The 141,885-nt window shown below is 47.7% G+C and overlaps 4 protein-coding genes and 2 long non-coding RNA genes across 7 annotated transcripts in view; all 6 read left to right on the top strand.

Moving 5' to 3' along the window:
- LOC144695623 (butyrophilin subfamily 1 member A1-like) overlaps positions 1-21,048 on the top strand; it is a 29,109-nt gene extending 8,061 nt beyond the window's left edge. Inside the window, exons 4-12 of the mRNA XM_078566521.1 lie at positions 4,654-4,938; positions 5,774-5,893; positions 7,841-7,867; positions 8,964-8,990; positions 9,609-9,629; positions 11,279-11,299; positions 14,008-14,034; positions 14,612-14,638; positions 18,462-21,048. Of these exons, the coding sequence (XP_078422647.1) occupies positions 4,654-4,938; positions 5,774-5,893; positions 7,841-7,867; positions 8,964-8,990; positions 9,609-9,629; positions 11,279-11,299; positions 14,008-14,034; positions 14,612-14,638; positions 18,462-18,976 (1,070 nt within the window). The 3' untranslated portion in view covers positions 18,977-21,048. The remainder of the gene's footprint in view (positions 1-4,653; positions 4,939-5,773; positions 5,894-7,840; positions 7,868-8,963; positions 8,991-9,608; positions 9,630-11,278; positions 11,300-14,007; positions 14,035-14,611; positions 14,639-18,461) is intronic.
- A 10,520-nt stretch (positions 21,049-31,568) lies between these two features.
- Positions 31,569-45,039, top strand: LOC144695507 (butyrophilin subfamily 3 member A2-like). Its single transcript, XM_078566385.1, has 6 exons — positions 31,569-31,661; positions 34,817-34,921; positions 36,854-37,202; positions 41,159-41,443; positions 42,763-42,882; positions 45,005-45,039. Exons 3-6 carry the CDS (start codon positions 37,025-37,027, stop codon positions 45,037-45,039), a joined length of 618 nt encoding a protein of 205 aa, XP_078422511.1. The 5' UTR covers positions 31,569-31,661; positions 34,817-34,921; positions 36,854-37,024.
- Positions 45,040-48,237: 3,198 nt separating this feature from the next.
- On the top strand, positions 48,238-55,984 carry LOC144695647 (uncharacterized). The gene is made up of 3 exons (XR_013579985.1): positions 48,238-48,270; positions 52,823-52,843; positions 55,910-55,984. It is a non-coding gene; the product is annotated as an uncharacterized LOC144695647 (long non-coding RNA).
- A 532-nt stretch (positions 55,985-56,516) lies between these two features.
- On the top strand, positions 56,517-63,643 carry LOC144695644 (uncharacterized). Its single transcript, XR_013579982.1, has 3 exons — positions 56,517-56,728; positions 57,442-57,468; positions 60,723-63,643. It is a non-coding gene; the product is annotated as an uncharacterized LOC144695644 (long non-coding RNA).
- Positions 63,644-72,974: 9,331 nt separating this feature from the next.
- LOC144695620 (butyrophilin subfamily 2 member A1-like) lies at positions 72,975-108,339 on the top strand. The gene is made up of 18 exons (XM_078566517.1): positions 72,975-73,096; positions 75,851-75,947; positions 80,176-80,538; positions 82,788-83,072; positions 83,988-84,107; positions 84,378-84,404; positions 85,891-85,917; positions 87,811-87,837; positions 88,018-88,044; positions 88,805-88,831; positions 91,076-91,102; positions 92,977-93,003; positions 93,750-93,776; positions 94,233-94,259; positions 95,638-95,664; positions 97,772-97,798; positions 101,175-101,201; positions 102,395-108,339. Exons 2-18 carry the CDS (start codon positions 75,860-75,862, stop codon positions 102,910-102,912), a joined length of 1,698 nt encoding a protein of 565 aa, XP_078422643.1. The 5' UTR covers positions 72,975-73,096; positions 75,851-75,859; the 3' UTR covers positions 102,913-108,339.
- A 10,517-nt stretch (positions 108,340-118,856) lies between these two features.
- LOC144695325 (histone H3-like centromeric protein A) lies at positions 118,857-132,307 on the top strand. 2 transcript variants are annotated; one of them, XM_078566226.1, is made up of 5 exons: positions 118,857-118,949; positions 120,089-120,326; positions 125,083-125,201; positions 129,939-130,016; positions 132,031-132,307. In XM_078566226.1, the coding sequence occupies exons 2-5, from the start codon at positions 120,101-120,103 to the stop codon at positions 132,163-132,165; spliced, it is 558 nt and encodes a 185-aa protein (XP_078422352.1). In that variant the 5' UTR covers positions 118,857-118,949; positions 120,089-120,100; the 3' UTR covers positions 132,166-132,307. The 2 variants fall into 2 exon arrangements, with proteins under 2 accessions (XP_078422352.1, XP_078422353.1); XM_078566227.1 differs by having other exon boundaries at positions 118,898-118,945.
- Positions 132,308-141,885: the final 9,578 nt, after the last annotated feature.

The raw sequence follows: 141,885 nt of genomic DNA, 5'->3' as shown, positions 1-141,885 counted from the left end.
TGCCTGGATGAGTGCAGCTCTTGTAACACTCAAGAAACTTGACACTATCCAGGACAAAGCAGTCCACTTGCTTGGCACCACATCCACAAACATTCACTCCCTCCACCACCGACACACAGTAGCAGCAGTGTGTCCCATCTACAAGATGCACTGCAGGAATTCACCAAGGATCCTTAGACAGCACCTTCCAAACCCATGACCACTACCCCGTAGAAGGGCAAGGACAGCAAATAGATGGGAACACCATCACCTGGAAGTTCCCCTCCAAGTCACTCACCATCCTAACTTGGAAATATATCACCGCTCCTTCACTGACGCGGAGTCAAAATCCTGGAACTCCCTTCCTCACAGCACTGTGGGTGTACCTACACCATATGAACTGCAGCGGTTCAAGAAGGCAGCTCAGCACCATCTTCTCAAGGGCAATTAGGGACGGCAATAAATGCTGGCCCAGCCAGTGAAGCCCACACCCCGCGAATGAATAAAAAACAAACCCTTCTCCCACTGGAAGTGGTTTCTTGTGAAATTGAAATGCACTCTTGAAAGCCTCCATGGTTTTGGACGCTTCGATTGAAGCTCCTTTCAACTTTTTCTCCTTGAGGAGTTTCTACACTGTTCACCTCAGCTACTCCCTGTGGTCGTGAGTTCCACATTCTCATCACTCTCTGGGTAAAGAGGTTTCCCTGAATTCTTGATTGCATTCCTTAGTGACTCTGTTATGTTTATGGTCCCTTATTTCGGGCGATCTTGCAAATGGAGCGTTCTTCTTTACATATACCTGAGCAAACCTGTTCATAACCTTAAAGACCTTTATCAGGTAACCCCTCAGCCTTCTCTTTCTAAAGACCCCCAACCTGTTCAATCTTTCCTGATATTTATAACCTCTTGCTTCTGGTGTCCTTCCAGTAAGTCTATTTTACCTTCTCTAATCCCTTACATCTCTCTTTTTTGTATAATAAGGAGACCAGAACTATTTCTCCATGCGTAGCCTCACTGAAGCTCAATATTAAATGAACATAACCTCTCCGCATTTCTGTTCTATTCCCCCAGGAATGAACAGCCACCGCTGGGTTTGGATTTTATTTTTTAAGAGTTGTATAAAATCAGTCTGACGAATCTATAGAGTCATTTGCAGCAGGGGAGGAGACCTTTCAGCCCATCGAGTCCATGCTGGTTCAGTATAGTCAGTCCCATTCTTCCCCCCCACTCTATCCTTGGAGCCCTGCAAGTTCATCTCCCTCAAGTGCTCACCCAATTCCCTTTTGAAATGTTTCACGCAAAGGTTGGCCGGGTGGTTCACAGTGAGGTTGAGTGTCTGGGGATACAGGAAGATATAGACGGGTTGGTCAAATGGGCAGATAAGTGGCAGATGGAAATTAACCCTGAAAAGTGTGAGGTGATACACTTTGGAAGGAGTAATTTGACAAGGAAGTATTCAATGAACGGCATGACAGTAGGACGTTCTGAGGAACAAAGGGACCTTGGCGTGTGTGTGTCCATAGATCTCTGAAGGTGGAGGGGCATGTTAGTGGGGTGGTGAAAAAGGCACATGGGACACTTGCCTTTATCAATCGAGGCATAGATTACAAAAGTAGGGAGGTCATGTTGGAGTTGTATAGAACCTTGGTGAGGCCACAGCTGGAGCACTGTGCACAGTTCTGGTCGCCACATTATGGGAAGGATGTGATTGCACTGGAGGGGCTGCAGAGGAGATTCACCAGGATGTTGCCTGGGATGAAACATTTAAGTTATGAAGAGAGGTTGGGTTGTTTTTGTTGGAGCAGAGAAGACTGAGGGGCGACCTGATCGAGGTGTACAAGATTATGAGGGGCATGGACAGGGTGGACAGGGAGCAGCTGTTTCCCTTAGTTGAAGGGTCAGTCACAAGGGGGCATAAGTTCAAGGTGAGGGGCAGGAGGTTTAGGGGGGATGTGAGGAAAAACTATTTTACCCAGAGGGTAGTGATGGTCTGGGAGGGTGGTGGAGGCGGGTTGCCTCACATCCTTTAAAAAGTACCCGGATGAGCACTTGGCACGTCATAACATTCAAGGCTATGGGCCAAGTGCTGGTAAATGGGATTAGGTAGGTAGGTCAGGTGTTTCTCAGTGTCAGTGCAGACTCGATGGGCCTCTTCTGCACTCTGTGATTCTGTCTTCACTCCCACCGCCCTTGTAGGCAGCGAGTTCCAGCTCATTATCACTTGCTGCGTAATGGGAACAGTTTCTCCTTGCCTACCTTATCCAAACCTGTCATAATCTCGTGCACCTCTATCAAATCTCCCCTCAGTCTCCTTTGCGCCAAGGAGAACAACCCCAGCCCTTTCAACCTAACCCTGTAAGTAACCACCGCACCACCACCCCCCACTATCCCTGGAGCCATTCTGGTAAATCTCCTCTGCACCCTCTCAAGGACCCTCACTTCTTTCCTCCAGTGTGGTGACCAGAACTGGATACTACACTCTAGTTGTAGGCCTAACAAGAGCTCTATAAAGGTTCAGAATACCTTCCCTGCTTTTTAAGACAGTGCCTCTGATGGTGAAGCCCAAGACCCCATTTGCTTTGCTAATTCCCTTCAGAGCCTACTCCAAATTTGTTTCTTTTCCCCTACCTTTGCTGATAGGATGAGATGAGATGAAGTAGGCCGGGAGGAGACTTGTGTGGAGTGTAAATGCTAGTATGGAGCTGCTGGGCCGAGTGGCCTGTTTCTGTGCTCCACGTTCTGTGTAAAGAGTCAGTCTGACAGCACAGATAGACGAAGATTGAGAGATTTTTGGCTTCCAGCGCAGTGAGTTTGGACACGTGATTTAATCGCTCAGCATCGAGCAGGGGCTGCAACACCCTCCTCCTTGTCGCACCCTCAGGCCCCCTGTTCCCCCCGAACCTTTTGACCATCGTGTTTTGGAGCTCCCGGCTGTGAATCTCAGCTCCCTATCTCCTTTTGAGAGTGCGTCTCCCGTGTTACAGCAGTGGCTGCACGTCATTAGCAGCATGGCACTGAGGTGGCGAAAAGCCTCACAGAAATTTAAGATTTTTCTTCTCCTTTCTGTCATGAGCATTTGTGTAGCGCCTTACTTTCAACCAACTCTGACCCTGCCCCTGCCCCCCTACCAACCACCTCCCCCAGCATCCCGCATTCACCCTCCACCCAATATTGGAGGCAGAAACTTTGTACATGAAGCCTAATCCCTGGAATGGTTTATCGCAGCACTTATTTCCTCAGTGCATCTTTGTCCCTTCAGGGCACCTTGCTGCGTAAATGCTTCTGCCTCTTTGCAAGATTCTCACTGCATTTATCAACCAAGCCCATGCAGAGGAGCAAAACTGCTGGTTTTAAATAGCTTCTCCCTGATTTTTTTATTCGCCTCTGGTCTGCCTTATTCTCTAACAGAAAGGTCTTGCATTTCCATAGCTTCTTCCACCACCTCAGCTTGTCCCAAAGGGCTTTACAGCCAATGAAATACTTCTGAAGTGTAACCACTGTTGTAGGAAACATTGCACATAGCTAAGATCCCACAAACGGCAAAAAAAAAAATGATGAAATAATCTGGTAAAAGCAAAATACTGCGGGTGCCGGAAATCTGAAACAAAAACGAAAATAGCTGGAGAAACTCAGCAGGTCTGACAACATCTGCGGAAAGGGATACAGCTGGCATCTCGAGTCCGTATGACTCTTCATCAGAACTGATGAAATAATCTGGGTTTTCTTTTGTTTAGTGATGTGTTTTGAGTGATAAATATTGGCCCAGGACAGTGGGGAGGACCCCCCGGCTCTTCTCCCACCTGTGAGGACAGGTGGAGCCTCGGTTTAATTTCTCACCCGAAGACGGCATCTCTGACTCTGCAGCACCCCTTCGGTGCCGCGCTGGGAGTGTCGATCTAAGATCATAAGAAATAGGAGCAGAAGTAGGCCATTTGGCCCCTCGAGCTCGCTTCGCCATTTGATAAGATCATGGCTGATCTGATTATGGCCATAAATTCACTTTTTTGCCTACCCCTCCACCACTCCCCACCCCCACCCAACCCTTGACTCCTTTGCCAATCAAAATTCTTATCGAACTTAGCCTTGAATATATTCAATGACCCAGCTTCCCCTCGCTGGGGAAGAGAATTCCAAACGCCCTCTGAGAGAAAAAAATTCTCCTCATCCCTGATTTAAATGGGAGACCTCTTCTTTTAAAACTGTGGCCCCTAGTTCTAGATATCTCCCAAGAGGTGAAACACCCTCTCAGCGTCTACTCCATCAAGTCCCCTCAGAATCTTACATGTTTCAATAAGCACACCTCTCATTCTTCTAAACTCCAATGAGTATAGGCCCAACCTGCTAAACCTTTCCTGATGGGACAACCCCTCTCATCCCAGGAATCAGCCTAGCAAACCTTTTCTGAATTGCTTCCCAAGTATGTCCCTCCTTAAGTATGGAGCCAAAACTGTGCTCAGTGCTAGGTGTGGTCTCACCAATGCCCTGTACATTGTAGTAAGACCTGGAACTTGTGTTCAAGCCCCTGAAGTGGGACTTGAACCTGCGACCCTCTGGATTCAGAGGGCGAGAGTGCTACCCTTTAAGCCAGGGCTGACTGTCTGTCTGAGAGCTTCTCTCCTGTAACCGCATGTGGTGCTGTGTGGTTTTAATAACTGGGCCCAATTATATTGGCAGGTTTAGGAGAAATGCCGTCGATCAACTTGGCCAAGTACACGGGGAGTGGAATTCAGCTGCTGTGCGAGTCCCAGCAGTGGTTTCCTGAACCGACGGTGGAGTGGAGGTATGAGGATGGTAAGGCCCTAGCCCAGCAGAGCCAACCGATAATGATTAAGAATCCCAAATCCTTCATCAAAGTGAAGAGCTTCATCGATGTGACGAGTGACTCTGGGAACACCTTTAACTGTCTACTGCGAAGTGTGGGGTTGAACAAGACAGCCAGTGCCTTGTTCTATGTCCCAGGTCAGTGACAATTGTGCCTCTGCATTTGTGCCTGTGTGTGTGTGTGTGTGTGTGTGTGTATGTGTCCACTTGTGAACCCATGTGTGCAAGCCCGTTTGTGTGCCCGCTTGTATGCCTATTGTACACCACCTTGGTTCATTGGGCATCACCTCCAGCCAACGTCCAGAGATCTCACGCTCCAATGCGGAAGGTCCCACGCAACATTATCCATCCTTTAACAAGACAGAGCTGGACGGGTGGCACAACAGGCTTAAGCTCGCTTTCACTCTGGTGCGAACTTCAATCCTTCTCTGACCCTCTCTCTCTTTTTCTCTCCCCCCACCACCCTCCCTGCCACGCTACAATCCTTTGTGACAAAGTTCTTCTCGGGTGACCTGTTTGCTGAGTCATGGCCTTGCCACCCACCCCCATCCTGCCCTCCCACCTCCACCATTGGTGGCTGTGCTTTCAGCTGCCTAGGCCCAAAGCTCTGGAATTCCCCCCCACCCGCCCCCCAGCCTAAACCTCTCCATCTCCCTGCCTCCCTTTCCTCCTTTAAGACACTCCTTAAACACTCCCTCTTTGACCATCTGACCTGATGTCACCTTATGGGCGACAAATTTGGATCCTTCCTGTGAAGCACCCTGGGATGTTTCGCTACATTACATATAAATACCCAAGGAGAGGAACTGACTGTGAGTCAGCAAGCTGGTAACTGAGGAACAATCATTGCTCTAGCAACCCTGTTCACCAGAGGGTGACAGCGTCCAAGGGAGAGGCAGAAGGGGACGAGGCTTGGTGGGTGTTGGTGTGTTTATTTTTGAAATAATTTCTTTCTGCTTCCCCTCCCCTGTAGCTGAATTCTATCCCAAGACCTCCAGCTGGCTTTATGCCTTCCTCCTGATCTTCTTCACCATCCTCGCCCTCATCGTCGGCCTACTCCTATTCTTCAGGAAGCAACAGAGACATGTCCGAGGTACGAGCTCTTGGTTGTGTGGCAGGATACCAATTGGCGATTCCTTGGTTGAGTTAGGTTGTCCCACAATGAAAAAGCCCCAAATCCACAACCTCTACCACCGAGAAGGACAAGGGCAGCAGATAGATGGGAACGCCACCGCTTGGAGGTTCCCCTCCAAGCCACTCACCATCCTGACTTGGAAATATATCGCCGTTCCTTCACTGTCGCTGGGTCAAAATCCTGGAACTCCCTTCCTAACGGCACTGTGGGTGTACCTACACCACATGGACTGCAGCGGTTCAAGAAGGCAGCTCAGCACCACCTTCTCAAGGGCAGTTAGGGATGGGCAGTAAATGCTGGCCCAGCCAGCGAAGCCCACGTCCTGAGAGTGAATCTTGGGCAAATGTATATCCTAACAACTGACCCAATGAGAATTTAGAATCAAAAGCAAACACTGCAGAAACTGGGCATGGGAACTGGAAATGGGAAATACTCAGCAGGTTAGGCAGCATCTGAGGTGGGAGAAACAGGGATTAGGTCCCATAGTCGGGCGTGTGCCCCACCCGATTGGGCGTAAAACCGCGCGGGAAGGTGCCCCGACATTATCGTGCACTCGAGCGATATTTCGCTTGGCGGGCGCGTGCAAACGGAAAGAAGGAAGCCCGTCCGCCGACAATCAAGAGGGCAGTTCTGCCCGTTAGTGGGGCAAGCGCCTTCGGAATTTTCCTTCCGGCTGGCGGACAGGCGAACTGGCCGAGCGGCCTTTACGCTTTTCGGGAAACCTCATCCAAGGGCGGGATGCAATCTCCCTCTTCAAAGGAAAGAAAGGAGAGAGGTATCTCCGGGGACAGCAGCTTTTCCGAGGTGTGCCTTCGGGTACTTGGTTGTGACGCACGGACATCTTTGTTTGCAGCTTTTTACACCGTTATTTCATTATTTGCAGGTCTGCGGCTCCCTGAGGCAGCTCTCCGCCTTCGGGGGAGGGGCTGTCTCGCTGCGCTCGCCCTGGGCCCGCAGTGACATCATCGCCCGCCCTCTTCCCGCCCCCTCCCCCCCGGCAGCGCCATGCTTATCAGCATGCGTTTCACTCCGGCTGGCTGTCAGTTGGCCAGGCAGCGTGAAATCGTGGTCGGGGAGCCGATCGGGGGCGGGGGCCAAAGGCCCACCGATCGCACGCGCCCGACGAGGGTAAAATTCAGGCCCGTGTTTCTGCTCGGCGACCCTTCATCAGAACTGGGGGAAATTGTTGAGGTATTTTTAAAATCCCGTCGTGGAACGCGAACGTCACTGGCAAGGCATTTCCTAACTGCCCTTGAGGCATGTACCTGTAACGGGTTTTAAGCAAATCCTGGGGTAGAAGGTACCAAAGAGAAGGTCCGTTATAGGGTGGAAGACCAGAAGAGATTAAATAATCAGCAGGTCTGGCAGCATCGGCGGAGAAGAGCACAGTTGACCCCCTGAGGGGTCATGAGGACTCGAAACGTCAACTGTGCTCTTCTCCGCCGATGCTGCCGGACCTGCTGAGTTTTTCCAGGTATTTCTGTTTCTGTTTTTGTTTTGGATTTCCAGCATCCGCAGTTTTATGTTTTTATCTCAGATTAAATAATCCCATAATCCCCTGCTGCGTGCCTCCTTCAACACTCAACTCCCACTCCCCCTTTTAATGAACTCGGTCTCCCTCCATCTCACTTCCCCTAACCATCCTTCATCTCCCTGTACAGCCCCGAGAGTCTAAGGGGCTTGGGGGAGGTCCTGAGTGCCATCTGGATCCTGAATACCTGTCAGGCTGCTGATCATTTGCCATGTGTAGACACATACAAACCCAAGGCTGTGGGTCAAGTTACATTTTGGCCTCAGTACTCTTCTGTGAGCGCTGTCATGGTGGAAGAGATTGTAGATCAGCAAATGCTTTCAATAGTTTACATACAATTTCAGATGTTGGTGATTCTCTCTCTTCTCTTTCAGATCTAGCAAAGAGGCCAAAAACTGCAGGTGAGAGAAAAACAAACACTTTCATTTCTGTACAGCTGTTCGCAACCTTGGGAGGTCGAGACACTGTCCTTTTCCCCTCTGGGACTGGGTGGGACAGTGGATCAGACACCGTCCTTTCCCCCTCTGGGACTGGGTGGGACAGTAGGTCAGACACTGTCCTTTCCCCCTCTGGGACTGGGTGGGTCAGTGGGACAGACACCGTCCTTTCCCCCTCTGGGACTGGGTGGGACAGTGGGACAGACACTGCCCTTTCCCCCTCTGGGACTGGGTGGGACAGTGGGTCAGACACTGCCCTTTCCCCCTCTGGGACTGGGTGGGACAGTGGGTCAGACACTGTCCTTTCCCCCTCTGGGACTGGGTGAGACAGTGAGTCAGACACTGTCCTTTCCCCCTCTGGGACTGGGTGGGACAGTGGGACAGACACTTCCCTTTCCCCCTCTGGGACTGGGTGGGACAGTAGGTCAGACACTGTCCTTTCCCCCTCTGGGACTGGGTGGGTCAGTGGGACAGACACTGTCCTTTCCCCCTCTGGGACTGGGTGGGACAGTGGGACAGACACTGCCCTTTCCCCCTCTGGGACTGGGTGGGACAGTGGGTCAGACACTGCCCTTTCCCCCTCTGGGACTGGGTGGGACAGTGGGTCAGACACTGTCCTTTCCCCCTCTGGGACTGGGTGAGACAGTGGGTCAGACACTGTCCTTTCCCCCTCTGGGACTGGGTGGGACAGTGGGTCAGACACTGTCCTTTCCCCCTCTGGGACTGGGTGGGTCAGTGGGTCAGACACTGTCCTTTCCCCCTCTGGGACTGGGTGGGTCAGTGGGTCAGACAGTGGCCTTTCCCCCTCTGGCACTAGGCAGTTGGTCAGGCACTTTGTTCTGAGACTGAGCTTGTATCTTGATATTGGGACTAGGCAGCTGGTGTTTTGCCCTCAGACTGATGCAAGTTTGATCTGGGGAGGATATTCAACAGGGGCGGCCAAAAATATGGAAAATGCTGCTTTCGCTGGAATCACAAGCACTTGAATCAGCAACAAAATAGTTGGGCTTGAATGAATTGTGTATCTTGAGTGATTTTGGACTCTCTTTTTGTATTTTAGCATATTCGCAAGAGTTGAAGCAGAACCGTGAGTAAATATTTCCAGAATGTTCTAAAGACAGGGCTGGGGATTTCTGAGACCTGGAACAAGGTGGGAGAGAGAGAGTGAGAGCAAGAGAGAGCCTGACAGACAGAGACAGGGAGCCAGAGCCACAGACAGACGGAGCGGGATCTGAGGATGAACAGATGGAGCCAGAACCACAGACGGACAAACGGAGCTGGAGCCACAGACAGACAGAGACAGGCAGGCGGAGCTGGAGCCGCAGACAGACAGGCAGAGGTGGAGCCGGGAGCCGCAGACAGACAGGTGGAGTCACAGACAGACAGCTGGAGCTGCAGACAGACAGTGAAAGCCTGAGGATGGTACTGAGGGGAAGATTCACACAATGAGAGTATAAGGGTTATGGGTCAGATGGGTGGGAGGATGGCACTGAGGAAGGGTCACCCAGAGAGAGAGAGAGCGAGAGTGCACACGCTGGGATTGGAACGGCTCTTCCTTTCGTGTAAAATCTTCTCTTGCGATCTCTGGGCTTAAGACTTCGGGGGAGTTCCTGAATTCCTTCACCCCATAAAGTATGCAAGAGTCAAATTGGAGAAATGGTTTCTGCAGGTTTTATGTTAATTTTATTCTTTCTTTTCCTTTCAGAGGAGCTCACAATGAAGTTTGGTAAGAACTCATGCTAAAGGATTATCATAAACGTGGGAGGGGGTTTGTCTTTCTGTATTGTGCTCAGCCTTGCCCAGCCGAGAATTCCCCCGATCTCCATCAAATGGGGAACAGAGTGGAGTCTCTATCTGTGCAAATACCTTCACACGTAGTGACGCTTATTCTGCCAGGGAGCACAGGCTGTCTGCAACACCCACCCCCTTCAAACTCAACATCACTGTGGCCAGCACGCTTACCTCTTTTGGCAGGCAGTCCCTGTTCCTGCACCTGGGCCTATAGCAGCACCTGGGGGAGGCATGGTGTCAGGCCAGGCTCAGTGGGTACCACTCGTGCCCCCGAGTCCGGAAGGTTCCGGGTTCAAGTCCCACTCCAGAGACTTGAGCACATCACCCAGGCCGACACTCTTCAGTGCTGCACTGTCAGAGGCGCCGTCTTTCTGTTGAGGTATTAAACCGAGGCCCCTTCTGCCCTCTCCGGTGGATATGACAGACCCCCCCCCCACCCCCACCAATGGCGCCTATTTGGAGTGTGTGCAGGAAGTTCTCCCTGCAGTGTGCTGGCCAGTATTTACCCCATGACCAACATTGATTAAAGCAGGGTACCTGAGATATCATCACGTCGCTGTTTGTGGGAGCTTGCTGTGTGCAAATTGGCTGCCGTGTTTCCGACAGTACAACAGTGTCTGTGCCTCAAAAAGTACTTAATTGGCTGTAAAGTTTTTTTTCCCCCAAAAATATTACTTTATTTGTAAAAGTACATTACAGACCATCTCAACTTGAAAATTTCAGAATGTTCGTCTTGTCTGTGTGCAGTATCCTCCCCTCCCGTCTCTGTGCAGTATCCTCCACTCTTGATCTTAACAATATATTTTCCACATCAGGCATACAGCTGGAGGCCAAAACGTTTCAAACTGAAAAATTACATAAGATGCAATAGAATTCAACTTTCCTTTGTTCAGCATGTTCCTTTCTGAGACGCCTCAATTCATTGGCCGTAAAGTTTGTTTCTTTGTGAAAATATACTTTATTTATAAAATATCTGAAAGAACATTTACAAAAGATTTCTAAACAACCATCACAAAAAATGCAATCAGGTTCAACTTTTACACATGGATCACGAGGTGATTCAATACAATCAATGAATATTACAGTCATTTCAACATGGTCATTACAGACGGTCAGACAGTGCAATGGTATTGGAGTTATCGATATACGACATGTCGCGCTCTGAAGTGCTTCAGTACAATTATAATACATTTAGTATTCAATGCAGACATTCATTGTGAGCCCGAGGGGTCTACATTGGCTGTAAAGTGCTTTGGAACATCCTGAGTTTGGAAAACTCTTTCTTTACATCTTCCCATTCCTACTCCACTGTTTAAACACCCTTCTGGATGTCAGCTGACATGCTCTAAGCCTATCAATTCTGAGTTATTTGTCATGTGATCATTGTGTGTTGTATGCTACTGGACCAGTAGATGGTGGTCACGCCATATGGGCTCCAACCTGCTGTTAAGGGGAAATACTTGTCCCTAGCTGTAAGTTTGTAAATGAATGAGACTGTTCATTGCATTGGCTAAGGGGGATGTAGAAAAGATATATGTGGCTCTGCTGCTGAGTAATTTTGTTTTTTCTCTCCTTCTTGCCCAGAAAGTCTCCAGGCCAAGCTAGGTAAGATGGCACTGTGGTTATAGCTTCTTTTGGGTGAGACATTAAACTGAAGACCTGTTTGCCCCCTCCGGGATGTATGAGATCTCATTCCACTGAAGAAGAGAGGAGTGGGGAGTTCTCCCTGGTGTCCTGGCCAATATTTATCCCTTAACCAACAATGATTAAGACCGAAACAAAAACAGAATTACCTGGAAAAACTCAGCAGGTCTGGCAGCATCGGCGGAGAAGAAAAGAGTTGACGTTTCGAGTCCTCATGACCCTCTTCTCCGCCGATGCTGCCAGACCTGCTGAGTTTTTCCAGGTAATTCTGTTTTTGTTTTGGATTTCCAGCATCCGCAGTAGTTTTTTGTTTTTATCAATGATTAAGACCGATTGCCTGAATCAGCAGTCAGGCTGTAATTACACTCTCTCACCAGTGGAGGCACAGCACTGACTGGAGGGTGTGGTCACAATGTGACTGGATCAATAGAGGGTTTCAATTATACATGGGGATGGCTTCAAAAAGACGATTGAATTCTGCCTGTGTGCCCTGATCCCATTGTACATATTCTCTAACCCCACATCACCTGAAGGCCACACTTCAATCGTGAATTCAATACTACAGGAGGTTGACTAGTTTATTAAGACAATTCCTTAATGGCAGCAGGAAAAAGTGAAACCTTGATTTCAGGGTACATCCTGTTTTATTTGTTATCTTGTGGGTTCTGAGTCTGTACTTTGCTAGAGGGTGTGTGTACGTGTGGTTGTATGCATCTGTGTGGGTGTGTGTCCGTGTTTGTGCATCTGCACGCATCTGTGTGGGTTTGTGTCCGTGTGTGTGGGTTTGTGTCCGTGTGTGTGGGTTTGTGTCCGTGTGTGTGGGTTTGTGTCCGTGTGTGTGGGCGTGTGTGCGCATCTGTGTGGGTGTGTGGGCGTGTGTTGCCATCTGTGTGGGTGTGTGGGCGTGTGTTGCCATCTGTGTGGGTGTGTGGGCGTGTGTGCACGTACCTGTGTGGGTGTGTGTCCATCTGTGTGTGGGTGTCCGCCCGTGTATGTGCATCTGTGTGGGTGTGTGTCGGTGTGCGCGCGCATCTGTGTGGGTGTGCGTCGGTGTGCGCGCGCATCTGTGTGGGTGTGCGTCGGTGTGCGTGCGCATCTGTGTGGGTGTGCGTCGGTGTGCGCGCGCATCTGTGTGGGTGTGCGTCGGTGTGCGCGCGCATCTGTGTGGGTGTGCGTCGGTGTGCGCGCGCATCTGTGTGGGTGTGCGTCGGTGTGCGCGCGCATCTGTGTGGGTGTGCGCGCGCATCTGTGGGTGTGCGCGCGCATCTGTGTGGGTGTGCGTGCGCATCTGTGTGGGTGTGCGTCGGTGTGCGCGCGCATCTGTGTGGGTGTGCGCGCGCATCTGTGTGGGTGTGCGTCGGTGTGCGCGCGCATCTGTGTGGGTGTGCGCGCGCATCTGTGTGGGTGTGCGTCGGTGTGCGCGCGCATCTGTGTGGGTGTGCGCGCGCATCTGTGTGGGTGTGCGTCGGTGTGCGCGCGCATCTGTGTGGGTGTGCGTCGGTGTGCGCGCGCATCTGTGTGGGTGTGCGCGCGCATCTGTGTGGGTGTGCGCGCGCATCTGTGTGGGTGTGCGCGCGCATCTGTGTGGGTGTGCGCGCGCATCTGTGTGGGTGTGCGCGCGCATCTGTATGGGTGTGCGCGCGCATCTGTGTGGGTGTGCGTCGGTGTGCGCGCGCATCTGTGGGTGTGCGTCGGTGTGCGCGCGCATCTGTGTGGGTGTTTGCGTTTTTGTGGGTGTGTGTCCGTGTATATGCGTTTGTGTGGGTGTGTCAGTGTGTGCGCACATCTGTGTATTTGTGTGGGGGTGTGAACATGTGTGTGCATTTGTGTGGGTGTGTGTCAGTGTGTATATGTGTGTGTGGGTGTGTGTCAGTGTGTATGTATGTGTGTGTATCTGTGTAAGCATGTATCTGTGTGGGTGTGTGTGCGCCTGTGTACCTGTGTGGGTCAGTTTGGGTGTGTCCGTATGTGTGTATCTGTGGGTGTGTGTCCAAGGGTGCATGTCTGTCCATGCGTATCCGCGCATGTGTGCATGTCTGCATGGGTGTATCTGTGTGGGTGTGTCTGTGTGTGGGTATCTGTGAGGGCGTGTATCTGTGTGGGTGTGTGTCAGTGCGATTCTACATTGAGGGAGTGTGTCTGAATACCACACTGTAACGTGTACAAACATGAGGTGGCCGTTCAGCCCCTCGAGCCTGCTGCACCATTCAATGAGATGATGGCAGATCTCCAATTACCTACCTTTGTTCCATATCGCTGATACCCCTAGTTTAACAAGACCCGAGAGATCTCCATCTCACCCACAAGTGGCAACTTCTCCATGTCCACCCTCTCGAACACTGTTTGAAATTTTAAATCCCTCCATCAGGTCACCTTTTTTAAAAAGCTTTTTTTCAAAAAGACCCTCCCTGTCTCTCCTAATAGGAGGCAGAGGAATAAGAATCAGCAATAAAGGGATGTAATTGGTGAGTGTAGATGCCCCACAGTGTTTCTGTAATGGTTTAAAGTCATTTATATTGTATGACATTGCCTGTGGATTCACAGACCACGGGTATTCCAGTTGTGATCTCCTCGGGTTTATGCTCAATGATGAAAACATGCTCGATATAAATCTCCATGACTGTCATCTATGTAAAGCTGTTCACTAAAAGATGTCTTTTCCCTTTTAGCCAATATTCGCCACATCCCTGAAACAGGTAAGACTCAGGATATTATTTATTCACTCTCAGGATGTGGGCGTCGCTAGCTAGACCAGCACTCATTGCCCATCCCTAATTGCTCTTGAGAAGGTGGTGGTGAGCTGCCTTCTTGAACCGCTGCAGTCCATGTGGTGTAGGTACACCCACTAGTGCTGTTAGGAAGTAAGTTCCAGGATTTCGACCCAGCGACAGGGAAGGAACAGTGATATATTTCCAAGTCAGAGTGGTATGTGGCTTGGAGGGGAACTTGCAGGTGGTGGTGTTCCCATCTATCTGCTGCCCTTGTCCTTCTAGGTGATAGAGAGTGCGGATTTGGGAAGGTCATTCAGAAGATAGTGTTGAGGGGATCATCTCCCCATTGTGATATTGTTGCTAACATATGAAGCCAGAATCTAAAGCTGTCAATATCAGTAGCTAAACTCTGCTTTGCCCAGAGGACAGCTCGCTGTCACTCTATCTCTCACTCTAAATCTTCAGAAAAAGTTTCTCTTTTAGATATTTCCTAATAACTGAATATAAAACGTACAATGAATTATTTGAAGACAAGTTAATTTCATTCTTTTTATCTTTTCAGCCTTAAAGAGGATGATTGATGCTGCAGGTAAGATTTGTACCTCACAAGTGATTCCTTATTGAGTTGTGCGTGCATGAGTGCGTGTGCGAGAGAGAGTGTGCACAGGTGGAATTGGCATCACCTTTTAGTATCATAGAATCTTACAGCACAGGAGGAGGCCATTCAGCCCATTGAATTTGTGCCGACTCTTTGAAAGAGCTGTTCAATTGTTCCCACTTCCCTTCTCTTTCCCCATAACCCTGTAAATTTTGCCCTTTTTTGTCCTTGTTTGATTGCTGCGTTTTTTTTTCAATGTTTTATCCCCCTCTTGTTTTTTAACCAATAATCATCAATCTGTGTCCTCTGTTCCCAGTGACAGGAGGGACAGCAACAAAAATTAATAAGGAGGAGCTATTAAAGCTCCTGAACATGTTTATCAAATCCCCCCTTGAGAACAAACGAATTAGGAGCAGGAGTAGGCCACTCGGCCCCTCGAGCCTGCTCCACCATTCAATAAGACCATGGCTGACCTGATTTTTAACCTCAACTCCACATTCCCACCTAGCTCCGATAATCTTTCACCCCCTTGCTTATCAAGAATCTATCTCGCTCTGCCTTAAAAATATTCAAAGACTCTGTTTCCACCACCTTTTGAGGAAGAGAGTTCCAAAATCTCACCACCCTCTGAGAAAATATTTCTCCTCATCTCTGTCTTAAATGGGTGACCCCTTATCTATAAACAGTGACCCCTATTTCTAGATTGTCTCACAAGATGAATCGTCCTCTCCACATCCAGCCTGCCAAGACCCCTCAGGATCTTATATGTTTCAATCAAGTCGCCTCTTACTCTTCTAAACTCCAGCTAATATGAGCCTAGCCTGTTCAGCCTTTCCTCTGGACAACCCGCCCAATCCAAACCTTCCCTGAACTGCTTTCAACACACTTACATCTTTCTTTAAATAAGGTGACCAACACTGTACATAGCACTCCAGATGTGGTCTCGCCAATGCCCTGTATAACTGAAGTATAACCTCTCTACTTTTGTATTCAGTTCCCCTCACAATAAATGAAAATATTCTATTAGTTTTCCTAATTACTTCTTGTACCTTCACTCCAAACTTTTGCGATTTATTCACTAGGACATCCAGATCCCTCTGCATTTCAGAGCTCTGCAATCTCTCACCATTTAGATAATATGCTTGTTTTTTATTCTAACTGCCATAATGAATCATTTCACATTTTCCCACATTATACTCCATTTCCCAGATCTTTTCCCAATTTCCTAACTTAACTATATCCCTTTGTAGCCTCCTTATGTACTCTTCACAATTTACTTCCCTACCTTTCTTTGTATCATCAGTAGTAAATTTAGCAACTATACCTTGGGTCCCTTCATCCAGGTCATTCATATAAATTTTAAAATGTTGAGGCCTCAGCACTGATGCCTGTGGCACACCACTCGTTACATCTTGCCAACCAGAAAAAGACCCATTTATGCCAACTCTCTGTTTCCTGTTAGCCAGTCAACCTTCTACTCATCCCAATATGTTACCACTACAGCATGAGCTTTTATTTTTTGAAATAACCTTTGATGGCAGTGATGGTACCTAGCAGTGGAGTTACTCTCCCTTTTAATTTGTTATTATCTAGCCATGGTTACTCTCCCCTTTAAGGAAATATCACCTTTGCAGTGCCCATATTTTTACAGAGAATTTTACAACACAGAATCAGGCTCATAAGACCCTCTACCTGATCTAAAAGTTCTTGCCTCTACTCTGGGTATCAATCGCACACAACTTGGATATTGTTCCATTAATGCAGTACCTTTATTAATAATACTAAGCAATAGTACATACTCTCAATACTGGTTACTTAGTAGCCTGGTGGGCTGGAGTTCGTCTCAATGGTCAGTCTGTTGATAAGGTCTCCGTACATGACTTCAGAGAGGCTGACCAAACTATTTTACCCACTACAGCAGTGAAGTCTCTGAGTTCTGTGGCATATAAGGTAATATCTGTTTTTAGCTCATAAAATTGGTTTTCAATTCCATCAGTGTCATTTCCCCTGTCTTTATGTCCTGAGCGTCTCACAAGGCCTGAAGAATTCCACTTTGTCATCTCTTACACTGTGTTACGACCACAGCAGATGTTAACGCTGAGCAAGCCAGATCCCAGGGGGAAACCTGTCTTACTGATCATAAAGCTGTTTTTTTTGAAAATGAGGAGGTAAAGCTACTGACCCCAAAAGCATAGGACTTCAGTAACACCATTAGGATTTTAAAAGTTAAAAGATTTATTAGAAAGAAAAAAATCTTAAGCACATAAGATTAAAGTTACACAATTACAGAATAAGCCCCAAAATACCCACATAGATTTTTAAACCATGAAAATCAAGTAATATTACCCAAAGCAAAGAATTGCTGTCACTTTCATAATGGTATACCACACTGACTCCTCAAACACTTCCACTCAGATGTGAAAATCCAAAAAGAAGGTTCAGAATCAAATTGCTTTTTGAAAACCGAGACTTTTCTGGCTTGAAACTGGGTGACTGCTTCATATTCAAAACTTTCACACCTTCTCAGCACACAGATGTGATCTTCAGGACATTTCCCCACATAGTCACACCAACTTGGCTAAACATCTTATCTTAAATATCTTTATCCCTTTCATCTTAAATTCCCTTGTCCTCAACTTCTCCAAATATAAAAATCTGTTAAGTTTTCCTATTACCTCTACTTTCGGGTCAATAAAATTTAATATATCTTCCCCTGTTTACCTAATGAAATCTTTGTAATTTGTAAAAGTTCCTTGTCACTTCCCTTTTGCAATTCAACAGCTGAAAAGCCAAGTCCCCACTTATAATGAAATTTTAAATTCAGCCTATTTACTTGTAACTCAAATATACCATAAACCCTCATTACAAATGCATGAGCCGAACACCTTTACCTTTCTATCTCTTGGTTTTCATAAACAAGCTGTCTCTATTAACCTCCCCCAGTTTAATGAATCATGGACACGGACACACACACTGACACGGATGGACACACACACATGGACACACATACACACAGAATCCTTTACAGAATCCCACCGTAATCCGAAAATTATAAATAAAAACACCCATCATCACAGCTGTTACCAGCCCTCAGGCTGGTCCAGACAGACGCCTTCATTATGTCTGATGAGCACAAAAGGTGGTCAATCTTTCTCACAGTTCGAGGCCAGTTCTCCTGTCCAATTTAATTCATTTTACAGACCTTGTTAATTCTGGCGAGGCTGTGTCATCTCTAATTTACCCACCCTGCGTTGCACCCACAATGCAGCTCTTTGTGTCCCCAGTGTACTGCTTCTCTTTGATGTTCAATGTTTACCACATGAGACAGACTCAGCATATACAGGGCTACCAAGCCACCAGTCTACATTCATCAATACAGGAGAAACAGAGAATCTGTTACATGGTTAAAAGTGATTAATACATTAAAAAGCAAACAAATAACACATTGGCTTACAGGCCATTCACCCCAACTAACCTGTGCTGGTGTTTAGCTCTACACAAACCTCCTCGACCCTCTTCGTCTCACCCCATCATCATATCATTCTATTCATTTTTCCCCAATGTGTTTAAGCAGCTTCCTCTTGAATGTAAAATATCAGGCTTGTCCAACCCACATGTGACCCACAAAACCCATATAATGAGGCCCCAGAGCCACTGTTCAAAATGCCGGTTAGACAAGTGTGTAATGTTTGGCCGCAGTTCCCTCTCCTTTTAATATCCTGGCTTGTGTTGTTAGCCTCCCTTTTAAACAGCACTAAACCCTGTCCAGTGTCTGGGGTGTTAAACCTGTCCCTTGCTTTTTCATCCTTTTTAGTTGACTTCACCCTGGACAGTGACACTGCGAATCCGATCCTCCAAGTATCTTCCGATACCGTGAGCTACCCTGCAGAAGTAAATGTTCCCGCTGATGTGTCCAGGTTATCCGTGCTGGGAAATAAAGACTTCACCAGCGGGAAGCACTTCTGGGTGGTGGAAGTGAACAGTCAGTCCGCCTGGGACCTGGGAGTAGCGAGGAAGACGATGGTCAGGGAGGGCGAGCCAGCTTTGAGCCCTGAAAACGGATACTGGACGATTGGGCACGACGGGCGAAAATACTGGGCAAACGACACCAGCCCCTTGGAAATCTCCCTCGAAAAGAAAGTCCAGAAGATTGGAATATACATCAACTGCCACGCTAGGCAGGTCCTTTTCTGCGATATGGCCACCCATTCCCACCTCCACACTTTCACTGGCAGCTTCGAGGAGCCGATCTACCCTTTCTTCAATCTCTCTCAGCCTGGGAAAATGTTAATTCCTTCGTCAAACACCCTCACACATAAACTGAAATAGTCCAAAACGCATTGTCCAGGCCATTGCATGTGATGCCATCGCTGTGTGTTGTGGGATGATGATAATGTCAACCTCTTAAAGTCACAAGACCCAAACAGACGCTAATTTACTCCCAGAGTTATCCCAAAGCATTGGGAGTAGACGTTTCTCTCTTGTACTTGGCGTTATTCAACACTGAGAGAGGGGCAGGGGGCAGACTGCATTGGCATAAAGGAAGACGGGGAAAGGATTGCTCACTACGATTCCCTCCCTCCCTAATTTCTCCCTCCCTCCCTCCCTCCCTAATTCCTCCCTCCCTAATTACTCCCTCCTTTCTTGGACTGACTCAGGTTTGGGTGAAATTGGTTTGCTCTGGGCCTGGCCGATTTTTCAATGTCATGAGACCTGCCCTGTTCCCCAAACTCGGCCAAATGTTTACTTTCCTCCCAATGGTTTAGAGTTTGAGCAATAAACCCCTCCAGTGAGGGAAACGCTGCAGCATCTGATGTGCTGTCCTTCAGATGAGCCATTAAACCTGAGTCTGCCCCCGCGGATCCCATGGTAGAATTGCGAGGTTGGGCAAGGTGAGCTCTCTCCCCCCACCCACCCCGCCGGTGTCTAGTGAAAATACTCAGCCCAAAACTAACAGTAATTTCTCCCTCAATCTTCCATTCCTTTCTTCAGCTTAATATTAATTTGAAAGATTCATTCAAATGTGAAATGATGTACCGGGTGCAGTTGACCAGAAAGCACCGAAGGTCTGGATTTTGCTCTGCTCTTGGCAGCGGGTGAAGCTCTCGGCGATCACCATCATCGTCCTGTGGCGGGGCGGGTAGGGGCCGGCAATGTCCACATTGTGGTGCATAAATCTGGATGGTACAGATGGGCTGCTCCTCGCTGTCCAGGAAGCTTCACCAGTGCCAGCTGTCCACCTCCAGATGAAAATGTTAGAATGACAGCTGGAATCAGTGACCGATGAAGTGTTTTTTGTTTTGCCAGAACATCCCGAGGCTGATGTTTCCAGGTGAGCAAAAGGGCTGACACATTCAGTTCACCGACCCTTAATAATGAGATAAAAGCAAAGAACTGGAAATCCAAAAAACAAAAACAGAAACAGAAATACCTGGAAAAACTCAGCAGGTCTGGCAGCATCGGCGGAGAAGAGCACAGTTGATGTTTCGAGTCCTCATGACCCTTGGGTAAGCTTGAAACGTCAACTGTGCTCTTCTCCACTGATGCTGCCAAGACCTTAATAATGAGAGCTGGGATTTCAGCTTTGGAAACCCGCGCCAGACACACACTTCACAACTTCCTCAAATTTACCTGAACTTGCAACGTGACCTGACTTTTTTTTTAAAAAGCTGTTTCAAAGATTCCTGACTTTTTTTTAAAGCTAGATTTCTTCTGTTTTAAATGTTGCAATGCATGATTTCTTAAAAATTAACCTGAGCAAGTTTGTCCCAGTACTTGCGAACTGCTTAAGTCTTGACACAAGCTGTGGGGGTGGTTCCATTCACTGTCCCGGTTGATCTGTGCTTTACGCCCATGTTAGAGAATGCTGCGAGATGTGGGGGAACCCTCTTGCAAGTGAAATTCTAAGTTTGCAACTTAGCACTCGCCACCGGCCCCATATTGTCATTTCACTGCCGGATTCAAGATCCAGGCCAGTGCTTTTAACAGGCGACCACCTTTCCTGGTATAAATCGGACTCACAGGTGGGCGAGATGGACTCAACCATCCACCCAGCTTGTGGATGAGTCCCCTATATCCGGCCCCGATCTGTCTGACACACGATTCCAAAGATGATCAAAATGGATCTGGACTTTTGTTTATAGGTGGATTCACACTGTCTCTGGGTGTCAAACAGACTCACCACGGTCTGTTCATGAAGACCCCAGACCTGATGTCTGTCTTTGAAGTTCAGCATTTAGTAAGCTGTCTGTGTTTGTATTTTGTGTATAAAACTTTGAATCGAGCACTGCTCGGTGTTTGGATTAGAAGGTACCTGTTCACTAAGTGGCATCTGCATTTCAAAATAATTGTACTAATAACCTGTGACATTGTTATTAAAGATACAAGTTAACAAACATAAACTCTTGGTTCTCTTAATTCATACTTTGGATATGAGCATCACTGGCCAGGCCAGAATTTATTGCCCTAGTTGCCCTCAAGAAGGTGGCGGTGAGCTGCCCTCTTGAACCGCTGCAGTCCATGTGGTGTAGGTACACCCACAGTGCTGTTAGGGAGGGAGTTCCAGGATTTTGACTCCGTGACAGTGAAGGAAGGGTGATATATTCCCAAGTCAGGATGGTGAGTGACTTGGAGGGGAACTTCCAGGCAGTGGCGTTCCCACCTATCTGCTGCCCTTGTCCTTCTAGGTGGTAGTAGTCATGGGTTTGGAAGGTGTTGTCTAAGGATCCTTGGTGAGTTCCTGCAGTGTATCTTGTCGATGGTACACACACGGCTGCCAGGGCTTCTAAGGTTTGAACTCAGGGTTTCTGAACATGAAGTGAGTGGGTAGGTTAGTGCAGCTAAAATATTCCTTGGATCGCACCTTTCAGGAGGTGGTCACTCCGCAGCTACAGAGAGTCTAGGGGACAGTAAATGGCTGGCCATCCAGCTGGGTCGGAAGAGACAGGAATTCTCCAGGAGCGTGGCAACCTCAGGCCAGCTTTCCCTGCTGAATACCAGTGAGGGTGGCAACACCTCAGGGTGGGGGTGGGGGTGGGGGAGGGGGAGTGCAGCCTAAAGCGCATCCACAAAGCAGCAGCAGAACTGCACACGGGGAGCCCAGCAACCTGGAGAAAGATCACAGGGAATTCTCGAGCTGGAGGACAGGCAGGTATTTCTACAACTGCCTGACGTTAGTGCCATGTGCTGACTTGCCTCCCAGGCTAAAGCAATGTGACTGAAAGCACATGGGACTTTCCATGAGGGGGAAGGAGAACAGCCAGAAATTATCTTCCATTTTGGTATTAGCACCAAAATGTTTGAGGGCCGATAGGCAGGGCTTCAGCAGATTGTGACGAAGTTAAAAAAGCAGGACCTCAAGGGTATCAGTAAGCTGTGGATTACTCTCAGTGGTTACACTGGTCAGCCAGGCTAATGCACAGTTGGAGAAATGGTGCAGGAGTTAGGGTTTCAGATTCTTGTGGTATGGAATGAGCTCTGGGGCAGGGACAACCTGTTCACAAGGGACAGGTTGCTCCTTGACAGCTGGGACCAATGTCCTCATGGGGAGGTTGACTAATGCTGCTGGGGAGGGGTGTGTGTGAGGATGCAGCATCAGAAGTAAAACAAGGTATACAGAGGACTGGGAAAGGCAATTATCATTAGAATAAAGAGGGGGTAGTGATGGGAGAAATGCAAAGCAGTCTAAGATGGATTTGAAGCGATGGTGTAAATGCGCTGTGTGTGGTAAATAAGACATGAGTGCTGCGGGTATAAGTCACCACGTGGGATGTTAAATAACAATATTGGAGACCTTGAATGAGAGCAGGAATGGGAACTTAATATTCCTGGCTACACTGTATTCAGGAGAAAGAGGGGAAAAAAGAGGGGTTTGTGACATTATTGATCACAGATTTAGTACTGGAGAGGGATAATGCACTGGAGAGACCAAAGATGGAAACTATTTGGCTCGAATTAAGGAATATCAAGGGCACTCGTACATCAATGTGTGTAATCTTTAGGCAGCTGAATGGTGTGAAGGGGGTGGTGGAGCAAATCTATAGACAAATTAATGAAATATAGAAGAATGACAGAGTAATAATAATAGAGGACTTCGAATATAGAAAAGAATCAGAATGGTTACAGCACAAAGAGGCCATTTGGCCCATTGTCTGTGCTGGCTCTTTGCAAGTTCAATTCATCGAGTATCACTTCCCTGCCTTTTCCCCAATAGTCCTGCAAATTCTTCCACTTCAGATAATGATCCAATTCTCTTTTGAAAGCCCTGACTGAATCTGCCTCCACCACACTCTCAAGCCATTCATTCCAGATCAGAAACACTCGCTGTGGAAAAGGGGAATGGGACTTGCTACAGGTCATGACACGGGCAAGAGGATTTTGGTCGAGCTCAAATTTACAGAGGGGAGAGCAGCCAGGAGTGAGTTGGAATAGCTGAGTCTAGAGCTAACGAAGGCATGGGTGAGGGTTTCAACAGCCGATGAGCTGAGACAGGAGTGAAGTCGAGCAATGTTACCAAGATGGAAACAGGCAGCCTTAGTGAGGCATAAATATGAGGTTGAAAGTTCATCTTGGGGTCAGATGTGATACCAAGTTTGCAAAAGACTGGCTTAATCTCAGATGGTTGCCGGAGAGAGGTATAGAGTCAGTAACTTGGAAAAGAATTTGGAGCAGGGGCTGAAAACACTGGTTTCAGCCTTCCAAAATTTAATTGGAGGAAATTTCTACTCATCCAGTACTCGATGTCAGACAAGCAGTCAGATATGGAGTCGGTGATAGTGGAGGTGGTGAGGTATCGATGGGTGTTATCAGTGTATCTCTGAAGCCTATTGCTGTGCTTTCCCATGATGTAGCTGAGGGCCAGAATGTAGATGAGGAACATGAGGGGGCCAATAGGTCTTTGGGGGAACACCAAAGTCAATGGTGTGGGAGCTGGAAGAGAATCCATTGCACATGATCCTCTGGCGATGGTGAGATAAATAAGAACAGAAACAGGTGAGGAGTCCCACCCAGCTGGAGGGCAGTGGAGGGGGTTTGGAGGAGGATGGTGTACATCAACCATGTCAGAGGCTACAGACAGGTCAAGAAGGACGAAGAGGGAAAGTTTACTTTTGTCACAGTCACCTAGCATGGGAGGTCCAACTCAGTGTGGTCTCCTCCTGAGCTATTGTAGAGGAGGGGAGGGGAGGGGAGTGTGGTAATGCAAGAAAACCCAGTAAAAATTGGGAAATGACTGGTACTGGTCCAAACTGGAGTTCCATTTTAAGGTACGCAAGACCAGTTTGGACCAATACCAGTCATTTCCCAATTTTTACTGGGTTTTTCCTCCTAGAGAATGGGATTCATTAGATCGCACTAAAGAGCTGGCGGCGACGCGATGGGCTGAATGGCCTCGTTCTGCGTTATGTGATTCTGGGAATCACAGCTTTGAAAAACACACACAGCGGGGGACGAGAATTGTCCGCAAGAAAGGCACCCACACGGAGAATGTGGGAGAGGTTCAAGTCCGGGTGGATCTGAAATCGCCCAAATCTTTCTTTCCCTTTTCCGGCGGACGTTTCAAAGTGAAAGTAAAAAAGGTCAGGCTGGATTTTCTCCGAGTTTCGTCTGGTCTGTTTCTCATCCATTTCTCCGCTCACAAATAAGTAAACCTATATTGAAAGAGAGGGAGAAGGTGTCTGATGTAGCAGCAGGTGAGTGTTGACTGGTCACACTGGGGAGTGGGGTCGCTCCGGCTTTGGGCTGGTCAGATCAGAGCCTCCGCTCAGGGTACGATGTTCAGGAGCAGGGTGGCGGCTGGCTGGCTTCCCCAGTTCAATCGTTGTCTGTCTCCCTCCCCCAGTCTCATGGTCATCTTCCCACCTACAGCTCATCCAGGGTAGTATAAAAGGCAGAGAGGGGCAAGAATTCCTGGAGTGTGTTCAGGGGAATTTCCTACAGTAGTAGGTTTCCAGTCCAGTGAGAAAGGAGGCACTGCTAGACCTGGTTCTTGGGGATGAGGTGGGCCAAGGGAATCGAGTGTCGGTAGAGGAATGTTTAGGGGACAGTGATCATTGTATTACACGGTTTAGGCTGGTTATGGAAAAGGACAAAGGACAATCCAGAGTAAGAATAATTAACTGGGGGAAAACCAACTTCAACAGGGTAAGAACAAGTCTGGGCCAAATAAACTGGAGTCAAAAGTTGGCACGAAATACATTAGGCTGAACAATGGGCTACCTCCAAAGGCACAGTCAAGGTATATTCTCTCGGAAGGGAAGAGCTCCCTGGATGACAAAAGAGATAGGAAATTAAAATAAGGAAGAAAAAGTGTGCTTATGACAAGTGTCAGGTAATAAATACAATTGAGAACAGGCTGAATATAAAAGGTTCAGAGGAGATGTGAAAAAGCAAATAAGAGAAACAAAGAGGGAGTATGAAAAGAGACTGGCAGCTAACATGAGAGGGAATCCCAAAGTCTTCTATAGGCATATAAATAGTGAAAGGGTAGTAAAAGGAGGAGTGGGGCTGATTAGGGACCAAAAGGGGAATTTACACATGGAAGCAGGGGACATGGCTGAGGTGTTAAATGAATATTGTCTTTACCAAGGAAGAGGATGCTTCCCAGGCCCTGGTGAAAGAGGAGGAAATTCAGTCACTAGAAGTGTTTAAAATTGATAAGGAGAGAAGATATCAGAGAGACTACCTGTACTTAAAGTTAATAAGGCACCGGGACCGGATGAGATGCATCCAAGGATACTGAGGGAAGCGAGAGTGGAAATTGTGGAGGCACTGGCTGTAATCTTTCAGTCCTCCTTAGACTCAGGGGTGGTCCTGGAGGACTGGAGAATTGCAAACTTTATGCCCTTGTTCAAAAAAGGGTATAAGGATAAGCTCAGCAACTATAGGCCAGTCAGTTTACCTTCAGTGCTGGGGAAGTTTCTAGAAACAATAATTAGGGACAAAGTTAATGGTCACATGGGAAAATGCAGGTTAATTAAGAAAAGCCAGCATGGATTTCTTAAGGGGAAAATCATGTTTAACTAACTTTTTTTAATGAGGTAACAGAGAAGGCCAATAAGGGTAATGCTGTTGATGTGGTGTACATGGACTTCCAAAAAGAATTTGATACAGTGCCACACAACAGATTTCTGTGCAAAGCTACAGCTCATGGAATAGAAAGGACAGTAGCAACGTGGATGCGAAATTGGCTGAGTGACAGGAAACGGAAAGTAGTGGTAAATGAATATTTTTTGGGCTGGAGGAAGGTTTGTAATGGAGTTTCCCCAGGGGTCAGTGTTGGGACCCCAGCTTTTCCTGGTAAATATTAATGAGCTAGACCTTAGTGTACAAGGCACAATTTCAAAATTTGTGGATGAAACAAAACTTAGTGAACTGTGAGGAGGTTAGTGTCAAACTTCAAAAGGACATGGGCAAGTTGGTGCAATGGATGGACACAGGTAGCAGATGAGGTTCAACATACAGAAATGTGAAATGATTCATTTTGGTATGAAGAACATGCTGAGAGTATAAAATAAAGGGTACAGCTGTAAAGGGCATACAGAAGCAGAGGGACCTGAGTGTATAAGTGCATAAGTCATTGAAGGTGACAGGACAGGTTGAGAGAGCAGTTAATGAAGCATACAGTATCCTGGGTTTTATAATAGCGGCATAGAGTACAAGAGCAAGGAGGTTATGTTGAACTTGTATAAAACACTAGTTCAACCTCAGCTGGATAAGTATTTGGTCCAGTTCTGGGTGCTACGCTTTAGGAAGGGCGTGAAGACATTGGAGGGAGTGCAGGAAAGATACACGAGAATGGTTCCAGGGATGAAGAACTTCAGTTATGAAGATAGTTTGGAGATGTTAGGATTGTTTCCCTTAGAGAAAAGAAGGCTGAGAGGAGATTTCATAGAGATTATTTTTAATTCATTCATGGGATGTGGGCATCGCTGGCTGGGTCAGCATTTATTGCCCACCCCTAGTTGCCCTTGAGAAGGTGGTGGTGAGCTGCCTTCTTGAACCGCTGCAGTCCATGTGGTGTAGGTACACCCACAGTGCTGTTAGGAAGGGAGTTCCAGGATTTTGACCCAGCGACAGTGAAGGAACAGCGATATATTTCCAAGTCAGGATGATGAGTTTCTTGGAAGGGAACTTCCAGGTGGTGGTGTTCTCATGTATCTGCTGCCCTTGTCCTTCTAGATGGTAGTGGCAGTGGGTTTGGAAGGTGCTGTCTAAGGAGCCTTGGTGAGTTCCTGCAGCGTATCTTGTAGATGGTACACAATGCTGCCACTGTGCGTCGGTGGTGGAGGGAGTGAATGTTTATGGCTGGGGTGCCAATCAAGTGGGCTGCTTTGTCCTGGATGGCGTCAAGCTTCTTGAGTGTTGTTGGAGCTGCACTCATCCAGGCAAGTGGGGAGTATTCCATCACACTCCTGATTTATGCCTCATAGATGGTGGACAGGCTTTGGGGATTCAGGAGGTGAGTTACTCGCTGCAGAATTCCTAGCCTCTGACCTGATTTTTGTAGCCACAGTATTTATATGGATAGTCTAGTTCAGTTTCTGGTCTATGGTAGCCCCCAGGATGTTGATAGTGGGGGATGCAGCGATGGGAATGCCATTGAATGTCATGGGGCGATGGTTAGATTCTCTCTTGTTGGACATGGACATTGCCTGACACTTGTGTGATGTGAATGTTGCCTGCCGGTCAGCCCAAGCCTGGATATTGTCCAGGTCTTGCTGCATTTGGACATGGACTGCTTCAGTATCTGAAGAGACACAAATGGTGCTGAACATTGTGCAATCATCAGTGAACATCCCCACTTCTGACCTTATTATGGAAGGAAGGTCATTGATGAAGCAGCTGAGGATGGTTGGGTCTAGGACACTACCCTGAGGAACTCCTGCATTGATGTTCTGGAGCTGAGATGACTGACCTCCAACAACCACAACCATCTTCCTTTGTGCTAGGTGTGACTCCAACCAGTGAAGAGTTTTGCCCTGATTCCCATTGACTCCAGTTTTGCTAGGGCTCCTTGATGCTACATTCAGTCAAATGCGACCTTGTTGTCAAGGGCAGTCACTCTCACCTCACCATTCAAATTCATGAGGGCTCTGGGCAGAGTAGATAGGGAGAAACTGTTCCCACTCACGAAAGGAGCGAGAATGAGAGGGCACAAATTCAAAGTAATTTGCAGAAGAAGCAATATTTTCACACAGCGAGTGGCTGGGGTTTGAAATGCTCTGGCTGAGAGTGTGGTGGAGGCAGGTTCAGTTGGGGCATTCAAAAGGGAGTTAGACTGTTACTTGAAAAGGAAGAATGTGAAGGGTTATGGGGAGAAGGTGGGAGTATGGCACTAAGTGAATTGCTCAGAGAGCTGATGTAGAAATGATGGGCTGAATGGCCTCCTTTTGCAGTGTAACAGTTCTGTGATTCTTTGTTCCACCGATAGCCCTGTGCTTGCTGACCTATATTAGCGCCTGTGAATGCCTCAATATTAAAGTTCTTCTTCTCGAACCCCTCCATGGCCTCGCCACTCCCCCTCCCTCTCTAATCTCCTCAGCCCCACAGCCCTCGAGAAATCAGTCTTCCTCTAATTCTGGCTTCCTGAGCACCCCTAATTTTAACCACAGAAACATTTAAATTTTCAGCATAGAAAAATGCTGACCCAAAAGGAGGCATACAGTCTAATCCCACCTCCTGGCCCTTGGCCTGTAGCCCTGGTCTGTAGTCTGTAGCTTACGGCACTTCAAGTGTATATCTGAGTGTTTTTAAAACATGATGAGGGTTTCTGCCTCTTCCACTCTTTCAGACAATGAGTTCCAGATTCCCACCTTCCTCTGCATGAAAATATTTCCCTCAAACCCCCTCTAAACCTCTTACCCTAGACCTCTTACCCTAAACCTGATTCCTGGGATGAAAGGGTTATCTTATGAAGAAAGGCTAAACAGGTTGGACCCATACCCATTGGAGTTTAGAAGCACGAGAGGTGATCTTATTGAAACATGTAAGATCCTGAGGGGACTTGATAGGGTCGGAGGATGTTTCCTCTTGTAGGGAGACCAAAAATAGGGGACATAGGTTAAAAATAGACAGAGATGAGGAGAAATATTTTCTGCCAAAGGGTCATCATTGTTTGGAATTCTCTTCCTCAGAAAGTAGTGAAGGCTGGCTCATTGAAGCTATTCAAGGCAGAGCTAGACAGATTTTTGTTAGGCAATCGAGGATTATGGGGGACAGAAGGCCAAGTGGAGTTGAGACCACAGCCAGATCAGCCATGAGTTTATGAATGGTGGAGCAGGCTCGAAGGCCCTACTACTGCTAAATTCCCAAGAGTCTTTTGTCAGGCTTACCAGTGGCGTGCCCCTCCCAGCGGAGCTGGCTTTGAGCGATTAGTGCCTCAATGCCGGACGAGTTGGCTTGAGAGGACACCGCTGTTGGACCGCCTTTCTTGCCGCTGGATATGGAGGGTCTGGCAAAGGCATGGTTGGGGGGGCGTGGTCAGGGAAATAAACACAGAGTAGGAGACATGGTCTCTGATGGGTGGGTTTCTGAGGTGTCCTTCCCCACATAGGCAAATCCCAACAGAAAATCCAGGCCTAAGGACAATCTTAAGACACAAAACCGCCTGATTATAGAGCATAAAAAAATGGACCCTTCTGTTTACAAACGATTCTGGTGAGCATGGTTCCTGTGTTGGACTGATATTTTTTTTGTGTGCATGGCAAATCCACAGCTAACATTCCGTCATCCTCCCTTAACTCAGAACGCTTCCCCTCCCCTAAAACCTCCCAGAGGGATTAGGTCAATGTACTGAACCCTTGTGATGTTGAACAGACTTGTATGGCGGCTCAAAGAATTACACAGTGCAGAAGAGGCCCTTCGGCCCTTCGAGTCAAGTGTGAGAAAAGTTTTGAATGAAACCGCTTTGGCTTGTAAAAGCTCAGGAATTCCAACGTAGCAGCCCTGGAAAGAAGGAAGCCGGAGAGAGTCCTCGCCCATTATTCTGCCAGGTCTCCTAGAGTCTTACTGCACAGGCCCACATGGACAAGCTGCTCCCTAAACAGGTGCACAAGCTCTGCTGTGTTTTAGAAAAGGACAACACTAGGATTTTGTTGCTGGGATTTGCTCCATCAGTGGAATTTCTTGCCCAGTCGAAGGGGAGAAGTTTGTAGGCCTATGGGGAAAGAGCAGGGGGCTAATTGGACAGCTCTTTCAAAGCACCAGCACAGGCACAGTGGGCTGATTGGCCTCTTTCTCCGCTATAGCATTCTATGATTCTATCACTTTGTCATTTTAAAGTGAATCAAAATCTTACTTTCGTTTGCTAAAGCTACAAACTTCAACCCAAACTGAACTGAACAATGATGTATCCAGCAAGTGGAGTGCATGTTCGGAATGGATGATAGGGTAAAGTCAGCTCCATGTACAATCGATGAATGGTCTCGTGTGTCAAATTATTACCAATTTATTCCCACTGTATAGAATTGAAGATATAGAATAGAATGGTTACAGGACCGAAGGAGGCCATTCAGCCCATTGCCTTATCCTCGCAGCCCTGAGAATTTTTTCCCTTTAGGTGTTTGACCAATTCCCTTTCGAAAGACATTGTTCAACCTGCCTCCACCCCCCCGACCCTCTCAGGCAGTGCATTCCCAATGACAAACACTTGCTGCGTGAAAACGTTTTGCCTCATGTCACCCTTGCCTCTTTTGCCAATCACCTTAAACCTATGTCCTCTGGCCCTCGATCCTTCCACCCATGGGAACAGTTTCTCCCTATCGACCCGGTCCAGACCCTTAACGATTTTGAATGCCTCTATCAAATCTCCCCTCAAATCTTCTCCAAGGAAAACAGGCCCAACTTCTCCAATCTATCTGCACAGCTGAAGTTCTCCATTTTTCCCTGCACCCCTTCTAGTGCTTCCACCTCCTTCCTCAAGTGTGGCACCCAGAACTGGATGCAATGCTCACAGTTGATACCGAACCACATTCAGCATAGCTGCCCCTCAGCGCATGCACTCACTTTGGAACTTGAACCCTTTAATTATACATTGGTTCTCCTCGTCCGTCCCACCAAACTGAATCGCTTCACACTTCCCGGCATTAAATTTCATCTGCCACGTGTCCACCCTTCCCATCAATCTGCCCACGTCCCAGCGGAGTCTATCCCTATCCTCCTCACAGTTCATAATGCTTCCAAGTGTGTCAGGGCCCTTTTAGTTTTGCTGCAGTCATGTTATGGGTTAAACCTATCGCCACAAAGCAGGACGCGAGTTGGTGAATCAATTATTTTTCAGTCGTCAGCATTTTTGCTGTTCAGGTGTGTGAAGCTTTCCATTCAGTCAGTATTAAGTGTCTTGGGACATTTAAAACAGTAGGTCATCCCGAAGGAGAGATGTGAAGCAGCAGCAACCAGAGGGCACAGCTTTAAGGTGATCAGTGAAGGTGATCCAGAACCAGGGGTCACAGTCTGAGGATACGGGGTAAACCATTTAGGACTGAGATGAGGAGAAATTTCTTCACCCGGAGAGTGGTGAGCCTGTGGAATTCACCACCACAGAAAGCAGTTGAGACCAAAACATTGTATGTTTTCAAGAAGGAGTTAGATATAGCTCTTGGCGCAAAAGGGATCAAAGGATATGGGGAGAAAGCGGGAGTAGGCTATTGAGTTAGATGATCAGCCATGATCATATTGAATGGTGGAGCAGGCTCGAAGGGCCGAATAGCCTACTCCTGCTCCTAGTTTCTATGTTTCTATGTTAACCGACATGAGGAAAAACCATTAAACGCGACGAGAGATTAGGTTTTGCAATGTCCCACCTGATAGCCTGCTGAATACAGAGTCAGTCTTAGCTTTCAAAAGGGAATTGGAAACATTGCATGGATGTGGGGCAGGAGGAGAGTGGGATTGACTGCATTGACCTTTGAAAGAGCCGGCACATTCCGATGGGCTGATTGGCCTCTTTCTATGCTTCATTGCCCTATGACTCCATGAACCAGTTTGCTGCACTGCTAGACTGTTCCCCTCTAGGGAGGTGACTGATTTCAGATTTCAGAGGAAGGGCAATGTGAGGAAATGCTAAGGAGTGGTTCGTTTTGCACTCCGAGGAATTGTTGATTTACAGACAGTCCCTGTGGCAGGTGTCAGTATTTACAGGGGTCCCCGGGAGTGTGTCCCTTTTTACAGAAAGTTCCCGGGGAGTGTGTCAGTATTTACAGGGGTCCCCGGGAGTGTGTCAGTATTTACGGGGTCTGTGGGGAGTGTGTCAGTATTTACAGGGTATGTGGGGAGTGTGTCAGTATTTGCAGGGATGCCTGGGAGTGTGTCAGTACTTACGGGGTCTGTGGGGAGTGTGTCAGTATTTATAGGGTATGTGGGGAGTGTGTCAGTATTTGCAGGCATGCCTGGGAGTGTGTCAGTATCTACAGGGTTTCTGGGGAGTGTGTCAGTATTTACAGGGGTCCCCAGGAGTGCGTCAGTATCTACAGGGGTTCCCGGGAGTGTGTCAGTATTTGCGGGGTCTGTGGGGAGTGTGTCAGTATTTATAGGGTATGTGGGGAGTGTGTCAGTATTTGCAGGAGTCCCCAGGAGTGTGTCAGTATTTACAGGGGTCTGTGGGGAGTATGTCAGTATTTGCAGGGTCTGTGGAGAGCGTGTCAGTATTTGTGGGGTCGCTGGGGAGTGTGTCAGTGTTTACAGGGGTCTCTGGGGAGTGTGTCAGTATTTGCAGGGTCTGTGGAGAGTGTGTCAGTATTTACGGGGTCTCTGGGGAGTGTGTCAGTATTTACGGGTTCTCTAGGGAGTGTGTCAGTATTTACGGGGTCTGTGGGGAGCGTGTCAGTATTTACGGGGTCTCTAGGGAGCGTGTCAGTATTTACGGGGTCTGTGGGGAGTGTGTCAGTGTTTACGGGGTCTCTGGAGAGTGTGTCAGTGTTTACGGGGTTCCTGGGGAGTTTGTCAGTATTTATGAAGTCTCTGGGGAGTGTGTCAGTATTTATGGAATCTCTGGGGAGTGTGTCAGTGTTTACGGGGTCTCTGGGGAGTGTGTCAGTATTTACGGGGTCTCTGGGGAGTGTGTCAGTATTTATGGAATCTCTGGGGAGTGTGTCAGTATTTATGGAATCTCTGGGGAGTGTGTCAGTATTTAGGGGGTCTCTGGGGAGTGTGTCAGTATTTATGGAATCTCTGGGGAGTGTGTCAGTATTTAGGGGGTCTCTGGGGAGTGTGTCAGTATTTACGGGGTCTCTGGGGAGTGTGTCAGTATTTATGGGGTCTCTGGGGAGTGTGTCAGTATTTACGGGGTCTAAGGGGAGTGTGTCAGTGTTTACGGTGTTTCTGGGGAGTGTGTCAGTGTTTACAGGGCCTAGGGGGAGTGTGTCAGTGTTACGGGGTCTCTGGGGAAGGTGTCAGTATTTACGGGGGTCTGTGGTGAGTGTGTCAGTATTTACGGGGTCTCTGGGGAGTGTGTCAGTGTTTACGGGGTCTAAGGGGAGTGTGTCAGTGTTTACGGGGTCTAAGGGGAGTGTGTCAGTGTTTATGGGGTCTCTGGGGAGTGTGTCAGTATTTATGGGGTCTAAGGGGAGTGTGTCAGTGTTTACGGGATCTCTGGGGAGTGTGTCAGTGTTCACGGGGTCTAGGGGGAGTGTGTCAGTGTTTACAGTGTTTCTGGGGAGTGTGTCAGTGTTTACGGGGTCTCTGGGGAGTGTGTCAGTGTTTACGGGGTCTCTGGGGAGTGTGTCAGTGTTTACAGGGTCTCTGGGGAGTGTGTCAGTGTTTATGGGGTCTCTGGGGAGTGTGTCAGTGTTTACGGGGTCTAAGGGGTGGGTGTCATTGTTTACAGTGGCCTCAGGTTTGCTGAGTTCTGTCTAGTTCCCAGGTTTGTGCTCTGTCTGTGGATTGTCAGTTATTGAGAAGATTCCGGACTCAAAATTCTGTTAAAATGCTTTGACCCAAACAAGCTGAGTCACGGACCACACCCTCCCTCACTACAGAAGAACCATTTTTATGAACTTCCTGTAAGTGAGATAACTGGGAGACTTTGCACTCTGTGTACAATGAACCCGTGCCTCATTTCTGTTCGTTTTATGGTGGTGAATAATTACAGAATGGGCACACTGAACAGAGACTGCAGCCTAATAAAGGATAAAGGACACAGACTGATTAACCCGGGGGTGCTGGTTGTGGGGTGGGGTGGGGGGTGCGGTGGGGGGGTGCTGGGATTCGGGGGGTTTGAAACAGACTGATAAACCCGGGTTGGGGGGCGGTGGGGAGGTGGTGGGGGGACACAGACTTAAATATAAAAGCTGGAATGGATTAACGTACGTTAGCTAGTGTAAGAAGTGACATCACATACAAACACCAGTCTGTTCTTTGTGTTTCTGAGCTGAACATGGAGGCCTACTCTCCCTGGCTGTATAACTGGACCACAGATTGCTGATCCAATTGACCCCGGATAAACAACATCTGGATTTCAAAATTCCCAACCTTGTTTCCAAATCCCTCCACATCCTTGCCTCTCCCGACCTCTGTTAGTTCCAGAGCACACAAACAAAAACACACCGTCCGAGACATCTGATCTTCTCTAATTCTGGCCACTTGTGCACCCCTGACTTTAATCGCTCCATTATTGTTGGCCCTGCTTTCTGCTGTCTCAGCCTGGAGCTCTGGAATTCCCTGCCTAAATCTCTCCACCTCTCTACTCTGCTGCCCTCCATCAGAACATTCCTCAAAACCTCCCTCTTTGACCAAGCTTTGGTCACCTGACCTAATATCTCCTTATTTGATTCAGTGTCATACTTTGTTTTTCTTCATATTGCTCCTCCGAAGCGCCTTGGGATGTTAAAGGGGCTATATAAATATAAGTTGTTGTTGTTGCAGTGGTTGCTTCAGACCAGAGCAGTCACTCCCACTGGCAGCTTCAAGAGACACTGGTTTCCCAACCTCCCTGTGTGCGATGCCCCTCAGCGAGGACCCGGCGACTGCCGACTGATTCTCACTTCCTGACTGTCCGGCCGTGTCCAGGTTGTTCCGGGATTGTCAATCCGCTCTTCTTTTCCCACCCCTCTGCAGGAACCCTGCCTCTCCCACCCTGCACTCCAAGCTCACCAAAGCTTCTTGAGGCGGCCGGGAGAGCCTTTGGAAAGTGAAGAAGCTTCATGTCGAACCCTAACGCGACCTCTTGTCTTTCAGGGCCCGCACGGTCAGGCTTCAGAATTTCATCGAAGATGTGCGGGTGGATGGGCCCCCAAGCCCTGTTTCTGATTCTCCTCTTCAGGATCCATTCTGCAATTATAGGTGAGAGAAACCACTGCTGAAATACCTCAGCCCCCTCGCTTCACATTGACGTGCGCACGAGGAATGTATTTTCAGTAGGTCCACTGCCAAATGTTACAATCCCCGGAGAGACCGATAACTTTTAAAAAGAGATATAAATTTCCTAGTGATCTATGCAAAGAATCACAGGACAAGATTTCACGTCTTAAGACTCTTACTGTAACAAACACATTAAAATCAACATAGACCAACCATTACGTACAGAAATGGTATTCCCATTAACTTCTTAATACAACCAAAAATCCCACGCCACATTTATATAATTACACCACACCCTCAGCAGAAATGTCATTTTGTATTTAAAGTCCCAAGCTCCTCCCAGCTTCAACAGCTGCCCCACGAGGGTGAATCTTACAGTCTCCTTTTTAAAAAAAAGCCCCCTTCACTCAATCTTCTGATCATAATCCAATGGACTTCCAGTGGCAAGGTACCCCCAGCGACACCTTGGTTCTCAATTCTTCACAATGTTTGTTCCCTTGCACAGGGGTTCCATCCTCACCAGTACTCTGCTCGGTGGTTAACAAAGAAACAGTCCTTTTCTTCAGCACCTGCTGCTGGTCGTCTCCCCCAAATTCTCTGTCTGACAGGCTCTGAGAGTCCCTTGTGTCCAGGTGTTAAAACTTGCACCTTATTTTCAATAAGTTTCGACATGGGCCCCTGCCCCATAGTGTCCAGGTCACATGGCCTTGTCTCTGGGCAGGTTTTGTAGAAGGCCACACCTCCCCCAAATGACTCTATTTTATTTTGACTTAAAGGACACAGGTTAAAACGTAACTCCCTTATAAAGTCTGTCATTTGTAACGCTGCCCACAGTTCAGGCTGGGTGCGAAGCCCCTCATTGTGAATAGCCAGCATTGTAACTGGCTGAATCTCCCTTCATTGCTAATCTTCATTTACTGAGATGCGGACAAATAAAGGCTTCCATTTCCATAGCACCTTTCACATCCTCAGAATGCCCCAAAACTCTTCACAGCCCATGCAGTACTACAACTTTTTTGAAATGTAGTCACTGTCATGACCTGTCATAAACTGCGGTCCATTCTCGGAAAGAGAGTGCAGCATTCCCTCGGTACTGCACGCATTTATGCTCTTATGTCTTTGGAGTGGGGATTTGAACCCGTGACCTTTTGACTCAGAGGCGGAAGTGAAACGAGCTGAGCGACAGCTGACTATTGTGTGTTTACTGTGGTAAAACATCCCAAGATACTTAACCAGAGGAGAAATTCCTTCAGTCAGAGGCTTGTGAGTCTTTGGAATTCCCTAAGCTGTGGATGTCCAGTCGTTGAGTATACTGAAGGCGGAGGTTGTTAGGTTCTTGGGCACGAAGGGAATGAAGGATATGGGGAGCGGACGGGGAGGTGGACTTGAGGTAGCAGAATGACGGAATAGGCTCGAGGGGCTGAATGGTCCACTGCTTTTGTTATCGTCTTAACGAATGCTATCAATCAGGGTTGGACACCATGCCACATTAAGTAAGGTAATCAAAAACTTGGTCAAGGGTGTAGGTTTTAAGGAGCATTTTAAAGGAGGAGAGAGAGGTGGAGAGGTGTGGGGCCCAGCCACCAATGGCGGAACGATGGGAGTCGGCGTGGGGGGTGGGGGTGGGGGGGGGGGGGGGGGAGGGGGGTGCGGGGTGTGGGGGAGATTGGAAGGGGCTGGAATTGGAGGAGCACAGTGATTGCGGTTTATTGTCAATTGTCTGCCACATGTCCTGAGTACAACAGGGACTATGCTTTAGAAAGCACTTTGTTGGCCATAAAGCGGTTTGGGACATCCTGTGGTACAAAGATGCTATATAAATGCATCTTAACACATGTATGGAAGTTGTTGTTGTATTCCTGTTCTTAATGAATGGATTTAACGCCTGGTGTTTGTCTCCCCACCTCTCTTCAGATGAGTTCAGAGTTACAGGTCCTGAAGCCCCTGTCATTGCCATGCTTGGGGGGGTGGCAGTGTTGGAATGCCAGCTAATTCCGGAGAGACCCCCGAAGGGCATGGAATTACAATGGGCCCGCAGTGATTCGGAACGTCACACCCCCATCCACAGGTACATCTTTGGGCAGGATGTGGCAGTTCACTGATGCCTACAGAGGGAGGACTGAGTTCTATAAGGATGAATTTAACCAGGGGAATGTCTCCCTCAAACTGAAGGACGTGAGGCTGCAGGATGAGGGCACCTATCTCTGTATGGTCGAGCATCAGAACATCATCCAGCAAACATCAGTTAAGCTGAAAGTGGCCAGTAAGTCACACTGCTCACTAAAGAACCATCTCTCCACTCGATCAACACCTCCCGTCTTCACTCACTCCGCCATCAGCATCCCCTTCACTCCCCTCCACACCCCTCCTCTCTCCTCACTCCCCTCACTGCCTCTCCACTCCCTCCACACCCCTCCTCTCTCCTCACTCCCCCTCTCCTCACTCCCCTCACTACCTCTCCACTCCCCTCCACTTCCCTCCTCTCTCCTCACTCCCCTCACTGCCTCTCCACTCCCCTCCACACCCCTCCTGTCTGCTCACTCCCCCCCTCTCTCCTCACTCCCTCACTACCTCTCCACTCCCCTCCTCTCTCCTCACTCCCCCCTCTCTCCTCACTCCCCTCACTGCCTCTCCACTCCCCTCCACACCCCTCCTCTCTCCTCACTCCCCCCTTTCTTCTCACTCCCCCCTCTCCTCACTCCCCCCTCTCCTCACTCCCCCCTCTCTCCTCACTCCCCTCACTGCCTCTCCACTCCCCTCAACTTCCCTCCTCTCTCCTCACTCCCCCCTCTCCTCACTCCCCTCACTGCCTCTCCACTCCCCTGCACTTCCCTCCTCTCTCCTCACTCCCCCCTCTCTCCTCACTCCCCTCTCTCTCCTCACTGCCTCTCCACTCCCCTCCACCCCCCTCCACTCCCCTCCTCTCCCCTCACTCCCTCTCCACTCCCTCCTCTCCCTCACTCCCCTCACTGCCTCTCCACTCCCCTCCTCTCCCCTGACTCCCTCTCCACTCCCTTCCACCCCCTCCACTCTCCTCCACTCCCCTCCACTCCCCTCTATTCCCCCTCCACTCCCCTCCCCTCCCCTCCCCTCACTCCCTCTCCACGCCTATCCTCTCCCCCTCCACCCCCCTTCACCCCTCCTCCTCCCCTCCCCACCTCTCCCCTCACTCCCTCTCCACTCCCCTCACTCCCCCTCCTCTCCCCTCACTCCCTCTCCACCCCTTCCACTCCCCTCCTCTCCCCTAACTCCCCTCCACTCCCTCTCCACTCCCTTTACTCCCTTTCCCGTCATCACTCACTCTGCCATCAACATCCCTTCCACTCCCCTCACTCCCTCTCCATTCCCCTCACTCCCTCTCCACTCCCCTCCTCTCCCCTCACTCCCTCTCCAACCCCCTCCGCTCCCCTCCTCTCCCCTCACTCCCTCTCCACTCCCCTCCTCTCCCGTCCCCTCCTCTCCCCTCCACTCACCTCCTCTCCCCTCCACTCTCCTCCTCTCCCCTCCACTCTCCTCCTCTCCCCTCACTCCCTCTCCTGTCATCACTCACTCCGCCATCAGCATCCCCTCCACTCTCCTCCTCTCCCCTCACTTCCTCTCCACTCCCTTTACTCCCTCCCTCATCATCACTCACGTTGCCATCAGCATCCCCTCCACTTCCCTCCACTCCCCTCCACACTCCTCCCCTCGTCTCCCCTCATCTCCCCTCGTCTCCCCTCATCTCCCGTCATCTCCCCTCATCCCGCCTCGTCCCCCCTCATCTTGCCTCGTCTCGCCTCATCTCCCCTCGTCTCCCCTCCACTCCCCTCCGCTCCCCGCCACTCACCTCCTCTCCCCTCCACTCACCTCCTCTCCCCTCCTTTTACTCCCTCTCCCGTTATCACTCACTCCGCAATCAGCATCCCCTCCACTCTCCTCCGCTCTCTTCACTCCCTCTCCATTCCCTCCCCATCATCACTCACTCCGCCATCAGCATCCCCTCCACTCTCCTCTCCTCTCACTCCCTCTCCAATCCCTTTACTCCCATATCCTTCATCACTCACTCCGCCATCAGCATCCCCTCCACTCCCCTCACTTCCATTCCACTCCCCTCCTCTCCCCTCACTCCCTCTCCACTCCCCTTACTCCCTCTCCTGTCATCGCTCATTCCACCATCAACTACCCCTCCACTCCCCTCATCCCTTTCCCTTTCCATCAACTCCCACCTCCACTCCCATCATTCCTCCTCTTCTCCCCTCACTCTCCATCCACTCCACTGACTTCCCTCCTCTCCCTCCTCACTCGTCCTTCTCTTCCTCACTCCCTCTCCTCTCCCTCCTCACTCCCCACCTCTTTCTTCACCTCTCTCTGCACCCCTCTCTCCCCCTCCACTCCCTCACTCCCCCTCCACTCCCTTCACCCCCACTGTGTTCCCATCAGTCCCCCTTCACTCTCCTCACTCCCTCTTCTATCTCTTCCTCTCCCCTCACTCTCCCTCCACACCCCTTACTCCCCCTCCTCTTTCCTCATCTCCCCCTCTATTCCTTTTACTACCCCTCCTCTCTCCTCACTCGCCCTGCACTCCCCTCTTTCTTCCTTCTCTCTCCTCCGCTCCTATCACTCTCCTCCACTCTTCCTCTACTCCTCTCAATCTCCCTCTGCCACTACCACTAATCTCCCTCCCATCACTCTCCCGCATCCCTTCCACCCTTGCTGCCCTCTCCACCCACTGTTGTCCTTACTAAACTTGTGTACAGCAGCAAAATGGAGAGAATTGCAACAAATTACAAGAGAACATTAATAAACGTGCTGCATGGGTAAATAATCAGCAAATGAAGTTGAACACAGATAAATGTGAGGCAGTACATTGTGCAGGAAGAATAGGACACCTTGGAAGGTGCAAGTCTTGGTGGAGTAGAGAAACAAAAGGATCCTGGAGTACAACAGTGATCACCAAAAGCTACATCATAGGTCAACAAGATTGTTAAAAAGCAAACCAAGCACTAGGTTTTATTTCTAGAAGAATAGAATTGTGAAGTTACACTAAAGCTGTATCAAACCATGGTTAGACCACACTGAGTAGTGCATACAGTATATATTCTAAAACAGATTATAGGAAGAATATAGAGGCACTGGAGAGGTTGCAGAGCAGACTTACAAGGATGATAAGCAGAAACACCTGGACACACACATCAGGAAAGGGCTGATAGGCTGGGTCTCTTTTCTCTTGGGAAAAGGCGGCCAAGGTGGGGACTAATTGAGATCTTGAAAATGATGCAAACTTTTAACATACGCCACCCGCGCCCCGACTCTTGCGGGGAAGAGAATAACGAGCGGCCATCAATATAAGATAGTCACCAAGAAATCCAACAGCGAATTCAGAAGGATCTTCTTTACCAAGAGAGCGGTGAGAATATGGAACTCGCTACCACAGGGAGTGAACAGTATTTAAAGGGAAGCTAGACAAGCAGATGAGGGAGAAGGGAATAGATGTTTCCAATGAGAGATTTAGATCAGAAAAGAGGGGAGGAGATGCGAGTGGGGCATCAGCACCAGCATCAACTGGTTGGGATGAATGGCCTGTTTCTGTGATGTATATCCTGTGTCATCCTATTTAGACAGCTGAAGGCACGGCCGCCAATGCTGGAGCGATTAAAATCAGGGCTGGTCAAGAGGCCGGAATTAGGGGAGCACAGTTATCTCAGAGGGTTGTGAGATGGAGGAGCTTACAGAGACAGGGAGGGGGTTGGGGTGGGGCGAGACTGTGGGGGGATTTGAAAGCAAGGGTGAAAATTTTAACGTGGAGATGTTACTTGACCAGGAGTCGGTGTGGGTCAGCGAGCACAGGGCTGAAAGGGGAAACAGGACTTAGTGCAGGTTAAGACACGGGCAGCAGAGCTTTGGATGACCTCAAGTTTACAGAGGGTAGAATGTGGGAGGGTGTCACTAGAATGGCCGAGTCTGGAAGTAACAAAGACGTAGATGAGGGTTTCAGCAGCAGATGAGCTGAAATGGGGGTGAGGCCGTGTGATATTACGGACGTGGAAATAGGCAGTCTTAGTGCCGGCAGGAGTACGAGGTCAGGAGCTCATCGTGGGATCAAAGATGACATCAAATTTGCAAATGGACTAACTTAATCTCAAACTGTTATCTTGGCGAGGGTTGGAGTTTTCTTTTCACAGAACAATGACGTCTTCCCAGTGATTCCTCCCTCCTGACTGACAACTCTTCTAACCGTAGGCTTTGGCAACCGCCCTGCGATACGATTGGACGGCTACCACGCGAACGGAATCCGGCTCCAATGTGATTCGTCCAGCTGGTACCCTGCCCCCGCATTGAATTGGGCAGACGAGAACGGCAAGGACATGACAGGCAAAGCCACGACCAAGCCAGCGCAGAGCACGGGTGGTCTCTACAGCATCTCGAGCACCATTGAGGTAACGAGCGGCTCTGCCAGCGCCTTCAAGTGCCTGGTGAACAGCAACATCTTGAAACATTCGCAGGAGAGCAGCCTCCAAATCCCAGGTCAGTATGGTGGCTGAGCGTGTAACTGTAGAAAAGTGAGATTGCGCACTTTATAGCGCGACCGCGGAACCTCCGAAAGCGCCTCGTGGCCAATTAAATACTTCCCTGATGTCTGTGTTCCCACCCCAGTGAGATGAGCCCATCAGCCCTTGACTGACACTTCAGTGCCATACTGAGGGAGTGCTGCACTGTCAGCGGTGCTGTTAAACCGAGGTCTCCAAGGTGGACATAAAAACTCCCATGGCACTATTTCAACGAGAGAGAGAGTAGCTATTGCAAAGCAACCTCCAGGTTACATTCTCGCCCTCTATAAAGCTTAATACTCCGTTCATCTTTTTAATTCAGCTAGTATCTGCCCACTACATTTCAGTGTTCTGTCTACATGGGACCCCTAAATCTCTTTGGACCTCCACTGCTCCCAGCCTTTCAAAAAGTTACTCTGATCTCCCCCGTGGTTTTGGTCCAAATTGAATAAATTCGGCCCTAACTCCGTTGAACTCCACTTGCCACAGTTTCTCCCGCTCACTTAACCTATCGATGTTATTTTCTGCTCACGTCCATATGGAGGGGATGGGGAGTGGAGACTGTCAGCCACTCGGGGGTATCGTGCCACGTATTTCAACAAAGAAGGTTATGAGGAGATCTTGATCGACCCCGTCTGCGTTTGAAGAGCTAAAGCAGAAGAGAAAAGGCACCTTACGGGGTCGGTGACTGGAGGGTGGGAACTTCAGATCTTTGCCAAAGGGGCTGGAGGCCGGGGAGATTGGGAGCAGTATTCTAAGTGGAGAGCTCCGCCAGAGGGCTAGCATCTGCAAGACGGGCTGAGTGGCCTCCTACTGTGGTGCCAGTGTCATCGGCAATCGGGCTTTCCCTTCGTGGGCGGGCTCGATCAGGATAGAGAAGGGGCCCTTTCCACACTGGTCCTCAGCAACTCTAGGGCCAGGGAGTGGAAGGGGTGGGACCTTTATTAACCAGGAACACCTGCTTCCCCCCACCCCCCACCGCCAAGTCCAGGTAGAGAGGACATATTGAGACCCCACCGCCCAGTCCAGGTAGAAAGGACATATTGAGAATGGGAATAAGTCAAATCGTTTCCTCACAGATCATCGTCAAGACTTATAAGTGGGCAGAGAACAAGATGGCCACAGCTCCGCGCTTCTAATTACTCCCCCCCACCCCCCCCCCGCTTTCAGTTGGTGCTGGGAAGGTTTTGTTGGTGACACAAGGAGCCTGTGTGGGAGTGAGCGAGCCGCGGGCCTAAACGTCAGAGCCAGGAGTCAATTTAATAAACGGAGGTTTCCTTCTGATTCTGTTTCCAGATGAATTCTTCCCCAGGATGTCGAAATTCTTCACCGTTTTCATCCTGTTTCTCATCGTGCTCCTGGGATTAATGGCTGGAGCAGGGTACTATCAGTTCAGAAAGTGGACAGATATAAAAGGTACGACGCACTGGCCATGGTCAAGGCACCGTTGTGAGGCAGGGCATCATTTTGAGTCAGGGCTTCGAGACGAGGTGAAGACATGTGAGGCAGGGTGCCATTTTTGAGACGTGGGTGCCATTTTTGAGACGCGGGTGCCATTTTTGAGACGCGGCTGCCATTTTTGAGACGCGGGTGCCATTTTTGAGAGGTGGGTGCCATTTTTGAGACGCGGCTGCCATTTTTGAGACACGGCTGCCATTTTTGAGACGCGGGTGCCATTTTTGAGACGCGGGTGTCAATTTATGGAGGTGGGGCAATTTTGAGAGCGAGCACAAATCATGGAAATTGAGTAACGAGGGCACGGTTTTGAGACAGTGTGCCATTTTAATACAGGGAAACGTTTTGGGATAGGGGCACCATTTTGAGACAATGTGCCGCTTTCATACAGGGAAGCATTTTGATACGTGGCACCATTTTGGGCCAGAACACCATTGTATAAGACAGGGTGCCATTAAACAGGACACCATTTTGAGGCAGGGTGACATTTTGAGAAATGGTGTCATAAAAAATGGACCACGTTGAGAAAGGTGCCATTTTCTTTGAAACGAAGTAACTGGAACACCATTTGGAGACAGTTCGCCATTTGGAGACAGGGTATCATTTTGACACACGGTGCTACTTTGATACAGGGCAGCAATTTGTGATGAGGCACCACTTTGAGACAGGGCACCAGGTTGTCATTGTAAGACAGGCACCATTGAGAGGCCATCATTTTGAGACAGTGTGCCATTTTGAGACTGGTTGTCATTGTAAGACAGGGTACCATGGGAGAGAGAACCATGTTAAGAAAAGGGCACCAAATGACCTGGTGCCATTTTAAGGAAGTGGGGAAATTGTGAGACAGGACACTTTTTGTGAAAATGGGGCAATTTTGAGGTAAGGCACCATTTTGTGGAAATGCAGGAATTTAGGTATGGGGTGCCATTTTGATAGTTTTGATACTGGGCAGTATTTTGCTAAATGGCACTATTGTGCGTCATCCATGGCACCATTTTGATACAGGGTGCCATTTTCAGGCAGGGTGCCACGAGGAAATGATGCCATTTTGAGGGAAGTAGGCCATTGTGAGACAGGATGCCATTCTGAGAAAATGCAGCCATTTTGAAATAGGGTACCATTTTGATAGAGGACACCACTCTGAGAGAGGCTGCTATTGTGAGGCATTGAGAGACAAAATGCTGCAATTTTGGTAGTGCATCAATTTGAAACGGACCTCGGCGCCATTTTGAGACAGGACGGTATTCTGAAGAAATTATGCCATTTTGATACTTGGCGGACTTCTGAGACAGTTCACCATTCTGGGTTGTCAATTTTAGGGAAAAAAAGGTTGCCATTTTAAGATTTGAAATGGAAAAGAATCTTCCTTTCTTGAATTAAATAGTTAAATCGTGACAACTAAACAGTTACCTGTAAAGGGGTCTTCAGGAGTTGGGCTCTGTTGAGAACGCACTGCCTGGGACCAATTCCCTGAGAGGCGGGAGGGTCTGCAGTGGGGAAGCGTGTGATCTAAGATGGTGGAGCTGAATCTAGTCAGTGACGGGAAATTTGCACGCTCGCTATTTCACAATATACTCTGATTAAATGGGGGAGAGAATTGGCTTTCACAAGAGAATAGTATGTTGTGTGCCATAACGCTGCTGTCCTTTAGTAAACAGTACATCAGCTGCCTTGCCCAGGAACAACTAATAAATATTCATGATTGTGTGTGTGTAGCATATGTGTGTGTTTTGTGTGTGCGCGCTGAGTAGTGTGTGTGTGTGTACGTAGTATGTGTGTAGACTGAGTAGTGTGTGTGTGCGTTGTGTGTGTGTCTTTTGTCTGTACTGTGTGTATGTGTCTGTGTCTGTCTTGGTGTGGTATGTCCTGATGTCCTGTGTACTCTGTGTGTTTGTGTACTGTGTGTGCGTGCTCTGTGCGTGTGTGTGTAGCCTGTGTGTGTGTACTCTGTGTGTCTACCTTGGTGTCGTATGTCTTGTGTGAGGTGTGTGTGTGTGTGGTGTCTGTGTTTTTGTAGTGTGTTTTTAGTGGGTGTGAGATCAAACAGTGCAACGTATGTACAAACCTCTCTGTTCTCTTTCAGAGCTACACAAACGGCCAACGCTTAAAAGTAAGTAATTTAAACACTGCTCCTACCATCTTTATGTGCCCTCCATCACTTGTATCAGAGTGCCAGCCAGGACCAATGGGTAGCACTCACACCTCTAACTCAGAAGGTTCAAATTCCATTCTGGACACTTGAACGCTGTAATTAAGGCTGACACTCCCAGGACAGTACTGAGGGAATGCTGCACCGTCATAGGTGCCACTTTCCTGACCAAGACCATAAACCAAAGCCCTGTTTTCTGCCCTCTCAGGTAGATTCTGGGGACTTTGGAAACATTTTTCCCTGAAAAATGCCAAACTGGGCCCCTTGGTTATAATTTGTGAATTCCCATCGAGATGCTCAGTAAGAGTTTTGGTGGTTGAGATTCTGTGGGGGTGGGGAGGTGGGGGGGAGCGATTAGTAAACTAGGAGGTTGTGAGTCCAGTGGTCCAGTGCCAGGCAGAGGCTCACTGCTCAAGCGGATCCGATGAGAGGCAACAGGGAAAACAGAATTAATTGCGAAAAGCTGTCAGTTCATTGTTTTTAAAAAAAAATAGGCAAAAAAAAATAGGTTCGATGATGCCACTCGGTGAAAGGGAATCTGTGCCCACCTTGCCAGTCTGGTCTATACCTGGGCCCATACTCTATGGTCAGTGAAGCTTTCTGAAGGAGACTAGAAAATAGCTCGTGAAGAAATTCCACCACTGACCCCTTAACAATTCATCAGGGGGATGGGTCCTGCCAGCGATGCCCATACCTTGAAAGCAAATAAGAAAAATGGGAACAGGAGGAGGCCATTCAGCCTGTTGGACCTGTTCCACCATTCATTGAGATCATGGCTGACCTAATGACCTGACCCCATTTGCCCACGTTTGCCCATACACCTTGATACCCTTGGAGAAGTATACAATGTAAGGGAAATCAACCAATTTATACTGCATGAGAAGAGAGTGCTAATTCGTTGGCAAGTGGACTCTGAATGGTAGTGGCGTTGCCTTCGAGAATGCACCAGTTGGTGGTGACTGACAGTTAACTGCCAAGCATTGTTTGAAATTTACACCAGGCAGCTTGACCCTGATTGGCTGCCCAGTTTAAATTTCAAACAATGCTTGGCAGTTAACTGTCAGTCATCATCAACTGCTGCATTCTCCATGGCAACGTCCCTGCCAATCAGAGTCCACCTGCCAACCAAACCGCACTCTCTTCTAATAGAGTATAAATCGGTTGATTTCCCTGACATCGGTATTTTCTTGCGAATGTCCTGATGAGTGCAAGACAAAAATCTTCGACAAAAATGGTCTTTTATCAGCAATAAACAAGTTCTGTATTACTGAACGGCCTCTGGCTAACAAAAACCTATCAATCTCGGATGTAAAGTTAACAGTTGACCCAACACCAGTTGCTATTTGTGGAAGGGAATTCGAAACCTTCACCTCCCTTTGTGTGTAGAAGTAACTCTTAATTTTACCTCCTGAAAGGTCTGGCTCTAATTTTAACATGAAGCTCCCCCATCGTACACCCTCCAACCAGCGGCAATAGTTTCTCCCTGTTTTCTGTTCCCCTTATTAATTTGAAAACTTGCGCCAAATTGCCTCAGAACCTTCTAAACTCCAGGAAAAACAGCCTCAGTTTGTTTAATCGCTCCTCGTGGCTTAACCCTTGGAGTCCAGGTTTCATTCTGGTAAATCTACACTACACTCCTTCCAAGACCACAGAAACATAGAAACTAGGAGCAGGAGTAGGCCATTCTGCCCTTTGAGCCTGCTCCGCCATTCATTATGATCATGGCTCATCATCCAACTCAATGGCCTACTCCCGCTTTCTCCCCATATCCTTTGATCCCTTTCGCCCCAAGAGCTATATCTAACTCCTTCTTGAAAACATACAATGTTTTGGCCTCAACTACTTTCTGTGGTAGCGAATTCCACAGGCTCACCACTCTCTGGGTGAAGAAATTTCTCCTCATCTCAGTCCTAAATGGTCTACCCCGTATCCTCAGACTGTGAACCCTGGTTCTGGACTCCCCCACCATCGGGAATATCCTTCCTGCATGTCCCCTGTCTAGTCCTGTTAGAATTTTATAGGTTCCTATGAGATCCCCCACCTCATTCTTCCGAAGGTGTGGAGCTCGGAACAGAACACAGTATTCCAGGTGTGGTTTAACAAAAGCTTGGTGTAGCTGTAACAAAAACAGAAAATGCTGGAAACACTCAGCAGGTCTGGCAGTGCCTGTAGAGAGCGAAACAGAGAGTCAATGTTTCGAGTCCATATGACCCTTCTTCAGAGCTGAAGAGAAGTGGAAATGTGATGAAATTTATACTGTTTAAGGGGGGAGGTGGAGCAGGTGGAGCTGGATAGAAGGCCAGCGATAGATGGGGACAAAGGAGAGATTGACAAAAGATGTCATGAACAAAAGGACATCTTTACGTAGCTGTAGACTGACTTCAATTTCTTTGCGTTCCGGTTCTCTAGAAACGCTCATGACCTGGGCCGCCAACTCTCTTTACTAGTTAATAGTCAATTGCCAATAGTTAACTTGTTAACTCCCGTTCAGCTGTCACCGCTGAGCTCGCTGACCTACACTGGCTCCCAGTCCCGCAAACCCTCGATTTCAAACTAAAGCAAAATACCGCGGATGCTGGAAACCTGAAATAAAAACAGAAAATGCCGGAAAAGCTCAGCAGGTCGGGTGGCATCTGTGGGCAGAAAGAAACAGAGTTAACATTTCGAGTCTGTCTGACTCTTCCTCAAGTCCTGAAGAAGGCTCATGTTGGGCTTGAAACGTTAACTCCGTTTTTCTCTCTCCGCAGACGCGGCCAGGCCTGCTGAGTTTTTCAACTTCGGTTTCAAATCCCGCCTCTCCCTGTCTCGGTAATCTTCCCCAATCCCACAACCCACAATACCTCCACGCTCATCGAATTCCGGTGTCTCGAGCATCCCTGATTTTAGTCGCTCCAACGCTTTTGGCTGGGCCCTCAGCTCCGGAAGGTCCTCTCCAAACCGCTCCGACTCTCCGCCACTCTCTCCATCTCCAAAAATGCAGCATAAATCCTCCCTCTCTGACCAGCCTTTGGAAAATCTATCCTAATATCTCCTTATGTTGCCCGCTGTCGGATTTTGTTTGTTAACGCTCCCGTGAAGCGGCCCGGGATGTTTTATCATGTTTAAGGGGCTATGTAGCTACAAGTAGGAGTTGAGAATGGCTGCCCATTGATCTGCGTTCTCTTTTATTGCAGAATTCAAATCTGTAATGGAGCGACAAGGTAAGAGCCAATTCACCCCTATCGAGACTGCTCCTTGAATCGCAGGAATGCTTATCCTCGACTGTCTGTGAATCGAGAATGTTCCAGAGCAATTGGTGTAATTCACTGGGCGCAGTGTAGAATGTTCCAGAGCATCCGGGTTAGAAAATCAGTGTAACACCCTAAAGCTCCCAGGTTTGTGTGGCTGGGAAGCTGCATATGTTCCAGAGCACTCCCTGAAGTCAATGGGATACTGCAGTTCCAGAGCATTCCCTGTACTCGGGAGGCGATGACGTAGTGGTATTGTTGCTGGGCTAGTAATCCAGAGACCCAGGGTAATGCTCTGAGGACACAGGTTCAATGGGGAAATTTGAATCCAATAAAAATCTGGAATTAAAAGTCTAATAATGACCATGAAACCATCGTCGATTGTTGTAAAAACCCATCTGGTTCACTAACGTCCTTTAGGGAAGGAAACCTGCTCTCCTTACCTGGTCTGATCTACATGACCCACAGCAATGTGGTTGACTCTTAAATGCCCTCTGAAATGGCTGAGCAAGCCATTCAGTTGTAACAAACTGCTACAAAGACATAAAAAGGGAATGAAACCAGATACAGTCATCCTCACGGAACCATACCTTACAGATAATGTCCCAGACACCACCATCACCATCCCTGAGTATGTCCTGTCCCACAAGCAGGACAGACCCAGCAGAGGTGGCGGCACGGTGGTATACAGTCGGGAGGGAGTTGCCCTGGGAGACCTCAACATTGACTCCGGACCCCATGAAGTCTCATGGCATCAGGTCAAACATGGGCAAGGAAACCTCCTGCTGATTACCACGTACTGCCCTCCCTCAGTTGATGAATCAGTGCTCCTCCATGTTGAACATTACTTGGAAGAAGCACTGAGGGTGGCAAAGGCGCAGAATGTTCTCTGGGTGGGGAGACTTCAATGTCCATCACCAAGAGTGGTTCGGTAGCACCACTACTGACCGAGCTGGCTGAGTCCTAAATGACATAGCTGCTAGACTGGGTCTGCGGCAGGTGGCGAGGGAACCAACCAAGAGGGAAAAACATACTTGACCTCATCCTCACCAACCTGCCTGCTGCAGATGCATCTGTCCATGACAGTGTCGGTAGGAGTGATCTCCGCACAGTCATTGTAGAGACGAAGTCCCGCCTTCACATTGAGGATACCCTCCGTTGTGTTGTGTGGCACTACCACCGTGCTAAATGGGATAGATTTCAAACAGATCTAGCAACTCAAGACTGGGCATCCACAAGGCGCTGTGGGCCATCAGCAGCAGCAGAATCTGTTACCTCATGGCCCAGCATATCCTCCACTCTACCATTACCATCAAGCCAGGAGATTAACCCTGGTTCAATGAAGAGTGCAGGAGGACATGCCAGGAGCAACACCAGGCATACCTAAAATTGAGGTGTCAACCTGGTGAAGCTACAACACTACTTGTGTGCCAAACAATAGAAGCAGCAAGTGATAGACAGGGCTCAGTGATCCCACAAACAACGGATCAGATCTAAGCTCTGCAGTCCTGCCACATCCAGTCGTGAATGGTGGTTGGAGCGGGTATTTCCTCCTATCCAGCAATTACTACATAGGCCAGTTGAAGAGGTGAAACTACAATCCCCGATCACACAACGACCACAGAGACTCAGGCTTCCTTTTACCGGTTTTATTCAAGCATATGCAAGGGAGCCACAATCATTCCTAAGAATGAAGACCCAGCTCCCAGATTGATTACATTTCACTACTTTTGTACTTTTTCTTATCACAATACATTTGAGTACATTTGAATACATCCAATCGGTAACCGACACACCGGTCCCATGCTAACTCTATCCTGTTGAGTACCTAAACAGGTGATTTTGCTAACCAATTATTCTAAAGGGTGTATACATAATTATATTATCCAATCAAAATTAAAACACGTACTCAAGACCTTGGTTCTCACAACTCAGAATTGCTTGTGTTTCATCAAAGACCTCTCTTGTCTTTGTATGTCCGCCCATACCTCAGCTAAACCTTCTGCCCTGTCCTTATCTGAGAGAGGAGTATATATAAACTAACTTTATGTTATATTTTATCTCCAATCCAGCTCTCAAGGCTTCATCGCATCGTTGCACCACTTGAATGGTTCTGCCTGTGACTGGACATTAGCTCATCTCTTGAAACTGTGTAAATCACACAAGCTCAAGGCCCCTTTGTGTGCAATATACATCTGCTTACCCTCTGCTGTCATTAGGTTTAGCATCCATGGCTGCTTGGAGATTTTAAGTGCTGTTCAGTAAATTCTTACAGTGTTCTCATTTAGCATTTTTAATTTTCCCCTAACAGTGGTTGACAATTAAACAACTCACTGGAGGAGGAGGCTCCAAAATATCCTCATCCTCAATGATGGAGGAGCCCAGCACATCGGTACAAAAGATAAGCCTGAAGCATTTGCCACAATCTTCAGCCTGAAGTGTCGAGTGGGTGATCCATCTTGGCCTCCTCTGGAGGTCCCCAGCATCACAGATGCCAGTCTTCAGCCAATTCGATTCACTCCATGTGATATCAAGAAACGGCTGAAGGCACTGGATACTGCAAAGGCCATGGGCCCTGACAATATTGCGGCAATAGTACTGAAGACTTGTGCTCCAGACCTTGCCATGCCCCTAGCCAAGCTGTTCTAGTACAACACTGGCATCTACCAAGCAATGTGGAAAATTGCCCAGGTATGTCTTGTACACAAAAAGCATAACAAATCCAACCCGGCCACTTACCACCCCATCAGTCTCCTCTCCACCATCAGTAAAGTGATGGAAGGGGTCATCAACAGTGCTATCAAGCAGCACTTGCTTAGCAACAACCTGCTCCCTGACACCCAGTTTGGGTTCCTCCAGGGCCTCTCGGCTCCTGACCTCATTACAACCTTGGTTCAAACATGGACAAAAGAGCTGAACTCCTGAGGTGAGAGTGACTGCCCTTGACATCAAGGCTACATTTGACCGAGTGTGACATCAAGGAGCCCTCGCAAAACTGAAGTCAGTGGGAATCAGGAGGAAAACTCTCTGCTGGTTGGAGACATACCTAGCACAAAGGAAGATGGTTGTGGTTGTTGGAAGTCAGTCATCTCAGCTCCAGGACATCACTGCAGGAGTTCCTCAGGGTAGTGTCCTCAGCCCAACCATCTTCAGCTGCCTCATCAATGACCTTCCTTCCATCATAGGGTCAGAAGTGGGAATGTTCACTGATGATTGCACAATGTTCAGCACCATTTCGACTCCTCAGATACTGAAGCAGTCCATGTCCAAATGCAGCAAGACCTGGACAATATTCAGGCTTGGGCTGACAAGTGGCAAATAGCATTCATGCCAAACAAATGCCAGGCAACGACCATCTCCAACAAGAGAGAATCCAACTGAGAATCGCTCCTTGATGTTCATTGGCATGACCATCACCGAATCCCCCACCAACAACATCCTGGGAGTTACCATTGACCAGAAACTGAACTGGACTAGCCATGAAAATACTGTGGCTACAAGAACAGGTCAGAGGCTAGGAATCGTGCGACGAGTAACTCACCTCCTGACTCCCCAAAGCCTGTCCACCATCTATAAGGTACAAGTCAGGAGTGTGATGGAATACTTGTCTGGATGAATGCAGCTCCCACAACACTCGAGAAGCTTGACACCACCCAGAACAAAGCAGCCCACTTGATTGGCACCACATCCACAAATATTCACTCTCTCCACCACCTACAGTAGCAGCAGTGTGTACCATCTACAAAATGCGCTGCAGGAATTCACCAAGACTCCTTAGACAGCAACTTCCAAACCCAAAACCACAACCATCTAGAAGGACAAGGGCAGCAGACACATGGGAACACCACCACCTGGAAATTCCCCTCCAAGCCACACACCATCCTGACTTGGAAATATATCTCCGTTCCTTCACTGTCGCTGGATTAAAATCCTGGAACTCCCTTCCTAACAGCACTGTGGATGTACCTACACCACATGGACTGCAGCAGTTCAAGAAGGCAGCTCACCACCACCTTCTCAAGGGCAATTAGGGATGGACAATAAATGCTGGTCCAGCCAGTGATGCACATATCCTGAGAATGAACGCATGTAGATGGCAAACTAATAAAATAAGCTTGATATGAAGGAATTAGTTTTTGTTCAGAGGGCATTTAAGAGTCAACCACATTGCTGTGGGTCTGGAGTCACACGTAGGCTAGACCAGGTAAGGACAACAGATTTCCTTCCCTAAAGGGCATCCAGATGGGTTTTTTTACAACAATGGCTTCATTAGACTTTTAATTCCAGGTTTTTATTGAATTCAAATTCCACCAACTGTCATGGCAGGATTCAAACCTAGGGCCCCAGAGCATAACCCTGGGTCACTAGCTGAGCAACAATACCACTACACCATTGTCTCCCCCAAGGTTGGAGTCATTGTCTAATGAGTTAATTGATTTTGTGCTAACTGAGATATACTGGGCCTGGATGTTGGCCTGTTACTCTGCTCATTCTTGACACATCTTTTCTGTGTTTTTTTTTTCAGAGGTGCTCAAGGGCAATGTTGGTGAGTTTTCCAATTCAAACACTCAACTGGGCACTTGGGCAAATGTGTGTCAATGTCACCCAGGCAGACATTTTCTGTTGCTTTCTCTTGTTTTGATGGGAATGCTCCTTTCTATTCCCAAACCCTGGAATAGTCCATGGGTCAGCTGACAATAAGTGTGCAAGCCAGTATTGCTGAACAGAGCAGGGCCCTGAGGCTGACAGCTTGACACTAGTTGGTGTCCTCCCAAGCTCACTGGGGTTGAGCGGGGCATATCCCTTCTTACACCCAAATCAGACAGTGCTCAAACTGACCATTGCTCTTTCCACGCCCCCACTCCGCTGCCAACATCTCCTAATGTGCTACCCTCCCAGGAGAGAATGCTACACTGTGGCCTTCGGACAGGTCCTCATAATGGCCGTGACCAAGGAAGGGATCTATTTCCAGAGGATCGAGGACAGTTGTGAGGCGTGATCCATTACCCCCAATCAACTCAGGTCCAGGCTCGATTCCAGTTCAGGCCCCAAGTTCAGGGGACTGAAAAATAAAACCCCCCCAGAAAATGCTGGAAAAGCTCAGCAGGTCTGGCAGCATCCGTGGAGAGAGAAAGAGAGTTTCCGGTCCGTGTGACTCTTCCTCAGAGCTAAAGAGAAGTAGAAGTAGGGTTTTATACTGTTTAGAAAGGGTTGGAGCAAAATAGAAGATCAGGGATAGGTGGGAGCTCCAAAGACATTGACAAAGGTGTCATGGGCGCGAGACAAAGCGAGTGTTAACCGTAGTGTTGAAGACGAAATAAGGTGCTGATAGTGGCAAGTTGTAACGAGTGGTGTGCCACAGGGACAGTGCTGGGAACTCAACTGTTTACAATTTATATAAATGATCTGGATGAAGGGATGGATGGGATGGTTGCCAAATTTCCTGATGACACAAAAAAAGGCAGGAAAATAAGTTGTGAAGAGGACCTAAGGAGGTTAAGTGAGTAGGCAAAGATCTGGTAGATGGAATATAACATGGGAAAATGTGAAATTGTCCATTTTGGCAGGAACCGTATTATCTAAATGGTGAGAGATTGCAGAGCTCTGAGGTGCAGAGGGATCTGGGTGTCCTAGTGCATGAATCACAAAAGGCTAGTCTGCAAGTACAGCAAGTAATTAGGAAAGCTAATAGAATGTTATAATTTGTTGCGAGGGGAATTGGATACAACAGTAGGAGGTTATGCTTCAATTGTACAGGGCGCGAGTGAGACCATATCTGGAGTTCTGTGTACAGTATTGGACACCTTATTTAAGGAAGGATGTAAATGCGTTGGAAGCAGTTCAGAGAAGGTTTACCAGACTTATACCTGGAATGGGCGGGTTGTCTTATGAGGAAAGGTTGGACAGACTAGGCTTGTATCTGCTGGAGTTTAGAAGAGTAAGAGGTGACTTGATTGAAACATGTAAGATCATGAGGGGTCTTGACAGGGTGGATGTGGAGAGGATGTTTCCTCTTGTGGAGAATCTAGAACTAGGGGTCACTGTTTAAAATAAGAGGTTGCCAATTTAAAAAAGAGATGAGGTGAAATTTTGAGATGAGGTGAAATTTTTTCTCTCAGAGGGTCGTGAGTCTTTGGAATTCTCTTTTTGAAAATGTGGTAGAAGCAGGGTCTTTGAATACTTTTAAGGCAGAGGTGGATAGATTCTTTGTAAGCAAGGAGGTGAAAGGTTATCAGGGGTAGGCAGGATGCAAATTTCAGGTTACTATTAGATCAGCCATGATCTTATTAAATAGCGTAGCAGGCTCGAGGGGCTGAATGGCCTACTCCTGCTCCTTGATCGTATGTTTGTACACATAGCAGAATGTGTTACTAGCAGAACAAGGCTCAGTGCTGTGTGAAGGCAGAACAAGTGACAGATGGCCCTGTGTTGTGGGCCGGGGGTGGGGGGGGGGGTGGGATGTTAGAGAAAAAATTTAAAAAGTATATAAAAAAGAAAAGAAATTGGATTAAAGCAGGAGGAGAGAGTTCATGGTCTGAAGTTGTTGGACTCAATGTTAAGCCTGGAAGGCTGTTCAGGGTACCGAGCTCAGATCTTGGCCTGGCATGCCAAATCTCAGATCCAGGCCCAAGGCTATAGGTTCAGGTCCGAGGCCTGATTTTATTGAATGGCGTAGCAGGCTCAAGGGGCTGGGTGATCTACTCCTGCTCCTAATTCATATGTTTGTATCCTCAGGCCAGGCCCAATTCAGGCCTGAGCTCTGATTCAGGCCCAAGGTCAAATCCTGGCTCCGCAGGTCTGAGCACAGTTCCATTCCTGAGGATAGATCCAGGAAAGACAGGCATGAGCTCAGGTCAAGGCTCGAGCTCAGATCCCGGTCTGATGCCTGGTCCAAGATTGAGGTCAGATCCAGGTCTGAGGCCTGGTCCAGGACCAAGCTCTGGTCCAGGTCTGAGGCCTGGTCCAGGACTGAGCTCAGATCCAAGTCCAAGGCCTGGTCCAGGACCAAGCTCAGATCCCGGTTCAATGCCTGGTCCAAGACTGAGGTCAGATCCTGGTCCAGGACCGAGGTCAGATCCAGGTCTGAGGCCTGGTCGAGGACCGAGGTCAGATCCAGGTCCCAGGCCTGGTCCAGGACCGAGCTCCGATCCAGGTCCGAGCTCAGATCCAGGTCCCGGGTGGTCCAGGACCGAGCTCAGATCCAAATCCGAGGCCTGGTCCAAGCCTGAGCTCAGATCCAAGTCCGAGACCTGGTCCAGGCCCGAGCTCCAGTCCAGGTCCGAGCTCCAGTCCAGGTCCAAGGCCTGGTCCAGGCCCGAGCTCCAGTCCAGGCCCAAGGCCTGGCCCAGGCCCGAGCTCCGGTCCAGGTCCAGGCCTGAGCTCCGGTCCAGGTCCGAGGCCTGGTCCAGGCCCAAGGTCAGACCCAAGTCTGAGGCTGGTTTTGGGCCTGAAGTATGGTCCAGGCCCAAGGCCAGTCATTGTGAAAGATCTTTCTATCTCTCCCTGGATAGTGAAAACTTCATTTGATCCAGTTTCTGTAAATTTGTACAAACACGAACATTGTTTCTCTACCGTCAAACTAATTTGCCTCTTTTATTTTATTTTCCCTCAGATAATGCTGAAGCTAATTTACGTAAGTTGCTTTCAGTCCAATGTGAGAGGGAAGTTTCCTCTCTCTTTTTCTCTTTCTCTCACACACACACACACACACACACACACACACATTCTCTGTCTCTGCATCTAGGGACATTTTACTACATTAAAGGGGCTACATGAATACAAATTGTTGTTCATTCTTTCTCTGTCTCATAATCTCTCTCTCGATTTGGACTTGGGAATTGGAAATGAGAGCAGAGAGGATATACCTATCAGCAAATGCTGAACAGGAAGACTGAGGAGTGAAAAAGTTCGATTGGGTTGAGGTGGAAAAGATGTTTTCATTGCTGGAGGAAACATTGAGATAGTCCTGTTGGGCTGAATGGCCTGCATCTATCCTGTGGACTTGATGTGTGTGTCTCTCATTCTGTCTCTCTCTCTCTCACTCACTCTGTATATGGCTCTCTCACTCTCTCTCTCTCTCTCTCTCTCACTCCCTTTCTCTTTCATTCAGTCTCTTTCACTCTGTGTTTCTCTCTCTCTCTCTCATGTTTACTGAGGAACACTACTGGATTTTTATGTCTGGAAGTAACAAAGGTAAGAATGAAGATTTCAGTTAACAGCTGGGCTGAGACCAGGGTGAAGTCGGGCAGTGTGAGGGAAAGTGGAAATAGGCGGCCTTGGTCGGGTCTTTCTGATTGGATGACCTTTGATGGGGGATGATAGGCTTCCACAGTTTGAATGGAACATTGAATATGTCACAGCAACCTGGTGTTTTATTAACAGAGGTAATTTTTCTTCATTACAGTTCGCGAGAAGACGCTGTCTAAAATAGGTAAGTCTCACTGGGCAGTGCTGGCCCAAGAGTGTGTCGGTTTTTCTGCTTCCTTCACCCACAGTGTGTTATACCATAGGATCTTCAGAGCCAAGTTCCTCCTGTCAGAGTGGGGATGGATAGACCTGTGGGTTATCTCACTGCCCTATCATTCACTGGGGATATGATTGAATCTAGTGTCGATATTTGGGGTAGTGTGTAGCTGTGGGTTACCACACTGTCCTGACGCTCATTGAAGGTGTGATTGAGTCCAGTGTGCATCTGATGGGGTAGGATGGTGCTGTGGGTTATCACGGCCCTATCGCTCAATGGAGACTAGTGTGGATTGATGGGACGCTCTTGGTTCTCTGGGTTAACACACCAGCTGCCAATGGAGTGTTACTGAACCTCCTGAATGTACCTGGACAGAGATTCCTCAATTCTCATCGTTAGAGCCAGAAGTTACAGATAAGAAAAGGCCAATGATCCAACAAAGCCCATCCCTCCTGAAGGTTCAGTTCTTCCCATCAGCAACATTCCCAAATCTAAAATCCTTCCTTGACATGAATGGAAGGACAATGACAGCCACCTGGTTTCTGGAATATTCTGCCCTGTGTTAAACTGAGGTTGAATACGTTAAAGGAATACTTGTCAGGATATGAATCAAGCTGTGTTGTAGTGGACTGAGGAACTGGTTTGACAATCATAAAACATTTACCTCTTTGTGTTTTCAGCTGCTGAGCGGGTCATCACTGCTGCAGGTGAGAAACACTTTCCAGTCATTTTCCTTACATTCTTCCCACGTTTCCCAGGCCTCAAACTGTGGGAATTCTCTCATCAACCACTCCCTTCAGGCTTAACATAATCCAAACTCTCCGTTGGATAGGATATGAAATTGGGAGGACCATCCTGTGGGCGGGATATGAAATTGGGAGGACCATCCTGTGTGTGGGATATGAAATTGGGAGGACCATCCTGTGGGCGGGATATGAAACTGGGAGGACCATCCTGTGGGCGGGATATGAAATTGGGAGAACCATCCTGTGGGCGGGATATGAAACTGGGAGGACCATCCTGTGGGTGGGATATGAAACTGGGAGGACCATCCTGTGGGTGGGATATGAAACTGGGAGGACCATCCTGTGGGTGGGATATGAAACTGGGAGGACCATCCTGTGGGCGGGATATGAAACTGGGAGGACCATCCTGTGGGTGGGATATGAAACTGGGAGGACCATCCTGTGGGCGGGATATGAAACTGGGAGGACCATCCTGTGGGCGGGATATGAAACTGGGAGGACCATCCTGTGGGCGGGATATGAAACTGGGAGGACCATCCTGTGGGCGGGATATGAAACTGGGAGGACCATCCTGTGGGCGGGATATGAAACTGGGAGGACCATCCTGTGGGCGGGATATGAAACTGGGAGGACCATCCTGTGGGTGGGATATGAAATTGGGAGGACCATCCTGTGGGTGGGATATGAAATTGGGAGCACCATCCTGTGGGTGGGATATGAAATTGGGAGAACCATCCTGTGGGTGGGATATGAAATTGGGAGGACCATCCTGTGGGTGGGATATGAAACTGGGAGGACCACCCTGTGGGTGGGATATGAAACTGGGAGAACCATCCTGTGGGTGGGATATGAAATTGGGAGCACCATCCTGTGGGTGGGATATGAAATTGGGAGAACCATCCTGTGGGTGGGATATGAAATTGGGAGAACCATCCTGTGGGTGGGATATGAAACTGGGAGGACCATCCTGTGGGCGGGATATGAAACTGGGAGCACCATCCTGTAGGTGGGATATGAAACTGGGAGGACCATCCTGTGGGTGGGATATGAAACTGGGAGAACCATCCTGTGGGCGGGATATGAAATTGGGAGAACCACCCTTTGAGCAGTGCTCCAGGATGTTTAAGATCCCACGGGACTATTTGAAGATCAGGGCAGTCTCCAGGGCCAACCCTTCATCCCTCAGCCACTGAAACCTGTTCCAGTCACCCCGTTCGTTGGCGCAGTTTGCAGACAGTTTGCCTTCGCGATCCCAGTCAGCACAAAGTAATGGCCAAGGCGTGTCTCGGTAGGAAAAGTGATGTGGAATTGTGGCAGTTATTCCGCATTGTGATAGGAGATATCTCAGAGGGTGAAATGCTCCTTTTGTCCGACACATGGGGAATGTGGCAAGCAATTCTCCCATGGCAAGGTCACAAAGTACAGTGATGACTAGGTCGTCTGTTTTAGGATGGTGTTTTTGGGTTACAAGTTACCCAGCGTTCCGGAGGTAGCGGCCGTGGAATTTTGCATATCCACTCGAGAAGGCCAACAGGGACTCGACTTAATGCCAGCACCTGAAAGACAGCACCCCCGACAGTGCAGGGTCCCCTCGGCACCGGCACTGTCAGCTGGTTCTGAGGTGGGACCCAAACCCTTGGCCCTCTGACTGCGAGGCGAGAGAACCAGGCACTGAGGTGAATAGAGCACTTGCAGCCGTGCAGCTAATTTGTCGAGTATATATTTTTTAAAAAACAGCCCGTGGGACACGGTTGCCCAGGCAACCACAGCGGCTAATTCATGCGCAGCCAACCCCACAGGTGGAAAATGAGATGCTCTCCCTGCTCCACACCAGCTTGCCTGACTTAACATTTCCCAACCCACGGAATGACACCAGGAAATTAAACCGATGTAAGCATGGGAGGCTCTTATATCTCGGAGCAAGGGTGGCTTGCAAACAGGGGTGGGGAGGGGGGAAATGAGACAATCCCAGGATGTTGGAGCTGAGGAAGTTGGCGGGATCCCACAGACACCGGGATACTGTGCCTGTCGGGTATGGGTACGATGCCCGCTTTTTACTGCCTGTTTAATACCAGTGGAGGTGAAGAGTGCTGTGCAAGCTGTTTAAGGACAAGCAGCTCACTCCATGCCAGGGTAACTATTCCCCCCTCCTGCCCACCATCCCTCAGCCCCCAGTTGCCCAGGGCTGGGGAGAGGCTTCACAAGGTCCTGTTCTCACGGACTGGCTCACTTACTTTTGATAATTTCATTTGGCTCCTCAACATCATCAGCCTTTTTTTGGAGGGGGGACGTTCTAGCTTTCCACTCGCCTTTGTGTGAAGAGGTGTGTCCTGACACTGAGCCTTGAACAGCCTAGCTCTACCCCCACAACCCTTCCAAGCAGGGGACATCATTTCTCTCTCCCCCCTCTATTGATGGTGGTGTAGCGGTAATGTCACTGGATAGTAGTTTAGATTCCCAGGCTCATGCTCTGGGGACACAGGTTCAAGTCCCACCACAGCAGCTGGTTAGTCTCAGTAACTGTGACCATGAAACTATCATCGATTGCTGCAAATACCCATCTGGTTCACTAATGCGCTTTAGGGAAGGAAATCTGCCACCCTACCTCTGGCCTACATGTGACTCCAGCAATGGGATTGACTCTTAACTGCCCTCTGAAATGGCTGAGCAAGCCACTCAGATCAAGGGCATGGGCAACAAACGCTGGCCTTGGCAGCGATGCCCACACTCTCGTACACTCTGTGTAGGAATACAGGAAAAAAAATCCTTTAATAATATTCAACTCACCAATTGAATCGTTCCTTAATCTTCTATATACAAGGGACTACAAAACGGGACATCATTTAACCATTAGGCTCGGTTTATTCTGGTGCACCCCCCCCACCACCCGCTCCAAGGCCAGTGTAGCCTTCCTCTGGTACCGTGCCCAGAACACGGTTTCTCCAGATGGAGTCTGGCCACAGCTCTGTACAACTGCAGCAAAATTCCACCCCTTTGATTCTAGACCCCTTGAGATATAGGGAGAGGGCAGGGGACATGGGACTAATTGAATAACTCTACCAAACTGCTAACACACACGTGAAGGGCCAAGTGGTCTCCTCATTACTGGACCGTGCCATGATTCCGTTAACCCCTTTGTGTACCTGTCCACTCGTCCTCAGTGATTTTTGGACAATAGCAAAGGCCTGACCTCTGACCTCCTTTTGTGTTGCCAGTTCCTGTGACCTTCGACCCCGAGACGGCCAACCCCTATCTGAAGGTCTTGGAGGACCGGCTGACCGTGACGTTCAACGACGATTGGCAGGAGCTTCCACAAAGCGCAAAGAGGTTCAACTCCCGCCTCTTTGTGATGGCGGAGGAGGGGTACGAGACAGGGAGCCAGTACTGGGAGGTGCTGGTGAGCAACAAACCAGACTGGGATCTGGGAGTGGTCACGGAGTCCATCCCCAGGGACGACTGGGTTACCCTGAGCCCGAAGAATGGATACTGGACCATTGGGAAGCGTGGCAATTCCTACGAGGCCAATATCACTTCTCCTGAACACATCTCGTGCAATCCAAGTGCCCAGAGGATCGGTATCTACCTGAACTGTGAGGATGGAATAGTTCGGTTCTATAATGCCGATGACATGGTGCTAATCTACAGCTTCAGCGATACATTCACCGAGAAAATCTACCCATTCTTCAGCCCTTGGGGATCCCGAGAGGTCATGAAAATCTCCCCTCTGTAGGTCCCCGTGATCCAGCTTGGGCTTACTCAAGGGACCTTGGACAATAATGATGGGCAACATGAGAACATCCGAAGCCAATTCTCTTTCGCAAAGGGAAACAGATGGCTGAGTATTTGTCAAGAAGTGACTCGAACAATGCCGTTTGTATTTTAAAATGGACATCAGGGTTGAAAGCCTCGATGACACGCTCACCAAAAGTAAAGACTTTGTGGGATCTGCACGACGACACAAATTGTTTGTGCAGGGCGAAACAAATTTAACACCTTTGTTGTTCTTGCTCCGCTATCCCTCCTGCCCTTGCCCCAGCTCCCAGGCCATTTCCCTCTGGAATGTGTTTCTGCTTGGGGACAGGCATGTGGGGAATCAAGAATACTGGGGGGCGTGAATATAAGATAGTTCCAAATGAACCCAAGAATGAATTCGATCCATCCCTCCACCTATTTGTTCATCCAGTAGATAATCAAAATCCATTCGTGCCAAATAGAGAATTCCTGCTTCAAGGCGGTGGGGTGGGGGTGGAGGGGGAAGGTCAGGGATGAATGTAGCTCTTTGAGCCACCTCACATTGTCCAAACCAGTGGTCACACTCAGCTTTAGTGATGAAGGGAAACTGCGATGCCTGAGGCTGTCGATTAAACTCTCAGCATGATACAGCCAGTGGACTACTCGAAGATAAGTCTCCCAACCACTCTTTCTGGCTTCACCCTTTTTTCACTCATTAAACACGATTCCTGAGGAATATTCCCTTGTCATTCCCTCCCTTTTCCATTTCCTCCCCTTTCCTTTTTCATCTCTCTCAACCCACTGGAGCACGATTTCCCCCCCACCCCGCCCCCCAAGTTTGGAAATGGGCAGGAAGAGCCAAAAAGACTTCAGGGGCATCACGGCTGAGGCCCAGTTTCTGCGTCACATGGCGTCCTTGCCTTTTTCAGCAGGGCTCTGGGGAATCAAAACAGAAAATGGTCGGGCAGCGCCTGTGGAGAGAGAGAGAGACAGAGTTAATGTTTCAGGCCGATGACCTTTCATCAGAAACTGGAAGATGTTAGGAATGCAACAGGTTTTTAAGCAAGTACAGAGGCAGGGTAAGGTGGGGAAAGACAAAAGGGAAGCTCTGTTATTAGGTAGATGGCAGGAGAGATTAAATGGCAAAAGGGTTGACGGTGTATTGGGACAAGTAAAGAAGCACTATCCTCCAGCTGGGTGGGACTGCTCTCCATTCTTATCCATCTAATTATATTCCGAGAATCCTTGCAATGGCTTCACTTCCAGATCCCACACCGTTACTTCTGGTATCCACCAAGGATCTATCCTTATCCCCCTCCTATTTCTCATCCACGTGCTGCCCCTTGGCAACATCATCTGAAACCACGAGAGTTAGTTTTGACAAGCGCACTGACAACCCCCAGCTCCACCTTACCGCCAACTTCCCTCAATTTCCCCCACTGTTGATAAATTATCCAACTGTTTATCCAACACCCAGGACTGATAGGCAGGAATTCTCTTCAGTTAAATTTTGGGAAGACTGAAGCCATTGTTTACAGTCCCTGCTCCAAACTCCGTTCCCGAGCTACTAACTCCATCCCTTACTCTGGCAGCCGTCTGAGAATAAGCCAGCCTGTTCACACCTTGATGTTATATTTGACCCCAGATCAGCTTCCAAGCACAAATTCACACCATCATTAAGACTGCCTATTTCCACCTCCATCGCATCTTCCGACTTCACCCCTGTCTCAGCTCATGTCCTCCTGAAACTCTCATCCAATGCCTTCATTCCCTGTTCCAACTCACTCCAGGCTGCTCTCCCACATTCTACCCTCTGTAAACTTGAGGTCATCCAAAACCCCTGCTGCCCGTGTATTAACTTGCACTAAGTCCCATCACCTGCCACTCCTGCGCTCACTGACCTACGTTGGCCCGCAGTCAAGCAACATCTTGACTTTAAAATTCTCATCCTTGTTTTCAAATCCCTCTGTGGCCTCCCGGCCTCCCGCCCTCCCCCCTCAATCTCTGTCATCTCCGCCAGCCCACAACCCTCCGAGAGCTCTGGGCTCATGTAATTCTGGCCTCTTGAGCACCCCCCATTTTAATTACTCTGCTATTGGTGGCTGTGCCTTCAGTTGCTTAGGCCCCAAGCTCTGGAATTCCCTCCCTCCAACTCTCTGCCTCTCTTTTATCCTTTAAGACAATCTTAAAATCAACCTCTTTGACCAAGCATTTGGTTGTCTGGCTGAATATGTGGCTTTGTGTTGTATTCTGCTTTGTAACCTGTGAAATGCCTTGGGACGTTTTTATAATTTAAGATGCACAATGTGTTGTTATTCTAATCAACCTGTGTTTTTTGAGAGATGGCAATGCATATTTGTAATAAAATAAAGCTTCACTCCCAGAATTCGGAAGTGTCTTTTTACATTCTGTTGTGCAGTCACTGAAACACAGCAGTTAGTTCAGTCCCCAGATGAAGGCAGGTTGCCTACTCTCCAGGAGTACCCTGGACTCTCCCGGAATTGAAGATTAATCCCCAGGATACTGCTGGGAAGCAAAACCCAGGGAGGAAAATAAATCGCCGGGACGTTTGAAGAATCACATTCGTTCAGCACTGTTTGTTCACTAGTTATGAAAAGAGGCTTGGCAACCAATCAGGGAAATGAAGATTCTGCTCGCTTTCTGATTGGCCATGAGAGGGTGGGTTGCCATGAGGATGGGTGTTTAGGGTGACCAATGGTGGGAGAGATTTTTAGGGTGTGGGGGAGCAGAGCAGTTGGAGGTCAGCGGTCATGTGATGAAACCTTCAGGGAGATGCCCAAGCAGAGTTGCCAGCACCTGTGACTTAATGATTATCTGACACTGCACTGCCCCCATTGTCGAATAGACTTGGGTGCTTGCTGTATGTGGCTCATTCTGTGCCCTTATTCTCCAACCCACATTCCCATCCTCCTCACCCACCGACAGCAGGGGCTCACAGTGTTTGCCCTGTGTTACCTCTAAAAGAAGGAACTTGCATTTCTCTAGCACTTTTCATCATCTCAGGATTCCTCCATAGCACTTAACAGCTAAAGAAGCACTTTTGACATGCAGGGCACTGTTGTAATGTGGAAAATGCAAAAGTGAATTTGTGCACAGCAAGATTCCTGCAAACAACAATGCGATCATGACCAGATCACCTGTTTTCATGATGGCGATTGAGGGATAAATATTGACCAGGATAACTCCCTTCCTCTTCCTCCAATTGTGGATGAACAAACTTTCACATCCACCCAAGAACGCAGATGGGGCCTCAGTTCAACGTCTCAATAGAAAGGCAGCAGCTCTGACAATGTCGCCCTCCATCAGTACTGCACTGGCATGTCAGCTTGGATTGTGGGCACCATTGCCCAGCATGGAACTCAAATCCATGACCTTCTGACCTGGAGATTGTAGTGTAAGGATATCCGGCATAGCGAGGGTTAATGTGGGAGTGGGAAACTGTACCACCCACGGAGTGATGTAAAGAAACACATGACCTGAGACAAGGGAGAGTTGTGGACTGGACAGAGACCTGTGTAGAAGCCAGCATGGAGTTAGCTCATAGTTTTGGGCCATGCTCTATATATGTATATAGTTATGTGTTATCGATAAACACTTAATGTTCAACCATACAAGATTCAGAATCTCTTTGTGAGACCTACTGAACAGAACATATACAACAAGGATGAGCATGCTAACCATTGACTCAGGGCTAAAGGAATCTACTGATCTAGAAGGAAGCACCTGGTTGGCTGTGAGTCACTTTGGAACATGCTGAGGACATGAAAGGCCATATAGGAATGTATAATGTTCTTTATCTAAGTTAATTCTGATCAACGTTTAAGGCAAAATCAACCTCTTGCAATCAAGGAACTGATGTTCATTTGTAAAAATGAAATCTGAGCTTAAAATAGCTTACATGTAGGTTTGAGCAAATGTGAAGGAACTGGGTAAAGGAAGATGCTACATTTTAGAGATCCAAGCACTGTGACCAAGGCACATAGCCTTCAACCAAGTGAATGGAAAGCTACGAATGACAGTCACCTGAATTTACATTAATGATCCCAGTGGCCAAAGACTGTATACTGGCACACAGTTCCTATCTTGAGAATAGGAACATAGGGAATAGGATCAGGAATAGGCCTTTTGGCCCCTTGAGCCAGTTCTCTGCCTGAAGGCAAGTCCTTGGTGATTATTCACTGAAGTGCAGCAAAGTGCTATGGTGAGGAGACAGGCCCTGAATCTACTTCAGCCACAACAGGAATTGAACCCTGCACTGTTTGCACTGATCTGACTTGCGCATTAGCTGCTTTGCCAACCAAGCTAACCTGCCTTCCCATTGCCAGGACTCTAGAAATCAGAATTTAGGCTTGTGTCTAATTATACCTCTATAACATTGCTCATCTCCAACCAGCCTCAGCTCATCTGCTGCTTGCCTTATCTACCATCTGTGTTACGAGGCAGCAGATGACGTGTGCCAAGAGGATCAAATCCATGAGCGAAACTTGATCGTGCTATCACGATAGTTTTGCAATTTGTATTTATTTCAAGATGCGTGCCCTGAATTCAGAAGTAATAAGTCCATCAAGACTTCAGAGATTTTAAAAATATTAAAATGTTAAAATAAATAAATTGAAATAAATTAAAATATTTATTAACAAAAGAGATTTCAAGCACATACATAGAACTACAAATTACTACTATAATAATTCCTAAAATCCCCAATTAACCTGGCTCTCAGTTACACCCCCTTTAAGGCAATGGTTCAAAAATAGATTTTAGATTTTAAACAGATCCAGCAAATTAACACAATACCCTAGACAGTGGAATTCAGAATGGCTCTCTCAAGCTTCGGTTTCTGTACAGCAGGTTTACGCACAAATGTTAGAGGCTTCTCACACTTCTGTTAGATCTTACAATGCTTTCCCTTGACACATAGCCTCATTCTCCTTTATAAATGTTTCTCCCTTTTTAATATTAAATTCCAATTTTTCCTTATGTCTTTGGAACTTTACCTTTCTCATAATATAAATCTTTTCTTGTTGCCACTATAGCTTGCTTGTCTGGCTATTTCTAAACAGACTGAGATCCCTTTGAAAACCAAGTCCCCCTTTCTATCTAAAAATGCAAATTCCCTTTACACCTTACATGCTGAGACCCCAGCCATGTTTACTCATTAGCATATTAAAGTCACTTCTACACCTTACTTCTTTTGATAACTTCAACTTGCAGTCTGCTTGGCTACGAAATATACTTAAATCACACAGACAGACAGACCTAACTATTTATCCCCATAAACCTACTTTACAATAGACCAGAAAAATATTATGAAAATTATTATATCGTCATGACCATCCCATAAATCACCCGACAAACTCTTAAATATCAAGAGATTTGCTATAAAAATTACAAGTTTTAATTTTTTAATTCCAAAATAAAATATATATGGGTCAAAATCCTGGAACTCCCTCCCTAACAGCACTGTGGACAGCTCACCACCAGTTTCTCGAGGGGCAATTAGAGATGGGCATCTCTAAAAAAACACTGAGATAAAAACAAAAAACTGCAGATGCTGGAAATCCAAAACAAAAACAGAATTACCTGGAAAAACTCAGCAGGTCTGGCAGCATCGGCGGAGAAGAATAAAGTTGACGTTTTGAGTCCTCATGACCCTTCAACAGAACTGAGTAAAATTAGGAGAGGGGTGAAATATAAGCTGGTTTAAGGTGTGGGGGGGGGGTGAGGGGGGAGAGAAGTGGTGGGGGGAGAGAAGTGGGGGGGGGTGGTTGTAGGGACAAACAAGCAGTGATAGGAGCAGATAATCAAAAGATGTCACAGACAAAAGAACAAAGAGGTGTTGAAGGTGGTGATATTATCTAAACGAATGTGCTAATTAAGATGACCGCTTTCACAGCCATATTTCCTTTCTCAGTGACTGTCTTCTTAATTAGCAATATTAATAATATTAATAATTATTAATATTAATAATATTACTCAGTTCTGTTGAAGGGTCACGAGGACTCAAAACATCAACTTAATTCTTCTCCGCCGATGCTGCCAGACCTGCTGAGTTTTTCCAGGTAATTCTGTTTTTGTTCTAAAAAACACTGGCTTAGCCAGCGACACCCACATCCCATGGAAGAATGAAAAAAAGGTTACAAGTTGGTTGATAAACCTCACTGGTGGATGATTTAATCTCAAACATGCCAGAGCTCTTTACAAATCCATATAAAATGCATCTGAAAATGCTTTGTAAAAACCTTTTTAAAAAATTTACCCTGTTATCCCTTTGAAAAAGAACCCGCCCTCCCACCACAGTCGGGTAAGTAAAAATGTAAAAGAAACAAAAGAATTGCATTTCTATAGCACCTGTCACCACCTCAGGACCCCAACTCCCCTCCCCCTGAGCATTTTGCAATCAAAAATGTATTTGTGAAGTGTAGGCACCATTGCAATGTGGGAAACGCAGGAGGTAATTTGTGCACAGCAAGATCCCGCAAAGGGCAATGTGATAACGACCCGTTTTCGTGATGGTGAGTGAGGGCAGAATGTTGTCCAGTTTTATTAATAGCTGACAGGGCTGCCTTCTTATAGGATGAAACCTAACCCATGTGTTACATCGCAATGCACTAATACATTAAAAATACATCTATCCACAGTGGAGTAACAATTATCACCTCCAAAGCTGACTTCTTCATACTGTGATAGCTAAGGCAATACAAACATAAGGTTAATAGCTGATGACTAAAGACCCTCTTATATGGGTATAAAAGCAGAAAACTACGGATGCTGGAAATCCAAGACAGAAACAGAAATACCTGGAAAAACTCAGCAGGTCTGGCAGCATCGGCGGAGAAGAGCACAGTTGACGTTTCGAGTCCTCATGACCCTTCTGTTGAACAGCTGCCAGACCTGCTGTTTTTCCAGGTATTTCTGTTTCTCTTATATGGGTATATGGGAGAAGGCTAGTATCCTTGACCCCTCCTCCCAAGCCATACACACACACATCAAGAGGGGCGTGGGGAGGGGAACCCAATGTCGCACAACCCTCCAACTCTCGCTCCCGACTTCAAATCCGGAATATTTAGGATGGCGGAGGGCTTTCCATTCGCACCATCCGACTTCCTGCCCTGCCGCGATTTCGCGCTCCAACAAGCGTTAATCAGCTGGAGACAGGACTCCTGCCCCTCGCTCGGGAGAGGCAGAACCTGATTGGCCAGCAGCACTCTAGTCCCTGGAGTTTGGACGGGGATTACCTGCAGCTCCCGGAGCCTAAATCCCAGGAGTTTAGGAACAGGTAAAGTGGTGGGGAGGGGGATCTCAGGGCAGGGAGAGGTGGTGAGGCCCCGGGGAGCAGGCAGGGGCGGGGGGCTGGGGGTGTTGAGGAGTGTAGTTATATTCGTAATCCAGAGGCCTGGTCTAACAACCTAGAGTATGTGAGTTTAAACGCCATATGGCAACTTAAGAATCTCAGTTTAGTTGCAAAGATTTGGAATCATTTAAAGTGACCATGTTGTAAAATTCAAACCTTGTTCGTTAATGTCCTAAAGGTTAAAAAGCTGTTGTCCTGGGTTTTGATCCCCTCCTGTTTCACCTTCATATCCAACCTGCACAAACAATGCAGTTCTTAACGCTGACAGTAGTCACAAAGGACCCATGTCACTTTAGGACCATGGAAGTGACATCACTGATTTGAACATCCTCTGTAATAATTCAGATTCTCAGATTTAAATCACGTTTCCTCTAATATCTGGTAACATGGTGCATCTGCTTTTTAATCTTACACTTACAATGCCGAATCAGGAAAGGAAACTGATTTCAATTTACAGGCGACTTTAAGCGGCTGCACAACAACTCATGCAGGAACCTGCAAGGTCTGCTTTTAACAATCTATCTTGCTGCCAATGTGAGTTCACCATCTACAGCAGCCAGCCATATTCTACACATGCACAATCATTGCTGAAAGGCTTTGCGCCTTGCACTCATCAGGACAAATGCAAGAATGCCAAATTTCAAACTATCACAACAATTTGTACTATAGGAGAAAAGGCTGCTGATTGGTTGAGTCGTTGCCATGGAGCAATGGAGAACCATAGGCTCCCCAAGCTTCTGGGTAATTCATAAAAGGCGCAAGGCTTGAACATATTCCTTTTGTTTGCACAGGACAGGTTCCTGTGTATGAATGTATGTTGCTTCTAGCAAGCATAAGTGAGCCATGTTATGAGCTTGACTGATTATCTTAAATTGGTTGTTAGAATTATTATTAGCATGCTCAGGATTGTTCAGAAAATGCTTTCCAACCAAAAACAGTGGACACAGGCAAGTGCAGCCTGATCCTGACACCATGAAAGTTGCTATATAAATGCAAGTCTGAGTTTCAGTATTGCACTGGGAGGGGTCAGCTAGATTTTGTGCTCAAGTCTCTGGAGAGGGCCTTCAACCCATGTGAATTTGATCCAGAGGTGAGGGAGCCACCCAATGGCTGACCCCTAAGAGGGGGGGTGTGTTAAACTTAGCTGAACACGCTGTGCAGGAAACCCATAAGATTGAGTGGAACCCTAGTTTAATAGCCCAGAATTCAATGGGAGTAAAATCGAACGGTGTGTAAAATGAGCATTGCACTCACTGAAAGGTGATTCAGGTTAAAATTGCCTCTCTGTAGCCTGAGAGAAGAGGACAGAAAGCTGGTATATGGGGTTCAATCTGGAGAACTGTGAGGTAATGTATTTGGGGAGGGTGAACAAGGCAAGGGAATACTCAATAAATGGTACAATGTTGATAAGTGTATAGGAGCCTTGGTTTGCATGTCTACAGATCAAAAGGTAGTAGGACAGGTAGATAAAGTGGTTAAGAAGGCATAAGGGATTCACCAGAACTTTCAAACAAGCGCAGAGACGTAGCTTGGCTGGTGGTGAGAAAGGCCCTCCCCGTCAGGTCCTTCCAGCATACCTGGAGTCTCACCCCTTCCGCACGTTGCCCTCGAGGTGGCTGTGGTGAGGTAGAGACTATTGTCTGCCTCCTTCTGGAATGTGTCTATGCAAAGCAGGCCTGGGAAAAGGTGCAGTGGTTTTTGTTGAGGCTCGTCCTGAACGGCTGTGTAACACAGGACTCTTGTGTTCTACAGGCTACTCCCAAGGACACACACCGAGATTAACATCAGCTGCGGCTGAAGGACCATCAACTCAGTGAAATGTTCCCCTAGGTTCTGCCCGAAATTTGTTGGTCTTTCAGTGCAAAGAGTTGTCTGTAACTGAGTGTTGCAGACTGGTACATTCTAATGTTCAGGACTATGTGCTGAGAGATGCACTAAAGGTTGCGGCAGCTGCTGCAAAGGCTCAGTGGGGAAAGGCCACCTTCTAAGGCCCTTCAGCCTATCATAAACCGAGGGGCTAGAAACAGTGGAAAAAACCCTCGGCCTAGAGTTTGACATGTAATGAATATTACAAATATCAAGCGTGTTGAAACTGTTTTGTGACACCTCAGAGTGGAACATGCGGTATGCTGAAATGTTGAATTTTACTGCACTTTCTGTAATTTTCAATTTGAAATGTTTTTGTCATGTACTTTGACAAATGTTATGAATGAAGTATATTTTTGGAGAAGGAAAATAAGAGATACTTTCCTTTATTGGTTGAGGCACAGAATAAAGGAGCAGGGCTATGATGTTAGAATTGTATAAAACTCTAGTTAGACCCCAGCTAGAATACTGCCTACACTTCTGCACACATCACAGGAAAGGTATAATCACACTAGTGAGGCTCCAGAGGAGATTTACAAGGATGCTGTAGGATGCGAAACTTTTAGTTGTGAGGAACGATTGGATGGGCTAAGGTTGTTTTCTTTGAAACACAGGGAGGCTGAGGAGACATTGAATTGAGGTTTATAAAACGGTGAGAGGACGAGATAGGGCGTATAGGAAGATCCTAAACAAAAACAAAAATAGCTGTAAAAACTCAGCAGGTCTGACAGCATCTGTGGAGAGGAGGACAGAATTAACGTTTCGAGTCCGTATGACTCTTTATCGGAACTGAAGAGAAATAGAAATGAGATGAAATATAAGCTGGTAGAGGGGGGTGGGACAGGTGGAGTTGGATAGAGGGCCAGTGATAGGTGGAGGCAAAGGAGAGATTGCCAAAGATGTCATAGGCAAAAGGACAAAGGGGTGTTGACGGTGGTGATATTATCTAAAGGATGTGCTAATGGTGACATTAAGGGTCGAAAGCAGGATGTGGGGTGGGGGTTGGGGGGGGGGGTGGGAGGGATCAAAATAGGCTAAAAGGTGGAGGTAAAACAATGGATGGAAATAAATTTAAAAATAATAATAAAAATAGGTGGGAAAAGAAAAATATATTAAAAAAAAATAATAATCATTAGAAAAAAAGGGGATCAGAAAGGGTATGGGGACGGAGGAGAGAGTTCATGATCTAAAATTGTTGCACTCAATATTCAGTCTGGAAGGCTGTAAAGTGCCTAGTCGGAAGATGAGGTGGTGTTCCTCCAGTTTGCGTTGAGCTTCACTGGAACATTGCAGCAGGCAAAGGACGGACATGTGGGCATGAGAGCAGGGTGGAGTGTTGAAATGGCAAGCGACAGGGAGGTCTGGGTAATGCTTGTGGACAGACCGAAGGTGTTCTGCAAAGCGGTCACCCAGTCTGCGTTTGGTCTCTCCAATGTAGAGGAAACCGCATTGGGAGCAACGAATGCAGTAGACTAAATTGAGGGAAGTGCAAGTGAAGTGATGCTTCACTTGAAAGGAGTGTTTGGGCCCTTGGACAATGAGGAGGGGGGAAGTAAAGGGGCAGGTGTAGCACCTTCTATGGTTGCATGGGAAGGTGCCGGTGGGAGGGGGTTGAGCTGTAGGGGGTGATGGAGGAGTGGACCAGGGTGTCCCGGAGGGAACGGTCCCTATGGAAGGTTGCCCTCACTGCTCATAGAAATAGGAAGATCCTATTTCTATTAGCAGTGAGGGCAATGAGGGAGGATAGATTTAATGTGGAGGTGAGTTGAGAAATTTTACACCCAGAGGGTGGTGGGAGTCTGGAGCTCACTGCCTGAAGGGGTGGTCGAGGCAGAAACCCTTACATCACTTTTTTTAAAAGAAGCACAGTGCGCCCCAACCTACAGGGGCGTGGACCAGGAAAGTGGGAATTAGACAGACCCAAGGTGTTCTGCAAAGCGGTCACCCAGTCTGCGTTTGGGCTCTCCAATGTAGAGGAGACCGCATTGGGAGCAGCGAAAGCAGTAGACTAAATTGAGGGAAATGCAAGTGAAGTGATGCTTCACTTGAAAGGAGTGTTTGGGCCCTTGGGCAATGAGGAGGGGGGTAAGTAAAGGGGCAGGTGTAGCACCTTCTACAGTTGTTCTGTTGAAGAGTCATACGGACTCAAAACGTTAACTGTGTTCCTCTCCGCAGATGCTGCCAGATCTGCTGAGTTTTTCCAGCTATTTTTATTTTTGTATTAGACTGCACAGGTGTTCTTCGGTTAGCACGGACGCGATGGGCCGAGTGGCTTCCCTCTGTGCCTTACACTTCCTACGTGATGATAAATGTTAGTGAGGGCGAAAGGTGGAGAGGGAGCGAGCGAAGCAGTGACCAGGAGCTGCTGTTCACTTCCTGAGAGAGAGAGAGCGATTAAAACCTGGGACTCTGGGCTGGGGAAATGCCCCGCGCACTGAAGCAAACTATTGGATATTGTGGCGGTACAGAGGGGCTGAAGAAGGCGGGGATAAAACTGCTCTGAGGTTGACGCCCTGAATGTTGGAGAGGAAAAGCCGGAGGTGACATCAAATAGAAACTGAAAGGCTCCTCTATTACTCCCTGAATCGGCTATCCGAGGCTTTTCGGCGTTTGTTACGGGTGAGTTTCAGCTCCTGTCAGTTTCAGTGTAACTGACTCCCCCAACCCAATGTATAGTGAGCTCCTGGAGTTCATACTCAGGCAGGGAGAGGATTCGAAGTCCCACAGATCCGGACTGGGGAAGAGGAAGAGGCAGAGAGGCCTTGGCTGCAGATTTGGGAAGGGGTGAAAGTCCAAAACTCTTGTTTTAAGGGGAGAGCGGGTGGCCGGGACAGGTTTAGAAACGGGAACCCCGCTCTTCCCCGTGCGGGACAGGGGCACCTGGGTGTTCCCAGGATCAGACTGACATTCTACCCCCCGCCCCCAGCCCCCAGGCTGGAATGTTGTCCCGGGCTTCCCGTTTTTAAAAACTGCTGCTCCCGCTTTGCAATAAGTGACTACGCTTCAGAAAAAAAAGGACTCCATTGTTCGTGAGACTTCCTGAAGTCGTGAGAGGAGCAAGTTATCAGGAATATAAAAGCAAAAAACTGCGGATGCTGGAAATCCAAAACAAAAACAAAAATACCTGGAAAAACTCAGCAGGTCTGGGAGCATCTGCGGAGAGGGACACAGTTAACGTTTCGAGTCCGAATGACCCTTCAACAGAACTAAGTAAAAATAGAAGAGAGGTGATCTGGTTTAAGGGGGAGGGGGGGGGGTGGGACAAGTAGAGCTGGATAGAGGGCCAGTGATAAGTGGAGATAACCAAAAGAGGTCACAGACAAAAGGACAAAGAGGTGTTGAAGGTGGTGATATTATCTAAGGAAATGTGCTAATTAAGGGTAGAAAGCAGGACTAGCAAGGTACAGATAGCCCTAGTGGGGTTGGGGTGGGGGGAAGGAATCAAAAAAGGCTAAAAGGTAAAGATAAAACAATAGATGGGAATACAGTTAAAAATAATAGAAGTAGGTGGGAAAAGAAAAATCTATATAAATTATTGGAAAAAACAAAAAGGAGGGGGAAAATCGGAAAGAGGGTGGGGATGGAGGAGAGAGTTTATGATCTAAAATTGTTGAACTCAATATTCAGTCCGGAAGGCTGTAAAGTGCCTAGTTGGAAGATGAGGTGCTGTTCCTCCAATTTGCGTTGAGCTTCACTGGAACAATGCAGCAAGCCTAGGATGGACATGTGGGCATGAGAGCAGGGTGGAGTGTTGAAATGGCAAGCGACAGGGAGGTCTGGGTAATACTTGCGGACAGACCAAAGGTGTTCTGCAAAGCGGTCACCCAGTCTGCATTTGGTCTCCCCAATGTAGAGGAAACCACATTGGGAGCAACGAATGCAGTAGACTAAGTTAAGGGAAGTGCAAGTGAAATGCTGCTTCACTTGAGAGGAAGGGGAGGGTGGGGGGTGGTGTGAAGGGATGATGTGTTTGATGGTGGCATCATTTCTGGGAGGGAGAAGAAGGTGTGAGGGCGGATGCGCGGGAGATGGGCCGGACACGGTTGAGGGCCCTGTCAACCACCGTGGGTGGAAGACCTCGGTTAAGGAAGAAGGAGGACATGTCAGAGGAACTGTTTTTGAAAGTGGCATCATCAGAACAGATGCGACGGAGGCGAAGGAATTGAGAGAATGGGATGGAGTCCTTACAGGAAGCGGGGTGTGAGGAGCTGTAGTCGAGGTAGCTGTGGGAGTCGGTTGGCTTGTAATGAATATTGGTGGACAGTCTATCACCAGAAATTGAGACAGAGAGTTCAAGGAAGGGAAGGGAAGTGTCAGAGATGGACCATGTGAAAATGATGGAGGGGTGGAAATTGGAAGCAAAATTAATAAATTTTTCCAGGAATATTGGACAGGCCAGGGGAGGCTGAGAGATGGCCCAACGTGTCAGCTGTGCATCAGGTCCTTCCTGCTCCCACTTCTGAGTCAGAAGGTTGAGAGTTCAAGTCTCACCCCAGGACTCCAGCACAGAAATCTAGACTGACACTCCCAGTTGCAGTACTGAGGGAGTGCTGCACTGCCGGGGGTGCTGCTTTTCGGATATGATGCCTAAACTGAGGCCCCATCTGTCCCCTCGGGTGGATGTAAATGATCCCGCGGCCACTATTTCAGAGAGGACCAGGGGAGTTATCCTGGTGTCCTGGCCAATGTTGATCCCTCAATCAATGTCACAAAAATTAGACTCTCTGCTCATGATCACACTGCTGTTTGTGGGAGCTTGCTGTGCACAGATTGGCAGCTGTGTTTCCGACATTACAGCATTGGTTACGTTTCAGAAGCACGTCCTTGGCTGCAAGTCGTGAAAGGTGCTATATAAATGCAAGTCTTTCTAATAGAGGCTGTCAAAATTATAAAGGAATTTGATAAAGTCGATGTAGAGAAGATGTTTTCAATTGGGGAGACCAAAGCTAGGCTTCAGAAATACAATACAGCCGCTAATAAATCTGTTTGGACATGCAGGTGAGAATGTGGAACTCGTGGTTGTAGCAAATATTATAGAGGCATTTAAAAGGGAAGCCTAGATAAACACATGAGGGAGATAGGAATAGAAGGCGAAAGTGATCAGGTTAAATGAAGATGGGTGAGAGAAGATTCATGTAGAATGCAATTACTGTAATCTGTTAAACTAAATGCTCTGACTCTCTGCTACTTTGTAACAAACCTCACAAGCAGCAAGTTAACACCAAGAATTTGAACTCAAAATGTTCACAGTTTCACACCAATAACCCCCTCTACCCCTTTTCCAATTTGTCCCACAATGTTACTTTTTTACCACTTCCACTGCCCCATGTACATGTGTATTTTACTGATGTAAAATATCTGGTGATATTTCAGGTAACTATAATGCCTTGTTTCCTGGGAATGCTGATGTTGGATATCCGGCTTTCTAAAATATCTTTCCTGCTCCAGATTATTCTTTGGACTTTTCATGGTGAGAATTTAAAAAATCATATATGTCATGAATAATAACTTGTTTTCCATTTCAGTTTTTGTCTGATGGAATCAGTTGGTAGCTCATCAAACTCTGAATGAGAGGGTCAAGGATTAAAAGCCGATACAGAGATGTGAGCAAGTAATCCAGGCTGACAGTTCAGTGCGGTAATGATGGAGTGCTGCACTGTCAGAGGTTCTGTACTGAGGGGGGTGCTGCACTGTTGGATAGTCAGTACTGAGGGAGACCTGCACTGTCAGAAGGTCAATATTGAGAGAGTGCAGCGCTGTCGGAGGGTCAGCGCTGAGGGAGCGCCGCACTGTCGGAGGGTCAGCGCTGAGGGAGTGCCGCACTGTCGGAGGGTCAGCGCTGAGGGAGCGCCGCACTGTCGGAGGGTCAGCGCTGAGGGAGTGCCGCACTGTCGGAGGGTCAGCGCTGAGGGAGCGCTGCACTGTCGGAGGGTCAGCGCTGAGGGAGCGCCGCACTGTCGGAGGGTCAGCGCTGAGGGAGTGCCGCACTGTCGGAGGGTCAGCGCTGAGGGAGTGCCGCACTGTCGGAGGGTCAGCGCTGAGGGAGCGCTGCACTGTCGGAGGTGCCATCTTTTCGATGAGAAGTTAAAACAAGGCCTCAGCTGCTCTGTTTTTGTCTTTCTCTCTCTCTGTATCTTTTTTTCTCTCTGTCACTCTCATGTTCTCTCTCTGTGTGTACCTCTGTGTCTCTCTCTCTCCCTGACTGTCTCTCTCTCTCTCTCTCCCTGACTGTCTGTCTGTCTCTCTCTCTCTCCCTCCGTCCCTGACTGTCCCTCTCACTCTCTCTCTGACTGTCTCTCTCTCTCTCTCTCCCTGACTACCTGTCTCACTCTCTCTCCCTCTCCCTGACTGCCTGTCTCTCTCTCACTGACTGTCTGTCTGTCTGTCTCTCTCTCTCTCTCTCCCCCTGACTGTGTCTATCTCTCTCTCTCTCTCTCTTTCTCTCTCTCCCCCGGACTGTCTGTCTCTCTCTCCCTCCGTCCCTGACTGTCCCTCTCACTATCTCACTCTTTCTCTCTCTGACTGTGTGTCTCTCTCTCTCTCCCTGACTGCCTGTCTCTCTCTCCCTCTCTCACTGACTGTCTGTCTCTCTCTCTCTCTCTCCCCCTGACTGTGTCTCTCTCTCTCTCTCACTGACTCTCTGTCTGTCTCTCTCTCACTGTCTGTCTGTCTCTCTCTCTCCCTGACTGTCGGTCTGTGTCTCTCTCTCTCACTGTGTCTCTCTCTCTCTCTCTCTCCCCCTGTCTGTCTCTCTCTCTCTCTCCCCCTCCCTGACTGCCTGTCTCTCTCCCTCTCTCTCTCTCTCTCTCTTTCTCCCTGATTGCCTGTCTCTCTCTCGCTCTCTCTGACTGCCTGTCTCTCTCTCGCTCTCTCTGACTGCCTGTCTCTCTCTCTCTCTCTCTCTGACTGCCTGTCTCTCTCTCTCTCTCTCCCTGACTACCTGTCTCTCTCTCTCTCCCTGACTGACTGTCGTCGTCTGTCTGTCTCTCTCTCTCTCCCTGTCTGTCTCTCTCTCTCTTTCTCTCTCACTGACTGCCTGTCTCTCTCTCTCTCTCCCTGACTGTCTGTCTCTCTCTCTCTCCCCCTGACTGTGTGTCTCTCTCTCTCTCTCTCACACTGACTCTTTGTCTGTCTGTCTCTCTCTCCCAGACTGTCTGTCTCTCTCTCTCTCCCAGACTGTCTGTCTCTCTCTCTCTCCCTGACTGTCTGTCTCTCTCTCTCTCCCTGACTGTCTGTCTCTCTCTCTCTCTCCCTGACTGTCTGTCTGTCTCTCTCTCTCTCCCTGACTGTCTGTCTCTCTCTCTCTCTCTCACTGACTGTCTGTCTCTCTGTCTGTCTCTCTCTCTCTCCCTGACTGTCATCTGTCTGTCTCTCTCTCTCTCTCTCTCCCTGTCTGTCTCTCTCTCTCACTGACTGTCTGTCTGTCTCTCTCTCTCTCGCTCTCTCACTGACTGCCTGTCTCTCTCTCTCCCTGACTGTATGTCTGTCTCTCTCTCTCTCCCCCTGACTGTGTCTCTCTCTCTCTCTCACACTGACTCTCTGTCTGTCTGTCTCTCTCTCTCTCTCACACTGACTCTCTGTCTGTCTGTCTCTCCCTGACTGTCTGTCTCTCTCTCCCTGACTGTCTGTCTCTCTCTCTCTCTCCCTGACTGTCTCTCTCTCTCTCTCTCTCCCTGACTGTCTCTCTCTCTCTCTCTCACTGACTGTCTGTCTCTCTGTCTGTCTCTCTCTCTCACTGACTGTCTGTCTCTCTCTCTCTCTCTTTCTCTCTCCCTGACTGCCTGTCTCTCTCTCTCTCTCTCTCTCTCCCTGACTGTCTGTCTGTCTGTCTCTCTCTCTCCCCCTGACTGTGTCTCTCTCTCTCTCTCTCCCACTGACTCTCTGTCTGTCTCTCTCTCTCTCCCCCTGACTGTGTCTCTCTCTCTCTCTCTCACTGACTCTCTGTCTGTCTCTCTCTATCTCTCCCAGACTGTCTGTCTGTCTCTCTCTCTCTCCCTGACTGTCTGTCTCTCTCTCTGTCTTTCTCTCTCTCCCTGACTTTCTGTCTGTCTCTCTCTCTCTCTCTCCCTGACTGCCTGTCTCACTCTCTCTCTTTCCCTGACTGCCTGTCTCTCTCTCTCTCTCCCCCTGACTGTGTCTCTCTCTCTCTCTCACTGACTCTCTGTCTCTCTCTCTCCCTGACTGTCTGTCTGTCTCTCTCTCCCCCTAACTGCCTGTCTTTCCCTCTCTTTCTCTCTCTCTCTCTCTGACTGTCTGTCTCTCTCTCTCTCTCCCTGACTTTCTCTCTCCTTGACTGTCTGTCTGTCTCTCTCTCTCCTTGACTGTCTGTCTGTCTCTCTCTCTCCTTGACTGTCTGACTGTCTGTCTCTCTCTCTCTCTCAGACACACTCTCTCTTTCTCTCTCTCTCCTCCTGACTGTCTCTCCCTCTCTCTCTCTGACTGTCTGTCTCTCTCTCTCTCTCTGACTGTCTGTCTCTCTCTCTCTCCCTGACTGTCTGTCTCTCTCTCTCTCTCTCCCTGACTATCTGTCTGTCTCTCTCTCTCTGACACTCTCTCTTTCTCTCTCGCTCCCCCTGACTGTCTCTCCCTCTCTCTCTCTGACTGTCTGTCTCTCTCTCTCTCTCTCTCTCTGACTGTCTGTCTCTCTCTCTCTCTGACTGTTTCTCTGTCTCTGTCTCTCTCTCTGACTGTTTCTCTGTCTTTGACTGTTTCTCTGTCTCTCTCTCTATCCATGTCACTGTCTCTCTCTGACTGTCTGTCTCTCTCTGACTGTCTGTCTCTCTCTCCCTGACTGTCTGTCTCTCTCTCTATCTCTGTCACTGTCTCTCTGTCTCTCTCTGACTGTCTGTCTCTCTCTCTCTCTCTCCCCCTGACTGTCTGTCTCTCTCTCTCTCCCTGACTTTCTCTCTCCTTGACTGTCTGTCTGTCTCTCTCTCTCCTTGACTGACTGTCTGTCTCTCTCTCTCCTTGACTGTCTGTCTGTCTCTCTCTCTCCTTGACTGTCTGACTGTCTGTCTCTCCCTCTCTCAGACACACTCTCTCTTTCTCTCTCTCTCCTCCTGACTGTCTCTCCCTCTCTCTCTCTCTCTCTCTGACTGTCTGTCTCTCTCTCTCTCTCTCTCTGACTGTCTGTCTCTCTCTCTCTCTCCCTGACTGTCTGTCTCTCTCTCTCTCTCTGTCTCTCTCTCTCTCTCCCTGACTGTCTGTCTGTCTCTCTCTCTCTGACACTCTCTCTTTCTCTCTCTCTCCCCCTGACTGTCTCTCCCTCTCTCTCTCTGACTGTCTGTCTCTCTCTCTCTCTGACTGTCTGTCTCTCTCTCTCTCTGACTGTTTCTCTGTCTCTCTCTCTGACTGTTTCTCTGTCTCTCTCTGACTGTTTCTCTGTCTCTCTCTCTCTCTATCTCTGTCACTGTCTCTCTCTGACTGTCTGTCTCTCTCTCCCTGACTGTCTGTCTCTCTCTCTATCTCTGTCACTGTCTCTCTGTGACTGTCTGTCTCTCTCTCTCTCTCTCTCTCCCTGACTGTCTGTCTCTCTCTCTCTCTCTGTCACTGTTTCTCTGTCTCTCTCTGACTGTCTCTCTGTCTTTCTCTCTTTCTCATGGTTGATGATGCAGCTGTAATAACCCAAGTGATAGCCACTGGATCTGATTCTCTCTCTCTCTCTCTCTCTCTATCTCCCTGTCGGCGGTTTGTCATAGATACGGCAGCAGAATTCGTGGTGACGGCTCCGCCTGACCCCGTTGTTGGTGTTGTTGGAGGCAACGTGATCCTGGACTGCCAGTTGGTGCCGGCCAGAGCCCCGGAGAACATGGAAGTCCGCTGGATCTACATGGCCCTTAGCTACTCCTCACCTGTCATCATGTTCAAGGATGGGGCAGAGGACCTGACATCCCAGGCGGCAGGCTACAGAGGCCGCACCGAGCTCTTCCTCAACGAAATCGCCCACGGGAATCTCTCCCTCAAGCTCAAAGCTGTCAAGGTGTCTGACAAGGGCCAGTACAAGTGCTACGTAGCTTCCGGCATCAAGCAGGACGAGATCAAAGTAGCGCTGACGGTGTCAGGTCAGTGGCCATTTTGTAAATAGGGGCAGAGTCTCAGGATAAGGGGCTGGTCATTTAGGACAGAGATGAGGAGAAGTTTCTTCACTCACTGGATTGTGAATCTTTGGAATTCTCCACATAAGCAGACAGGAAATAGGAGCAGGAGCAGGGCCATTTGGCCCATCCAGCCTGCTCCACCATTCAGCGTGATCGTGGCTGATCATGGACTTCTATTGCACCTTCCCACCAGCTCCCCATGTCCCCTCATTCCCTTGGGATCTAAAAAGCTGTTGATCTGAGTTGAATATACTGGATGACTGGAATTCTCTGCCCCAGAGGGCTGAGGATACTCAAAGATTCATAACACCTTCTGAGTGAAGACGTTTCCCCTCGTCTCAGTCCACAATGGCCAACCTCCCCTCCTGAGACTGTGCCCCTCCTGTTCTAGATTCCCCGGCCAGGGGAAAACAGCCTCTTGGTCTCCACCCTGTCAAACCCCTTCCGAATCGTGCACGTTTCAACGAGATCACCTCTCGTTCTTCTAAACTCCAGAGAACGTAGGCCCAGCCTGCTCAATCCTTCCTTAGGGGACAATCACCTCACCCCAGGAATCAGCCTGGTGAACCTTTCCTGGTCTCCCCCTAGGCCAAGTATTTCTGTCCTCGGAGAGCTGTAGATGCTCACTTGTTGAGTACATTTCAAGATGGGGGTGGATAGAACTTTGGATAATGAGGGAGTTAAGGGACATGTAGACAGTGTGGGAAGGTAGAAGGTCAACTATGATCTTAATGAATGAGGGGCTGAATGGCCTGTTCTAGCCCCTGTTTCTATTTTATCCCCCCTTCACCAAGGGACCGGTGGAATGTTCTAGTAGTTTTCTGGCCCCTCCCCGGTGGTGTTTTTAAGTCTCTCCGTACTGAGGAGCTGACCACGTGGGGGAGGCGGTGGTGTAGTCGCATTGAATTGGAATCCAATAAAAATCTGGAATTAAAAGTCTAATGATGACCATGAAACCATTGTCGACTGTTGTAAAAACCCCTCTGGTTCACTAATGCCCTTTTAGGGAAGGAAATCTGCCGTCCTTACCTGGTCTAGCCTACATGTGACTCCAGACCCACAGCAATGTGGTTGACTCTTAAATGCCCTCTGGACAAGGGCAATTAGGGATGGGCAATAAATGCTGGCCACAGATGCCCACACCTCATGAACGAATATTTTTTAAAAAGCCCTAATTAGTTTCCTGGCGAATGGCCAAGTCAAACTATCCCTGTGATTTTGGGGAATCCGATTCGGAAACCCCATGCATTCAATCCACTGGGATCGCCATCTCTCCTTTCAGAAACCTTGGGCTAGAGTTTCCTTCTCGGGCAAGACATCACCAATCGAGTCGCGATAAATTGTCCTCAAAATTGTGCTCGGTTTCCAAACGGGATGAACGCGCTGAGTTCCTGCTCAAACTCACTCGCCTATCGCTTGTACCGACTGGAAACGTGGGCAACTAGGGGGGGATGTGAGAAAAGACTTTTTTACCCAGAGAGTGGTCACGGTCTGGAATGCACTGCCTGGGAGGGTGGTGGAGGCGGGTTGTCTCACATCCTTTAAAAAGTACCTGGATGAGCACTTGGCACGTCATAACATTCAAGGCTATGGACCAAGTGCTGGTAAATGGGATTAGGTAGGTAGGTCAGGTGTTTCTCACGTGTCGGTGCAGACTCGATGGGCCGAAGGGCCTCTTCTGCACTGTGTGATTCTGTGTTTGTCACCAAAAATAAGCATTTTGAACTCGGGTGTGGACTCCACTTCCTGTGAGTAACTCGGTGTCAAATCACGTGAAAATGACTTAACAGAGCAACTGAGAACCACTGGACACTATAACCAGCTTCAAAGAAAATCTAATGTCTTTTGAATATATAAAAGCTTTTAAAAGGTGCGGTGCCTATTATTATCCTTGTGTCAAAATGAAAGGGCTCATCTTTGGAGCCTCCATTGAAGGCCCCGAAACCAGAACCATTGGCGAAAACTGGCCCTGGCGATTAATTTGATCTGCGGGCCATTCCCACTTGGATTGCCCTCCTCCCCTCCCCCCCCACCCCCTGTCCAATTGGGCTCTCTTCCTCCTACTCCCTTGACTGCGATAGTCCCCTCAGGCGGGGGAAGCTAGCATTCAATAAACGTACAGCTCAGGTGCAATCTAACCGAGCGACAGCGGAGGCATCGACAGGCTTTGCGGCCTACCCGCTCCCACCTTCCTAATGTCCATGTCGTTGCAGGCACGGGCAGGCAGCCCTGGATCGAGATGGAGGGCTACGCAACCAATGGCGTCAGGCTGGCCTGCAGGTCCGAAGGCTGGTTCCCAAACCCACCCGTCCAGTGGGTAGACGGGAATGGAGAGAACGTTACAGCCCAGCCGGATACCAGGTACCGTCTGGACGCTGAAGGGCTGATGACGGTTGACAGCATCATTGAGGTTCCCAAGCACTCCAGGAACAAGTACACTTGCGTCATTAACAACCAGATCCTGAAGGAGACACAGGAAGCTCACATCCAGATTGCAGGTGAACAGAAAGGCTTCTTAAAATACTCAACAATGTAGGGGAAAGCACTTGAATATAATTGCAGATATAAATGTAAAAACTGGAGGAGATACTGTGATGAAAACAGGCCGTGCAAGGCTATACTGGGGGGGGAGACGGTGGCATAGTGGTAATGTCACTGGACTGGTAATCCAGAGGCCCAGGTTAATGCTCTGGCGTCACGGGTTCAAATCCCACCACGGCAGCTGTAATAAAACCTGGAATATAAAGTTATTCTCAGTGATGGTGACCATGATGACTATCATTGATTGTGGTAAAAACCCGCCTGGTTCACTGATGTCCTTTAGGGAAGGAAATCTGCTGTCCTCACCTAGTCTGGCCTACATGTGACTCCAGACCCACAGCAATGTGAGAGGGAGGGTGTGATGGAGGTAGGGAGAGGGGGAGGGAGAGAGAGACTGCAGTAGAGGGTGTGATGGAGCTGGGAGGAGGAGATGAAGGTGTGAAGGAAGTTGGGGGAGAAGGAGAGGATGTGCTTTAGCCAGGGAAGAGGTTGGGAAAGTGAGCGTTGGTGATCTGGTTCTGGGAGAGTGAGCGTTGGTGATCTGGTTCTGGGACAGCGAGTGTTGGTGATCTGGTTCCGGGACAGCGAGTGTTGGTGATCTGGGTCTGGGACAGCGAGCGTTGGTGATCTGGTTCTGGGACAGCGAGCGTTGGGGATCTGGTTCTGGGACAGCGAGCGTTGGTAATCTGGTTCTGGGACAACGAGCGTTGGTGATCTGGCTCTGGGAGAGTGAGTGTCGGTGATCTGGTTCTGGGACAGCGAGCGTCGGTGACCTGGTTCTGGGACAGCGAGCGTTGGTGATCTGGTTCTGGGACAGCGAGCGTCGGTGATCTGGTTCTGGGACAGCTGACTCTTTCTCTCTATCTGTACAGATACCTTCTTCCCCAGTACTTCAGGGTGGTTGGTGGCGTTCTGGATCCTGTTTATTCTGATAGCTGCAGCAGTTTGTTTCGCAGTTTGGCGCGATCGAAAATTACAGCAAAAGACTCGAGGTGAGAGTGTCAGCCAGCATCAGTTTCAAACATTAATAACTTCATCAAGAATTAACTGTTAACACAACTTAATGATTCCTTAACACAAATTGAAAACAGAAAATGCTGGAAATACTCAGCAGCGGTGGAGAGTTACATATGAGTTTATTTTAATGATGTTTGTAATTAACCCTGTGAAGAGGAACCTGTTGGCTACAATCTGACAGTGAGTCTGTACTTTCAGCTTCACGGTGCCTGTTACACCAATTAATTAATTTCATTTTTTTCTAGCCTTGATGAAATCTGCAAGTTTACTTGGTAAGTGATGAACCCTTTACCCCCCTCTACCCCCCTCTAACCCCCCTCTACCCACCTCCCCTCCTCACCCCCCCTATACCCCCCTCCCCTCCCCACCCCCCACCCTCCCCACTCCCCCTCCCCTCCTCACCCCCCTCCCCTCCTCACCCCCTCCCCCTCTCCCCTCCTCCCCTCTCTCTCTCGCCCCTCCTCCCCTCTCTCTCTCGCCCCTCCTCCCCTCTCTCTCTCGCCCCTCCTCCCTCTCTCTCTCTCGCCCCTCCTCCCCTCTCTCTCTCGCCCCTCCTCCCCTCTCTCTCTCGCCCCTCCTCCCCCTCTCTCTCTCGCCCCTCCTCCCCCTCTCTCTCTCGCCCCTCCTCCCCCTCTCTCTCGCCCCTCCTCCCCCTCTCTCTCTCGCCCCTCCTCCCCCTCTCTCTCTCGCCCCTCCTCCCCCTCTCTCTCTCGCCCCTCCTCCCCCATTCTCTCTCTCGCCCCTCCTCCCCCTCTCTCTCTCGCCCCTCCTCCCCCTCTCTCTCTCGCCCCTCCTCCCCCTCTCTCTCTCGCCCCTCCTCCCCCTCTCTCTCTCGCCCCTCCTCCCCCTCTCTCTCTCGCCCCTCCTCCCCTCTCTCTCTCGCCCCTCCTCCCCCTCTCTCTCTCGCCCCTCCTCCCCCTCTCTCTCTCGCCCCTCCTCCCCTTCTCTCTCTCTCGCCCCTCCTCCCCTTCTCTCTCTCTCGCCCCTCCTCCCCCTCTCTCTCTCGCCCCTCCTCCCCCTCTCTCTCTCGCCCCTCCTCCCCCTCTCTCTCTCGCCCCTCCTCCCCTTCTCTCTCTCTCGCCCCTCCTCCCCCTCTCTCTCTCGCCCCTCCTCCCCCTCTCTCTCTCGCCCCTCCTCCCCCTCTCTCTCTCGCCCCTCCTCCCCTTCTCTCTCTCTCGCCCCTCCTCCCCCTCTCTCTCTCGCCCCTCCTCCCCCTCTCTCTCTCGCCCCTCCTCCCCTTCTCTCTCTCGCCCCTCCTCCCCCTCTCTCTCTCGCCCCTCCTCCCCCTCTCTCTCTCGCCCCTCCTCCCCCTCTCTCTCTCGCCCCTCCTCCCCCTCTCTCTCTCGCCCCTCCTCCCCCTCTCTCTCTCTCTCTCCTAGTCCCACTGTCCCTGCTCTTTCCCTATGATGCTACAGATTTTTTCCTTTCCAATTATTTATCCAATTCCCTTTTGAAAGTTAATATTGGAGCTGCTGCCACTGCCCTTTCAGTCGCGCATTGCAGATCACGACAGCTCGCTGTGTGAAGAAAGACCTCTCCTCCCTCTGCCGGATTTGTTGCCGATTCATTTTGTCTCTGTCCCCTGGTGACAGAGCCTTGACCAGTCTCTGTGGAGCTGCTCTTATTCAGACCTTGGCAGCGGGGGAGGGATCACGTGATTGGGATGAAGCCCAGTGGCCTGGGTATGGGATAGGAGACAGTTTGATGGGTGAAGGGCCACTGCTGATCTTAATGCTTTTTTTTTTGGACTTGTTACAGAAAATGAAAGACTGCGAATAGACATTGGTGAGTAGCTGTTAGTAACGGGGAGTTAGTTATTATGGGGAAATAGGAACCCAGAGATGTGGAAATGTAGTCATCGTATTGGAGAGAAGAATGTTTGTGAAACTGGAGGCTGCAGATATAATGGGTAACAAGTTGATTACCTGGGCATGAAAATCTTCATAGTTTGTAGATTAAGAAAGACTTGTATTTCTGTTCTGCCATTCACATTCTGAGGATGTGCCAAACCATCTTACAGCTAATGATGTCCATAAGATGGGAAATAGGAGCAGGAGGAGACCATTTGGTTCCTTGAACCTGCCCAGCCATTCAATCCGATCGTGGCTGATCTTCTGCCTCAACTCCGCTTTTCCTGAATAATCCCCGAGTTCCCTCGGCAACCAAAATTCTACTGACCTCTGTCTTGTGCGCACTTTACCTGGATGAGTGCAGCTCCAACAACACTCGAGAAGCTCGACACCATCCAGGACAAGGCAGCCCGCTTGATCGGGACCCCACCCACCACCTTCAAGATCCACTCCATTCACAAGATGCTCTGCTGCATCTCACCAAGTCTCCTGAGACAGCATCTTCCGAACCCGTGACCACTACCATCTAGAAGGACAAGGGCACCAGACACTTGGGAACACCACCACCTGGAAGTTCCCTTCCAAGTCGCTCATCATCCTGATTTGGAAATGTCACAGAAAAACAGAATCACAGAATCCTTACTGTGCAGAAGGAGGCTATTCGGCCCGTCAAGTCTGCACTAGCTCTCCGAAAGAGCATTCTACTGCCGTTCTGTCACTGTCGCTGGATCAAAATCCTGGAACTTCCTCCCTAATAGCACTGTGGGTGTACCTACACCACGTGGACTGTAGCAGTTCAAGAAGGCAGCTCACCATCGCCTTCTCAAGGGCAGTTAGGAATGGGTAATAAATGCTGACCTGGCTAGCGACACCCACATCCCATGAACAAATTTAAGAAAAGCTCAATGATGGGGCACTCACAAGTCTCTGGGGTAGATAATTCTGAAGATTCTCCACACTTTTGAGCGAAGAAATGTCTCCTCACCACAGTCCTAAATGGGAGACGTGATTGTTGGAAAGGCTGGGGAGCTGGGATTGAAAATCTACAGTGGCAGAAGGCTGTAACTACAGTCTGCAAATTCACATGGTCCGTTCCGTTGCATGACAAAGGAAGGCTGAGCTTTACATAGTTCTGTGTCAGCTGTGACTCAGTATGTAGCAGACACGTCCCTAAATCACAAGGTTCTGGCTTCTAGTCCCAGTCCAGGCCACGGGCACAAAAACCCCGTCTGACACTCCACTGCAGCACTGTAGGAGGGCTGCACTGTTGGAGGTGCTGTCCTTCGGATCAGACAGTAAATCGAGGCCCCTTCTGCCTGTGGATGTAAAGTATCTCATGGCACTATTTCGAAGAAGAGCGGAGGAGTTATATCAAGTGTCCTGGCCAATATTTATATCCTCAATCAACATCACAAACCAGAGAGTATCTGGTCATTATCAGATTGCTGTTTGTGGGATCTTGCTGTGTAAAATTGGCTGCTGCATTTCCTAGATTACAGTGATGATTATGTTTCAAAAGTACGTCATTGGCTGGAGATCACTTCGAGATGGGTGGCCGTGAAAAGCACGATTATAAATACAAATGCTTCATTTTGTGTTTCACAATCTCAGAATATCCAGATTATATGGTTCTTGTCACGTTGCTGTTTGTGGGAGCTTGCTGTGCACAAATTGGCTGCTAATGTTTCCCACATCACGACAGTGACTGGAGCTCTATTTCTATGAGAGACTCGGAAGCATTTGGACACTGTGTAAGGCGCTGTATCAAAACAACATTCTTCCTCAGTATTTATCACAATTTCTTACATAATTTTTTTTTCACTTTCAGAGGCTGAGAAAGAAAAGGCAAACCGAAGTAAGTGACCTGATAATGGGGTCTTCACATTGTGCTCCTGACAGCGTGTCTGGGAGTTCACTCAACTAGCAGCACATCAAGGCTTGGGGCCTGCTGAGGGACATCGAGTAAACAGAGAAATCAAACAGACATCTTGTTCATCATCCAACTGACAAGTTTTCACTTTTTTTTTCTCCCCAGTGTATCAAGCACTACAAGAGGAGATAAGTAAGAAAATTAAACCATTCGGAAAAGAGAATGACAGAAAGAGAGAGAGAGAGAAACCCCATGTGTAAGAAAGTGACAGGGAGAGAGGGAAAATCCCATGGGTAAGAGAGGGAGAGGGAGGGAAACTCCATGGGTGAGAGAGTGACATAGCGAGAGAGACAGAGAGAGAGAGAGAGGGAAAAGCACATGGGTAAGAGAATACAGAGAGAGACAGAGAGAGGGGTGCGGGGTGGGTGAGGGGAAGGAAAACCCCATGGGTAAGAAAATGACAGGGAGGGAGGGAAAATCCCATGGGTAAGAGAGTGACAGGGAGAGAGGGAAAATCCCATGGGTAAGAGAGGGAGAGGGAGGGAAACTCCATGGGTGAGAGAGTGACATAGCGAGAGAGACAGAGAGGGAAAAGCACATGAGTAAGAGAATACAGAGAGAGACAGAGAGAGGGGTGGTGGGGGGGGTGGAGGGAAAACCCGGTGGGTAAGAGAGTGACAGAGAGGGGGGGGAAATCCTATGGGGAAGAGTGACGTGGGTCGGGATTGGCCACTAGATTTGTGCAACAACACAGTAACTTCCAATTCCTGAGCTCCATCCTCTGTCCGACCACATTGCACTGATTGTGGAGCTAACCTCGTTAATCTGCGGGGCTCCCAAAAAGCAGTGCTGGCTGTGGGAGTTTGGGGTCTCTGTCACTCTGGGAGTGAGAGTGTACGACAAGAATATTCCTGGCTGTTGTATCACACTTCCTGTTTGTTTCCCGTTTCAGAAAAAATGAAGGAAGCCGGGAAAGCGGGTGAGTTATCTGGATTCAGTGAAAAATTGCGATTGCTCAGATTGTAATATTTCCATTGAGTGTTAGACCGTTTTAATGCAATTTAAAAAGCACTGTCCCTATCACTCAACCAGCCAGGCTTCTAAACATCTACAGTGTATAACATTGTATAAATCGTTCCTTCAGAATGGGAACCAATTACTCTAGGTAAAGGCGCTCCCTTACTGGGTATGAAGTGGCCTGGGCGATTTCGGCCAATTCTCCAGTGTGAGCTGCTCATGTGGCTCAGTGTCAGAGCCAGCCTACCTGAGAAACTACTTTTCTGGGAATCTCCTGAGCAGATCGGGACAAATCCCGGAGCTGGAATTAATAAGGTTTCTGGAAAAAAGCACGCGATTTGAAATCTAGCAGTGCAGTGTGACTGCTGGCATCGGCATTCTGCGAAATCCTCACTGACCCGAACCCCGGCAAATGCTGGAGGGAGAGAGAGAGAGAGAGAGAGGCAGCATCAGTTTCGGAAAGAAACTCTGGGTTTGTGAGGGTTAGAGTCTGCCCAGTGACAGGGCGGCACAGTTACTCTCCCCCGCTTGTTGGGATCTACTTTATCACTGTAACCTTTAGAACGCGGTCATGAATCTTCTGCAGGATTGCTGGGGATAATCTCAGGGATTTAACCAGGCATTGCAAGTGGTGGATAATCTTCGCACCAACAATTTCTAACGCTTACAGATCGAAGTTTAGATCAGTATGGTCTGCAGATGCAGCTCCACTGATTCTCAACACCTTTTTGAAAAGCAAGCACCAATTATACAAAAAGTTGATTGTCTAAACACTAGTTTATGTAGATGCAGTGGCATGAATAGGTGGCACAAGTTCAAATCCTTTGAGAAAATTAATTCAATAAATCTACTAATTTGTGGGTTAAAGCAAGAAAAACCAAAGATGTTGGACTGTTGTAAAAACCCAATTTGTTCATTATTAGCCTACAAATCGCACTCACCCCACCCACCCCACACTCCTCCGCCCCCATGAGAAGGGACCGCACGCCCCTTTAAGAGGGGAAAGTGTTTTTTAACTGGCCACTGATGGCACAATACCTGCTGTTCACAATTCTACAATCAGCAATTAGCCCAAAAAGGTAATGCCTATTTCTGTTTTGTCTGCTCTTGTATGAATACCGATTTCACCCCAACACAGGAATAATACGTTCCTGATAACACATCGGCCGGGATTTTCCGGTGCCTCCCCCTCCCTCGGTGGCCGTGGTGCTTTTCCCCGCGGTGGATGAGGTGAGCCAGGGGCCGCCGGCAGGATCTCCCGGTCCAGCCGAAGTCTATGGCCTTTTGCCTGGCTCGCCGCATCCGCCGTGGGAAAACCTGCCGCAGGGGGTTGGTTGATCTCAGCAGGGCCGGAAGGTCCCGCCGGCCGGAGGGGTGGGGCTGGAAAATCCTGGCCACTGTTTCTCAACCGTTCCGAGTCGCTCCTGGCGGCTCTCCCATGTCCCCTGTAAACTTGGGCTCGTCAAAAACTCTGCTGCCTGCGTCTTAACCCGTAGCAAGTCCCGGTCGCCTGTCGCCCCTGTGCCCCTTGCACTGACACTGGCTCTTCATCGAGCGATGCCTCAATTTGAAAAATCTCATCCCTTATTTTCAAATCCCTCCATGGCCTCACCCATCCCTATCGCTGTCATTTTCACCAACCCCACAACCCTCCGAGATACCTGTGCTCCTTTAATTCAGGCCTTTTGAGCGTCCCTGATTTTAATCGCCCCACCATTGGCGGCCCTATCTTCAGTTGCCTCAGCCCCAAGCTCTGGAGTTCCCTCCTTAAACCTTCTCCGCCTCCCTACCCAACTTTCCTCCTTATAACACATTCCTTAAAACCTCTCTCTTTGACCAAGCTTTTAGCCATCTGGTCTCGTATCTCCTTGTGTGGCTTGGTGTCATAATTTGTTTTATAATGCTCCTGCGCAGCACTGTGGGACCTTTTCATTTACACTGAAGGTGCTATATAAATATAAGTTGTTGTTGTGTGATATAAACACTGCATTGTGTGACAAGTGAGCAATGCCACACAAGTTCCACTAGCATAACAATTACTAAAGGGAAATCCTTTCTCGTTTATAAAATAGGCCCCTGTTAACAAAAATTCTCTAATGGAATAATTTCTTTCATGTTCTCAGTTAAATTTTACGTATAATTAATGCCATTGTGTTAAATCACCTTGCTCCCTCTGTGACAGTTTTCTCTCTCTTTCTCCCTCTAGAGTGTGAGAAACTTCAGCAGGACTTTGGTAAGAGATCATCCATGAAACCTCCAGACTCTGAAATTGAGGCTTCATCTCCAGATCAACATATGTTCCTTAATTCGTGAATTATGAAATCCCCAACCTTTACCATCTGGAAGGACAAGGGCAGCAGATAGATGGGAACATCACCACCTGGAAGTTCCCATGCAAGCCACTCACCATCCTGACTTGGAAATATATCGCTGTTCCTTCACTGTCGCTGGGTCAAAATCCTGGAACTCCCACCCTAACAGCACTGTGGGTGTACCTATACCACATGGACTGCAGCGGCTCAAGAAGGCAGCTCACCACCACCTTCTCAAGGGCAACTAGAGATGGGCCCAGCCAGTGAAGCCCACATCCCGTGAAAGAATTTTTAAAAAAGAAAATTGAGTGGCTTGTCATGGGTTTGTTCCTGAGACAGTTGGGGTTGTTGGGTTTATTTTTTAGGGGAATATACCTTATTCAGGAGTGATTGACGGGGACAGTGTAGAGGGAGCTTTACTCTGTATCTAACCCCGTGCTGTACCTGCCCTGGGAATGTTTGATGGGGACAGTGTAGAGGGAGCTTTACTCTGTATGTAACCCTGTGCTGTACCTGCCCTGGGAGTGTTTGATGGGGACAGTGTAGAGGGAGCTTTACTCTGTATCTAACCTCCTGCTGTACCTGTCCTGGGAGTGTTTGATGGGGACAGTGTAGAGGGAGCTTTACTCTGTACCTAACCCTGTGCTGCACCTGTCCTGGGAGTGTTTGATGGGGACAGTGTAGAGGGAGCTTTACTCTGTATCTAACTCCATGCTGTACCTGTCCTGGGACTGTTTGATGGGGACAGTGTAGAGGGAGCTTTACTCTGTATCTAACCCTGTGCTGTACCTATCCTGGGAGTGTTTGATAGAACAGTGTAGAGGGAGCTTTACTCTGTATCTAACCCCGTACTGTACCTGCCCTGGGAGTGTTTGATGGGGACCGTGTAGAGGGAGCTTTATACTGTATCTAACCCTGTGCTGTACCTGTTCTGGGAGTGTTTGATGGGGACGTTCTAGTAGGAGCTTTACTCTGTATCTAACCCCGTGCTGTACCTGTCCTGGGAGTATTTGATGGGGACAGAGTAGAGGGAGCTTTACACTGTATCTAACCCCGTGCTGTACCTGTGTTGGGAGTATTTGATGGGGACAGTGTAGTGGGAGCTTTACTCTGTATCTAACCTCCTGCTGTACCTGTGTTGGGAGTGTTTGATGGGGACAGTGTAGAGGGAGCTTTACACTGTATCTAACCCCGTGCTGTACCTGTCCTGGGTCTCCTGGTCCTAATAATGCAGGATATTTTTAAAAATGTCGTGCTCTGAGCACAATCTGTTACCAAGTTAGTGAGGTTTTGGGATTGGGTTAGCTGCAGCATGACGATGGCTGATGAAATCTGAGAGTGTGGCTTTTGGCAAGATGGCATCCGGTTGTTCCAGTGAGCTCTTGGTATTTTACCTTCCTGTGGAGAGTGGAGGGTGTGGGATAATACGGCTCTCTGAGGAAAACAGATTCCACAGTGACGTCCCTAGTAATGAATGTGTGGAACTATCCATGGTGGGCTGGTTAAGCTGACCCCTGACCTTGCAGGGCTAGGCGAGGCCTGGGTGATACTGTCGGTCAGTGAGCCAGGCCAGCACATTACTGCGGTGAGAGAGGGGAGGGTTGAGCCTTCCAGATGGAAGCCCTGCATCTATAACCAACCACCTCCCCGCCCATCGCCCACAGTGTGTAGGGTGTCCCTGACTGGATAAACAGTAGGAAACTCAGCAGGTATTGAGTTTCGGGAAGTCGTACATTGTGGTGTCGCCTCCCAGAAGGTTCTGCGCTTTAACGTCTGTTTCTTTTTCCTTTTACAGCAAAGGAGAAGATCGCCATTAAAGAAGGTAAAGAGAGGATTTGAGGAATGGGAGTTTCCTGGGGGTGGGGTGGAGTCCTGGGTTTACAACCTTGGGGATGCATTCCTGGAGACTTTATCACATGGCCTCATGCTTCCAATTACCTCCAACCAATCAAACAGCCCTTCCCCATCCCTCATGTTATTGTAGAACTTTAAAACTAAAGACATTTGAGGAAACCACACAATGCTTCTTAATGCCTCCCTGATCCTCCACTCCTGATGCTTGTTCGCAGTGTCCAAGCCATTGACCGTTCAGTCCTGGAGGTTTGGTGATATGGCAGGGGAGGGTCTGCAGTGAATATCTTTGACTGCTTCTCATTGTTTGGACTTGAGTTCAGTGGCTTCTGGGCCGCAGTCCCTTCTCTGCAGGGTAATGGTAGCTGAGAAACTGCTCGCTTGCCTGCCTGACACTGTGGACTGACCCAGTCTTGGCACTGGGGCTCGGATAGGTGCTTCCTGATGTGGGGGAGGGCTTGCAGTGTGGGTACAGTTGGCACCGAGGGCCCGTCCAATGGATCGGCCTTGTCCTACCCACCATTCTAGGTTCTGGTGATCAGTGCTTCCACTGCACACAGGCAGAGTGAGGCCAGGAAATGGACACGGACCTAAGACCAGAGAGCTCAACACCGAGAGTAGAGAGGAGCACATGATAGGAGATAGAGAAAGAAGAGAAATGGAATTGACATTGTGAAATTACAGTTTGTAATTGGTACCTCCCCTCGTCTGTTACAGAACATGAGCAATTCAAGAAAGAAGTTGGTAAGTGATATTATCAAAATATTCATTTGTGTTGATGGTCGATGGGAGTTGGTGGCAACTCGCAGCTCTCAATTTTCCCAGCGGATTCGCCGCTGATCTCGCTGGGTCCGTCTCTCGGTCGGTTCTTTCACTGGGTCTGTTTCTCGGTCGGTTCTCTCACTGGGTCCGTCTCTCGGTCGGTTCTCTCACTGGGTCTGTTTCTCGGTCGGTTTTCTCGCTGGGTCTGTTTCTCGGTCGGTTCTCTCACTGGGTCAGTTTTCTCGCTGGGTCTGGTTCTCGGTCAGTTTTCTCACTGGAGTATCGATGTATCCAGCCTCTTTAGGAGCTGTCTGGGTATCTTACCTTTTGTTGACTTGCTGATTGGACAGAAGCCACCCAGTGCCTTTGGATAATATTGAATTAAGTCTCTGTGTTTATTGCTCCACCCTTTCTAACCTTTTGATTTGTGTCTTACAGATCAAGAGAAGGCATCAGCCACAGCAAGTAGGTAACCGTATCTGGCACTGAAGGAGTGGGACTTCGCAGTTCACTTATTACCCATGTTTTTCCAATGGGGGGGAAGGGGGTTGGCTGGGGGCATGCTGACGGAGAGCAGTTGGAAATTTGGAAACATGCAGCAAATGCTACTCTACAATTCTTTCTCCTTCCCTTTTTTTATTCTCTATCTCTGGTTCTCACTTTCTTTTCCCCCTCTCCCTCTCTCCTCCCTTCCCCTTACCTCTCTCCCTTTCCATACTCACCTTCTCCCGCCTCAGCATCTCTGTCCCCCATCTTCGCACTCTCCGCTATCCTTTCTTTCTCTTTGATTCTCTCTATCTTTACTTTTCTTCCTCCCCGGCTTCCCCTTCTCTCTCTCAGAATCACAGAATGCAGAAGTGGCCCTTCGGCCCATCGAGTCTGCACCGACACATGAGAAACACCTGACCTACCTACCTAATCCCATTTACCTGCACTTGGCCCATAGCCTTGAATGTTATGACATGCCAAGTGCTCACCCAGGTACTTTTTAAAGGATGTGAGGCAACCCACCTCCACCACCCTCCCAGGCAGCGCATTCCAGATCGTCACCACCCTCTGGGTAAAAAGGTTTTTCCTCACATCCCAACTAAACCTCCTGCCTCTCACCTTGAACTTATGCTCCCTTGTGACTGACCCTTCAACTAAGGGGAACAGCTGCTCCCTATCCACCCTGTCCATGCATCTCTCTCCTCACCTTTCTCTTTCCTCTCCTCCCTCTTTCTTCCTGCTCCTCTTGCTTCGTCTTGTTATCCTCCCTTCCCCTATCTCCTTCCTCCCTATCTCTCTCCTTTCTTTCTTTCTCTCTCTCTCTCTCTCTCACTCTCTCTCTCTCTCTCTCTCACTCACTCACTCACTCACTCACTCACTCACTCACTCACTCACTCACTCACTCACTCACTCACTCACTCACTCACTCACTCTCACTCACTCACTCACTCACTCACTCACTCACTCACTCACTTTCTTCCTTTTCTCTCTTTCTCCTCCTTTCTCGTCCTTCTGCCCAGTAAATTGTGGGATTAAAGCACCATTGGTAAGTGGCTAAAAACAGCAAATGCTGGAAATACTTAGGTTAGATAGCATCTGCGGAGAGAGAATCAAGAGTTTGCGTTTCAGGTCAGTGTCACTATCATTGTGTGTAAATCACTTTATGAAGTACTGAAAGGCAGTATGTCGATGCAGAGCTCCTTTCTGATTGAAATCGGCATTAGTAACTGACTGGTAGTTACTGAAGTTGCACTATGCACTTACTTGTTTAGTGAGGTCATGCATTTAGTTGAATGATTGATTGTTCTAAGATATTAACCTTTCGCTTCTGTTTCCAATTATTTCTTGCCCGCAGAATATCAGAAGCTTTACACCGAGTGTGGTGAGTTGCTTGTCAGTAAAAATTTGGCTTCATTCAGTTACAAGCACACAGTTGCGTAGTGGTAATGTCACTGGACTGGTAATCCAGAGGCCCAGGTTAATGCTCTGGGGACACGGGTAGAGATTCCACCATGGAGGCTAGTGGAATTTAAATTCAATTTTTTTTAACAAATTGAATTTAAACTCAATTAATAAATCTGGAATATAAAGCTAATCTCAGCAATGACGACCATGTACAAACTCACCTGGTTCACCAATGTCACTGAGTAGCAAAGGGCTAATGAACTTTAGGGAAGGAATCTTCTATCCTTCCCTGATCTGGCCGACATGTGACTCCAAACTCACAGCAATGCGGCTAATTCTTAACTGCCCTCTGTAGTGGCCTAGCAAGGTCAATTAGGGGTGGCAATAAATGCTGGCCTTGCCAGCGGTTACCACATCCAATGGAAGGATAAAGAAAAATATTGGGTTCTGGTACAGCGACTGAATCTGAAATCAGATTCAGCCCTGTTAATTCTGGGCCATTTCTTGTTCTCATTTGGGTGCCGTATAAGGTGTCAGCTGTGGCTCAGTCCATAGCACCCTCGCCTTTGAATCAGAAGGTTGTGGGTTCATGTCCCACTCCTGGAAAACCAAGAACTGTGATTGTACTCGAACGAGTTGCGATCTGTGACTGTTGATAACGCGAAATAATTTTTTTGGGTGCCGTATACCTGGCAGTGAACAATCTGATGTTGCGAACAACTGAACTAGACTTGGAAACAGAACCCCAACCTCTTCAAGTTTTCCTGATGGACCATCAAGTGTTCGCCTTGACTGGAACTGCAGCCTTTATGGAAAAGCAGCTGAGCGTTAATCTCTCAGTTTCAGTGGAGATTATAGAGTTCTGTATTAATCGTTGTGAAACTCTAGGTTCACTTCGAGTGACTTGATCATTTGAGATTCCTCATGACCTGGTTAATGATCTCAGATTAGATTCTTAACTTGTCCCCAGATGGCAAAATTGGCTTTTACTAATCGGGCTCCAGCTGGAGAATCCGTCCAATCTTTATTCCTATCAATTTTTGCCAGGCATGGAAACTTCCACAGGAGGATGATCCCACAGTGCTTAATAGAAAATGTACCCTTACATGTTAATTATTTAAATATCAAGATGGTTGTTTGGTAGTACAGAACTTGAGTATTTCTGAAAAAAAGTGACATGTCTTGCACTCATCAGGGCAGTTTAATAGAATACCAATAGTAAAGGGAACAACAATTTATACTGCATGAGAAGAGAGTGCTGATAGGTCGGCAAGTGGATCCGATTGGTAGAGGCATTGCCATGGAGAATGCACCAGGGAATAGTGAAATGCCAAGCTTTTGTTCAAATTCAAACCAGGCAGGTCAACTCTGGTCAAGGCACTGCCATGGCGAATGAACCAGGGAATTGCTGTCCCCCCCCACCCTTTTGCTTGGTTGAAAAAGGTGCACTGCAGGACATGTTCCTTCTGTCTGCAAAGGACAGAGCCCTGCATGTAGATATATGTAGCTTCTAGCATGCGTATGTGAGCCACACTGCGTGCCCAACTGATAATCTTAAAGATAATCGACCTGCTTGGTTTGAATTTGAACAAAAGCTTGGCAGTTAAGTGTTCCCTGGTGCATTCTCCATAGCAACATCTCTAAAGTCAGAGTCCACTTGCCAACCAATTCGCACTCTCTTCTCATTCAGTATAAATTGTTGTTCCCTTTACTGTTGGTTTTTGTCCTGATGAGTGCAGGATAGAAAGATCTCAGTGAAGTTAAGTGAGGAATTTAAGAAACTCACTCCATGGAGCCACTGGTTGGCCAGTGACCACAATTATACCGTGACTGTTGACATAGAAAAATTGAATGGGAAATGTTGACGAAGCAATTTTACAATGATGATCAGAAATGGTGGCAGGAGGACTGGGCGCCATACCGACAAGATTTTCTTTATAATATATTAATTATTTCAATGAATGGCATCAATAAAAAAAATCTTGTTAATGAAGAAAACCTTTGTCGGGAAGGGGAAGTTCTGTTAATAAAGCCGCGTGTTGAGTGGGTTTTATTCATACTTTTCCATCTCTGTTTCCTTTTAGAGCAATGGAAACCTCTTGTCCAGTCAGGTACGTTCCCCAGTGTGAATGCACATTGAAGGGATGTTCACTTATTAGCATTTGTCATTTTTTTTTTGATGTTGGGCCAGAAGAACACTGAGCCAAATAGATCAGGAGAGTGTTAAGATCAAACACTGTCTTAATCTCTATTTTTAGTTAATCCTAGGAGTGGTGTGTGTGTGTGTGTGTGTGTGTCCGTGCATTTGTGCGCACTTGTGCACATCTGTCTGTCTGTGTGTGTGTGTGCGTGTGTGCACCTGTGTGTGTGTATGTATGTACGAATAAAACATAGAAGCATCATGGCGTGATAGGTGATATAGCCTGAATCACATCCCCAATACCAGGAGGTCAGTGCGCTATCTGTAATCTAACTCCTACCTTTTGACCTGTCTATCTTGTGTGGACAGTAAGGAAGTTTGCTGCAACAACTCATCGTCACCAACACCCATCCAGGACCCTCCACCCCTGCCTGTCCCTCTGTCCCCATCCCGTCTTCCAATCCCAGCCCCGGCCATGTATTCACCATACCCCCTGACCTTCCCCTCTCCGACGCTGAGCGTTCAGTGCTTGGCAAAGGACTTAGTTTCATACCCTTACGCCCTCATCTCAATGAATTTCGGGCTCGGCACGATGCTGAACTCTTCTTCTGATGCCTTTGACTCCGTGCTCACTTCTTTGGGCAGGAGTCCTCTCCCCGTTCAACAGATCCTTTTACCCACCTCCAATATTCTCCCTCCACCTGGACCCCTCCCTCTGGATTCTTACCTTCTCTTGATCTTTTCATTGAGAACTGTTGGCGTGACATTAGCCGTCTCAATTTCTCTGCTCCTTTCACCCATCCTAACCTGTCTCTCTCTGAACTTGCTGCACTCCGTTCTCTCAGGTCCAACCCTGACATTGTCATCAAACCCGCTGACAAGGGTGGTGCTGTTGTTGTCTGGTGCACTGACCCCCACCTCACAGAGGCTGAGCGTCAGCTCGCAGACACTTTCTCCTATCTCCCCCTGGACCATGACCCCACCACTGAACATCAAGCCATTGTTTCCAGGACTGTCACTGACCTCATCTCCTCTGGAGGTTTTCCTTCCACAGCTTCCAACCTGATAGTCTCCCAACCTCGGACAGCCCGCTTCTACCTCCTACCCAAAATCCACAAACAGAACTGTCTCGGCAGACCAATCGTGTCAGCCGGTTCCTGCCCCACGGAACTCATTTTTTGCTATCTTGACTCCATTCTCTCTCCCCTTGTCCAGTCCCTTCCCACCTACATCCGTGATTCCTCTGACACCCTACATCATATCAACAATTTCCAGTTCCCTGGCCCCAACCGCCTCCTCTTCACCATAGATGTCTAATCCCTCTACACCTCCATCCCCCAACGGGATGGTCTGAGGGCTCTCCGCTTCTTCCTCGAGCAGAGGTCCGAACAATCCCCATCCACCACTACTCTCCTCTGTCTGGCTGAACTTGTTCTCACACTGAACAATTTCTCCTTAAACTCCTCTCACTTCCTCCAAATAAAAGGTGTGGCTATGGGTACCCGCTTGGGCCCCAGCTATGCCTGTCTCTTTATGGGGTATGTGGAACATTCCTTGTTCCAGTCCTACTCCGGCCCCCTCCCACAACTCTTTCTCCGGTACATCGATGATTACATCGGTGCTGCTTCATGCTCTCGTCTGGACCTGGAAAAATTTATTAATTTTGCTTCCAATTTCCACCCCGCCGTCATTTTCACATGATCCATCTCTGACACTTCCCTTCCCTTCCTTGACCTCTCTGTCTCAATTTCTGGTGATAGACTGTCCACAAATATCCATTACAAGCCTACTGACTCCCACAGCTACCTCGACTACAGCTCCTCACACCCCGCTTCCTGTAAGGACTCCATCCCATTCTCTCAGTTCCTTCGCCTCCGTCGCATCTGTTCTGATGATGCCACTTTCAAAAACAGTTCCTCTGACATGTCTTCCTTCTTCCTTAACCGAGGTTTTCCACCCACGGTGGTTGACAGGGCCCTCAACTGTGTCCGGCCCATCTCCCGTGCATTCGACCTCACACCTTCCTCTCCCTCCCAGAAACATGATAGGGTCCCCCTTGTCCTCACTTATCACCCTACCAGCTTCCGCATTCAAAGGATCATCCTCCGCCATTTCCGCCAACTCCAGCATGATGCCACCACCAAACACATCTTCCCTTCACCCCCCCGGTGGCATTCCGCAGAGATTGTTCCCTCCGGGACGCCCTGGTCCACTCCTCCATCACCCCCTACACCTCAACCCCCTCCCACGGCACCTTCCCATGCAACCGCAGAAGGTGCAACACCTGCCCCTTCACTTCCCCTCTCCTAACCGTCCAAGGGCCCAAACACTCCTTTCAAGTGAAAGCATTTCACTTGCACTTCCCTCAATTTAGTCTACTGCATTCGTTGCTCCCAATGCGGTTTCCTCTACATTGGAGAGACCAAATGCAGACTGGGTGACCGCTTTGCAGAACACCTTTGGTCTGTCCGCAAGCATTACCCAGACCTCCCTGTCACTTGCCATTTCAACACACCACCCTGCTCTCGTGCCCTCATGTCCATCCTTGGCCTGCTGCATTGTTCCAGTGAAGCTCAACGCAAACTGGAGGAACAGCACCTCATCTTCCGACTAGGCACTTTACAGCCTTCCAGACTGAATATTGAGTTCAACAGTTTTAGATCATGAACTCTCTCCTCCATCCCCACCCCCTTTCCGACCCCCTCCCCCCTTTTTTTCCAATAATTTATATAGATTTTTCTTTTCCCACCTATTTCCATTATTTTTAAATGTATTTCCATCCATTGTTTTATCTCTACCTTTTAGCCTTTTTCGATTCCTTCACCCCACCCCACCCCCACTAGGGCTATCTGTACCTTGTTTGTCCTGCTTTCTACCCTTAATTAGCACATTCCTTAGATAATATCACCACATTCAGCACCTCTTTGTCCTTTTGTCTGTGACATCTTTTGGTTATCTCCACCTATCACTGGCTCTACTTGTCCCACCCCCCTTAAACCAGCTTATATTTCACCTCTCTTCTATTTTTACTTAGTTCTGTTGAAGGGTCATTCGGACTCGAAACGTTAACTGTGCTCCTCTCCGCAGATGCTGCCAGACTTGCTGAGTTTTTCCAGGTATTTTTGTTCTTGTTTTGGATTTCCAGCATCCACAGTTTTTTGCTTTTATCTAAAGGAATTTAAAGCCCCAGTCAACATGGCGCTTGTGGTCCTGGGACCCTACAAATTACTGTCACTCACCCTCAGGTCCTCAGCCACTATAAACTGGGATGTACTTTGACTTCTGCGCCTTTATGGATTATATGTATTAAAAGTTATTAATCTTCTGTCTTCTGTGTGTTTTTGTAGAGTGGAAGAGGATACAGAGTAATGCAGGTAAGACTCTCGGGGCATTAGACTGTACATTTCACACAGGACTGTCCTAACTGGGAACACTTGCACCAGTTGGGTTTTTAAGACAATTCGACAGCTATACGGTGACTTTTACTGACTCCAAATATTTATTTTTAACTGAATTCAAATTCACAAACTGCCCTGGTGGGATTTGAACATGCCTTCTCTGGGTTACAGGTCCAGTACACTGCCATATTTACAGAGCATTTTTCACACCCTCAGAATGTCCCAAAGTGCTTTGTGACCAAAGAAATGCTTTTTGATGTGGGCAATTGGGTCAACCAAATTGTTCACAGCAAGACCCTGTAAACAGTGAATGAGACAAACAAGTCGGTGTTTGGCGGGTTAGGTTGAGGACGAATTAGCGCTAGGGCATCAGGTAGAAATTGGACTTGGTTTTAATGCCTCACTTCAGCAGTGCAGCACTCCCTCACTACCTGCATTTCTGTGCGAAGGTCCCTGCAGCGGGACTCGAACCCATAAACCTCTGACCCAGAGGTAAAAATGCCACCCATTGTGTCAGCGTTTCCTCGCGTTGTGCAGCATCCTGACAGGCATGTCCTGTCAATCTCAACTGCTCCCACCCTGCCAAATTTATTGAAAGATTGAGCAGAATGGGTCTGTATTCTCTGTAAGTTCAGAAGAATGAGAGGCAATCTCATTGAAACATGTAAAGTTCTTGGAAGGGCTTGACATTCTTTCATGGGATGTGGGCATCGCTGGCTAGGCCAGCATTTATTGCCCAGCCCTAATTACCTTTGAGACTGAGTGACCTGCTAGGCCATTTCAGAGGGCAGTTAAGACTCAACCACGTTGCTGTGGATCTGGAGTCGCATGTAGGCCAGACCAGGCAAGGACGACAGATTTCCTTCCCTAAAGAACATTTGTGAACCAGTTGGGTTTTTACGACAATGGTTTCCATAAGACTTGTTCTAATTCCAGATTTTTTTTTATATTGTCCTCTAACCGAAAGAGCAGTGGATGCTCAATCATTGAGCATATTTAAGACAGAGATTGTTTTTTTTTGGTGCTAAGGAAATTAGGCGATATGGGAATTGTGCAGGAAGGTGGAGTTGAGGCAGAAGATCAGCCATGATCTTATTGAATGGTGGAGCAGGCTCCAGAGGTTTTGTGGTCCACTCTGCCTTTTCTCATCTCTTTGCATTCTTTCCTAGCTACTGTGACGTTGGACGCCAGGACAGCCAATGCGAGCCTGACTGTGTCTCCAGACGGGCAGACTGTGAAAGGCGGAGAGACATTGAATGTCCCTGACAACCCGGAGCGTTTCGACTCGGTCCCATACGTGCTGGGTACAGAAGGCTTCACGGGGGGCACACACTACTGGGAGGTGAAGGTGGTGAACAAGGCCTACTGGGACGTGGGCATCGCCAACGGGTCGGTCCAGCGGAAGGGCATGCCCGACCTGTGCGCTGACGCGGGCTTCTGGACTATCGGACGGGACGGCGAGCCATACGGGATAAGCGACGCGAAGCGCTCCACCATCACCGTGACGACTAGGCCTCAAAAGATCGGAGTGTTCCTGGAACTTGAGGCGGGAAGGGTGTCTTTTTACAATGCTGATAACATGTACCATCTCTACACTTTTAACGCCAACTTCTCAGACAAAGTCTACCCATTCTTTTGGCCTGGCTGGGACGATACACCCTTAACTATTTGCCCGGTAAAGAACTAGCTGACTGATGCTTCATTGAAGATTAGCCTGGTCAAGAACTAGTCAACCGACCCATTAATTTGGCCAGTGACTAATTAACAGATTCTCTGGGGAGATTTGTATTTGTTTTAAAATACCTTCCAAGTGGTCTTGGCTTACTGGGGACGGTATTGACCCAAAGTCAGGCTGCACGTTGTCTCAGATGCTACGATGTGGACGGCTGCTAAGATAAGGAAGCAAGAGCGGCTCACGGGTCAGATACTTTGATGTTCTGTCATTAGAGAGCTTGAAGCAGAAACGTCCACAGAAGAGCTCATTCTACAAGGATTTTTTTTTGGATCGACTGAAGCAAAACGTCAGGACAAAAGAACCTCCGTTACTTTCACAAGCCAGGAAAATCTCATCAGCGCTTTGTCTCCTGGTGTACCTGTTGGAAAGTAAATAGTTCCACAGGAAAATATTTGTACGAATGCGCCTCAGGTCAGATTGACAATGGTGCCTTTTGATAACTCGATATTTTGTATTGTGAAGAAGAGAGAAACCTAACCATGTAATGTTACCAAGCTCACTGGTAATGAGGTTACATGGAGCGCTGGCCCTTTAACCGTGAAGTGTTTATCATCCAGTCCATTCTAGATAATAGGACAGGTTCCCAATTTTAATGGGAATCCCATTGTGCTGCACTCCATACACTTGGATGATTAACTGCTGACTGTAAACCAGCAAAACTGTGTTTTTTCTCTATCCAAGCTGTTCATTATTTTGAACGCCTCTTTTAAATATTCCCTCAATCTCCTCTGCTCTATGCAGAACAATCTTACTTTCTCGAATCGCTCCAGATAACTGAAGTCCCGAACCCCTAGTGCCGTTCCGGTAAATCCCCTCTGCAAGATCTGCATGTTCTGTTTAAAGTGCAGTGCCCAGAATTGGCTGTAACCCCCCCCCGCCCCTGGACTCCGACCCCCTGACCCCCCTGACCCTGATCCCTGGACCTCCTGATCCTGACCCCAAACCCGACCAGTAATTTGTAAAGGTTTAGCATAACTACCTTGCCTTTGTGTCCTTGATGCCTTTATTTACAAAACCCGAAGATTTCCATTTGTTTTTAAACAGTCTTCTAAACTTGTCATAGTTCCTTCAAAAATTTGTGTACGCAAACCCTCTGTGTCTCTGTTACTCAACCCCATTGTACCACTGTACCAAGTACCATACTGACAGCCAATAAGGTGATCTCCTCCGATCATTTTATTGCCTCGAAAACTGTTCCCAAGCATGTTACCATAGAGAAATATGAGTTGTTGGTGTGGTTCATATTGCCCGGTTTATCTTCGGAGATACATTTACCTTAAACCCCCATCCCAGTACCTTGGTTACAATCTATTACAGGTCGAGTATCCATTATCCAAAATCCTCGGGACTGATTGCATTTCGGATTTCGGATAGTTTTACTTTTCGGATATGGCATATAGACCTAGGCCTACTTAGATTACATTGGCCGAAGCCTAGGCTAGCTATAGTCTAAAGTCAGTAAAATGGTTAGAAAAGTAAAATGTATCACAATAAATACAGGGTACCTGCAATAAATTCCCACTCGTGGCGCCACCTGCGATTCTGCTTGTAGGAAAAGGGTTCGCAAGGTAAACAGTGCAGACAAAAGTCACAAGTGTTGTAAGGTGGCCAAGTTGCCACTATTGATAATAGAGTTGAACTGCAGACACTTCTTAAGTGGCAACATTATGTTTATTCACAATATACTTGGCAGCAACTACACGTGTGCTTTCAACACCAACTCCACACTGACTGCGGAGGTAGCTCGTACTACTTTCCTATTGGTTACTGCCGATTATGTGATCTTTCCCAACAAGAATTATTCTTTAAAGGTACATTACACACTCAAATACAACTACAATTTCTACATTCCTCCCCCTTTAACTTGCCTATACATTTTGTATTTACGTATTTTTTAAGACAACAAAATATTGGTAAGGAATTTACAAGTTCAGTCTTTCAGGTGGTTTCCTGGTACGTGTGGAACATCACAGCTCCACAACTTCAGAATCTTTGTCAGGAACCTCCTTTTCCGGAGTTGCTTGAACATCAGGTGCTTTGGTGGACACTTGCAGTTCTGTATCCTCAACTCTTACGGGAAGTTCAGACATGTCAGTCCTGGGTTGAGTATTCTCAACCGGAAATGCTGACTTGGTCGTGATCACTGGTGGAAACAAATCTTGGTGATTTGTCTCTCTCTTCCTTAAATGTTCCACATGTTTCCAGATGATCCAGCCTTCCACCTCCACACGGTAAGACAGAGATCCAGTTACCGCATTTATTTCACCTGGTAACCATTTTGGTCCTTCTCCGAATATTGTCTCTCCCATGGTAAATTTCCTTTCATGACTATGCCAGTCGTGTCTAGTTTTCTGGCTTCTCTGACTCCTTTCCACCTTCCCCTCTAAATTCAGCATTATTAAGCTCAATCTCATCCGGATACGGCGTTTCAGTGATAACTCGGCAGGTGTGGACACCTGTTGTTGTGTTAAGGGTAGTCCGATTATAAAAAAGAAAGCGTGCTAGCTTGGTTGCTAAGGAATTGCCAGTTAGCTTTTTCATGCCTGCCTTGAATGTTTGAACCGCCCTTTCAGCCAGTCCATTTGAGGAAGGATGGTACGGTGCAGCTTTTACTTGCATGATACCGTTGAGGCTGATAAACCATTGAAACTCAGCACTTGTAAATGCTGTGCCATTATCGGAAACAGCTACTTCTGGTCGTCCGTGAATGGCAAAACTTTGATGTAGTTTCACAATTGTAGCGGTTGACGTTGGTGACTTCCCCTCATATATGTCCAACCATTTTGAATGGGCATCGACAATGAGCAGAAACATTGTTCCCAGGAAAGGTCCCAGAGAGTCAGTGTGCAACCGCACCCGGGGTCTACCTGGCCACTCCCATGGGTGTAACGGAGCTGTCACTGGCAACTTTTGCAGTTGCTGGCATTGCACACAGTGCTTCACTAAACTCTCTCTTTCTCCATCCATCCCAGGCCACCATAGATAGCTGTGTGCTATGGTCTTCATTTGGGAAATTCCTGGATGGGCACTGCATAGTTCAATTAAAAGTGGCTCCCCTTTGGAGGAACTATCACCTGTGCTTCCCACAATAAGATACCATCCTGGCTGGTTATTTCATGTCTTCTGTTGAAGTACAGTTTCATTTCATCAGACACGGGCTCCTGTGACCAACCATGAAGCACTTATTTTTGTACTAGTAGGGATTGGGTCCCGATTTGTTCAGCTTCTGATCTGTCGAGCACATAGTGGTGAGGAATCTAAGAAATTTAACAGTAAAACAACTTCCTGTGGAACTGGAACATGCTCATCATTTTCTTGTAAAGGCAAACGACTAAGGGCATTGGCATTTGCGATTTGATTGCCGGGCCTATGTATGAAAGTGTATTTGTATGCTGCCAGAGTTAAGGCCCTATTAGTATTTCTGTATCTTTTTACGCGCCTCCTTTCTAAGCGCAGACTTTAATCTCGGCCTTCTTTTTGACTTCACTATTGGCCAGACTTCTCTCAGATGCCAGCTCAGCTTGTCTGAGCTCAGTGGCTGAGTCTCCCAAAATTTCATTATCTGTCTGCTTCTCGGGAAATTCCGCGACTTTTGCTTCCAAAGCCTCTTTGGCTTCATTTAGATGATTCTTCAGCTCTTCTGTCTCTTTTTTGTATTTGTTTGCTACCCCCTGGAAACTTGAACATTGTTGTGTCTTCTCTGCCAACTCATTCTTCAGTTTGTTCAGAGAAGTGTTGAATTCTTTGTTTCTCTTCGTACTTTTCCAGAGGTACAAACTTTGACATGAGGGCATCTTGTGGTGTGTGAAGGTCTTTCAACAGGTTTTCTTTTTCCCTGTGAAGATTACTCACCTCGTCTCAAATTCTTTCATCAAGCAGGGTCTCTTCGAGTTCCTTCTGCTGTTCTTCCAGGTTTTGGTTTATGACAGCCTGTAATTCTTCAGTTTGTTGAGTCCTTACACACTCCTTTTCCAAAACAGGAATGCTTCCAGCTTCCTTTGGGAATCTCAGTGGCCAATCAAGGTTGATTTCCCTTAGCCAATTTCACCCTAAAAGGCTTGGTCCTCTGCCTCTCAATACCAACACTGATAGCTTTGCCAATTGGCTTCCATAATGGACAGTTAATCTGCTTATGCCTTTGACTTGAATGTCTTCACCCATATATATGTTTTTAGCTTGGCAGCAGTTTGTTCTAAACTTAATTGATGTTCACCATTATTCAAATATCTGAAGGTATGTTCCCCAATGACTGTAGTGGGAGCTCCCATGTCTACTTCCATTTTAACAGCTTTGCCATTTACTTTCACTGTGACAAATATTGGTTCTGTCTTTCCAACTTTCAGATTAAACAATGAGTAAATGTCAGAATTTGTTGTTTCAGGCTCTTCTACATTGTAGACTTCATTGGGCTTCTTCTTGAATCTTTCGTTGCACTGCCTCATCGTATGTCCATTTCTGTGACAATAGTAGCATTTGATTTTTTTTTTTTAAACTGCCAATCGCTAAAAGACTGCTTTTTTCCACCTCCATTAAAATTATTTTTGATTTCGCTGCCAAATTATTTTTCGGCTAGCAGGGGGCTGTTTCCTGCTTCTTGGCAGAGTCTTGCATTTTGCGCCCTTTCTGGCTGGGGTTTCCCTCCCAATGTGGAGGACGGCGCCATTTTGCACGTCCTGTATGGCTTTTTAATCTCTTACTGCACGTTCCATGGCCAGCGCCATCTCTAGCGCCTTCTTGAAATCCAGATTCACTTCGGACAATAATCTTGTCTGGATAGTGTCCTGATTCACACCACATACTAAACTATCTCTGAGCATGTTGTTTAGAGACATACCAAGCTCACAATGTTCTGTTGGCTTCAAATTTACCACATAGCATGCAATTGGCTCACCCGGGGCTCTATTTCGTGAATTAAACCTGAACCTCTGCATCGTGACTGAGGGCTTTGGTTGAAAAATGACCCTTCATGAGGTCCAGCAGTTCATCGAAATTTTTCAAATCTGGGGCACTGAGTGCCATCAAACTTTGAATCAAGCTGGACGTATTGCTCCCACAAGTGCTTAAGAGGATCACTCACCTCTTCTCTTCCCCCGTAATCTCGTTCGCTTGAAAAAAGAACGTGAGGCGTTCTATGTATTGAGATCAATCACCTGTGGCTGGTTCAAAAGGTTGAATTCTCCCGATTTGCGGCATTTTGAGAAAGGATAACTTCTTTAATTCTAACGGAGCTTGCTACTTACAATCACTGAGTAAGGTACAGTGCCGATTTCTTTTTAACTTGAATCCTTCTGTTCAATCCTGTTTTTATCCTCATCGCCAGTTTGTTATAAGGGTGGCCGAGTTGCTACTATTCATAATAGTGTTGAACTGCAGTCACTTCTTAAGTGGAAACATTTAGTTTATTCACAATATACTCGGCAGCAACTACACGTGTGCTTTCAACTCCAAACCCTGATTGCTGAGGTAGCCCGTGCTACTCTCCTATTGGTTACTACAGATCATGTGATCTTTCCTTACGAGCATTATTCTTAAACGTACATTACACACTAAATAAAACCACAATTACTACAGCAAGGTAAACCGTGCAGACAAAAGTCACAAGGTAAACAGTGACAGGGTAGATGCTGAGAGAATGTTTTCCCTTGTGGGTGAGTCCCGAACTACGGGACACTTTTAAAATTATGAGTCGCCCTTTTGGGCAGCGATGAGACAAATTTCCACTGAGGGTTGTGCGGCTTTGGAACGTTGTGGCTCCAAAGGCAGTGGAGGCGGGGTCATTGAATATTTTTAAGCCAAATGTAGATAGATTCTTGTTAGGCAAAGGAATCAAAAGTTATCAGAGGTAGATGGGAATGTGGAATTTGAAATACAAACCTGGACTGCAGTGGTTCAAGAAGGCAGCTTACCACCACCCTCTCAAGGGCAACGAGGGATGGGTAATAAATGCTGGCCCTACTCCTGCTCCTATTTCTTATGTTCGTATGAGCAGTGGAGGCTGGGTCATTGAATATATTCAGGGCTGAGTTAGACAAATTTTTGATTGACAATAGAGTCCAGGGTTATTAGGGACAGACAGGAAAGTGGAGTTAAGATCATGGCTGATCTGAATGTGGCCTTAACATCCAGTGGAGCATGGCTGATTGACCAACTCCTGCTCCTATCTCTAATAGAAACATAGAAACTGGGAGCAGGAGTAGGCCATTTGGCCCTTCGAGCCTGCTCCGCCATTCATTATGATCATGGCTGATCATCGAACTCAATAGCCTACTCCTGCTTTCTCCCCATACCCTTTGATCCCTTTCACCCCCAAGTGCTATATCTAACTCCTTCTTGAAAACATACAATGTTTTGGTCTCAACTACTTTCTGTGGTAACGAATTCCACAGGCTCACCATTCTCTGGGTGAAGAAATTTCTCCTCATCTCAGTCCTAAATGGTCTACCCCGTATCCTCAGACTGTGACCCCTGGTTCTAGACTCCCCCACCATCGGGAACATCCTTCCTGCATCTACCCTGTCTAGTCCTGTTAGAATTTTATAGGTTTCTATGAGATCCCCCCCCCTCATTGTTCTGAACTCCAGCAAATATAATCATAATCGGCTCAATCTCTCCTCATACGTCAGTCCCGCCATCCCAGGAATCAGTCGGGTAAACCTTCGCTGCACTCTATAGCAAGTATATCCTTCCTCAGATAAGGAGACCAAAACTGCACACAATATTCCAGGTGTGGTCTCACTAAGACCCTGTATAATTGCAGCAAGACATTCCTGTTCCTGTACTCGAATCCTCTGGCTACGAAGGCCAACATACCATTTGCCGCCTTTACCGCTCTCCTACATTAATGCTCTAAAAGTTTTTTTTAGCTCATTGTGCGCTGGTCCTACACCCCATCCAGAACATAAAGATTCTCATTCACACATTATCATTCTCATTGCCATATTTCATAGTGCCACGCAAAGTTTGAAATGAGAGGGTGGAATTTTACGGTCCTCTCCCAGTGGGGACAGGGTGGAATAATGCAGCGAGCCGCTCAAAAGTCCATTAACATTCAGAGTGACTGGAAGATCCCGCTGGCGGGAAGGGGCCGTAGATTTCCACCCATGGTCTATATATCTGAATTCAATCACTGTCAAACTGAGACGTGAAAATGATGTTGAATGCTATTGAATCACTGTAGTTTACACTATGTTAAATAAATACTGGGATGACAATTGTGGTGACCTAATGGGTATCGTCACTGCCCCATCGACCAGTCACAGCACAGAATGTTCAGACATCACCACAATGGTGTAGCAATTACTGAAACCATAGCGATGGAATCTTCTAACATCATCTCAGCTGGAAACGTAACAATCACTGAAACCATGGCGACGGAACCTGAAGCCATTACAGCTGGTAACTGACCGAATGCCCAGGGATGGTCTCGGTAGATATCGACATCACAACACTTTACCGATTGCAAAAGCGAGTGTGGCTGGTTTTTGAACAGAGTGAGTATCACTGACCTTTGCCGCGAGTTTTGCTGACTTTTAGAAGCCCGATTATAGCGACTTTCTGACAATATACCAAATCTGAAAAGAAAGACCTTGGGAGACTTGTGTCCCATTCTGGGCGCTGCACTTTAGGAAGGGATATGAAGGCTGCACCCATATGGCTTCAAGCCAGCATCAGGAGGTACAATGGTGGATTTAACCTGGACCCAATGCCCTTCACCGCAGCGTTCAAAACATTTGACACCAAACCGCCTAAAAAAATATTAGGTCAGGTGACCCAAAGCTTGGTCAGAGAGGTAGGTTTTTGGAAGCGTCTTAAGGGAGGGGAGAGGTGACACCAAAGATGGTGAGTGTGCACCCATGCATATATCTAAGGCTGAGATAAACAGATTTTTGCTCTCTCAGCAAGTCGAGTGATATGGGGAGTTGACGGCAAAGTGGAGTTGAGGCAGAAGGTCAGCCATATCTGACAGAATGGCGGAGCCGGCTTGAGGGGGACCGTAAGGTCGACTCCTGTTCCTATTTCTTAAGTTTTTATGTGCCGCGATAATACAGCTTCTACTCCTCTCCCTCTTCAGCTATGCACTGGATTAAGTGATCTACATTCAAAGTCACTTATCTGCACTCTGCACACTCTACAATCTTTTGATTCTCAGTATTTGGGGCTGAGGGGGAGGGAGAATTGCTTAAAATTTCAAACAAGTGAAACTTCTGAATGTCTCCTTTCCACATTTAGCTTCAGTGAAAAGTAAGTTCTGTGTAATAAATCAGGCAGATTGGAAAGGAGAAAAAAACTTGAGCTATCTGCAACAAAAACAGAATTACCTGGAAAAACTCAGTAGGTCTGGCAGCATCGGTGGAGAAGAAATCAGTTAACATTTCGAGTCCTCACGACCCTTCGGCAGAAGGGTCAGTTCTGCCGAAGGGTCGTGAGGACTCGAAATGTTAACTGATTTCTTCTCCACCGATGCTGCCAGACCTGCTGAGTTTTTCCAGGTAATTCTGTTTTTGTTTTGGATTTCCAGCATCCGCAGTAGCTTTTAGATTTTTGTTTTGAGCTATCTGCAGTTGAGTATAGATCAGCCCCTCCCTGACTTTGACAAGGGGCCAAGGGCAATCAGTTCAAGAGGAAGAATTAGTGTTGGTGTCAAAAACCTTCATTCTAATTGGTTCAATTTGTGTAATAGCCCGCCTTCATTTTCCTCTCCTATTGGATGAATGGGCTTGACATTGATCCCGGCAGCATGATTGGTCAAAAATTATGTCAATCATCTAGTTTTTTTTTTCTAAAATCTCCATGTCAACCCCTCCCCAATCACTGTTTGGGTGTGTCGCGTTCACTTTCTGCTCCCAAACGCTCCTTCCAAGTGAAAGAGTAATTTGTACTTTCAGTTTAGAATGCTGTATTCACAGCTCACAATGTGGTTTCCTTTACATAGGGGAGACCAAACATAGACTGGGTGACTGTTTTACCAAACACATCTGTTCAGTCTGCAAACATGACCCAGGGCTTCCTGTCGTTTGATATTTGAATTCCCCACCTAGTATTCACGCTCCTCTCTTGTCGTCTGCCACCTGCTGTGTACCAACGAACCCCAATTTAAGCTCCAGTGACAGCACGTCTCATCTTTTGAATAGGCACATGACAGTCTCCTTGACCCAGTATTTGAGTTCAGTGGTTTTAGACTGTAAACTCTGTCCCCCATTTTATCTCCTCTTTTTTTGCCGGTTTTGTTATTACTGTCTGGTTTCTTCCCTGTTTTTGCTTCTGGAGGCAGCTGCCAAGCTTTGTTTAAAATTCTCGTCCTTGTTTTCAAATCCCTAAGGGTTTTGCCCCCTCCCTATCTCTGTAATCTCCTCCAACCCCACAACCTTCCAAAATAACTCCGTTCCTCTAAGTCTAGCCTCTTATGCGTTTCTGATTTTAATTTCTCTGCCATAGGTGGCTGTGCCTTCAGTTGCCTAGGCTCCACCTTGCTTTCCTCCTTTTTAAGGCACTCCTTTAAAATCTACTTCATTGAACTAATATCTCCTAATGTGGCTCGTTGTCATACTTGGTTTTATAATGCTCCTGTGAAGCATCCTGGGATGTTTCCTTACATTAACGGTTCGATGTAGATATAAGTGGTTGTTGAGCATCAGCCTGGATTGTGGAGCTCGGGTCTCTAGTGGTACTTGAACTCACGACCTTCTCACTCCAGGAGTGCTACCCAGTCAGCCACAACCTTGCCTTGTGCTCCCTGCTTTCGGGAAAATCTCTTCAAAACCATCCCCTCACCAGCCTTTGATTCCTTATCCTACTCTCTTCATCACTCTCCCTTGTGCTCATCCCCCTCTTTAGAATCACGGAATGGCTGCGGCACAGAAAGAGTCCATTCTAGCCCCATGACTACATGCAAGGGTAAAGTGCTCCGAGGCATCTATCACGAGGCGCGTGAGGAGGCGTTATGTAAAAGCAGACTGTAGTTAATTATTGCGCAATTCATTTACACTTTTACCGTGTTTTATTTTTAACTTTCAGAGCCTAGAGCAATGAGGCAAAGAAGGCAGAGGCGGGAGGTACGGCGGAAGCTATCGCTGAGGCAAATACCGGTGAAGCTAACGTTCCCGTTGTGGCGGTTACCTCTCAGGGGCTCGCTTATGAAGCCGCTGCTGCCAATCAGAGGGGTGCCTGGTATGAGGCGCTTAGCTGGCAAGCCCCTGCCATCCACCCGCTGCCTGCCGGTGAAGAATTCGCGCCTGAAGGTGGAAAGAAGGCTGCCACATGCGAAAGTAGAGGAGAGGCTGCCAGGAAGGAGCCCACCAACAAAGGTAGCAAGGAAAATGCCAATGAGGTGTTTCTCCGGGAACAGCTCATCGTTCCCAAGGAAGAGGTCGAGGGTTAGGAATGTCATTCAAGAGCCGTCTGTCCCAGCAAGGAGATCCCCAGCCAGTATAAATCTTCTTTATGCTTCTTAAAATAGCGTTTACTGCAACAAAGCATATGTGGTACGTTGCCCTGTTAATTCTAATTGTTATTGAATTACAAAGAGGAATAAAAGCTTACAATAAATCAAAGTTGCACAATATCCTGACTGACTTAATTGTCTACATGAGAAGCAGGAGTAGGCCACTCGGCCCATCGAAGCAGCTCCACACAACATCATGGCTGATTTTTTACCTTAGCTCAATCTTACTGCATCACCGCCCTAGCCCTTAGATTCCCTAAGTACCAATTTCTGACATGAATATTCTCAACGACTGAGCATCCACAGCTCTCTGGGGTAGAGAATTCTAAAGATTCACAACCTTTTGAGTGAAGAAATTTCTCCTCATCTCAGCCCTAAATGGCCCATCCCTTATTCCCAATGGTGCAAAGGGTGAAATTATTCCCTTTATTTATATCTCTTATTCTGAGCCTGTGCCCCCATGTTCTAGGTTTGCCAGACAGGAGGAACATCCTCTTAACATCTATTCTGTCAAGCCCCTTCAGAATTCAATGTCATAGCATTAATTTTATCATGTCCGTGATGAACATAAAGAAGTGTAGGCTCTATCACAAAATTGTTATGTTGCAGAAGGAGGCCATTTGGCTCATCGTGTCTGCACCAGAGATGAGGTGATCCCATTTGCCTGTTGCTTTTAACCTTCAGCATTTAATGTCTCCAGAGACTTCAATATTCCCTTGATAACTTTGAAACCTGAGTCTTCGATTCACCCGTGGAGGTTTGATTTTCCAATCGTCTGACAGGATGCATTCTATCTCTACAGAAACACGCCTCACTCACCCACATACCCTGAGGTCTCAGGTAAAGAGTGGCAAGAACCAAGGCCCCTCCCACCCCACCATGATGACATAGACTCTTGCCAGAATTTGAACAGACTAAAAATGTACAACTTACCACTGATTTGCTTCCTACTGCTCCTCTGTCTCCAGCCATCCAACTGGCTAGGCCATAGGATTGCAGGATTGTCTGGAGCCAAGTAGGAAAAATGTCCCAAAACTGCATTTCCACCTTCCTATTCATCACTCCAGGGCCCATCAATGAGCCATGCTGGCGGTGCAGTCATCCTGGAGTGTTGCAGATCTGCCCAGCTGAGCCATTCCAGCACAGAACATAAACTCTAGACGAATCCGCTGTTATCAGATGTGCCATCCTGGAGTGAGTTTCAATCCCAGACAGCCCCCATGTAAGATGAATGTCTTCCCTGCTGAAGGCTTCTCCCATTGCTTCGACAGGCGAATGCTTTTTCCTGAACAACCTGTGCATTGAGTTTCTTTAAGTGGGCGGGGGCTCTGCAGAGCTGCCCACGTTCCCTCATCCCAGGCAGCTAATGCTGCAAGTGTAGCAGCTGAGAGGACGCAGGTTCTAATTCTGGAGTTGCTCCTCTCCTAGTTGAGCTGCTAAATAAGCTGGACAACCTCACCTGCCCGTTCTACACCATCATCTGGTGTATTGACACTGTCTGTATTCACCCGCACATTCGATTGATGTAGACTTTAATATTTAGCCCGTAGTTGGGGTTTAAAACCAGAGTTTTCCTTCTCCCAGATCGTCTGCCATCCAAGGCTGATGAGGCTCATATGCCTGGAGTTAACTGGCTTTGAGGCACCTGACACTCGCTTTCACACCTCTGCCTACAGTTCCAAATAGTCTTCATTACTATTGACCATTTAATTCTTCTCTACTGCCTCTCCATCGAACGACCCTCCAATTCCATTTATATCTTGTGAATATTTTTGCAAGGAGGGATATGTTGCCAAAACTTTTCAACCTGCACTCATCAGGACAAACAGAAAAGGGTGCTGATTGGTTGGCAAATCGACCCTGATTGGCCAAGGTGTTCCACGGAGACTGCAATGGGGAGGGACAGGCTCCCCGCCCAAGCTCCCAGGCGACTTGAAAAATGTGCAAGGCTTGAAAGTATTCCTTTTGTTTGCAGAGGACACGTATCCTTGCAAGCGTAAATTAGCCACATTATAATATTAACTGGTTATCATAGATTGGTTGTTAGTGTAGCTATTGCACACTCAGGATTGTTCAGGAAGTGCTTCCCAATTGCAGAATCACATCTAACAGCAGACATTTTGTTTTAGGGTTTGCAATTGTCAGCTTGTTGAGTATGACCTGTACTTTGCCTACTTTTAACAACCAAAGGGACATGCTGTTTGATTTGATCAGCTGCAGGGACCCGTTCTCTGTAAACAAAAGGAATATGTCCAAGCCTTGCTCCTGTTTTGAAATACCCGGGTGTTTGGGGAGCCTATAGTTCCTCATTGCTTTCTCCATGGCAATGCCTTGGCCAATCAGAGTGAACTTGCCAATCAGCACCCTTTTCTCCTGTAGTATAAATTGTTGTGATAGTTGGAAATTTGGAATTCTTGTGTTTGTCCTGATGAGTGCAAGATGAAAAGCTTCAGCAAAATGTCTGTCTTTTCAGAAATATTCAAATTCTGTACTACCAAGTGCCTTCTATCCCTCTCCCAATGCAGCACTTCATCACAGAATTACCGCAGGATCTCAACCGTGGGAGCATTTACAATCCTGCATCTCAGTCTCTGCCAAGGGGTTAGCATTTACCTGTATGTTACTGACACCCCATTCCATTTCTCTGACACCATCACTGGCTTCCAGAATGTGGTTTCCATTCAACTGTTTGTTTGACAATGACAAGATGTTGGATTTATTTAATTACTTCAGCTATGAAAACTTTCCAAGGACGAAGGATAATCAGGAACAGATGAAAGAAGGAATCACCACCAATGGCCTCATAGAATTATGTAATGGTTACAGCAGAGAAGCTGGCCTTTTGGCCCATCATGTCCGTACTAGCCGTGGCTTGGAGTGTGGGCACAGAAAGCTTAGTCATGGAGGTGTTTTTAATAAGGTTTTATAGGTAAGACAAATGCAGAGGATGATGGGTTTTGGGAGATATGTCCAGGGAGAATGGTTCAAGTGACTGAGGGCCCTGACACCAAGTGACTGCCCTTGACACCAAGGCCACATTTGACTGAGTGTGGCAAGGGGCCCTAGCAAAACTGGAGTCAATGGGAATCGGGGGAAAACTCTCCGCTGGTTGGAGCCATACTTAGCACGAAGGAAGATGACTGTGGTTGTTGGAGGTCAGTCATCTCAGCTCCAGGACATCACTGCAGGAGTTCCTCAAGGTAGTGTCCTCGACTCAACCCTCTTCAGCTGTTTCATCATGACCTTCCTTCCATCATAAGGTCAGAAGTGGGGATGTTCACTGTTGATTGCACAATGTTCAGCACCATTCGCGACTCCTCAGATACTGAAGCAGTCCATGTCCAAATGCAGCAAGACCTGGACAATATCCAGGCTTGGGCTGACAAGTGGCAAGTAACATTCATGCCACATAAGTGTCAGGCAATGACCACCTCCAACAAGAGAGAATCCAACCATTGCCCCTTGATGTTCATGGCATTACTATCACCATTATCAACATCCTGGGGGTTACCATTGACTGGAAACTGAACTGGACTAGCCATGAAAATACTGTGGCTACAAGAGCAGGTCAAAGGCTAGGAATCGTGCGACAAGTAATTCACCTCCTGACTCCCCAAAGCCTGTCCACCATCTATAAGGCACAAGTCAGGAGTGTGATGGACTACTCCCCACTTGCCTGGGTGAGTGCAGCTCCTGCAACGCTGAAGAAGCTGGAGACTGTCCAGGACGAAGCAGTCCGCTTGATTGGCACCACATCCACAAACATTCACTCCCTCCACCATCGACACACAGTAGCAGGAGTCTGTACCATCTACAAGATGCACTGCAGGAATTCACCAAGGATCCTTAGACAGCACCTTCCAAACCCATGACCACTTCCACCTAGAAGGACAAGGGAACACCACCACCTGGAAGTTCCCCTCCAAGTCACTTACCATCCTGACTTGGAAATATTTTGCCGTTCCTTCAATGTCACTGGGTCAAATCCCGGAACTCCCTTCCTAACAGCACTGTGGGTGTACCTACACATGGACTGCAGTGGTTCAAGAAGTCAGCTCACCACCACCTTCTCAAGGGAACTGGGGATGGGCAATAAATGCTGGCCCAGCCAGTGAAGTCCACATCCCGTGAATTAATTAAAAAAACACCAATATTGGCAAAAGGGTGGGGAAGGGTTGCCCACAAGGGCCAAAATGTGTGAAGTTTTTCAGAGAGAGGGGCTTCTAATTGCAGAGTGTGGGATGGGGCCAAGGAGGGATTTGAAAACAAGGACAAGGAGTTTCATATTAATATGCTGGCAGTACTGTGAATGTAGATCAATGATTCTGGGGATGGTGATAGGCCAGGCGCACAGTGGAGTTTTTAGACTGCAGAGGGTGAAGGTCAGCTAGGATGACTTTGGAGAAAGCAAGGTGGCAAAGGCACAGCCAAGTCTTGGAGGAAGAATGACATCCTGCATCTCAAAACAGACAAAACCCAATCCAGGTAGGGTTGCCAGCCCTCAGGATTAGCCTGGATTCTTCAAGAATCGAAGATCAATCTCCAGGACACTGCAGTGTGCAACCCTGGGGAATAAAAACACTGGGGCATTAAAGAAGATTGTTTTTTATTGTCAATTTCTATGAACATTTCTCTTTACCATGTTTAAAATTATTCAAAATGAGGATTAAAAACGGGTCTGTTTGGCTGACAGTCAAGCATCATGCCACTGGGTAATGAGTCTTTTTGTTTTCCAAGTAGGAAGGCAGTGCGCCACAAGAATGGATGGAGTGTGGGAGCAAGTCGTGCGATGAAACCTCCAGGAATGCATTTAATCACAGTTGGCAACCCTAAATCCAGCTCTCATCACATCTGTGTTTCTGGCCCTACTTTCATCTACCTTCCTGCTCAGGCTAGGCTAAGGGGATGTGAAAGGCGCCATATAAATCCAAGTCAAGTCTCTGTTTAGAAGTTCAATGGTATGTATTGAGGGTGTGAAAGGTGCTATACCAGTGCAAATCTTTTTCAAAATCATCGTTGGACTCATTTCAACCATAAATGCATCCTTTTTCAAGGGCACAAACAATAAGTTCCAAATCATAATAAAACTAAGGGGTAAAATGTTATACTTTTGTTTCCTTCATTTACATGTGCATTCCACACTCACTGCTGCACTAAGATGTGGCCATTTATCAAACCTCAACTGTCAATCAGACTCACGTCCCGCAATACTATTGGCTATTTCGGCTGTCCATTATGACTCTTAACCAATCGAAAGGATCCTGGGGGTTGGGCCTCTGCAAGAGGTCTCCGCCTCGTGCGCCCGTCAATCACCCGCAGGCCCGGAGTAAAGGGGCGGTTCCTCCCCTAATCGCCTGCCCCGATTGGAGGGAAGGAGAGGAATAAGCCCCACCCCCATTTCCATCCCGCCCCCTCCTCTCAGACGTCAGACGCTGCTTCCAACCGTCGGCCCCCTCGGTTGCCCTGGCGACAGCGCGAGCCGCATTATTTGAATCTGACGGAGCCGCAGCTCGTGGAGAGGCAGCGGGTGAGCCGGGGCAGGAGGTAGGTGTGAGGCAGGGCGCAGGCGCAGGGGTAGCGGAGCAGGTAAGCAGTGCGGCGCAGGCGCGGGGGCGGCAGGTGAGCTCAGGCTGTGGAGGGGAGAGGGTGCTCCAGGTGAGCTATGTCCAGGCCTCAAGGGTTTAAAAGGCCCCAGAGTGGTCAGGGGGTTGTCAGATTGCGGCCTAGGCTTTTAGCGATTGTTGCAGTGGTGTGCTGGGAATTAAACATCGGTGAAATGTATATTATACATATATATATTGTGTGTATGTGTATATAGTATATACTTATATATAAAAGTCCGCATTTGCAGCAAGTGCATTTTAATGTTCCACAGCAGTGGCATCATAATAGGTATTCCTGTCTAGTTTTGGTTCCTTCAAACCCAGGTTTTAAAGCTATAGGGTGCAGATCAGATTCTCTGATTTATTTCAATTCAGCCTTAGCTTCGCCTCCCTAAACCCTGGGTCTTTGCTCCATTTAAGATGCTCCTTAAAACCCAGCTCTTTGAAGAAACTTTTAGTCGTCTGCCCTAATATCTCCTTTATGTGACTGGGTGTCATTTCTTGTTTGAGAATCGCTTGTGTGAAGTGCCTTGGGATGCAAAAGGCACTATATCATTGCAAGTTGTTGTTGAATGCTGCTTGAGTTTGGTAAAGTGGTCGTTGAATGGTAAGGGTCTCCATCCAGATGCTAACAGGAATGAAGGGAGAGGCTGTGGTGATGGAATGAGATTGTGTTGTTAGCAGGGGTAGTAAGATAAACTTAGAGATGGAACAACCCCATCTGCCCTCTCAGGTGGATGTAAAAGATCCCACTGCCCTGTTTTGAAGAGCAGAATTGTTTTGCCCTGTGCCTCTGGTCAATATTTATCCCTGAGTCAACATGACTAAAAGACAGATGATCTGGATGTTATTACATTGCTGTTTATGTGATCTTGCTGCTGTCTAAATTGCCAGCCAAGTTTACGACATTACAACACTGAAATGATACATCATTGACTGTAAAGCGCATTGGAATGTGCTGGGCTTGTGAGAGGTCCTAAGGAAGTCAGGAAGCAAAGCACTTGGAGACAAGGCCCTACATTAATGCAGCTTGTCTCTTCCTTTTCCCAACCGTCAGTTTAACTTCTCAAACTTTCAATCTTAGACTGCAACAATAATGACTGGGAGACCTCGAGGAGCTGCCAGACGGAGGGGGCAAACGCCAAGAAGGAGATCACCGTTGAGAGTTTCTCCTACACACTCACCGCCAAGGAGGAGGTCACCAGCCAGGGCACCCACTGAAAGGTCACCGGCGAGGGCGTCTCCTGCAAGATCACCACGAGGGAGGAGGACACTAACGAGTCCCCGGAGGAGATCCCCAATTGGCCCAGGGCGTAGACCAAGTAAGACAATTTTAGGGTTTTTTAGTTCTTGCATTATCCCTCCCTCTTTTAACCTCCCGCTCCTAATGAACTGAGATGACTGACCACAACATTTCCAAAATAGGATTTGGCAGTGAAAACAAAAAATTCTAATATGGAATGATTCCCTAAAATGATCAAACCAGCTTGGCAGTAGGAATGGGAATCTGAGCAGAGATTCAGGAGGAAGAGATGCAAAACTGAAAATCAAAGGTGAAAATTAGTAAGTGAGTATGGAAGGCCAAGGGACTAAAAGTTAGAAAATAGACTGTTGATGAGTGGTGTATGTACTTCAGCCTACTGAATAAGGCAGATGAGCTGAGGGCACAGGTAGACACTTGGAAGTATGATATCACAGCTATTACTGAAATGTGGCTTAAAGAAAAGCAGCTATTGCAGCTCAACATTCCTGGTTACAGATTTGCAGACAGGATAGAGAGAAGGATAAAAATGGAGTAGGCCATGATATTTGTTAAAGAAACAATCAAATCTGTGCTTTACAAATTTGTTAGAGTTCATTGAGGATGGAACAAACAGGATGGATATAGGGTAACCAGTGGATGTGGTGTATTTAAATTTTCAAAAGACATTTGATAACGTGTCACTTAATAGGTTGCTACACAATGAGATAAGAGCTCATGGTGTTGGTGGTGATATATTAGCATGGATAGAGGATTGGCTAACCAACAGGAAACAGGGTTGGGATGAATGGGCCATTTTTAGGATGGCAAATGAACTAGGGGAGTGCCACAGGGATCAGTGATGGACTTTAAACTTTTTTACAAACCATATTAGTGACTTGGATGAAGGAACCAACTGTATTTTAGTCAAATTTGCTGATGATATGATGATGATTGGTTGGAAAGCAAATTTTTTAAAATTATTTGTTCATGGGATGTGGGCATCGCTGGCTAGGCCAGCATTTATTGCCCATCCCTAATTGCCCTTGTTCAGAGAGCATTTAAGAATCAACCGCATTATTGTGGACCTGGAGTCACATGTAGGCCAGACCAGGTAAAGACAGCAGATTTCCTTCCCTAAAGGACACTAGTGAACCAGATGGGTTTTTATGACAATCGTTTCATGGTCATCATTAGACTTTTAATTCCAGATTTTTATTGAATTCCAGATTCCAGATTTTTATTGAATTCAAATTCCACCATTTGCCCTGGGTCTCTGGATTAACAGTCCAGTGACAATACCACTATGACACTGCCTCCCTGCAAAGGGATATATAGATGGTACTGCCGAAAAAAGAGACATGTCGAAGCTTTTCATCTTGCATTCATCAGGACACTTTGCAAGATTACCAATATAACGGATAAAGACCAATTTATACTCTATGTGAAGAGAGTGCTGATTAGTTGGCAAGTGGACTCTAATTGGTAGAGGTGTTGTCATTGGAGAATGCACCAGTGATGGTGACTAACAGTTAACTGCCAAGCATTGTTTGAAATTTAAACCAGGCAGCTTGACCCTGATTAGACAAGGCATTGCCCTGAGGAATGGGTCAGCGAATGGCTGTCACTGGCTGGAACAGGCGCAATGTCTACATGTTCTTTCTGTGTGAAAAGAACAGGGCTCTGTGCATTAATATATGTAGCTTCCAGTACACGCAAATCACCACACTACAAACCTGACTGACAATCTTAAATTGGTTGTCAGTCTAATTCTTAGCACACTGAGGATTATTTAGAAAATGTTGTTCAATCGCGGAATCACATCTAATGCTGGACACTGTGTTTTGAGTTTTGCAAGCATGGGCTGGTTGGGTACAGTCTGCACCTTGCCCATTGCAAACAGTGGCTGAGAGATGCTGTTTGATGCGATCCATCAGTCTTTCACATGTTCACACGTATGGCCTACATATCCAGCATCACACTGGCACTGAAATTCATGTAGCACATTATTCATTTGTGTGATAGGCAGAACATCTCTTTAGCTTGAATGTAGCATCCTGTTGTCAATGGCGAATACCACTCGTGTTGCTACTGCATGGTAGCAGCGTGAAACAGCTAGCTTCACCTGATGCTCAAATCTTTTGAGATATCTTGCCCTTCCAGGGTAATCTGAGGTAGACTGGGCACTTTTCGGGGCCAAAAATGACGGCCTTAGGCCAGCTCATGAGTTTGCGTGATATACAGCGTGAAATGATCTGATCAGGGTAGCTTTATCCCACAGGATATCTTTGATATGCCCTATTTCAGCATCAAGCTTGCATGGTGAGCAAATGGCTAGGGCCTTATTTACAAGTTTGTCGATAAGACCAATCTTATAACGTTTGGAACTGTAAGAATTCCAACGTGTATGTTGACCAGTGAAGGTAGCCTTGTGGTAGAGAACCCCCTGGCTGATTTCTCAACCAGTACGTTAAGGAAGGTGAGTTCACTTGACTACTCCATTTCCGCCACTATTGCGTGAATCAGTATTCATTGAACCCACGAACTTGGCAACTTGCGCTGTTGAGTTCAGTTTTAATGACACCATGTATGTCCAAATAGATGGTGTTGCCATGGGAGCCCCTCTAGGCCCAGCTCTCTCAAACATCTTTGTTGGGTTCCTTGCGAAACATGCCTTCGATGGAATGACACCCAACCTCCTACCCCTGCCATATTTCCGATATATGGATGATATGTTTGCTATATTTAAATCCGCAGCTATATGTAATAATTTCCTTACGTGTGTTCCCGCAAGCGTAAAGTGACAGAGGGACCTTGAATGTATGTCTGCAGATCCCTGAAGGTAAGGGGACAGGTAGATAAGGGGATAAGAAGGCACAAGGGACACTTTCCTTCTGCTACATAAGAGCAGGGAGGCTATGTTAGAACACTAGTTAACCAGAGTATGGCGTGTAACATGAAGGGTGTGATCACACTATGGAAGATGTCCACTCCAGGAGTGGAGGAGCATTGTAACTATGAGGAAAGATTGGATAGGCTGGGGTTGTTTTCTTTGGAACAGAGGAGGCTGAGGGGAGATTTAAATGAGGTGAATAAAATGATAAGAGATCTGGATGAAATGGATAGAAAGGACATATTTCCCTTGGCAGAGAGGCCAGGATCTGTGGCAGGGTGGGGGTGGGGTGGGGGAGGGTGTGGAACATGGATTTAAAGCGATTGGTGGAAAGCATTACAGGGGTGGTGGGTATTTTTTTCTCCAGAGGGTGGTGGGGGGTCTGGAACTCACTGCCTGAAAGAGCGGTAGAGGCAGAAACTTCACCATGTTTAACAAACACTTGGATCTGCACTTGAGGTGCTGTTAGCCCACAGGGCTACGGACCAACAGTGGAAGGTGAGATTAGACTGGACAGCACCATTTTTTTCCTATGGCCGGCATGGATGTGACAGGTCAAACAGCCTACTTACGTCATAAATCTATCATTGTTCCTATCTGGTGTGGTAGACTCTTTTAGGTAAAAGTTTTCTACCTAGGACACACCCATGATGTTTCGGCTACTCCCACTTTGCAAAGTTTTAAATATTCAACAAATCCTCCAGACGCTCTACCCTGCTGGTTTTTCTCAGCACTGGGGACCTGAGGACGCTGTAGAGCACTGGGGTAAATCCTCCAGACACTCTACCCTGCTGGTTTTTGTCAGCACTGGGGACCTGAGGACGCTGTAGAGCACTGGGATAAATCCTCTAGACACTCTACCCTGCTCGTTATTCTCAACACTGGGGACCTGAGGGCGCTGTAGCACACTGGGATTTACAAGCAGCCGCCAGCCTACAGGTACTTTCTGTAATGGTCGATCTCCAATTGACCCTGGGGCACGACTATTTCCAAAACTTCCACGCATGAAGCACCTGAACATTGCAAACACCACAGTTTCATAGGAGAAAAAAATTACAGGTAAGAGCATATGATACAGGAGCAGGGGTAGACCATATGGCCCATCGAGCCTGCTCCACCATTCAACATGGCTGATCTTCTGCCCATCTTCACCCCCCCCCCCCCAACCCCTCAGCTCCCTATATCCCTTGATTCCCTAAGAGACCAAACACCTGTCTAACCCATCCTTAAATATATTCAACGATGGAGCATCCACAACCCACTGGGATAGAGAATTTCAAAGATTCACAACCCTTTGAGTGAAGAAATTTCTTCTCATCTCAGGATCGGCCCCTTATCCAGAGATTGTGCCCCAGTGTTCCAGATTTCCCAGCCCGGGAAACCAACTTCTCAGTGTCCACTCCCGGTGCTGGTGAGCTGCCTCCTTGAACCACTGCAGTCCCATGTGGTGCAGGTCCACCCACAGTGCTGTTAGAGAGGGAGTTCCAGGATTTTGATCGAGTAAAATGCAAGATCCTTCCTCCTTTTCTCGCATTTTACTCCTTTTGTGACGCATCAGTTGTTTCCTCAGCCCCATGTAGGTTTGGCATATTGATCTAATCGACAGTATAAAGATCACTGCTTTCGTTCAGAGGATGTAACCATGAGAAGTGCGATGCTGTCAATTTTATCAGCATATCTTTGAATAACCAACACCGCAAGGCCACATAGAGGTGCTGGCACCTTAAACAATGAGGCCAAAGTCCTGGAATCCTTCCTCAGAAACTTGATCGACCGAGTGCTTCGTCAGCTAAACTTCTCCCAAGACCGGGCTGCTGTGCACACTTGGGCAACTAATACTGGGAAGTGTGCTGCCCCGAGGTTAAAGCGTTCCTGTGTGGGGTGATCTGAAGCTTGGGCTTTGATCCTTGGTAGCGGTCTAGTGAAGAATGTGTCTTGCCTGCAGGAGATCAGCCACCTACTGGACGGAGAAGGTTCCGCCCGGGCACCAGGGCCTTGATGGAGATCCGCAAGTATCAGAAATCCACGGATTTGCTTATCCGCAAGCTACCATTTGGCAGACTGGTGAGTCACAATAAAAGCTGGTGCTAAAAGACTAGAGTTAAAAGTTTACTTCAGCCTCATGTGATACGCTGCAACATGTTTTGAATAAGTTCACACACATAGGAACCAATTTTGGGGCTTCAGGGGCAGGAGATTAACATTTTCTTCATTGATGATGTAAGGAGGAGTGGAGGGGGGGGGGGCATTCGACAGATTAGTAGATTGTTCAGCTGGATGTTCGATTCACTTTTATGCAGAGAAAAGTGACCGGAATATGGACGGAATGGTAAAACTTCAAAAAAGGTCGAGCAGAGAGACTTTGAGGGGTTTCAGATACACAAGCCTCTTAGAAGCAGCAGTGCTTTAGGAGAAGTATTCCTCAAATCCTAAATTTTATAAATAAGGGTAAGAGACTTGAGCAGAAATGTAACCTGAACCAGATGGAACACAATGTCTAGTTTTGGAGTGTCCCACCATCAAGTACAGATTGTAGAGAGGGAAGAGAGGAGATTATAGAGATGATACTACCAGGGATGAGAAGCTTTAGATACAAGGAGAAACCAGGTCTTTTCACCGTAATGGAATGTGATTGGGTAGAGGAGGTAAAATTGTGAGTAAATTGATAACGTGGGAACAGAGGACTTAGGAGCAAGGTTAAACTGTTCGAGCCTGCTCTGTCAGTAGATAAGATCATGACTGACCTGGTTGTGGTCTCAACTCCACATTCCTGCCTGCACCCCCACTCCCACCGCCCCATAACCCTCGCTTCCCTCATGAATCAAACATCTGTTTAACTCAGCCTTGAATAAATCCAATGACCCAGCCTCCACTGCTTTCTGGGGAAGAGAATTCCACAGATTAACGACCTACTGAGAGAAAAAAAAAATTCTCCTTGTCTCCATCTTAAAAAGGAGACCTCTCATTTTTAAACTGCCTGCCCTCGTTCTGGACTCTCCCACGAGTTCTTCCCGGTATCCACCCGATCAAGTTCCCTCAGGATCATATGTGTTTCAATAAGATCACCTTGCATTCTTTTAAACTCCAATGGATAAACACCAAGCTAAAAGCAAAATGCTGCAGATGCTGGAAATCTGAAACAAAAACAGAAAATGCTGGAAAAAATCAGCAGGTCTCATAGCACCTGTGGGGAGAAAAGAAAGTTAATGTTTTGAGTCCGTATGACTCTCCTTCAGAGCTCTGTTTTCTCTCTGTTAGACCTGCTGAATTTTTCCAGCATTTTCTGTTGTTGGATAAACACCTAACCTGTTTTATTCTTTCTTCATAAGACAATCCCTTCATCCCAGGAATGAGTTCTGAACTGCTTCTAATGCAATTGTATCGTTTTTCAAATAAGGAGACCAAAACTGTACACAGCAATCCAGATGTGGTCTCACTAAGGCTCTGTACGGCTGCAGTAAAACTTCCCTACTTTTATATTCCATTCCCCTTGCAATAAATATTCCATTTGCCTTCCTAATCACTTGCTGTGTCTGCATACCATTGGATCAGATCTAAGCTCTGCCCCATTGAATTGTGAATGGTGGTGGACAATTAAACAACTCACTAGAGGAGGAGGCTCCACAAATAACCCCATCCTCAATGATGTGGGAGCCCAGCACATCAGTACAAAAGTTTAAGGCTGAAGCATTTGCTACAATCTTCAGCCGGAAGTGCCGAGTGGATGATCCATCTCGGCCTCCTCCGGAGGACCCCAGCATCACAGATGCCAGTCTTCAGCCAATTCGATTCACTCCACATGATATTAAGAAATGGCTGAAGGCGCTAGATAGTGCAAAGACTATGGGCCCTGACAATATTCTGGCAATAGTTCTGAAGACTTGTGCTCCAGAACTTGCTGCACCCCTAGCCAAGCTGTTCCAGTACAGCTACAACACTGGCATCTACCCAGCTTTGTGGAAAATTGCCTGGGTCTGTGTTGTACAAAAAAGCAGCACAAATCCAACCGCTGCCCCATCAGTCTACTCTCCATCATCAGTAAAATAATAGAAGGGGTCATCAACAGTGCTATCAAGAAGCACAATAACCTGCTCACTGATGCCCAGTTTGGGTTTCGCTAGGGTCACTCAGCTCCTGACCCCATTACATCTCAGCTCTAGGACATCACTGCAGGAGTTCCTCAGGGTAGATTTCTTGGCACAACCATCTTCAGCAGCTTTATCAAAGACCTTCCTTCCATCATAAGGTCAGAAGTGGGGATGTTCGCTGATAATTGCACAATGTCCAGCACCATTTGTGACTCCTCAGATACTGAAGCACTCCATGTCCAAATGCAGCAAGACCTGGACAATATCCAGGCTTGGGCTGACAAGTGGCAAGAAACATTCATGCCACACAAGTGTCAGGTAATAACCATCTCCAGCAAGAGAGAATCTAACCATCGCCCCTTGACGTTCAATGGCATTGCCATCACTGACTCCTCCACTATCAACATCCTGGGGGTTACTATTGACCAGAAGCCGAACTGGACTAGCCATATAAATACTGTGGCTACAAGAGGTCAGAGGTTAGAAATCCTGCTTCCTCACTCCCCAAAGCCCGTCCACCATCTACAAGGCACAAATCAGGAGTGTGATGGAATACTCGCCACTTGCCTGGATGCTGCTCCCACAACACTCAAGAAGCTTGACACAGCCCAGGACAAAGCAACCTGCTTGATGGGCACCACATCCACAAATATTCACTCCCTCCACCACAAGTGCACAGTAGCAGCAGTGTGCACCATCTACAAGATGCACTGCAGGATTTCACCAAGGACCCTTAGACAGCACCTTCCAAACCCATGACCACTACCATCCAGAAGGACAAGGGCAGCAGATAGATGGGAACACCAGCACCTGGAAATTCCCCTCCAAGTCACTCACCATCCTGACTTGGAAATATATCGCCATTCCTTCACTGTCACTGGGTCAAAATCCTGGAACTCCCTTTCTAACAGCACTGTGAGTGCACCTACACCACCTGGACTGCAGTGGTTCAAGAAGGCAGCTCAGCACCACCTCAAGGGCAACTAGGATGGGTAATAGATGCTGGCCCAGCCAACAAAGCCCACATTTATGAATGTATAAAGAAAAATGAAATTTTTGTGATTCATATACCAGGACACTCAGATCCCTCCATACCGCTGTGTTCTGCAGTCTTTCTCCATTTAAAAACCATACTGCTTTTCTATTCTTCCTGCCAAAGCGGACAAGTTCACATTTTTCCACATTATACTCAAGCTGCCAAATTTTTTGCCTACTCCCTTAACCTATCTAAGTCCCTTTGTAGACTCTTTACCTCCTCTTGACAACTTACTTTCCTATCTATCTTGGCATCATCAGCAAACTTAGCTATCATACACTTGGTCTCTTCATCCAATTCTTTGATATTCATTCTAAATAGTTGAGGCCCCACTGATCCCTGTGGCACTCCATTAGTTACAGCTTGCAATTCTGAAAAAGACCCATTTATCTCTACTCCCTCCTTCCTGTTAGCTAACCAATCCTTTATCCATGCTAATATGTTACCCCCTACATCATGAGCTCTTATCTTGTGTACCTTTGATGTGGCACCTTATCAAAACCTTTTGGAAATCCAAGTACATCACATCTACAGGTTCCCCTTTATTCACATTGCTTGTTATTTCCTCAAAGAACTCTAATAAATTAATCAAACACAATTTCCCTTTTACATAGCCATGTGGACTCTGCCTGAGCACATTATGATTTTCTTAGTATCCTGCTATAATCTCCTTAATGATGGACTCTGGCAATTTCCATATGTTGGGTGTTAGGCTAACTGGCCTGTAGTTTCCTTTTTCCTGCCTCCCTCCTTTCTTGAATAAAGTTGCTGCTACATTTGCTATTTTTCAATCTGCTGGATCTTCCATGATCTTCCAGGATCCAAGGAATTTTGGATAATTATAACCAATGCGTCCACTATCTCTGCAGCCACTTCTTTTAAGACCCTAGGATGTAGGCCATCAGGTTCTGGGAACTTGTCAGCCTTTAGAATCTAATAGTTTTCCCAGTATCTTTTCCCTTGTGATAGTGACTGTTTTAAGTTCCTCCCTCTCGTTCACCTCTTGATTTTTCAAGTATCTTTGGAAAGTTATCTTTGAAAAGATAATTGGGGAGAATCTATTTCTGGCACTGGCCCACAAGTCAATAATTGGACAGCAGAAACTTAAAATCATCAGTAAAGGAACGAAGGAAGAGGCTCCGAGTGACTTTTTGGAATGTCTGACAGAAGCATCAGGGGAAGCTGAACCTATACAGCTTTTCAAATCCTCCAATATCCTGTCGCCACGCTGCAAAGCCCAACCATTCTGTAAACGCAGGAATCAAAAGATGGTGACAGAGGCCCTACCACAGTCGAATAGTTGGGGGGGCTAAGTGAAGGGAATTTTCATCGACGTCTCTTGGCTGATTGATGATTGCTCATTTTCACTTTTCTTGCCCCCGCTGTATTTTTTTTCCCAGTGGCGATAGTGGCACAGAAGGAGCCCATTTGGCTCATCGTGCCTCTGCTGGCTCTTTGATAGAGCTGTGCAATTAAACCCCTTGCCTCATTCCCCTGTAATTCTTTGTCCTTTTTAGCATTTTTCGCACCCCCCCACCCCCCCCCCAAAGTATTTTCTGTAAGTATGGATACTTCCTGATGACGCCAACAGGCAAACAGTTTGAGAAAGGGTTATGGGCGTCAGAGGGGGTACTCAGCGCTCCAAACTAATGGCCTTTCTGAACTCTTTCTTTCCAGGTTCGTGAAGTGGCCTCTCGTTTCACCCGGGGCATTGACTTCAGATGGCAAGTCAATGCTTTGTTGGCATTGCAGGAGGTAGTGGCTGACTATATTTACAAAACACATTTCTCTTGATTTATAGTCTAACTGTCTACTGAAATGGCTCTTAATTCCTTATTAAGACCTTTTTTTTTGCCTTTGTAATTATCAAAAAACCAAAGAAAGCTAAGGAGCGATTTGAAATATTCACTTGCCAGTACAGAGCTTGAAAAGACGGACGTGTTGCCTAAGTTTTCCCTCTTGCACTCAGCAGGGTAAATGCATGAGTACCAAATTTCAAACAATCACAACAATTTGTACTACAGGCGAATTTATGCTACATGGTAAGTCGATTCTGACCGAGGTGTTGCCATGGAGAAAGCAACAGTGAACTCTCGGCTCCCCAAGCTCATTTACACATGTTCGAAGCGACATACATTCATACACAGGACCCATTCTCTGCAAACAAAAAGAATATGTTCAAGCCTTGTTCCTGTTTTGAAATACCCGGAAGCTTGGGGAGCCTATAGTTTCCCGTTGCTTTCTCCATGGCAATGCCTCAGCCAATCAGAATCAACTTGCCCAACCAATCAACATCCTTTTCTCCAGTAGTATAAATTTTATGATTGTTTGAAATTTTGCATTCTTGTGTTTGTCCTGATGAATACAAGACAAAGGGCTTTGGCGTCATGTCTTTTTTTTTCGGCAACGTTGAAAAGGAAGGCTTGTAGTAATGTTGGAAATCACAAGTCATAAACAACATGAGCAGGATTGAGCAATCTCGCGAGGGATGGGAGTGAGAGCCTTAAAAAATCAGAATCGCTGTGCAAGAAGCAGAGTTGATCAGCTGCAGGTCAGCGAGTGAGAATGAGGGGGATGAAGGGATACGGGGTTAGTGCAGGAAGGTGGAGTTGAGGTAGAAGATCCTCCTCCATCTTACAGAATGGCGGAGCAGGCTTGAAGGGCTGAATGGCCAGCCCCAGCTCCTGTTTTATAAGTTCTTAAGCATAGCAAGAGGGGAGGATGCCAAACAAGATAGTGGCACTCCCTCCTGTGCTGACATCTCTCATCGAGGATGACCCCACACCAGAGATCCTGCCAGTTCGGCCTAGCAACAGTGAAGCCCAATGATCAAACCCACGATATGGAGCATGGGAAGGAGACAACAGTGTTAGAGAATCATAGAAACGCACAGCACTGGAGGAGGCCAATCGGCCCCTTGAGCATATGCTGGCTCTTTTGAAAGGCCGGTCGTGCTTAGTCCCACAGCCCTCACTTTGTGTCCTGTCACCCTGTAGGTTCCTCAGTGAATCCTTTTAAAAGAATTCATGAAATCCACCAGCAATTTGGGTGTCAGGGCTGCAATACCATCAGTGCCCAGTAAGTGGCACTGCTGGACCTCTGTTTCACCGCTGGATGTGAATGGTTTCCTCCTCTTTCTCTTTGCGTTACTAAACTTCAGCGACAAGTCTAACCCAGAGTGGGGTAATCCACCCTGAGAGATCAGCAATTCCAGATCCCTATAGAATCGATAAACAGACCACTGATTTGGGAGGGAGGCTGTTTGCCTGGGGGAGGTAGTTGGAGGGAAAGGGTAACGTAATGATTAAACCTCCGATCCGAGTTGGCAACCCTTAATCCGTGCCATTGTAATCCTGAGTGACGGGATCAACATGAAAATGCTCTAAAAGCTGTCGAATTTTGTAATAAGTACACACTAACTACTGTGCAGAAGAGCCAGGGCAGTTCTCCCTCGGTGTTCTGAGCCAATATTTATCCCTTTAACAATTTACTGTTTGAAAAAAAATGACACATTATCTAGTTGTTGTCACATTGCTGTTTTTGGGATCTTGCTGTGTGCAAATTGGCTGCTGCATTTCCTACATGACAGTAGTGCCTGCACTCCAAAAGTACTTCCAATGACTGTAAAGTGCTTTGGGATGTCCTGAGGTTACTAAAGGCACTATATAAATGTAAAATCTTTTCTTTCCTTTTTACCTTTCACTGCTTTTCTCCCCTCCAACACCGCATCCTAATGCCACGGATTTGTCCTTCCTCTTGTTTTCCCCAGGCTTCTGAGGCATTTCTGGTGCTGCTCCTGGAGGATGCCTACCTCTGCACCCTTCACGCAAAGAGAGTTACTCTGTTCCCAAAGGACGTGCAGCTGGCCCGCAAGATAAGGGGCATCCAAGAAGGTCTGGGCTAAGGGAAGGAAAGCGAGTTTTCCATTCAGTTTTGATCTGCTCCCCCTCGCCTGTCCATTGGTGCTGTCTAATTGCCAAACAAACAAAAAAAGACCAAGTTAAAACTGTATAGTGGAGAATGAGGGCTATGGGAGCTGTGGTCTGGCACTGTCGCTGCTTAGTGCCCCTGCCAACTGTCTCTTAACACAGAGCCCGTTGCATTATTGTAGTGTAGCTATTTTAGTTCTGCGCTTAAGTAGACGCCTGGCCGTTCTATGACTTGTAAATTTTAAGCTTTTTGTACTTTTCAATCCGTTATATCGCTCTTGCGATTCAAATAGTACCGAGCAGCTGATTTGTCACTTGGTGTTGCACCTACTCTCCACAATCTGTAATACAGATCCCCCACTCTGATTCCTTGGTCCCCATGTGCACCCGCTGCTGACACAGGCTTCGGCTGTGCTGCTGGGGTGGAGCTGTCAGTTGTTGATCTACAAATGTTAGGGTGCTGCTTGCTGGGGGAGTGCTTGCCCTAGCACTCGGTGTCACCAGCACTCGCAGGTTTAACCAACAGGCAACTTAGTGTGTTGATCTTGCCGCTGCCTGAGCTCCATCTGGACAGAAGGGAGTGCAGGCGAGGAATCATTAAATTAACAAACTCTCGAGTATTGGTACCACTTCCAGTTCAGCCTTGTGCAGCCTCTGGTCTCGATATAAATCAGGAAGCCTAGATTATTGTTCTGGAGCTCTACCCAGCCCAATGAACGATGTATAAAGATCTTTTTAACTGTAAAGAATTTGGGGTGGGGAGGGTAGGGGTGGGGGTGGTGGGGGGAGTGATGTTTACCTGACCATTTTACCCCCACAGCGCCCCTGAGCTGAGGTAATTCTACCCCACCCCCACCTCTGTCACCATCCACGTTGAACTTTCCTCAGCGACTAGAGGAGGGGGTGATGGTCACCTGGTTATAGGACGGGGGATTGGCATCCGAGATTAGGATCAACGTGAGATGAACACTGACTGCTGTGTCACTAGATCAGGATGGGTACAGCCAGCGTGGAGGGTGCTGGACTGTTGAGCAGCACTGCACTCCACCATCTCCTACATGCTTTGTACCAGCTGCTGTTGCCTGGGCCTTTGTATATAAAACAGATTTCTATATATTTTTTAAAAGTTTTTATGATGACAGAGAAAGCTGTCCCTAGCAGCTGCTGTTGGTGGGTTCAGTGCAGCATTGGCTTTGTCCCTTGGATTGGGAGCAAATATTCCGGGAAATCCCAGAGGTAAAGCCCATCTGAGTTATTAACTTCAGCACCGGTTCCCCCGCCCTTGCGCTCTCTCTCCCTCCCTGCACCAAGCGTTGGGTTTTAAATGACTGGATGTCACTTGAATGGCGAGCACTGGTGATTGGATTGGGTGGAGTGGAGTGGGCCGGGAGTCACTGATCTCCTAAGTGCTCCTTGGTCCTCCTACTCCCTAAATGGAGGACTGGAAAATCTTTGTAATGTCTTTCTCCACCCATTACTCCAACAATTGCAGTTTCATTGCTCAGTTTTAAAAAACCGCTTTGGTGGGGGTGGGGGGTTGGGTGATGGGTGGATGGTGATGTGGGTGATGGGTAGGTGGTGAGTGGGGGAAACGACAACTCCTCTCTGGTGCTGAACTGACACAGCAACCCTTGGTGCTGCCCTTGGTCCTTGTACCCCTGGGAGATGGACGAGGGAATGAATTACACCCTTCCCTGCCTCACTCTGATCACTGTTTCCCGGCCCAGGCTAGAGCACAGGACTGAACTCAGCCAGAGAAGGATCTGCGAGGCTCCGATCTTGCCTGGCCCCCGTGAGGCTCTATCCTGCTCTGGCACCCGTGGGACTGCACCCTTGTCTGGCGCCTGCGAGGCTGTACCCTTGCTTTGCACCCATGGGACTGCACCCATTATGAAATAAAGTGTGTGTATTAAAACCATAACACATGGTGTTTCAGTGAAAAATTTATTATTTTGTAGCTTTTTGTGTAGCCAACAGGGAAACCACCCTTCTTCCCACTTTTGCATTAATATACCCGATCAGATAGGTTTCCTCCTAAATATTGCTAAAATAAAAATGAATCCCAAATTAAGTGTTTTTGAATTTTAGCTTATCCTGCCTCTCCTGTCTTTTACATTTTTCCAATTAGTGGTTTTAGTTGATTATTTAATCCTTTTTAAGGCATACACAGATTTTTAAAAATAATTTGAAAAAATCCTCCATCGCACTCTTCCCTTCCCCAGCGCCTTGTTTAAAATCCTCCTCCGATAGGCAGAGAAACTGTCTTGCAGGCTTGTCCATTGTTTTCAGTCAGCCAGAAACTGAAGCGTTGGCCCAGTCGCGTTGTCCAGGCATTTCTTTTTTGATTGGCTTGGCGGATTTCGTGGATGGCAAATGACCCAGCGAGATCGCTTATCAGCCAGTCAGGTAGAATCACCAAAAGTAATACAGTTGAGGAGGGAGGGGAGGGGAGAGGACCGGGGGTGGTGGATGGGGGCATATTTAAAAAAAGTTAAACTGCATATTCCCCCCGCCCCCCCCCCCCTGCCTTGTCTGTGGGGTTCAGGTGATGCGGCTTGTTCAGCTTTTCCGGATCGGACGACCTGTGGATAATTAGCTGTTCGATTTTTAAAATATATATATATGTGGTTTTAAGCAAAATAATTATTCAAGATATCCCTACTCTGCAGTCAATACCTTGTCAAATGGGAGAGCACAGGCACAGGCAGCAGCATTTGCTTGGTAACCATTCAGATATATTTCCATTATGCATGCAATCTTATAATTACGTGAAATTTTAAACGATTAAAGGACTTTTGATGTGAGGAGCCTTGCTGTAGCCTGGTCTAAGCTGGGAGGGTGAGTGAAGAGGGGGTTTGTCCCCTCTTACAGGTAAATCATTTAGAAATAACACCATTATCCTTACAACGCACCTCACCAAACTAACCTTCAGCCAGTATCCAACCCCAGAACAACTTTCCAGGGAGCTGCCAACAAGCTGAGGGGTAATTGATAATTGCCAAATTACAAATACTTGCATTGTTTTTTAATTGTTGCTGTGTACGCAGTCCTACTTTTTATTGATTTCAGTTTTAGTATTTGTGATTCTAACCGCCTTTCCCTGACCTTGCTCCCTGTTTGACGAGCAACCTGCTCCCTGCTCTCTGACAGTGGACCGAGGGACATCCCTGAGCTGATTTGCAAATCCATCCGTTTTACCCCCACAGGAGCAAAACGTTGCCTTCCCTCAGCATCACTGCCCCCCCTCTCACCCTCGCCCCCTTTAACCCCGCCTTCACAGACCAAACCGCTCCTGATGTGTGGGGAGATCACTGATTCGATCCCAGGACATGAGGAAGCTTTTCAGCCTGTTGTGCCTGTGTCAGCTCACTGAAAGATCTATCCAATTAGTCCCATTACACCCACTCCTCATCCCGACGCTCTTTTCCTCATAACCCTGAAAATGTCTCCTGTTCACATTTGTATCGAATTCCCTCTTCCGATAACTTGATCCCGATCAGATCCTGATATACTCCTACAACATTACACCTGCGGATAGCAATTAATGCAACTACCTCATACACAAGTGGTTTATTTTAATTATGGATTTCTCTCTCGCCCCCTCCTCTCTCTCTCTCTCTCTCTCTCGCCCCCTCCTCTCTCTCTCTCGCCCCCTCCTCTCTCTCTCGCCCCCTCCTCTCTCTCTCGCCCCCTCCTCTCTCTCTCGCCCCCTCCTCTCTCTCTCGCCCCCTCCTCTCTCTCTCGCCCCCTCCTCTCTCTCTCGCCCCCTCCTCTCTCTCTCGCCCCCTCCTCTCTCTCTCGCCCCCTCCTCTCTCTTGCCCCCTCTTCTCTCTTTCGCCCCCTCCTCTCTCTCGCCCCCTCCTCTCTCTCTATTTCGCCTCCTCCTCTCTCTCGCCCCCTCTTCTCTCTTGCCCCCTCCTCTCTTTCTTTTGCCTCCTTTCTCTCTCTCTCTCGCCCCCTCCTCTCTCTCTCTCGCCCCCTCCTCTCTCGCTCTCGCCTCCTTCACTCTCTTCTCTCTCGCCTCCTTCACTTTCTTCTCTCTCGCCTCCTTCACTCTCTTCTCTCTCGCCTCCTTCACTCTCTTTTCTCTCGACCCCTCCTCTCTCTTTTCTTTCGCCCCCTCCTCTCTCTTCTCTCTCCCTCTCTCGCCCCCTCTCTCTCTCTCTCTCTCTCTCCCCCTCTCTGGCCCCCTTCTCTCTCTTTTCTCTCGCCCCCTCCTCTCTCTCACCCCCTCCTCTCTCTTCTCTCTCTCTCTCTGGCCCCCTTCTCTCTCTCTCTCTCTCTCTCTCGGCCCCTTCTCTCTCCCTCCTTCTTCTCATGCTCTCTCCCTTATCTCTCTCTCTCTCAGCTGGCAGCACTGTGTTGGCAGTGATGGAGGGGTGATATTGGACATGGCAAGGCAGGTTGGGGTGTGCAAAATCCATTCGGACACTTTGAAGGCAATCAGTCCGTAACCTGTATGATGAGCAGGGTCTGCATCAGTAACAGCTGGGTGACCCTGACCAAAAGGCTATCTTACCTTGACCACTTAAACTGGAAAGTGGGACTTTTCTTTATGGATAGGAGGGGAAGCAGTGTACAGTCCAGCTTTGGAATATGTCCCAAGGACTTAAGTTTGTAAATAGAGTTTAAATAAGAATTGTGAAACTTTGTTAGGACGTGAATTGGGGGGGATGGGGCGCGGGGAAGAAAAAGTGTTCTTGTATTTTCTTACTGCGATGAACAATGTAATAAAAGAATTTAAAATTAATGGTCGTTGGCTAAGTTTGATGTTTTGGGACAATTTTAAAAAAGCTTCTGTCAAGCCAGGGATGTATGGAAATGACCACTTGACCTGAATCTCTTGCTATTAAATGGAGAACTGTGTTGAATTTCCTTTAATATACCAATTTTACGAAGTTTATTCCAGGTGGGTACAGCTTGTTCCACTGTGTCCTCTCTCCCTCAACAGGGTATGTTCAAAAGAGCTAGGAGCAGGGGTAGGCCATGCGACTCCTTGGGCCTGGGTCATTCAAAAGGTCACGGCTGATCTTCAACCCGACTCCACTTTCCCTCATTCCCTGACTGACATCCACGGATTTCTGGCGTAGACAACTCCAAAGATTCATAACTTCACCTGTGAAGAAATTTCTCTTCAACTCAGCCCTAGCTGGCTGACTCCTTATCCTGAGATTGTGACTCCAGCTCGATACTTGAACCATCTTGTCAAGAATTTTAGACGTTTCAATGAGGTCACCTCCCGTCCTTCTAACCCCCTGAGAATATAGCCCTGTTGTACTCAATGGGTTTGTTTTGTGTGAGTTGCGGGTATGTTTTCAATGGCGTTGGTCGGGGGTGGGTGTTATGTGAACATGCAAATTAGGAGCAGGAGTTGGCCATTCGGTGCCTCGAGCCTGCTCTGCCATTCAATAAGTTCACGACTGATCTGATTGTGACTTCAACTCCACTTTCTACCTACTCCCGATAGCCTTTGACTCCCCTGTTAGTCAATAACCTATCTATCTCTGCCTTAAACATACTCATTGACCCTGCCCCCACTGCTCTCTGGGGAAGAGAGTTTCAAAGACCCTCTGAGTGAGAAAAATTTCTTCCTATCTGTCTTAAATGGGAGACTCCTTGTTTTTAAAATGTGTCTCCTAGTTCTCGAGGAGATGGAGACATCCTTTCAGCATCCACCCTGTCAAGTCCGCTCATGACCTTGTAGGTTTCAATAAGGTCACCTCTCATTCTTCTAAACTCCAATGGATACAGGCCCAACCTGCCCAATTTTTCCTCATAAGATGACCCCTTCATCCCAACTATCAGTTGAGTGAACCTCTGAACAGCCAGGACACCAGGAAAGCTCCTTGCTGCTCTTCACAGGGTCTTTACAATGGTCACCTGAGCCAGGGATCAACAGTGGATAAATGTATTGGCGAAAGCTGAACACAAGAAATCCGGAACATTGGGTCGAGAGAGGCTTAATTTTATCTTTCGATGTCGTCCATTTTACACAATCTACCCAATCAGCTCCCTTTTGTAGATCTTGCCCTCCTGACTTTTGAGGGCGTGTAAACTGTTACAGGCTGACACGCCAATGCAGTGCACTGTTGGAGGTGCCATCCTGTGAATGAGATGTTAAACTCAGTTTCTAACTGTGAGTCTGTGCATCCCTGACTGATTCCTTGGCCCTTATCTGTCAGAGTGAGTTGACTATCCCACATGCACACTTTACAGTTGTTTGCCTAAAATTAATCCCTAAGCAGGCCTGGTGATTCATAGAGCCAGCTCCCTCCTGGAATAGTCTGTCCTCTCAGGTGGACGTAAAATATCCCATGGGCACTATTTCGAAATTTCAAAGAAGAGCAGGGGAGCTCTCCCCAGTGTCTTGGCCAATATTTATCCCTTAACCAGAAAAAAAAACATCATTTGGTCATAATCACATTGCTGTTTGTGGGAGCTTGCTGTGTGTTAATTGGCTTTTTCTACATCGCATACTGACCACACCTCATTTGCTGTAGAGTGCTTTGGGATGTTCTGAGATCGTGTTGGGAGCTATATAAGGTTTTTAATTAATTTACGGGATGTGGGCATTGCTGGCTGGGCCAGCATTTATTGCCCATCCATAGTTGCCCTTGAGAAGTTGGTGGTGAGCTGCCTTCTTGCACTGCTGCAGTCCATGTGGTGCAGGTACACACACAAGTGTTGGGGAAGGAGTGCCGAGATTTTCACCCAGCGAGTCTGTTCATTCCATTTCCTGTTCACAATTAATGTAGCACTGGCTTTGCACAATTTAACATTTGGATTGAGTTAATAGGAGAGGTTGTGGGGGTTGGTTGGGGAAGAGAAGGGAGTGAGCAAGCCAGGGTGTTTTTTATGTCTTCATTCACAGGACATGAACATCGCTGATCCATCCTGAATCGCCCTTAATCACATTAGGGTTAAGAGTTATCCACATTGTTAGTGAATCTGGAGTCGCATGGAGACCAGCTGAGGGGATGGCAGATTTCCTTCCTTAAAGGAGCCAGGTGGATTTTTACAATAGTTGCATGGTTGATATTACTGAGACTAGTTTTTTTAGTTCAGATTTATTTAATTAATTGAATTTAAATTGCCCCAGCTGCCATAGTGGGACTCGAACTCATGTCACCAGATCACTCGTCCAGGTCTTTTGATTGCCTAAACCAGTAACATAACTGCTATGCTACCGTTCCATAAATGGCGAGCATTATTTCTTTAGGTTGCTAGGAACCCCGCTGCTTAAGATAGCCTCCCAATCCTGTGGGCTAATTCAGGCTGATGCTCCTAACTAGGTGCCAGTTGGATAGGCAATAGCTTCTCTCCATGGTAACCAGACACTACAAGAAAGGCAGAAGTGCCTCAGGGGAACTTGTTGAAAAGTTCCCTCTCTACACAGACCCTGAATGATAACACGGCCCTGAACCTGTTGGAGTGCAGTAACTTGAGTGCACTCTTTAAAGCTGTTTGCTTAAAATTAGTCCCTAAAGCAGGTACAGTGATTCATAGCATCAACTCCTCCCTGGAATAGTACGTACTCATCTTTTTAGATCATGGCTGATCCCTATCTTCATTGACGTGCCATGGCTCCATATTTTTTAACACCCTAAGATCTTTCCGCAGTATTTTGTTTCAGATTTGCAGCATCCGCAGTATTTTGCTTTTATCTATCAATCCCTGTTGTGGAAGTTTGAACTGACCAAACTCGACCCAGCCCCCTCCACCATGTTTCCATAGTTTTGTTTCTGGCGGGGGGTGGGGTGGGGGGAGACAGTTCCAGATTTCCACCCCACTTTGTGTGATGAAGTGCCTCCTCTCGCCAGCCCTAAATGGCCTGGCTCCAATTTTAAGGTGATGCCTCCTTGCTCTGGACCCCACCACCCAACCAGAGGAAATGGTTTATCTCCCTTCACACTATCAACCCTTTAATCGTCGTAAACATGTCAATTAGATCACCTTTTAACTCTACACTCAAGGGAATGCAGACCCACTCTGTGCAAACCTGTCATGATAATTTAAGCCCTTTAGCTCCGGTGTCAATCCTGCTGAATTTACACTGCACCCACTCCAAGGCCAATGTCTCCTTGTTTTTTGTAGAGAATGAACAGTGATTTAAGGAGTGTGTCACAAGGCAGTAAAACACACAAGGCGGGAAGGGGGAGGTGGCTCCTGTTTTTGATTTCCATTCCGTTCCCCCACTCCCGGCACCGCTCGAGCTGATTGAGGGACAGGGGTGATAGTTGGTTGCCTTGCCTTTCACATCTGGATATCCTGCTGACATTCACATCAGGAGCAGTCAGGTGGGGTGAAGTGAAGGGTAGTATGGGCGGCTGTGACTGGTAGGCTATCGCCTTCAGAGAGAGGAGGAGAGAAGGGAAAGAGACATCAGGACATGGGCTGCAGATACTGGCCCTCCGTTCTTGATGGGCCAAAGCATGAAGATCAGGGGCCCTGCCTATATATTAACCACCGTAAGTTAGCCCTCTACCCATTGCGGGAGGTGTTAAAAGATTCTAAGGCACTGCTCAAAAAAGAACAGCAAATTCTAATTTACATTGATTATACAGAAGAAAAACAGCTTATTTGACCCGACCAGCCCACTCGAGCCTCCTCCCATCCTTCCTCATCTAACTCTGTATCAGCCTAGCCCTCAATTCCCTTCTTCCTCATCTGTTTGTCTAGCTTCCCCTTAAATGCATTTATTCACCTCAACCACACCCTGTGGCAGAGAGTTCCACATTCTCACCACTCTTTTTATTTTGAATTCCCTATTGGATTTCTTGGTGACTATCTCATATTGATGGTCTCTAGTTTTGCCCTTCCCCTCAAGAGGAAATGTTCTCTCTGTATCCTCTCTATCGTTACCTTTCAGAATTTTAAAGATCTCGATCAGGTTATCCCTCAGCCTTCTCTTCTGAAGAGAGGAGAGATCCAGCCTGACAGTCTTTTGTTGATATGTATAACTTCACAGTTCTGTCATCATCCTCATATATCTCTTTCTGCACCCTCTCCAGTGCCTCTGTATCTTTCTTACAATATGGCGGCCATAACTGTACACAGTAAATCTTAATAAAGACGTTGTTCTTTTAGTTGTTTGGTAGCACAGAACTTGAGTATTGCTGAAAAGAGACATTTTGTCAAAGCTTTTTGCCTTGCACTAATCAGGACAATTGCAAGAAAATACCAATGTCAGGGGAAACAACAACTTTATACTGTATGAGAAGAGAGTGCTGATTGGTTGGCAAGTCCTGATGAGTGCAACATGAAAAGCTTCGACAAAATGTCTTTTTCAGTAATACACATTGTTCTTTGGTATATGGATCATGTTGCTGTGACCCATTCGTTCAGAAGTTGGTGATGGGATTTCTGGAGCTGCCTACTGTCCTTGTGATGTTCCAAGATGTTGGTGATGAAGGAACGGCGCTGTACTGTCCAAGTGATGGTGGTGCAGTCTTGGTGGTGATGATGCTCCCGTGAGGTTGCTGCACATGTCCTTCTTGGTGCCAGGTTTTTCAGGCAGGGAGATGCTGTCATAAGAAAGAGGTGCAGGAGTAGACCATTTTGGCCTCATGAGCCTAATTTGCCGTTCAGCATGATCACAGCTGACCTTTGGCCTCAGAGACACAAGTGCATAATTCAGCCCGACAGTGCCGGGACTGAGGAAGGTGCTGTCCTTCAGGTGAGATGTTAAACTGCCC

This window comes from Cetorhinus maximus, chromosome 21, assembly GCF_964194155.1.
Source record: "Cetorhinus maximus chromosome 21, sCetMax3.hap1.1, whole genome shotgun sequence".
Taxonomy (NCBI): domain Eukaryota; kingdom Metazoa; phylum Chordata; class Chondrichthyes; order Lamniformes; family Cetorhinidae; genus Cetorhinus; species Cetorhinus maximus.
This window is presented reverse-complemented; position numbering and strand designations above follow the sequence as displayed.

Coding starts and splice junctions, on each gene's coding strand:
- LOC144695507 (XM_078566385.1), top strand. CDS start 37,025: ATGTGGCAGTTCACTGATGCCTACAGAGGGAGGACTGAGTTCTATAAG. Junction 37,203..41,158: donor AGTTAAGCTGAAAGTGGCCA/GTAAGTCACACT, acceptor TTCTAACCGTAG/GCTTTGGCAACCGCCCTGCG. Junction 42,883..45,004: donor AAAGTGGACAGATATAAAAG/GTACGACGCACT, acceptor GTTCTCTTTCAG/AGCTACACAAACGGCCAACG.
- LOC144695620 (XM_078566517.1), top strand. CDS start 75,860: ATGCCTTGTTTCCTGGGAATGCTGATGTTGGATATCCGGCTTTCTAAA. Junction 95,665..97,771: donor GAAGCTTTACACCGAGTGTG/GTGAGTTGCTTG, acceptor GTTTCCTTTTAG/AGCAATGGAAACCTCTTGTC. Junction 97,799..101,174: donor GAAACCTCTTGTCCAGTCAG/GTACGTTCCCCA, acceptor GTGTTTTTGTAG/AGTGGAAGAGGATACAGAGT.
- LOC144695325 (XM_078566226.1), top strand. CDS start 120,101: ATGACTGGGAGACCTCGAGGAGCTGCCAGACGGAGGGGGCAAACGCCA. Junction 120,327..125,082: donor TGGCCCAGGGCGTAGACCAA/GTAAGACAATTT, acceptor TCTTGCCTGCAG/GAGATCAGCCACCTACTGGA. Junction 125,202..129,938: donor AGCTACCATTTGGCAGACTG/GTGAGTCACAAT, acceptor CTTTCTTTCCAG/GTTCGTGAAGTGGCCTCTCG.